The sequence below is a fragment of the Bufo bufo genome, chromosome 8, assembly GCF_905171765.1.
Source record: "Bufo bufo chromosome 8, aBufBuf1.1, whole genome shotgun sequence".
NCBI lineage: Eukaryota > Metazoa > Chordata > Amphibia > Anura > Bufonidae > Bufo > Bufo bufo.
In genome coordinates this window covers 160,958,670-161,102,848 of record NC_053396.1, presented here as the reverse complement: position 1 = coordinate 161,102,848, position 144,179 = coordinate 160,958,670, and the positions used below count along the sequence as shown (strand labels likewise).

At 45.4% G+C, this 144,179-nt stretch overlaps 2 protein-coding genes and 4 non-coding genes across 12 annotated transcripts; 1 reads left to right on the top strand and 5 right to left on the bottom strand.

Annotated features, from left to right (window-relative positions):
• Positions 1-59,561: 59,561 nt before the first annotated feature.
• Positions 59,562-118,901, bottom strand: PABIR2 (PABIR family member 2). 7 transcript variants are annotated; one of them, XM_040406213.1, is made up of 19 exons: positions 118,204-118,901; positions 117,533-117,611; positions 114,556-114,612; positions 112,661-112,704; positions 112,271-112,325; positions 111,769-111,870; positions 111,273-111,361; positions 109,682-109,746; positions 109,234-109,327; positions 107,071-107,211; positions 106,827-106,950; positions 77,806-77,849; positions 77,421-77,475; positions 71,716-71,817; positions 70,178-70,266; positions 67,577-67,635; positions 64,805-64,898; positions 62,503-62,865; positions 59,562-60,222 (listed from the first exon to the last, which is right to left on the bottom strand). In XM_040406213.1, exons 1-18 carry the CDS (start codon positions 118,296-118,298, stop codon positions 62,721-62,723), a joined length of 1,533 nt encoding a protein of 510 aa, XP_040262147.1. In that variant the 5' UTR covers positions 118,299-118,901; the 3' UTR covers positions 59,562-60,222; positions 62,503-62,720. The 7 variants fall into 7 exon arrangements, with proteins under 7 accessions (XP_040262147.1, XP_040262146.1, XP_040262145.1 ...); XM_040406212.1 differs by having other exon boundaries at positions 67,577-67,638; positions 109,682-109,743; XM_040406211.1 differs by having other exon boundaries at positions 67,577-67,638; positions 118,204-118,900.
• On the bottom strand, positions 67,369-67,509 carry LOC120978300. The gene has a single exon (XR_005774059.1). It is a non-coding gene; the product is annotated as a small nucleolar RNA U109 (small nucleolar RNA).
• Positions 70,460-70,597, bottom strand: LOC120978298. The gene has a single exon (XR_005774057.1). It is a non-coding gene; the product is annotated as a small nucleolar RNA U109 (small nucleolar RNA).
• Positions 109,456-109,595, bottom strand: LOC120978301. The gene has a single exon (XR_005774060.1). It is a non-coding gene; the product is annotated as a small nucleolar RNA U109 (small nucleolar RNA).
• Positions 111,499-111,635, bottom strand: LOC120978299. Its single transcript, XR_005774058.1, has one exon. It is a non-coding gene; the product is annotated as a small nucleolar RNA U109 (small nucleolar RNA).
• On the top strand, positions 118,627-121,789 carry LOC120978103 (adhesive plaque matrix protein-like). Its single transcript, XM_040406331.1, has 4 exons — positions 118,627-119,707; positions 119,823-121,025; positions 121,181-121,468; positions 121,581-121,789. Exons 1-4 carry the CDS (start codon positions 118,627-118,629, stop codon positions 121,787-121,789), a joined length of 2,781 nt encoding a protein of 926 aa, XP_040262265.1.
• Positions 121,790-144,179: the final 22,390 nt, after the last annotated feature.

Here is a 144,179-nt window from a genome sequence, read left to right as displayed (position 1 = left end):
GAGGGTGAGGCCCAAAGAAATGTGTTCCTACAACCAGAAGCCACGCGCAATACGTTGAAAGACATTGTGCGATTTCTGGAAGAAATATACAGGGAAACAGCTAGTGTAGGGCACCTCGGGGCAAAGTTCTTTTACCGGATTCACGGGAAGATAAAGGGGTCTCACAATATGCGACGGGGCTTTCGGAAGTATTGGGCGAGGAACAGAAAAAACAGGCAGACGGAGTGACCGGCATGGGAGCCGTAGACCGGAAACTGCAGGAACAATTCATTCTGGGACTCTACAGCACTCCCCTGAGACAGACCCTACTAGAATGAGTCAGGGTGGACCCTACCCTAACCTTTCGACAAATATTGGCAGAGGCTGTGGCATGAAGCAAAGAAGAAAGTTATGCCTCTGGAGTGATACGGACCCAGACCGTCACACCCCTCTGGGTTACAAAGAATGAAGAGGTCCTGGTCGGGGTAGTACAAGACTTGCAGAGCTCCCTAAGCGCTATGCACAAAAAGTTGACACACCTGGAAAGACGGATGGGGTCGGGCTATACCCCTGAGGCTGCCTATCCGGCCCGACAACAAGCCTATCAGGCGACCACGTAGGTTCCTACACCAGAACATTCTCACCCTAATTTACCTTCCCACCAAGTTCCTTAATATCCTCCACTGAGGCCAGACAGTCCAGTCCTAAGGGCACCTCCCGCACGCAGGCAAAGAGAAGGCCGCCAAGAGGCACAGTGTTGGCGGTGTGGAAATTATGGACATTATGGAGTGATCCATCTGGACACCCAAAACCGCCGTTAAGCTTCCAGCCCCCGCAGTAGTGGGGCGTACTGCGGGGAGGTGGAGAGCCAAGTTACCCAGCACGGTTCCTAACACCTGGTCGCAGGGTGTCCCATCATAAGAGCTGAAATTGAAGGTGTTCCTGTCGACTGCTTAGTGGATACCAGGTCACAGGTGATCATTGAACCAGAGGGCCTAGTGGAGCTAGGCCAGGATGCACTGGTGGCCCGGACACTGGCAGTGGTCCAGAATGGACGAGTATACATAAGAGCTGTGAATATAGGACATCTAGAAGTCTCCTTGACGCCGGGAGTGGAACTGGCTCGTGTGTACCTACATTGGGGAGAAGTACTGAGTCGGAGATAAGTGACTCTAGCTCCGGTAGGTGATGCGGTTCGTACCCTGGCAGTTAATGCCAACGCAGAAGACGCACCGACCCCAGAATGGAATAGGAGAACCATCTTGGACCAAATGGAGATAGATGTGAAGTCTCACAGTTCGGACCGCTTGCGAGCAGTTGAAACCATGCTGTGGGAGAACCAGGCAGCGTTTGCCCGCCATGCCGATGACTTTGGCTGCACAGATGTTATCACGCATGAGATACCGACGGGGGGCACTCCTCCAAATCGGGAGAGATATTGGCAGATTCCACCCAAGTTGTACCAGGAAGTGAAGACGTTGTTGAAACAGATGATAGATTCCGGAGTAGTGCAAGGTAGCCAGAGCCCTTGGGCAGCCCCAGTGGTGCTTGTCCAGAAGAAGGATGGCACTATTCGATTTTGTGTGGATTACCGGCGGTTCAATGCGTGCACCACGCAAGACTCATACCCTCTGCCTTGCATCGAGGAGTCTCTGATGGCTCTAGGACGGGCAAAATACTTCTCCACTCTGGATTTTGCAAGCAGCTACTGGGAGGTACCGGTGGCAGAGCAAGACAGGGAGAAGACAGCATTCATACTCCCATTGGGACTATTTGAATTCAACAGGATGCCCCGGGCACCTTTCAGTGGCTGATGGAGAGATGTCTGGGAGACCTGAATTTTGAAGCCACTCTGATATACCTGGACGATATCATTGTGTACTCCGCTACTTTTTAAGAACACTTGAATTGACTAGGGCAGGTACTCGAGCGACTGCGATCCCATGGCCTAAAGGTAAAGCCAAAGAAGTGTCATCTCTTCAAGAGGGAGATCGAGTACTTGGGCCATACGGTGTCCCAAGACAGAGTGCTGCCATCCCAAGACAAAGCGGCGGCAATACGACAATGGCTAGTGCCCAGAACGCTGCGGGAGTTGAAGGCCTTCCTTGGACTGATCGAGTACTAACGGCGGTTCATCAAAGACTACGCAAAGATAGTGGGTCCTCTGAATGAGTTGTTGAGAGGAACGGCTGGGAGACCCAAGGGGCAAAGTGTTCCCTGGGGACAGAAGCAAGAGGAGGCCTTCAAGGCCCTGAAAGAAGTCCTGACATCGGCCCCCATCTTGGCTTATGCCGACTTCGACAAACCGTTCCTCTTATCTACTGATGGAAGTCTCTACAGCCTCGGTGCAGTCCTGTCGCAGGTACAAGATGGACACAAAAGAGTTATCGCCTATGCCATTAGGGCCCTGCGGGATACGGAGCGAAAACCCCACAACTTCAGTTCCTTCCGGCTGGAACTCCTTGCCCTTGTGTGGCCCATGACTGAGAAATTTGTGGGATATCTGACAGGGGCTAAGATCTTTGTACAGACTGACAACAACCCCCTGGCCCATCTGGACACTGCCAAGCTGCGAGCCCTGGAGCAACGTTGGGCAGCTCGCCTTGCAAAGTATGATTTCTCGATTCGCTACCGCTCCGCTACAGAGAACACTAATGCCGATGGTCTGTCGAGGGTCACTTTTGAAACTCTGGTAGGGGATCTCAATGAACAAAAAGAAGAGGATGAAACTCCAGACTTCCGCATGTTTACACCTCCAGCAATCGTGGCACAGACAAGTGGGGCGGCCCGTGCTCTACCCAAGACATTAGGGAGAACTAATGAAGAATGGGGCCGAATACAAGATGAAGACGTTGGACTGCGGCAGATGAAAGGCTGGGTAACCCAGCGAAGGAAACCCGACAGAGAAGAAAGGATGACCTTGATGCCGAGATGAAGTCCATTCTACATCATTGGGACAGACTGGAAGTTCACGGAGGTGTTTTGTACCGCAAGTGGCAGCAGCCTGCTGATCTAGAGGGGAAGTGGCAGGTAGTAATTCCTAGAAACGTGGCATGGGAGATAGCCAAAGAGGCCCATGAATTATATGCATTTCACATCCTGTTTGGCTTATATGCATAATATATGCTGTACATATATATTTATATATATTTTTGAATTTATTTGCCATTATAGGATTAGCCCTCAGTGGTGTTCCATGTCATCTTGTGTGCTCCCTATTCACCATCATATTGTTTTCTATGTATATTTTACAGTTTTTTGTCTCGTATGGAGACGCTAATAAAGTTTATATATAATATTATTGTGTGCTAGCCCTGTTTTCCTTTTTTGATGTATAGAGGCGAACTATGTGGATGCCTGTGGCTGCAATCTAGACAGAGAGAGGAAAAGACTGCGCTGGGACAAGCAAGCGACCGGATCAGGATCCAGACTACACCTGCCTCCATGTACCAGACCAAGACAAGCAGCTTCCCACAGAACTGTTAGTGTGCACCGGTGCTAATCTGTGATAGGTCTTAGAACAGGATACTGTAATCAGTGCGTTGTAGCAACGTGCCCTGAGTAGCAGGGCTCAGACAGAAAAATAGTAGAGGAGAGTAGCCTGTATTTTTATGTGCTTGCTGGTTGGGGCGCGATTTTTGGAAAGTTCAGTTATCCTTTCTGTAAATTTATGTAAACTTGTTATCTCTGTTCCTGTCATTTGTCGATTGCGCCCCTGGTGCATCGGCACAATACTGTTAATCCGATTTTCCGGCCGTTATATTTTGTTCTTTAATAAAGCTGGTATCTGCTTCAGCCTCCTTTTCTGCTGTACTGTATTTGAACCCTGCCCTGCGGTCTATTCCTCCTCTGACCGCTACATTTGTATCATCTGTAATTAACTGACGTTGCTCAGCTGAAAATAAATTTCCAAAGAATCTCCTATCAGTCTTCAGTGAAAAACGGACGCACCATGGATGCCATCCGTGGTGCGTCTGTGATTTTCACAGACCCATAGACATCTATGGGCGTGCTTGGTCCGCATCACGGATCAAAGTAGTGCATGTCCCCGTGATTTTTTTACTGACCCACAGTCAGTAACAAAATACTGAAATGTGAACAGACACATTTAAATCAATGGGTACGTGTGCTGTCTGCATTTTCCACGGACAGCACACGTACCCATTGATTTAAATGTGTCTGTTCACATTTCAGTGAACAACGTAAATCTGGATGAGGCTTTAGGCCAAGTTCACACTTCAGTGTTTGGTCAGTGATTTCCATCAGTGATTTTCAGACAAAACCAGGTGTGGGTCAAAAACACAGAACAAGTGTAGATCTTTCCATTCTACCTTATCTATGGAGGCTCCATTCCAGGTTGTGGTTTGAAAATTACTGATAGAAATCACTGAAGTGTGAACTTGGCCTTAGTTTCACACAGTCAGGCCTCATTCATATTTCAGTTTTTCACTGATGTGTGCTGTCCGTATTTTCTGCGGACAGCACGCGTACCAATTGATTTAAATGTGTCTGTTCACATTTCAGTATTTTTCTTTACTGACCGTGGGTCAGTAAAGAAAAATCACGGGGACATGCAGTACTTTGATCTGTGATGCGGACCAAGCACGCCCATTGAAGTCTATTGGTCCATGTAAATCACTGACACACATCCGTGTTGTGTGCGTGTTGCGTCCGTTTTTCACTGAAGACTAATAGGAGATTCTTTGGAAATAAATTTTCAGCTGAGCAACGTCAGTGAATTATGGATGACACACGGATGGTAAAAACGGACACATGGACCAACCAAGGATCCTTCACGGACAGCTTTACGGATGAAACACCTACGCTTTTTTCATGGATGTGACACTGACACGGAAATATGAATGAGGCCTCAGTGTTTATTCAGTGATTTCCATCAGTGATTTCTGGCCTCTCAAACTCCAATTTCTCATTTGTCTCTTGAGCAGGCTAGCCCACGCATATCTAAACTACACGATACAACACTGTCCCGTCATATCTGTGCATGCACTGCTCTGTCACTGATCTTCACCGTTGCATTTATAGATGTTTTTGTTTTTCAGCAAGCATTATTTTAGCGTGGAGATTTATGGGTTTCCTGAAGGAATTTCCTGATGTCGTCCATCAACAGACGCCCATCCATGTGATGTAAAATCCCCTCAGTGCTTTACCCTAAATAAGAGCGAGGACAGAGGTTAGCCAAAGCAAATAAAGGAGAAAGGATACTTTGTGCAGACAGGTGCGGGGACGTTTCAGATTTCATAGCTCGTACTGAAAAGCACACAGATGTGCCAAACTGATTCCTGACAGCTATAAAACCTGTTGTTGCGGCTGTTTGGCAGAAGGGGTCTGAGATCCTCCTCCTACGTCTGCACATATACGTGCCAGTGTTAATTCAGTCTGAAGCACCTGTTTGCAAACATATCCCTATACGTGTGAATCACATTCCACTTGACGTCTGTTTTCCTAACTGGACGTGATGACTATTGATTAAAAATCTCCCTGTAACCCTACGATCTGTGTTGTGAAATCTGGCAGAGGAACAGCCTGCTGGAGCTTACCGTATCCAGCATAGCCGGGCAATGCCGCAAACTTCTGGATTCCTATTGACTACAAAGGGTAACCGACCGGGATCCGACCCTTTTTCAACATAATGCCAGCCTTTGAATGGACAAAAAGTCATGCATGCATGGTGGGGGTGGCTGACAAGACACTAATATGTATTGGGGTCTTAAAGAGGTTCTGCACTTTGTTTAAACTGATGATCTATCCTCTGGATAGATCATCAGCATCTGATCAGTGGGGGTCCGACACCCGGGACCCCCGCCGATCAGCTGTTTGAGAAGACAGCGGCGCTCCAGCAGCGGCGCGGCCTTCTCACTGTTTACCGCAGGCCCAGTGACGTCACGACTCGTATCACTGGCCTGGGCGCGGCTAAGCTCTGTTCTCTTGAATAGGCGCTGGGGGGCAAGGTAAGTACAACCTGTGTGAGGGGCCCGGGCATTAGAGGGGGCATTATAGGGGTTGGATAACCACTTTAAGTTAACATAACCATTGATATAACTATGGCAGCCTGTCCAGACTATATTGTAATTAGATGAACCTGGTGTATGCAGACAAGAAAAAAAATCTTCCTGCCTCAGGACTGCATGTAATGTATTGTGCAACTCTACAGGAGGCATGAGTCAAATCCTGCTGGAGACAATAGCCGTCACATTATAAGATAGTCTGGGTCTGAAACACTCACAAAGTGCACATTGTCCTGACCTCTGGCTTGTCTGAGTGCCAGCATCTCAAGTCTACCGCAAATATGCAAGATTCTATTCACCGGCTCATTTGTGACTTAGGTTGAAAATAATCTAATGCTCGGTATGTCACAAGTCATTCTCTAAGCTCGCATTCATTATATGCCCTGGATAAAGAGCCATCATAACGGCACAGTATCTGACCCATTCACTGTGCACAGCTGGGTGAGGGCAGGTAGCGGAGAGATAAGCTTGAAAAAACTACGATCATTGTGGATGTTGCCAGGAAGTGATTGTGGAATTTATCAGCATGGTTCTGGACTCGTCAGGTGCCAAAGCCGAGGTCCTTTATGTGAAACAGAAATTCTGTTGGACTGAGAGCTGAAGGGTTCTATGAACTGTACATGCAGTATGTAAAATTGGACACATTTTAGTAAATCAGACGTAACATAACAGAGTAGTAAGCACCCGCCAGACTCCTCTGATGGTGGCATATCTCTTGTGGTAATGAAGGATCAGGCATTTTTAATGACCAGATGCCTGATCCTTCCATCCTCTGACACATGCCCTTGGAGTAAGAAATCAGCACAACCCCTTATGCCTTAGATAGCCTGCCAATCCCACTAAAATCAGCAGGTTCAGTCAGTCAGTCCCGTTTTTTCAATTGGTCTTTATTAAAAATATTGAGTCGTTCTGTCACAGGGGGTTAAAGCTAGATTTACACAGGCCGACTCAGCGGACAATTGTCGAGAAGGAAGCGTTCCTTCCCGACAGTCAGTGAAGGAGACCACGCATTTAAATTCAGTGATCTCCTTCACTGTATTAGGACGAGGGATGGCTATTGCATCACGTGATCTGCTGCCCAAAAACCATGAATGGTACTGCCTGCATGAATGACAGAATCACCCGATGAAAGAGTGTTTTGCTTGTTCATTGGGTGATTGGCGGCACATTTACATTGCCAGATTGTCGGGATTGACTGTTAGCAGGAACTGTAGTTCACGATAATCTGCTAAATTCTTGGGCCGTGTAAATGCACCTTAGCTGTCCAGCTATGTGGATCCTACTTTCACTGTGTGCCGGTCATCTAATAGCCCTTTTCTCTAAACTACTAAAAGGTCATAAACACTTAAAACACATTATTATCAGTACAATAACAACCGAGCTATAATCAGTGTTTATAAGATGAAGTTGTTAGCTGAGCTCCCCGACGGTAAGTAAAAGTATAGAGACTGGCACTAGAGAATCTCAAGGCTGTACAGGGAAAAGGGCTCCACATTTTTAATAAGGACCAATGTGAAATAATGATTTTTAGCTCAAAATGAGTACAATGCAATAATAAAAAAATTGCCCCCAATGGTGTCCATAGCCTTTAAGGTAACACATTTACCTAGTAGGCCTGAAGCCTATGCGGTAGTGAAATCCCAGCGCGCGCCTGTGCAGGGACTCAGCAGCACAGTGCTTGGATTCTGCGAGCAAGCGCAGGTAAGTATTTAGCTTTTAGGGTTTTTTTCTTTTTTTTTTCTTTTATGTGTCAACTTTGGGGGACATGAGGGGGGCGGGGTGCACACAGGACAGAGGACGTGTGGGGGCAAACTTTTATTTTATTTTATAATGTGCCAACTTTGGGGGACATGAGGGGGGTGCACACAGGAGGACGTGGGGGGAATATGGTGGGATACTGTGTGGCACAGTTGGGGGCAATTTATTATGGGAGAGATGGCAATGTGGGGGACACTACTGTGTGGGGGGCAGCGTGGGGGACACTACTGTGTGGGGGGCAGCATGGGGGACACTACTGTGTGGGGGCAGCATGGGGGACACTACTGTGTGGGGGGCAGCGTGGGGGACACTACTGTGTGGGGGGCAGCGTGGGGGACACTACTGTGTGGGGGGCAGCGTGGGGGACACTACTGTGTGGGGGGAAGCGTGGGGGACACTATTGTGTGGGGGGCAGCATGGGGGACACTACTGTGTGGGGGCAGCATGGGGGAAATTACTATTTGGGGGCAGTGTGGGGGACACTACTGTATGGGGGCAGTGTGGGGGACACTACTGTATGGGGGCAGTGTGGGGGACACTACTGTATGGGGGCAGTGTGGGGGACACTACTGTATGGGGGCAGTGTGGGGGACACTACTGTATGGGGGCAGTGTGGGGGACACTACTGTGTGGGGGCAGTGTGGGGGACACTACTGTGTAGGGGGCAGTGTGGGGGACACTACTGTGTAGGGGGCAGTGTGGGGGACACTACTGTGTGGGGGGAAATACTGTGTGGGGGGCAGTGTGGGGGAAATTACTGTGTGGGGGGCAGCATTGGGGCATTTCTATTGGGGAGGCACTGTAGGGGCCAGTCTATTATTTCTGGGGACACTATACAGGTATTATTGCCTGGAGCACAGTATTGGGTGTTATTATTACTAGGGGCACGCTAGGGGACATTATAGCTGCTGTAGACACTATAGGAAAATTTGGGGTCGTTTATCAAACTGGTGTAAAGTAGAACTGGCTTTGTTGCTCATAGCAACCAATCAGGTTCCACCTTTCATATTTGACAGCTCTTTACATTACACCAGTTTGATAAAGGACTCCATTATGTCTATTAGGGTCACTATTTTTTCAGCAGTATAGTACCTGGGGCATTGGGGGGCACAACCGGCACAGGTATTAGGGGTGGCAGCAGGATGACACTGTGGGGACACCAGGATGGGGAGGTTGATGGAAAAACTGAGAAATCTAACGTGTCTGTGTCACAAACTCTGTAGAGACGAGATGCGGCTGAAACTATTTCTCATGACGGTCTAACGGAGGAGAAGAGGAAAGAGAAGGTCTACATGACAGGAGACATCCCTGGATGTAAGAGGTATGTGGTCAAGTATTGGGGGGGATGCCAGAGAAATGACCCGCCCCGGGTGCTAAACACCCTGGGCATGCCACTGCACCCCACTCCATATAACTATGCCCCTGTGCTCCTTCAATAAAAACAATAAATTTAGATGGGAAAGTGGTATAGTAATCTGCAGTAGTACTACCTTAGGCTACTTTCACACTAGCGTTGTTTGAATCCGGCGTTCGATTCCGTCACCGGAACTGCCCGCCGGATCCGAAAAAACGTGTGAAAAACGGATTACATTTGAATCCTGAACAGGATTTTGATCACAATGAAAAAATGCATTGGAAAAAACGGATCCGCCATTTATGGACTTTAACTTTTTTTTCAAATTTTTTCGGGCTTAACATGCAAAAGCCGGATCCGGTTTGATGGAACACATGGCGTTAATGCAAGTCAATGGGAAAAAGTCCGGATCCGGCGTTCAGTCAAAGTGTTCCGGATTTTTGGCTGGAGGTAAAAATACAACATGCTACGGTTTTCTGAAAAGCCTGATCAGTCAAAAGGACTGAACTGAAGACATCCAGATGCATCCTGAACGGATTACTCTCCATTCAGAATGCATGGGGATAAAACTGATCAGTTCTTTTCCAGATTTGAGCCCCTAGGACGTAACTCAGCGCCGGAAAAGAAAAACGCTAGTGTGAAAGTACCCTTAATCTGCTGCAACTTTAAGAGGTTGTCTGATTTACAAAATCCTTTTACATATACCCCATTAAAAGAGTTATCCCACACAAAAATATTCTAAATTTTTTAATACTTTTGTAATTGGATGTAATCAAACATTTAGTATAGCCACTGAGATGTTCAATAAAATCTATCTGTATAGCACCACGGGCTGTTTGTTCGGACATGCCCCCCGAGCTGGTAGTCTGAAAAAAAAAAACACCTACCTTTTTTTTTTTCTCTGTCCACCTTGCTGAGCTGGTTGCACATGGTCAGTGCTATCTTTCAACTGCCAAAAGCTCAATCTTCTGTTAGAAGCTGTGACAGTTACAGGGAGATACCTGCGGCAGAAAGGATATGCCCCCTGAGAAAGGACATGCCCTGAGAAAAATCTAGCAGAGGAATGAATGGGGAGATCTCTGGATCCACGTGTAAGTGTTGGGCTCCCCAGAATACAGCGAAGTCACAGACAAGGAAAGCGACACTGACACCAGCTTGATATGCAAGAACAGAAAACTTTACTTAGACAACAAGTAGTAACATAAGCATCACCAAAGCAATACAAACATGCATAGAAACGCTATATCCCGGACCTAACAGTCAATGTCCCTGCCTACTAAACAGGCCTAGCCGATGGCGGACACAGCAGAGCCTGCAAGTCGTGCTGTGTCGCTGCAGAGGACACCCCTAGCCGGTGGCAAACGCAGCAGAGCCGTCAAGTCAATAACTGCGCTGCAGTCCAGTACAGTACAACCTAGCAAAATGATATAACCCTAACTAGCTAACTAATGCGAGGGCTAGGCTAGTCTCTGTAACTTTAGGCGCCACACAATATACTACAATCAGTAACCAGGTGTACTGACCTGCGTCCGTTCTGGGCCCGAGGATGCAGCCTACCAGAGATGGCCACCAACTTCTCAGCAACCATGCGGCCTTGCTTGATGATGAGGCCTTCTGTCCACACACTGAACTGGTCTTCCTGGGGCAACCTCTCTTTCAAAAGAGCTGGATACAGAAAGGATATAACAGCTGCTCTCCTTCTTCTGAGTGTCCATTAACTGCCGGACATCTGCAAACCAGGATGGAATCGGATTCAGTCCCTCACAGCACAATCCTTCCACCATGCCAGATCAACACTTCCTGGTTCACTCACAGGCAGCAGCATGAGTCATCATCTGTTTTGCATATTCTAATCTCAGAGTGTGCTGGCTGTCGCTGCAAAACAGTGGCCTCTAGTGCCCGGAATGCCAAATGACAGTTTAAGTACAGACATTATGCAGAAATAGCTCTTTCACAATCTCACACATGCGAGGTACAGGGCTGGTTCTAGCTTTGTTAGAAAGAGATTGTCATGTTTGTACTATATCATGTCTGATTCTCATGTTTTACATTAATTATGGGATAACCCCTTTAAGGAAATCTGAGTTAATGCACGGGTACTATATAATTCAATATGTACTATATAATGTACAAAAGGGTTGTGGACAACCCTTACTTGTTATAAGGGTCCCTTGCCACGCTTCTGAGACCCTAGTTATTCTGTAGTAAAACCTGGTAGTAATGGCTGTATTACACCAACAGATTATCTGACCAATTTCTGTCCAATCAGACCAATAATTGTTGTGTATAACAAAAGATCTGTGTGTGTAAATGGCCATTTGACCAATGATTGGTAAGAAAATGTCATCTGTTGGTGTAATACAGCCCTAAGTGTTTAATTTCCCTGCAAAATAATTAAAGGGGTTATCCCATGACTAATGTAAAAAATGAAAATCAGACATCATAAATTACCTGACAATCTCTTTCTAACAAAGCTAGAACCAGCCCTGTACCTCACATGGATCCAGAGATCTCCTCATTCGTTACTCTGCTAGATTTATATCAAGCTGACAGCTCAGGGGGAGTGTCTTTTCTGCTTCAGCTAAGGGGGCGTATCCATTATGCTGCAGCTTTCTCCCTATCACAGCTCAGGAGGCAGTTGAAGAATGAAACTGAGCATGTGCGGCCATCTCATTGAGCAGGTCAAAGAAATAAGAAAAAAAACAAAGCAGGTGCTGCTATACAGATACATTTTATTGAATAACTTAGTGGCTATGCTACATTTTTAATCACATGCAATTACAAAAAGATTCAGATTCAGGTGCTGGTTTGAAAACTGTAGAAGATTTTTTGTGGAACAACTCCTTTAAGTGTTACATAATGCCTGGGGGATGTCTGTGTAATGCAGGACAGGTCGTCCAGAACTAGAAGTGTTCTTTGTGGGTGTTCTCCATTCTGGTCAAGTAATGACAATCCTGAACCCCCTTCTGTTAAAGGGGTTGTCCCACTAAAAATATTCTAAAATTTTAAAACCAGCATCTGGACCTGAATATTTTTGTAATTACATGTAATTAAAAATGTATTATAGCCACAGAGTTATTCAATAAACTGTATCTGTATAGCGCCACCTGCTGTTTGTTCTCTTTCTTATTTCTTTGACCTGCTCACAGAGAAGGCCGCACATGCTCAGTTTCATCTTTCAACTGCCTCCTGAGCTGTGATAGGTAGAGCATGGACACGCCTCCTTAGCTGCAGCAAAGACACTCCCCTTGAGCTTTCAGATTGATAGAAATCTAGCAGAGCATTGAATGGGGAGATCTCTGGATCCATGTGAGGTACAGGGCCGGTTCTAGCTTTGTTAGAAAGAAGTCATCATGTACTAGATGATGTCTGATTTTTATTTTTTACATTAATTATGGGATAACCCCTTTAACTTAGACCACCACATCAACGATCTTTCATGTTGAATAAAAAATGTGTACGACCATTTTGTAATTTTTTTAATAGTTGCATTACGAGCAGTATTTTATTTACCAGTGGTCTTTATTTAGCGCTATTACACCCATGTCCTTTTAAGAGACAATATCTTGTTTTGTATATGAAAAAATCTCATGGGACAAAATCAGGAAATTCACATCTGACTAGGGATATAGGAGAGAACAATGAAGTCCAAAAAATTCAGGAGACATTCGTTCAGGGTTTAGCTAATTATGTATGGAAACCAAAGATTGTGTGAAAATGTTAGCGTAAGTGCTGCAGATTGATTTTAAAGGAGTTTTCCCCAAGTGATATGTGACCATGAAGCAAGCCAGATTTCCTCCATTATAAATTTATGCTTAAAGGGTTATCTTATCAGCCTAGGTCCGACCTCTGGGACGTCCACAGAGCCTGGGAATGGAAGAGCTGCAGCTCTGACTCACCAGTGCAGCACCTTCACAGCGTTTCCCTGCTCAGCTGCGCTCTGGTCTGGCAAGCGCTATGCAAGGAAAGACTGGGAAGAGGCCGCATATTTCCTCCATTATAAAGGGGAACAGCTTGCCGGATCCGTACTAACGCTAGCCCATGTGTGCCGCCGGTAGTCCACTCCGGCCCCATTCACTATAAGAGGGGTGGGCTGGAGGTCCGGCAGCAGCACGGCACACATGCCGAGAGGCGGCTGGACAAAAACTGCAGCATGCTGCAGCCGGATTCGAAGGGAATGTCTGTGTAACGGTCACGTACACACACACACAGGGGGGAGGATAGTGACCACTGCGCTCCACCCTCACCCCTGGCCCTGCCTACTTGCCTCACGAGTCCTGATGACAGGGGACAACTGGACAGCAGTCCCTAACTTAGTATATGTGCGAGAAGGACAGACAAGACAAATAACAGATAGTGAACGGACCGGGTCAAAACCAAGAGGACAACGCAGTACAGAGGGATAAGCAAAGAAAGGTCAGGAGAAGCCGGGGTCATAAATACCAGGAGAGCCGAGAAGTACTAAAGGAGTCCGCAAAGAATAGTCAGGTGGAAGCCGAGGTCAATATACCAGGAAGGATGCGCAGTACAGGAGGAGCAGGCAAAGGATCGTCAGGGAACAGGATCAGGTAAGTACACAGGTATCCAACAACTGCCAAGAACCTAAATTAACAGGCAACCTGTGGCCAGCAGGCTGCCTGTATTTATAGTGGGGAGTGAGGGTCATGTGACGTGGCCAGCGTCACATGACCGACAGACCGACCAGTCGAGCACCGGGAGCAGGGAACCTCCCAGCTAGCAAAGCTGCCCTGGGAACGAGGTCAAACACAGATCCTCGCTCCCGAAGCTAAGCAGCAGGTCTGCGGCTGATGGGAGACCGAGTGTGCCTTCGGCACCCCCTTACAGTCTGCTGGACCCCATTATAGTGCCAGATTTGGTTCATGCAGGCAGGCTGCTCTGTGATTAAACAGCCTGCCAGAATGAAATATGCAGATTTAAAGCTAGCCTAAGTGATGCCATATCCTAGAGGAAATAAGCAAAACAACACAAAAATATATGGTGTAATTTATCAAACTGGTGTAAAGTAGAACTGGCTTAGTTGCCCATAGCAACCAATCAGATTCCACCTTTAATTTTCCAAAGGAGCTGTTAAAAATAAAAGGTGGAATCTGATTGGTTGCTATGGACAACTAAGCCAGTTCTAGTTTTACACCAGTTTAATAAATTTTCCCCAATAATGTTCATTGACAAAACTGATCATTCATACATTCAAAATATGAACAATCCCCCATGCATGGAAGTTTATCATTCTGCTTGTTAGATATACACAGGGGTCTTGATCAATGGACATTATCACTACTGGGTGACGTCCATTGTAGTTTCATTTTTGCTGTAGTAACTTTTTCTAATTTTTGTCTCTATGTTCATGTGTTTCCTGCACCCTTCATTTGTAGCTGTCACTTGTCAGAAGTTAGGCCTCTTGCACACGACCGTATGTATTTTGTGGTCCGCAAAAAATACGGATGACATCCGTGTGCATTCCATATTTTGCGGAACGGAACAGCTAGCCCCTAATAGAACAGTACTATCCTTGTCCGTAATGTGGACAATAATAAGACATGCTCTATCTTTTTGCGGAACGGAAATACGGAAACAGAAGGCACACGGAGTACCTTCCGTTTTTTTTGCGGACCCATTGAAATGAATGGTTCAGTATACGGCCCGCAAAAAAAAACGGAACGGACACAGAATGAAAATACGTTCGTGTGCAAGATGCCTTACTCTGAGGACTACAACCACGCCTGAATTTAACTAATGCCAATACAATCATGACACAATAGGGGAGAATTCTCAAAACTGGTGTAAAGTAGAACTGGCTTAGTTGCCCATAAAAAACAATCAGATTCCACCTGTCATTTTTCAGAGCTCGAATCTGATTGGTTGTTATGGTAACTAAGCCAGTTTCCCTTTATTTATTTTTTAACAAATTTATTTTTATTGAGTAACTTATATGCAATTAGATAAAAAGGAGAAACGAAGAACAGATAAGCATATGCAGATGTTCATTATTTAGCATTTCTTCAATAAAAGTACGAAAATGCCCTGTTGAACAACCAGAATCGGTAGGTCGGTCCCGGGATCTCTCTAAAGTAAGAAGTATTGTTGAGTGTTATTTTGTTAATCTTCCTAAGTGGGAGCGATTGACAGAGGACTACAACAAACAGATGGTCGTGATCTGTAAGGATAGCAATGCAGACAACCACTCTCATGTGTTCAGAACGGTATATCTAAAAGCCTTCCAAAGAGACCAAACACGCTGGAATTTGGAATGAGATCTGTTTGCCCATTTAGCTAGTTCCTCCATGAGGCAAATCTGATCTACCTTCTCCCGCCACTGGTTAAGAGAAGGAGGTACAGTACTGAGCCAGTGGAGAGATATCAGCAGTCTAGCTGTCTGAACCAACCATGGTGGGAGGTCATTAGCCCTTGGGGTCCAGCTCTCTGAAGGAAGCCATAACAGTACTAAAGAAGGAGACAGATGGATATAGGTGTGGCATATAGTATCCTTGTGCACTCTATCTGTCCCAAAAGCCGTTAATCAGAGGGCAGGACCAAAATATATGATACAATGATCCCTCCTCATCTAGGCATCTCCAACATGTATTTGTCTCTCTAAGTCCGATGTTAAAAAGCTTACTGGGGTCGTTATACCATCTGGTCATGGTCTTGTAGGAATGTTCCTGTATTTTAATGCACCTTGAAAAGCCATGGGACCTCAGATGTATCTGGTCAATTTCTGCTATAGTAAAGGATTTCCCCAAGTCTTTTTCCCAGTGCTTAATATAGGCAGGAGTGACCCCATCGCTCTCAGATAATAAAGTCTTATAAAAGAGGGAGATGGCATGCCCAGGTATTTTAGGGGTGCTTATAAGTTTCTCAAACCAGGTCACTCCTGACTACGCTGCAAATCTAGAGCGTAGGACGCAACAGGATCTTTTGAAATCTGACTGACTAATGAAATTGCCCTCTTTTATATATTAGGCGCTCAGACTGTCTGTATCCTGCGATGTTTTTGTACAAAAGGCACCAGTAAGAAGGATGGTTAGCGATGTGGGGATAATGTAGGAAAGGGGTCAAAGATGAGGGTAGTTGCCTTGGGAAGCCAGAGAAGAGAGTTCTGCTGGTGTGCAAAGCATTTATGGTATTGTAAACCCCCTCTGTCAGGCCCTCCAAATCCCCAAATTCCCCAAAGCCCAGCCAATTGTCTGTCTGAAATACAGTCCTGATCAAAAGTTTAAGACTACTTGAAAAATTGAAAAAAATCATATTTAGCATGGCTGGATCTTAACAAGGTTCCAAGTAGAGCTTCAACATGCAACAAGAAGAAATGGGAGTGAGACAAAACATTTTTTGAGCATTCAATTTAATGAAAACAACGAATAAACTGAAACAGGCTGTTATTCAGCTGATCAAAAGTTTAGGACCACACCTCCAAAAAAAAACTAAACCCCCCAAAACAGAAATCCAATTCCAAACATGAACTCAGTAATGAGTAGTTCTGCCGTTATTGTTTATCACTCAAAAAATTCGTTTCGGCATGCTTGATGCAAGCGTTTCCATGAGGTGAGTGGGAACATTTCTCCAAGTGATGAAGACGGCCGCACGAAGGCCATCTACTGTCTGGAACTGTTGTCCATTTTTGTAAACTTCCCTTGCCATCCTTCCCAAAGGTTCTCAATTGGATTTAGATCAGGGGAACACGCAGGATGGGCCAAAAGAGTGATGTTATTCTCCTGGAAGAAGTCCCTTGTCCTGCGGGCATTGTGTACTGTAGCATTGTCCTGTTGAAAAACACAGTCGTTACCACACAGACGAGGGCCCTCAGTCATGAGGAATGCTCTCTGCAACATCTGGACATAGCCAGCGGCCGTTTGACGCCCCTGCACTTCCTGAAGCTCCATTGTTCCACTGAAGTAAAAAGCACCCCAGACCATTATGGAGCCCCCAGCACTGTGGCGCGTAGAAAACATCTCAGGTGGGATCTGCTTGTCATGCCAGTAACGTTGGAAACCATCAGGACCATCAAGGTAAAAAAAATTCTCATCAGAGAATAAAACTTTCTTCCACCTTTGAATGTCCCATGTTTGGTGCTCTCTTGCAAAGTCCAAACGAGCAGTTCTGTGGCATTCAAGGAGACGAGGTCTTTGAAGACGTTTTTTGTTTTTGAAGCCCTTCAGTCTCAGATGCCGTCTGATGGTTATGGGGCTGCAGTCAGCACCAGTAAGTGCCTTAATTTGGGTTGAGGATCATCCAGTGTCTTGACGGACAGTCAATTGGATCCTCCGGTTCAGTGCTGATGAAATTTTTTGGGGTCTTCCACTTGACTTTTTTGTTCCATAACCATCAGGATCATTTAAGAAATTCCAAGTGACTGTCTTACTGCGCCCCACCTCAACAGCGATGGCGCGCTGTGAGAGACCCTGCTTATGCAGTTCAACAACCCGACCACGTTCAAAAAGGGAGTTTTTTTGCCTTTGCCATCACAACGTGTGACTACCTGACAGAAAATGACAAAGAATCCACATCTTTGCACAGATTTGGCCTTTTAAAGGCATGTGGTCCTAAAATTTGGATCAGCTGAAAAACAGCCTGTTTCAGTTTAATCATTATTTTCAATTAATTGAATGTTCAAAAAATGTTTTGTCTCACTCTCATTTCTTCTTTTTGCATGTTGAAGCTCTACTTGGAACCTTGTTAAGATCCAACAATGTAAAATAAGATTTTTTGCCAGTGGTCTTAAACTTTTGATCAGGACTGTATTTGCTAGTTCTGTACTGGAACCAAGGATCCAAAATTGTGGAACACATAATTGAAGCCATCTTTTCATGTGCACTGCTTTATAGTATGTTTTTATATCTAGAAGATTACAGCTGCCATGAAGACGATCCCTGATCATACTATCATATGCTAATCTTGTTTTTTTACCCTTCCATAGGAAAGTGGTAAACAGGCTGCGCACCCTTGCGAAAAAGGATTGGGGTAGATGTATAGGGACCATCTGAAGTAAATAGAGGAATTTAGGCATAATATATGTCTGTAAAAGTTTTTTTCTACTGTGGGGATTCGCTCTGGAAGGCAGGTTAGCAGACGCAGTATAGAGGCAACAACAAAGTATTTGAATTAAACAGTTCAGTGTTTATTCACACATTAAGTAAATGACAAAACAAAAAGTCTGCTTCAAGGAAAACCGTCACCTTGTGATTCTGGTGTTCATTCACACCATGTGGCAAAGAAGAACTCCTTGGACAAAGTCAAATCCACCAGCTTTCACACCAACGAGGTAGCAGACCTTAATCCAGGCCCAAACTCCAAGGTCCCAACACAGAGACTGACAGAGCTCCACTGTCAGAGAGGAGTAATCCACACACAGCTGACAGTGCTGGCTGTTTTTTTTTTTAGGCCAGTCAAGACCTGACCTGGAACTTGGGGAGTAGTCACCCACCCATCACTTTGGCTACTCCCAGTAAGAGCCGTCCTGGAACAGCTATACAGCCATACTAAAATAGCTAAGTGTCAATCAGCATTAGCTGCGCTGACACCTAAAAATACAGACTAGGAAACTCGGTGACACATACCTTCCGTCAACAATGGACCCTTGCGCCTTCCTACACTACCTAACCAGGAAACATAAGGTAGAGACAACAAATACAGCTTATATTTGACCTGTTTTAACAAAGGTGTGAAATTGGCTGTGTATACGGTAGAGAATTTTCTGGTAAGAAAGATCCCAAGGTATTTGAGTTTTTCCGGCTGCCTTTTGAAGGGGTAGGAGGAACTCAAATGCTTTACCTGCTGTGTTGGGAGAGTTATATTCAATGCCTCCGACTTGGTATAGTTAATTTTAAAATTAGCTAATGTTCCAAAGTTCTCAAATATATTCATGAGCAATGGGAAGGCTTGAATGGGATTTGTAAGCATTAATAGCAAGTCATCAGCGAACGCAGCACATTTATGCTCCTCCGCCCCAATCTTTAGACCTCTTATAGCTGGATTGTCTTTGATTTCTTGTAACAACGTTTCTATGATAATAATAAAGAGTGTCGGTGAAAAGGGGCAACCCTGCCTAGTTCCATTACTAATGACAAAGGGTTCTGAAAGCGTACCATTGACACGGACTCTCACACTGGGGTTGTGGTATAGAGACATTATTGCCCGAACGAAGGGACATTCTTGCCCGAACGTAGGGCACTGGGATCCCAAATCTTAGTAATACACGTTGCATAAAGAGCCAGTTAACTCTATTGAATGCTTTTTCCACGTCGGTTCCTAAAAGGATAAGGGGGAGTTTTTTGTCAGTAGCTGTTTTAATAGCATTTAAAACCCTGCAAGAATGAAAGTTCCCCTCCCTTCCTGCAACAACGCCCGCTTGATCTGGGTGTACAATCTTGGGGATTATCTTGTTTAACCTAGTCGCTAATAATTTAGCCCATATCTTCACATCCAGGTTCAAAAGAGAATTAAGTCTGTAATTACCACAAACAATTTCATCCCTGCCCTCCTTAGGCAATATTGTTATTGTTGCCTCTAGAGCTTGCTTTGGAAGATGTTCTCCTGCCATTAAGGCTTGGCACCAGGATGTGATATGTGGGAGAAGGATTGGTAAACATTTTTTATAATAACCAGCGGGTAACCCATGAGGACCGGGGCCTTCCCCACTGGCATGGAAGTAATAATCTTTGAGATTTCATCTGGTGAGATTGGAGATAAAAGGGAAGAACCCTCCTCCTCTGTGAGGAATGTTAATTTCAGGTCTTTCAGGAAGTGATCAATGCGGGAATAAACCGCAATTAGTAGTGTATGAGGCTGAATGTTATATAACTAATGGTAGAAATGGTTAAACTCTTTCGCAATGCTTTTAGTATTAGTTGTTATAGAGCCTGAGTGGGTTTTGATGTTTTTTATAAACTGGGCTTCCTTTCGTTTTTTGACCAGATGGGTCATCAGTTTATTTCCCTTATCCCCATGAGCGTAATATTTGAATCTCGTGTACTGGTACGCTCTAGCACACCTGACATTCAGCAATTCTTTTAGCTTTTGCCGTAAGGCAAGTAACTCCTTCTGTTTTGTCTCTGCTTTAGATCTTTTTTGGATAAGCTATCTGTGACAGCAATGAGTTTAATAGTTTCTGTCTCTCCCTCTTGACTTTTGTACCTAGAGCTATGGTGCTTTATGCTTTATGTGCTTCCCAGACTATATTCTGGGAAGTGTCAGATGGATTATTATCTTGAAAATAGTGGGATAACTTGCGGTTGATGCTGGTTAGAGCTTCATCTGGATCTAGCAAAGTCTTCATCTGGATCTAGCAAAGTCTCATTGAGTCACCAGGTCCACTCTCTGGCTGGGATGGACGAGAAGGAAAGAGTAGTGGAAACAGGAGCATGGTCTGACACAGTCATGGGACCTAAATTGGAGCTAAGGAGCATCTCCAGGTGATTCTCCTAAATAAATATAAAGTCTAACCTTTGGAATGAGTGGTGTACTGTTGAATAGAATGTAAAGCCCTTAACTGTTAGATTTAGGGCCCTCCAAGTGGCCACTAAGTGAGTTTCCCTGAGGATTTTTTGGATACCTCCAATCACTTTTTGTGAAGCAGCTGAGGTTCCTGTAGAAGTATCAACAATCGGATTCAGGGATATGTTTATATCCTCTTCCACTATCCTGACACCCTCAGCAAAAGCATGAAATTTAGATAACGTAGATCTAATCCAGTTATGTTGTTTGCTATTGGTGTATCTGGCCAGCTAAGACCTGTCCTAGGTTGCTAGTATAGCTTATATGTGTATACAGCTAGACCTGCCAATAGCCTTAATACAGTTCCTATGTTTATGTGTTAAAGACAAAAGCAGAGTTATTTACTGTGACTTAATGTTTTGGGTGTCATATAACTGTTATTTTGTGTTCACAGAAGCAGAAAAAAATAATATGCCTTTAAGATTCATTTTGTAATGTAAGGTAAGCTCAGTGACACAGCAGAAACAACAGAAAGCATAGAGTTAATCTGTTGTTGCTGGGCAGAAGTCTAGACCAATCACAACCAGCTTCTCACACAGCAAGATGTTTCGCCAATCACAGCCAGCCTCACTCACAGCCTGTGTGGGGAATTGCCTAGCTGGAATCATTACTCACCAGAGAGAGGAGCTGAACAGACACACAGTTCCAGTCAGAGTCAAGTTTTATGGGAACAAGAGGCCAAAATAGGTATTTAGAACAGTTATATAATGTTCATATTGTTAGTATTGTGATTAGAACTGTATACTGAACCAGTTATATGTGTCTTTACTTACAGTTCCACCAAATTGCAAGCATACAATTGCATATTGCATCCAATTTTTTATTTTAAATTTACTAAGTTCACAATCCAAATTCAAATTCCATATTGCAATCCAAATTGCATACAACCATACCAGATCATACTCAACCAATCTGGAAATAGTCACTGCTAACTCCAAGTCAAACTATTAGTTAAATCTCATATATACCTCTCAGAGAGATCATAAAGTGCTTAAATAACTTAAAGTGAGAGTACAGATACTCAAGAGAGATTGAAGATTGAACAGTTGAACCACCATCTTATGCATACCGCCATTTTGTGATATCTTTTCAACACATGTTTTGTACATGGACAATCTGCTGCGGAGGCGGCAGTGTTTTATATGAAGAAAAGTTGAAGTTAATAAAGAAGTTATTTAAAGCATTTAATGTGCTCTTTAAACCTATTGGTTCCATAGAATGGCGCTAGAGGAATTACAGAGTAATAGACAGTCTGGTTAGAATAAAAAGTCAGAGATACCAAAATTCTTCTAATGCCACAGCGCAAAAGGCACTTCATAGTGCTGCGCCTGCCACAATTGGGAGCATAAATACTGGCCAGTGACACCATAATGTGACCAATGTTTTCTTTAACAAATAAATAACGTCCTTCTGGATCTGCCTGAGTCAGAACAGGTACAAAGGGGATCTTCCTAGCAATTGCTGTGCTAACTCCCCTCGCGGCTACTCTAAAAGTTGAGTGGAACCATTGATCATAATGTGTATGAGGAAGACTAGGTATCCTATTGGTTTTGAGATGTGTCTCATGTAGAAAGCAAATATCTGCTTTGCCCTTCTTAGGAGAGTGATTACCTGTGACCGTTTTTGAGGTGTGTTGAGTCCTCTGACGTTGAAAGATGTAGTGCTTATAGTAGCCATGTTAATGGAAGGTATGAGGTATCATATCCACTGAGTCGATTGATCCCGGGAGAGACCTGAGCAAGTACAGAAGACACAGTTAACATAATTAAACTCTTAAACAAAAGAACTATATTAATTTTAAGGCGACAGATAAGCATAGCTAGCCACACAGTGGACCATAAGCCACCACAGTTGCTGCGGTATAAATGGATTTCTCTGTCTCCTACTGAAGAGCGGGTGTGCGGGGGTAGAGGACGATACATATACATCCTGATCTAGCACCGCAGACCCACGCCTTAAACTAAATGATAGCTAACACTTCAAACTTGAACACTTACTGCCACAAGGTGGGTCTATCCCACTGATGAAGGTATATTAGATATGCGCTTCAAGAGATAAACATACATTATGACATAGGAAAAGATAAAATATGCTATTGGAATAGTAAGAACTAGAGGTAACTAATAATGTATAAATATATATATATATACGCCCAGTAAACTAGGACCTGTCATCCACGGCCAAATGGCCCCCTTCCCTTAAAGGGTTTCTGTCACCCCGCAAAACAAATTTTTTTTTTTTTGGATAGTTAGATTCCTCATAGTGCGATATAGGAGAATATAATGCTCTTACTTACTTTCATGCGGCCGATTCTTTATAAAACGAACTTTTATAATATGTAAATGAGGGCTCTACCAGCAAGTAGGGCGTCTACTTGCTGGTAGCTGCTGCAGAAATCCGCCCCCTCGCCGTGTTGATTGACAGGGCCAGCCGTGATCTCCTCCTCCGGCCGGCCCTGTCAGTAATTCAAAAATCGCGCGCCTCGCGTCATTCGGCGCAGGCGCTCTGAGATGAGGAGGCTCGTATCCTCAGCACTCCCTCAGTGCGCCTGCGCCGATGACATCACCGAAAGAGAAGACGTCATCGGCGCAGGCGCACTGAGGGAGTGCTGAGGAGACGAGCCTCCTCATCTCAGAGCGCCTGTGCCGAATGACGCGAGGCGCGCGATTTTTGCGGGGTGACAGAAACCCTTTAAAGAGAGATCTTTATCTGTGAGCCTTCCAGGGGGTATCAAGCTAACACTAGCGGCAGGCCCCGCTAGATGTACATGAGAAGGACACAAGCAATTGTAGTTAGTGCTTTGAAGTAAAGCCATTTAGAGAAAAATAATAATAATAAGCCGGTTACTGCTCTCTAATAAGGAATGCTTAGTTCTTGAATTTCTTGGCAGCTTCCGGCTTGTGCTTGGAAACCACCGACCATGGATCCAATCTCGATAAACGTGGCATCTTCATTGCGGTGCTGGCTAGGGGCAATCAAGAGTCTATCTGCAGGGGGTTAATCTCCAGAAGTGACCACACCGCAGGCAGGTCTGATGGCTCACGGACAGTGCAGCGTTTCCCCTCTTTGCTGAATGTAAGGCCAAAGGGATAGAGCCATCCGTATAATATCTTGTGGCTCCGTAGATGATCTGTAAGAGGTTTCAAAGTGCGACGTTTCTTAAGTGTTGAAGGGGCTATGTCCTGGTATAGCTGTATATGAGCTCCCTCGTGCTTCAAATCCTTTCAACCCCTTGCAGCTTGTAACAAAGCCGCGGTGTCGCAGAAACTCAGAAGACCGCAGATTACATCACACGGTGGGTCACCGCTCCCCAGAGCAGTGGCGGATTATAATAGGGTCGTTCGGGTCGGTAGCCCCGAGCCTGGCATCCCTGGGGGGCCCAACGCCGACCCGAACGCCCACATACTAAGGCGGGGCACGGGAGCGAATAGTTCCCTGCCCCGCCGCCGATCACCGCCATAGGCTTCAGGCCTAGTAGGCCTGAGGCCTATGCGGTAGTGAAATCCCGGCGCAGGTGTGTGATGACGTCATCGCGCGCCTGTGCCGGGAGGGACGCAGGACAATGAAGAATGCGCGCCTGCCTCACCATGCCGGACACAGGTAAGTATTAGCTTATAATTTTTGTTTTGTTTCTGTGTGTGCCACCTTTGGGGGGGCAATGGAGGACATGGGGCAGTGTGGTAGCAAATCAGTTCGGGGGGGCAGATTATTAAATGGGGGAAAATCACTTCATGTGGGGCAGAATATTACTTGGGGGCAAATAACTGTATGGGGGGCAGTGTGGGGGCAAATCACTTCAGGGGGTGCAGTGTGGGGCCAAATTCTTTATGGTGGGCAGTGTGGCAGAAATTACTATATTGGGGCAGTGTGGGGGCATTTCTATTAGGGGACATTATTTTTGGGGACACTATACAGGCATTATTACCTGGAGCTGAATATAGGGTGTTATTATTACTGGGGGCACTCTAGGGGACATTATAATTGCTGTAGACACTATAGGGACCTTTGGGGTAATTTATCAAACTGGTGTAAAGTAGAACTGGCTTAGTAGCCCAAAGCAACAGATTGCACCTTTCATTTTTCACAGCTCTTTTGGAAAATTAAAGGTGGAATCTGATTGGTTGCTATGGGCACCTAAGCCAGTTGTACTTTACACCAGTTTGATAAATGACCCCAATTATGAGAAATCTAACGTGTCTGTAACAAACTCTGTAGAGACGAGATGCGGCTGAAAGAATTTGTCATGGCGGTCTGGGTCAAACGGAGGAGAAGAGGAAAGAGAAGATCTACATGACAGGAGAGGTTACTGGAAGTAACAGGTAGGTGCTGTATTCCCCTATATGTAAAGCTGGCTCACTACTGTGACCTGTGTCTCATCTTCTCCTCCAAGCCTTTTTTTTAAAATTATAATCGTATGTATTTTAACCACTTCAGCCCCCCTAGCTTAAACACCCTTAATGACCAGGCCACTTTTTACACTTCTGACCTACCCTACTTTGACCGTTTATTTCTCGGTCATGCAACTTACCACCCAAATGAATTTAACCTCCTTTTCTTCTCACTAATAGAGCTTTCATTTGGTGGTATTTCATTGCTGCTGACATTTTTACTTTTTTTTGTTATTAATCGAAATTTAAAGATTTTTTTGCAAAAAAATGAAATTTTTAACTTTCAGTTGTAAAATTTTGCAAAAAAAACGACATCCATATATGAATTTTTCTCTAAACTTATTGTTCTACATGTCTTTGATAAAAAAAAAAATCTTTGGGTAAAAAAAATGGTTTGGGTAAAAGTTATAGCGTTTACAAACTATGGTACAAAAATGTGAATTTCCACTTTTTGAAGCAGCTCTGACTTTCTGAGCACCTGTCATGTTTCCTGAGGTTCTACAATGGCCAGACAGTACAAACACCCCACAAATGACCCCATTTCGGAAAGTAGACACCCTAAGGTATTCGCTGATGGGCATAGTGAGTTCCTAGAATTTTTTATTTTTTGTCACAAGTTAGCGGAAAATGATGATTTTAATATTTTTTTTTCTTACAAAGTCTCATATTCCACTAACTTGTGACAAAAAATAAAAACTTCTATGAACTCACTATGCCCATCAGCAAATACCTTGGGGTGTCTTCTTTCCAAAATTGGGTCACTTGTGGGGTAGTTATACTGCCCTGGCATTCTAGGGGCCCTAATGTGTGGTAAGTAGTTTGAAATCAAAATCTGTAAAAAATGGCCGGTGAAATCCGAAAGGTGCTCTTTGGAATGTGGGCCCCTTTGCCCACCTAGGCTGCAAAAAAGTGTCACACATGTGGTATCTCCGTACTCAGGAGAAGTTGGGCAATGTGTTTTGGGGTGTCATTTTACATATACCCATGCTGGGTGAGATAAATATCTCGGTCAAATGCCAACTTTGTATAAAAAAAATGGGAAAAGTTGTCTTTTGCCAAGATATTTCTCTCACCCAGCATGGGTATATGTAAAATGACACCCCAAAACACATTGCCCAACTTCTCCTGAGTACGGAGATGCCACATGTGTGACACTTTTTTGCAGCCTAGGTGGGCAAAGGGGCCCACATTCCAAAGAGCACCTTTCAGATTTCACCGGCCATTTTTTACAGATTTTGATTTCAAAACACTTCTCACGCATTCGGCCCCTAAAATGCCAGGGCAGTATAACTACCCCACAAGTGACCCCATTTTGGAAAGAAGACACCCCAAGGTATTTGCTGATGGGCATAGTGAGTTCATAGAAGTTTTTATTTTTTGTCACAAGTTAGTGGAATATGAGACTTTGTAAGAAAAAAAATCATCATTTTCCGCTAACTTGTGACAAAAAATAAAAAATTCTAGGAACTCGCCATGCCCCTCACGGAATACCTTGGGGTGTCTTCTTTCCAAAATGTGGTCACTTGTGGGGTAGTTATACTGCCCTGGCATTCTAGGGGCCCTAATGTGTGGTAAGTAGGTAAATGACCTGTGAAATCCGAAAGGTGCTCTTTGGAATGTGGGCCCCTTTGCCCACCTAGGCTGCAAAAAAGTGTTACACATGTGGTATCGCCGTATTCAGGAGAAGTTGGGCAATGTGTTTTGGGGTGTCTTTTTACACATACCCATGCTGGGTGAGATAAATATCTCGGCAAAAGACAACTTTTCCCATTTTTTATACAAAGTTGGCATTTGACCAAGATATTTATCTCACCCAGCATGGGCATATGTAAAATGACACCCCAAAACACATTGCCCAACTTCTCCTGAGTACGGCGATACCAGATGTGTGACACTTTTTTGCAGCCTAGATGCGCAAAGGGGCCCACATTCCTTGTAGGAGGGCATTTTTAGACATTTGGATCCCAGACTTCTTCTCACGCTTTAGGGCCCCTAAAATGCCAGGGAAGTATAAATACCCCACATGTGACCCCATTTTGGAAAGAAGACACCCCAAGGTATTCAATGAGGGGCATGGCGAGTTCATAGAATTTTTTTATTTCTGGCACAACTTAGCGGAAATTGATTTATTTTATTTTTTTCACAAAGTCTCCCTTTCCGCTAAATTGGGACAAAAATTTCAATCTTTCATGGACTCAATATGCCCCTCAGCGAATACCTTGGGGTGTCTTCTTTCCGAAATGGGGTCACATGTGGGGTATTTATACTGCCCTGGCATTCTAGGGGCCCTAAAGCGTGAGAAGAAGTCTGGAATATAAATGTCTAAAAATTTTTACGCATTTGGATTCCGTGAGGGGTATGGTGAGTTGATGTGAGATTTTATTTTTTGACACAAGTTAGTGGAATATGAGACTTTGTAAGAAAAAAAAAAAATTTCCGATAACTTGGGCCACGGATACATGGATCGGATCCGTAAAAAACATATGGACATCTGAATGCAGCCTTACAGGGGGGTGATCAATGACAGGGGGGTGATCAATGACAGGGGGGTGATCAGGGAGTCTATATGGGGTGATCACCCCCCTGTCATTGATCACCCCCATGTCAGGCTCCATTCAAATGTCCGTATGTGTTTTGCGGATCCGATCCATGTATCCGTGGATCCGTAAAAAACATACGGACATCTGAATGCAGCCTTACAGGGGGGTGATCAATGACAGGGGGGTGATCAATGACAGGGGGGTGATCAGGGAGTCTATATGGGGGGATCACCCCCCTGTCATTGATCACCCCCCTATAAGGCTCCATTCAGATGTCCGTATGTGTTTTGCGGATCCGATCCATGTATCCGTGGATCCGTAAAAAAACATACGGACATCTGAATGCAGCCTTACAAGGGGGGGGGATCAATGACAGGGGGGTGATCAGGGAGTCTATATGGGGTGATCACCCCCCTGTCATTGATCACCCCCCTGTAAGGCTCCATTCAGACGTCTGTATGTGTTTTGCGGATCCGATCCATGTATCCGTGGATCCGTAAAAAACATACGGACATCTGAATGCAGCCTTACAGGGGGGTGATCAATGACAGGGGGGTGATCAGGGAGTCTATATGGGGTGATCACCCCCGTCATTGATCACCCCCCTGTAAGGCTCCATTCAGACGTCCGTATGTGTTTTGCGGATCCGATCCATGTATCAGTGGATCCGTAAAAATCATACGGACATCTGAATGGAGCCTTACAGGGGGGTGATCAATGACAGGGGGGTGATCAATGACAGGGGGGTGATCAATGACAGGGGGGTGATCAGGGAGTCTATATGTGGTGATCAGGGGTGATCAGGGGTGAATAAGGGGTTAATAAGTGACGGGGGGGTGTAGTGTAGTGTGGTGCTTGGTGCTACTTATTACTGAGCTACCTGTGTCCTCTGGTGGTCGATCCAAACAAAGGGACCACCAGAGGACCAGGTAGCAGGTATATTAGACGCTGTTATCAAAACAGCGTCTAATATACCTGTTAGGGGTTAAAAAAAATCACATCTCCAGCCTGCCAGCGAACGATCGCCGCTGGCAGGCTGGAGATCCACTCGCTTACCTTCCGATCCTGTGAACGCGCGCGCCTGTGTGCGCGCGTTCACAGGAAATCTCGCGTCTCGCGAGATGACGCATATATGCGTGGCTCTGCGCAGGGCTGCCGCCTCCGGAACGCGATCCTGCGTTAGGTGGTCCGGAGGTGGTTAAAAAACTGCCAACTAAAATTTGTATTTGTCACCTGCAGTCCTATGTAACAGCCCAGATAAAAGTGATAACTTTCTGTGTGCAGATAATGTAGTAGATGTTCCATGCAGTCCTATGTAATACCCCACATAACACAATAGCTCACTGTTATGTGGGGTGTTACATAGGACTGCAGGTAACATCTATCAAATCTGTACTCAGAGAGTTATGAGATGGTGGGGGTCTGACTCCTGGCACCCCCGCCAATCAGCTGTTTGAGGAGACCATGATGTTCCAGTGAGCGCCGCAGCCTCTTTGCTCCTTACCAAGCACAGCGCTGTCCATTTGATAGCACTGCGCTTGGTATTACAGCTCAGACCCAATCACTCAGATGAGACAGAGCTGCACCTAGACCATGTAAACAATGTCATATGGCCAAGGAAGAGACTTTGGCGCTTACAGAGCACCGCAGCCTCTTCATACAGAAAAAAAACTAAAACTGGAGGGGGGAACCCGAGTTGGGTAGACAGCCCCGGGCCTATCATGCACTTAATCCGCCCCTGCCCCAGAGGTGGTCTCAAGGATCTGTGAATCCGTACGATGATTATAGATTGCGCCCTCTCTTCACCCAAGAGAGCAGTGAATATTTGCAGAGCTGCATTACGCAGTACATTTGGCACTATGGATTCTGGTAATCCCTTGAACCGAATATTTCTGCTTCTGCTCCAGTTCTCCTGATCCTCTATTAGGAGGTATGCATTGTTTATTGAGTTCACGTGGGTATGGACATATTTAGACATGGCGAACTATGCTCTGAGAGCAGGCACTGATTAGACTCTAAGGATTCGACCCGGAGGCCTAATGATTGCATTTCATGACGCATTTCTCTCAATTCCTGTAACACAGGGGCTAGTGCTTGGGTGAGAGACTCTTTTAGAAAAGCCCTTGCTAGGTTGTTATTATCTTCTACCCGATAGTCGCCACTTGTTCTGTGCGCAGCACCAGCTCCGGCATCTTCCTCCTCCGAGTCAGACATAGGAGCTCTCGGCGCCATCTTGTCCGTGCGCGCTGGTGAAAGCGCAATCTTCTTTTTTATGAAGCGATCCATGTCTGCTTGTCCCTTTTTGTGTTTGGGGGACATGGGAGGCTCTCTGGGTTTGTCCTTCCCAATATTCACCATATTAAAGATGATTCGGGCGTCTTATGGATTAGAAGGTTGGGTCTGTGGAGCAGAAGCTCTGGATCAGACCTCCATCACGCTCAGTGGTCAGGCTCCACTCCCGCCAGTTTCCCTTTACACCAGTTTTGAGAAATCTCCCCCAGCACTTTTCATTGTGGTTGGAGGCACTCCAAGAGGCAAATACAGTATTTTAAGGCCTGCACTTATTACCCCTTTGGCCAGGGTTTCCCGTCCTTATGTCTTACCAGAGCCTGATAGTGAAACTGAACATCGGTGTAACAATAGCGCACCCGTCCACAAGTCTATACGTTTCCTGTTATTGATGTGCAGTGAAGGAAAAGCACCACTGTCAAATCAGGGCTAAAATGATCTGTATAACTTCAGAAAGTTACAGTATTGAAAGTGCAGAGACTTTCTTGGCGTTTCCTTGTACAGGGAGTGCAGAATTATTAGGCAAGTTGTATTTTTGAGGATTAATTTTATTATTGAACAACAACCATGTTCTCAATGAACCCAAAAAACTCATTAATATCAAAGCTGAATATTTTTGGAAGTAGTTTTTAGTTTGTTTTTAGTTTTAGCTATTTTAGGGGGATATCTGTGTGTGCAGGTGACTATTACTGTGCATAATTATTAGGCAACTTAACAAAAAACAAATATATACCCATTTCAATTATTTATTTTTACCAGTGAAACCAATATAACATCTTAACATTCACAAATATACATTTCTGACATTCAAAAACAAAACAAAAACAAATCAGTGACCAATATAGCCACCTTTCTTTGCAAGGACACTCAAAAGCCTGCCATCCATGGATTCTGTCAGTGTTTTGATCTGTTCACCATCAACATTGCGTGCAGCAGCAACCACAGCCTCCCAGACACTGTTCAGAGAGGTGTACTGTTTTCCCTCCTTGTAAATCTCACATTTGATGATGGACCACAGGTTCTCAATGGGGTTCAGATCAGGTGAACAAGGAGGCCATGTCATTAGATTTTCTTCTTTTATACCCTTTCTTGCCAGCCACGCTGTGGAGTACTTGGACGCGTGTGATGGAGCATTGTCCTGCATGAAAATCATGTTTTTCTTGAAGGATGCAGACTTCTTCCTGTACCACTGCTTGAAGAAGGTGTCTTCCAGAAACTGGCAGTAGGACTGGGAGTTGAGCTTGACTCCATCCTCAACCCGAAAAGGCCCCACAAGCTCATCTTTGATGATACCAGCCCAAACCAGTACTCCACCTCCACCTTGCTGGCGTCTGAGTCGGACTGGAGCTCTCTGGCCTTTACCAATCCAGCCACGGGCCCATCCATCTGGCCCATCAAGACTCACTCTCATTTCATCAGTCCATAAAACCTTAGAAAAATCAGTCTTGAGATATTTCTTGGCCCAGTCTTGACGTTTCAGCTTGTGTGTCTTGTTCAGTGGTGGTCGTCTTTCAGCCTTTCTTACCTTGGCCATGTCTCTGAGCAGGGCCGGCTCCAGGTTCATGTGGGCCCTTGGGCGATAAATCCCAGTGGGCCCCCATGAGGCATTTTTTTACATTGACATGTCCCCCTGTGGCTCCTACACGGTATAATGACCCCCAGTGGCCCCTATACAGTATAATGACTACTAGTGGCCCTTCACACAGTATAATGAACCCCCAATTCCCCCCCCCCCCCACTGTATAATGACCACCTGTGGCCCTGCATTCAGAATAATAACCCCCAGTCGCCCCCATTTAGAATAATGACCCCCAGTAGCCCCCACACTGGGGGAATACTGTATGGAGGGGGCTCTAGGGGTATTTATACTGAATGGAGGGTCATTGGGGATCATTATACTAAATGGGGGACACTGGGGGTCATTATACTATGTAAAGGGCCCTCACAGTATAATGACCCCACAGTGGCCCTCCATTTAGAATAATGACCCCCAGTAGCCCCCACACTGGGGGAATACTGTATGGAGGGGGCTCTGGGGGTATTTATACTGAATGGAGGGTCATTGGTGATCATTACTAAATGGGGGACACTGGGGGTCATTATACTATGTAAAGGGCCCTCACAGTATAATGACCCCACAGTGGCCCTCCATTCAGAATAATGACCCCCAGTCGCCCCCACACGGGGGGTTATACTGTATAGAGGGGGCACGAGGGGTTATTATATTTAATGGGGGCTCTGGTGGTCATTATGCTAAATGGAGGGTCAATGGGGATCATTATACTAAATGGGGGGCACTGGGAGTCATTATACTGTGTAAGGGACCCTCACAGTGGCCCCCTCACATACCTATCATTGCAGGGGAGCTGGTGGTCCTGTCATTCACTAACCACAGCTCCCAGCTCCCCACATGAACCTGGAGCCGGCCCTGAATGCCCCCCAGTAGCCCCCACACGGGGGGAATACTGTATGGAGGGGGCTCTGGGGGTCATTATACTGAATGGAGGGTCATTGGTGATCATTATACTAAATGGGGGACACTGGGGGTCATTATACTATGTAAAGGGCCCTCACAGTATAATGACCCCACAGTGACCCTCCATTCAGAATAATGACCCCCAGTCGCCCCCACACTGGGGGTTATACTGTATGGAGGGGGCACGAGGGGTTATTATATTTAATGGGGGCTCTGGTGGTCATTATGCTAAATGGAGGGTCAATGGGGATCATTATACTAAATGGGGGGCACTGGGAGTCATTATACTGTGTAAGGGACCCTCACAGTGTGATGAATGACCCCCCAGTGGCCCCCTCACATACCTATCATTGCAGGGGAGCTGGTGGTCCTGTCATTCACTAACCGCAGCTCCCTGCGCTCCTTCTCTCCTCCGGCCCGCTGCAGCAGTGAGCCAGGCCTGGAGGAGAGAAGGAGATGTGCAGTGATGGAGCTAGAACTGACTGGGCCCCACAGCGAAATTTAGTACGCCCCCCTCCCCCCCAATGTGTGTTCACATTACGTTTTTCCTATCGGTTTGATGTATACACATGTGCAGCACTCCACGTTTTTGTATCCTGCAGAGTCCAGTAAAAAATGCAGATGTTAACGTATATGTTTTTTTACCATGGAACTGTATGGTGAACGGACGCCACTGTACGGCATCAGTCTGAGGCATCTGTTAACGCATATATTTTTGGTATGCATTAAATGGATGGCAAAAATGTGATGTGAACCCGGCCCTAGTGTCAGAATAAGCACCAGTACACGGCGGAGCAGCATGGAGGAGAGGGGAGGCCGCCATGTACTGACAGAGCGCTACCTGGTCCTGGTGGTCAGGGATGGGGACTGTGCTTCCCAAGGATCATTTTCTACTGGGAAATACAGGGCGCAGTATAATACACTAGAATCTATATAATATAAAGATATTAGCCCTCCCCCCGAATAATCATACGATTAGAGGGTCATTTATTATATAGAAATACGTCTATATTAGGCGTATTTCTGACACAGATGTGGCGCAAAGGTCCTTAACACCGCAATCTGTATCTTTTCCCGCTCATGCCAGGTCTAAAAAAAGTGGTGTGGGCAGAGAAAGGATACAGTTATGGCCATGCAGTTATTGGATACCACCGCCATATAGTGATAACACCGCCATATAGTGATAACACCGCCATATAATGATAACAACGCCATATAGTGATAACACCGCCATATAGTGATAACACCGCCATACAGTGACCGGATAAAAGGGTATAAGAGGGCATAGTACAGGGAATGACTATGGGCACTGCACAGAGTGTGGTAAGAGGGCACAATGCAGGGTATAAAGGGGCACAGTACGGGGTGGGGGGCACAGTCACATGACCCTGTGATGTTAGAAGGTCCTTATGGTGAATGCGGTTCAGATGCCACCATAATGAGAGGCAGAGGAGTGAGACAGGGGCCCGGGGCCCTGGATGGACAGGAGGGGTGGACACAGCAAGTAGGTGGAAGGGGCTCTGAGGGGGATTCATACAAGTAGTGGCAGGAGGTCTGTGCAGGGCAGCAATAGGAGATAGGAGGGTGGGACAGGAGCCCTGGATACATGAGGGAGGAAAGGAGACAGCAGGGGCTCCATAAGGGTGATATAGGACAGGATATGGGGGGGGGAGGTGTCATGGAGACAATCAGCTTAATAAAACAGTAACACAACTAAATAGAATGAAGCAGCAGTGTCCCCCCCCTTTCCTTCTGTCCCACAGAGAAGAGACAGTTACAGTGCAGACTCACTCACAGACTGTCTCCACACTTCTCTGCTCCAGCTCCAGCCGTGCGGTCTCTCTCCAGTCTCCTCAGGCAGCGTGTGTCCTGTGTAGAGGGGGCGTGTCCTGAGTCTCTGCAGCTCAGAGGGCCCACCAGAGGGGTACTGCGTATGTGAAATGACAGCAGTGAGAGCTCCCATCTGTATTGATGGAAGTGCTCATAGCAGCTCAGTGGGCCCCCCCAGGAGCATTGGGCCCCGGCACTTGCCCGGGATGCCGGGTTATGACGCCGGCCCTGTCTCTGAGTATTGCACACCTTGTGCTTTTGGGCACTCCAGTGATGTTGCAGCTCTGAAATATGGCCAAACTGGTGGCAAGTGGCATCTTGGCAGCTGCACGCTTGACTTTTCTCAGTTCATGGGCAGTTATTTTGCGCCTTGGTTTTTCCACACGCTTCTTGCGACCCTGTTGACTATTTTGAATGAAACGCTTGATTGTTCGATAATCACGCTTCAGAAGCTTTGCAATTTTAAGAGTGCTGCATCCCTCTGCAAGATATCTCACTATTTTTGACTTTTCTGAGCCTGTCAAGTCCTTCTTTTGACCCATTTTGCCAAAGGAAAGAAAGTTGCCTAATAATTATGCACACCTAATATAGGGTGTTGATGTCATTAGACCACACCCCTTCTCATTACAGAGATGCACATCACCTAATATGCTTAATTGGTAGTAGGCTTTCGAGCCTATACAGCTTGGAGTAAGACAACATGCATAAAGAGGATGATGTGGTCAAAATACTCATTTGCCTAATAATTCTGCACGCAGTGTAGCTCCGGAACTACAGCTCTGTCTATGGCGTGTAGCGGACGGAGCAAGTAACTTCAGCACTGCTCTCATCACTACAATAGGAGCAAGCGCCGTCCACTACACAATGGACGGAGATTTGGAATTGTGGAGCCGGGGCTTGGAGGAAACAACTGATCGGCAGGGGTGCTGGGTGTTGGACTTCCGCCAATCTGATTTTGGCGTTCTTTCTTAGGCTACTTTCACACTTGCATTTGGTGCGGATCCGTCATGAATCTCCACAGACGGATCCTTTCAGATAATACAACCGTCTGCATCCGTTTAGAACGGATCCGTTTGTATTATCTTTAACATAGCCAAGACAGATCCATTTTGAGCACCATTGAAAGTCAATGGAGGACGGATCCATTTTCTATTGTGCCAGATTGTGTCATAGAAAACGGATCCGTCCCCATTGACTTACATTGTGTGTCAGGACGGATCCGTTTGGCTCAGTTTCAACTGAAAGCAGCGTTTTGGTGTCCGCCTCCAGAGCGGAATAGAGACTGATCAGAGGCAAACTGATGCATTCTGAGCCGATCCTTATCCATTCAGAATGCATTAGGGCAAAACTGATCCGTTTTGGACCGCTTGCGAGAGCCCTGAACGGATCTCACAAACAGAAAGCCAAAATGCCAGTGTGAAAGAAGACTCATCCGCAACTGTTCTGGCATAAAACTCTGGGGGACATTTATTAATAATGGCCTAATTTGCACTAAAAAAAATACTAGCATTACAAATCAAAAGTGGTGATTTGTTTCACCTCATGTATCAAAAGGCGCACGCCACTTTTAAAATGTGACTTTTTTTATATATAAATTTGATTCTCCGCCTATTCCTCTCAATTTGCGACATTTTAAAGCCAATACCACTGAAATGCAACCTTTGTAAACTGAAATGCGCCATTTCAGCCAGCCCCTGCCAGACTGCCCTTGCGTCTTTTGAAACATATTTGTGACTTTTGAAGCATATTTGCAACATTTCCTGTGGTAAATTGCAACTTTTATCTTTTTAATGTTTTGTTTTTGTTGAATGTTAATTTACTGACAGAACCCTGCTGTTTGGCTCATTTATATTAGATAAAAATAAATGCCCCCTGTTTTAATACTTACCTGTCACTTGTTCCCACGACGAGTTGTTTTTTCTTTTCATAGATGTGACTTTTTGACAAAAAGTCGCATCTTTCTGCCATAAATGCGACTTTTTACACAAACCACCACCACATAAGCTGGCATAATTGTTTGCAACAATCTGAGCCATTTCTGCCGATAAGGCCTCATGCACACGACAGTTGTTGATCCGTCTGCATAAAAGCTTTTTCAGAGCTGAGTTTTCACTTTGTGAAAACTCAAATCCGACAGTATATTCTAACACAAAGGCGTTCCCATGGTGATGGGGACACTTCAAGTTAGAATATACTAAGAACTTTGTACATGACTGCCCCCTCCTGCCTGGCAGCCCCCGATCTCTTACAGGGGGCTGTGATCCTCACAATTAACCCCTCAGGTGCTGCACCTGAGGGGTTAATTGTGCGTATCATAGCCCCCTGTAAGAGATCATGTGCTGCCAGGCAGGAGGGGGCAGACCCCCTCCCCTGTATTTAACTTATGGGTGGCCAGTGCGGCCCCCCTCCCTCCCCTGTATTTAACTCATTGGTGGCCAGTGCGGCCTACCCTCTCCCCCCCACCTAAATAAAATCGCCTTCCCCCATCATTGGTGGCCAGTGCGGCTTCCCCTCTCTCCCCCCCCCCAATTAAAATCACCTTCCCCCATCATTGATGGCCAGTGCGGCGTCCCCTCCCCCCCCAATTAAAATCACCCCCCCATCATTGGTGGCCAGTGCGGCCTCCCCTCTCCCCCCCTCCCTAATTAAAATCACCCCCCCATCATTGATGGCCAGTGCGGCCTCCCCTCTCCCCCCCTCCCTAATTAAAATCACCCCCCCATCATTGGTGGCCAGTGCGGCCTCCCCTCTCCCCCCCCCCCCTAATTAAAATCACCTTCCCCCATCATTGGTGGCAGCGGAGAGTTCCGATCAGAGTCCCAGTTTAATCGCTGGGGCTCCGATCGGTAACCATGGCAACCAGGACGCTACTGCAGTCCTGGTTGCCATGGCTACTTAGCAATTTTTAGAAGCATTATACTTACCTGCGATGTCTGTGACCGGCCGGGCGCTCCTCCTACTGGTAAGTGACAGGTCTGTGCTATAGGCAATGCGCCGCACAGACCTTTCACTTACCAGTAGGAGGAGCGCCCGGCCGGTCACAGACAGCGAAGGTAAGTATAATGCTTCTAAAATTGCTAAGTAACCATGGCAACCAGGACTGCAGTAGCGTCCTGGTTGCCATGGTTACCAATCGGAGCCCCAGCGATTAAACTGGGACTCCGATCGGAACTCTCCGCTGCCACCAATGATGGGGGAAGGTGATTTTAATTAGGGGGGGAGAGGGGAGGCCGCACTGGCCACCAATGATGGGAGGGGTGATTTTAATTAGGGAGGGGGGAAGAGGGGAGGTCGCACTGGCCACCAATAATGGGGGGGGGGGTGATTTTAATTAGAGGGGGGGAAGAGGGGAGGCCGCACTAGCCACCAATGATGGGGGAAGGTGATTTTAATTAGGTGGGGGGGGGGAGGGTAGGCCGCACTGGCCACCAATGAATATAATACTGGGGAGGGAGGGGGGCCGCACTGGCCACCAATGAGTTAAATACAGGGGAGGGAGGGAGGGGGGCCGCACTGGCCACCAATGAGTTAAATACAGGGGAGGGGGATCTGCCCCCTCCTGCCTGGCAGCACCTGATCTCTTACAGGGGGCTATGATACGCACAAGTAACCTCTCAGGTGCGGCACCAGAGGGGTTAATTGTGCTGATCACAGCCCCCTGTAAGAGATCGGGTCAGTCATGTACACAGTTCTTAGTATATTCTAACTTGAAGCGTCCCCATCACTATGGGAACGCCTCTGTGTTAGAATATACTGTCGGATCTGAGTTTTGACGATCTAACTCAAATCCGATGGTATATTCTAACATAGAGGCGTTCCCATGGTGATGGGGACGCTTCAAGTTAAAATATACCATCGGATTGGAGAAAACTCCGATCCTATGGTATATTAACTCCTGACTTTACATTGAAAGTCAATGGGGGACGGATCCGTTTGCAATTGCACCATATTGTGTCAACGTCAAACGGATCCGTCCCCATTGACTTGCATTGTAAGTCAGGACGGATCCGTTTGGCCCAGCACGGCCAGGCGGACACCAAAACGACTTTTTCTTCATGTCCGTGGATCCTCCAAAAATCAAGGAAGACCCACGGAAGAAAAAACGGACACGGATCACGGACCTACGGACCCCGTTTTTGCGGACCTTAAAAAAAAACGGTCGTGTGCATGAGGCCTAAGAGGATGATAAATGAGGCGTAATATGCGCCAATTTGATAGCTTCGCCCACTTTGACATTTATAACCAATTTCTGGCGTGATGCATTCTTTATGGTGAAAATTCTGGACAAAAACTGTTAATATATTTGGCACAATTTAAAACACCATTCTTTTTGGCACATTTTATGCCATAATTTTGGCGCAACATGCTTAGTAAATGTCCCTTCATGTCTCAAAGTAAGCCCACCTATAGTTTATATAATGCTACACAAAAGTGTCTACCCCTGCACCACTTTTATCATCCGGTCGGAGCCCCAAGGATAAATCTGGTGCAGCCTGTCAAAATTTACACCACCGACAGGATTAGTAAATCTGGGCCAATTTTGCAGTCTGCATTCTTGTGATTTGTTCCACTTTATAAGCCACCCCTCCCTAATGCGACAATTTTTTGTGACTTTTTCAAAATACTGATTCAGTTGATCCATTTGGCTTCATTCAGATTGACAGGCGACTAACTCACTTTTCCACCCTGTTTTTAAAACGGGAGTGAATGGTGTAATTGTGAAAATAAGCCCAAAAAAATCACAAGATCCCATTTTACTGCAATAAAATAATGGTTCTATACAGTATCCATATAGCGCTGCAATACATTTTCCACACAACTCTGGTTGATAACATTTCTCAGAAAAAATTGCCATTTAGTGTCCAAATAGTATTGCTATACGATGCTTAGAGGGGTTCCCCTGGCTATAGATATTGACGACCTGTTCTTCGGACTCCAACACCCGACAACCCAATGATCAGCTGTTTGGGGTTACCACTGCAACGGGAATTATACAGTGTATGGTGCTGGAGGCAGACAACTCCATACACTGTGCAGTGGCCCTGGGGGTGGGGGATACTGCAGCTCAGCTCCCATTCAAGTGAATGACAGCTGAACGTCAGTATGGCGGCACCAGTATGAGTGTCAGATTTCACCGATCTCATATGGATGACCTTTTGGCTGTGCAGGCATGCTGGGAGTTGTAGTTTTGCAACAGCTGGAGGCACACTGGTTGGGAAACACTGGTCTAAATGACCACATTGTCCCAAGTGTCGTAGGGCAATGAAGTGGTTACTTACAAAGCTCCTGGTGTTAGTCAAAATTGAAATGCTCCACTCTAAGATTGCTGCTGGGAGTTCATTCCTTGGGTGCCCCTTTAAAAATGGGGCCCTGGCAGGGCCGTAGCTAAAGGCTCATGGGCCCTGGTCCAAGGGTTCAGCTTGGGCCCCCCCTTCCCTCAGTGTTTTGTGGCTAGGGAAGTACATAGCCTTCGTGCTGCCTGCGACAAAAAATTGAAACAGTAGACCCCCCCAACCCCCCCATGCCAAATTCTTGACCTAACCCCTTCCGTCCAGCCAGAGCTATAACTTGACCAGCATGCACTTTCTACTGGTATCTTCCTATTTGACACAAGGGTCTTTGGGCCCCCTCAGGCTCCTGGGCCCGGTAGCGACTGTTACCTCTGCACCCCCTATAGCTGCGCCCCTGGGCAATGGTCTAGCACCCTCTAAAACCTATCCTGCTCAGTGTTTCATGGGACCTGGTCGTGGGTTCTGAGAAGACAGCAGCAGCAAGAGCTTTCACTTTTCAATAAGATAGAAAGATGACCTTACCATACTTACAAAACACCTCAAATGCTTGTAGACTGGAGTTTTCAATATTCCAAAGCTTAGTATCCCCTTTTTAAATACTGTAATTTACATCAACGTACCCCCAAGGCCATGATCATACATGGTTCTGCCTATCAAAAGCACAGCATGAGAGCAATACCAGTACCCCTAGACACATGGCTTATACCTTCTGATTGTAACACAGGTTGAGAAGCTAGGTTGTAGACAAAGCCATCAAGAAAGAGTCATCAGGAAATGAATGCTGCCAATCTAGAAGTTTAGAAAATTTCTGAAGAGTGAAAGCATCAATGCTTAATCTGCACTGCTTCTGCACCATTATTGTGTCAGTATTAAAGGCCTTCCTGTATTGTAAAGGTAGGCCAACATGATGATTTGATGTTCTTAAAGGGGTTCTGCACTTTGTTTAAACTGATGATCTATCCTCTGGATAGATCATCAGCTTCTGATCGGCGGGGGTCCGACACCAGGGACCCCCGCCGATCAGCTGTTTGAGAAGGCAGCGGCGCTCCAGCAGCGCTGCGGCCTTCTCACTGTTTACCGCTGGCCCAGTGATGTCACTGGGACTGCGGTAAACAGTGAGAAGGCCACGGCGCTGCTGGAGCGCCGCAGCCTTCTAAAACAGCTGATCGGTAGGGGGTCCTGGATGTCGGACCCCCGCCGATCAGAAGCTGATGATCTATCCAGAGGATAGATCATCAGTTTAAACAAAGTGCAGAACCCCTTTAATAATAAAATCATTAGTCGTGTCTCCAATTAGGAGGAATGACATATGACTGCCACTTGCTTTATGTCCATAGTTCCACTGACTTTAGCTGAGCTAGCATCTGTCAGCTTAGCAATAAATGGTGTTGCCAGAAAGGTCTAAGTGTGGAATAACTTTTGCTCAGATGTTAGATTTCCGTTGCTCTGGTTATCTGAGGGCAGTGATATATATATTTTTTTTAATTTTTTTTTTCTGAAGGAAGTTAGTTGGTCTTTATTGGACACAATTTTAAAGGGATTCTGTCAGGACATTTTAGGCCTATAACCTGAACATATGGCCAGGTCCCTACTAATAACCTGAATCCGAAACGGTCCTTATTAAATCTGCCTGTGGCTCTATTAGCACATAAAACTGTTTTTTATAACCTGTTATTCACCTACCTAAGGTGCCCAAGGGGACGTCGCTTCATACAGTGTGCCCGGCTGCACCTATCTCCGTCTGGTGCCCAGTAGTGATGAGCGGGAGGTGCCATATTCGATTTCGCGATATTTCGCGAATATTCGAACGAATATTCTTATTATTTTCGGCGAAATCGAATATTCGTAATTATTCAATTTTTCGCGAATAATATGCGATTAAAATAATCGTGCGATTTTTTTTTTTTTTTTTTTTCCTGTATAAGGCAATGTTCCTATGACTATGGCTAGGCTAATATGTGTATTTTACGAAATTTCTTAATATTGCTCTAACTTCGTATTTTAGAATATTCGTAATATTGCTCTAACTCCGTCTTTTAGAATATTACGGATATTCTAAAAGACGAAGTTAGAGCAATATTAAGAAATTTTGTAAAATACACATATTAGCCTAGCCATAGTCATAGGAAAAAAAATAAAATCATAAGATTAAAATAATCGTACGATTTTTTTTCCCCCCCTGAATAAGGCAACGTTCCTATGACTATGGCTAGGCTAATATGTGTATTTTACGAAATTTCTTAATATTGCTCTAACTTCGTCTTTTAGAATATTCGGAATATTGCTCTAACTCCGTCTTTTAGAATATTACGAATATTCTAAAAGACGAAGTTAGAGCAATATTAAGAAATTTCGTAAAATACACATATTAGCCTAGCCATAGTCATAGGAAAAAAATAATCGTACGATTTTTTTTATTTTTTTTCCGAAAAAAAAAAATACGAATATTCGATTTCGCGAATATTTGGAACTATATTCTAAATATTCGTGAAATCTCGAAATTGCGATATTCGAGAAAAAAAATCGAAATTCGAATATTCGCGCTCAACACTAGTGCCCAGCGCCGCAATCCCAGCTGAAATCGCCGCCTTCCTCACCTCAGCCCCGCCTCCGCAATCGTCCGATCCCTCAGGTTATGCCTAGTGCGCACGCGCGAGATCTGGCAGAGGGACCGGACGATTTTGCGGAACGGAAGGATCGCAGACCCCATTCAAGTGAATGGGTCCGTGATCCGCATGCGGCTGCCCCATGGTCAATGCCCGTGCATTGCGGACCACAATTTGCAGTTCGCAGCACGGCCACAGGGGACACATGGTTGGGTGAAAGAGGCCTAAACCTGCAGTCATTGCCATCTATATGTCTCTTACTTCTTCCTAACCTAACAAAATTATGCTGGTAAGAAATAGGGGAAAGCGCAGGAGCGAGTTCTTCTACAGAATCATACATAGCTGGTAGATTCTAGACAGAAATTTACACACTAATGCAAATGACAGGAATTAAATGTCATGAAATAAAATTCAGTGTGATAAGGTTATTTTGCCTATCTAGGTACTAACGCAGCCTGATATAATAAAGGTACTAATCAAAGTTTTAATATTTAATAGGTTATATTTAGACCTGAGGTGATTATTAGTGGATTATCTAAGTCATAAGGCTTCATTAGTCAAAAATTAAAAGTTACCTGTTGAAACCAGGTTAAGTTGGCTTATAATCAAAAGGGTATTTAATTTAAAATGTATTTTACTAAGAAAATAGATGTAACTTCGACAAGTGATTGAATGTTATCTTGTATTTAGAACCTGGTTCTTTATACCCATGTTTTACACCAATGTTGTAAATTCATTTTTTGAAAAATTCAATAAACTTAAATTTACAAGATTTAGGGGAAAGATGGAAGGGAGTAAGATTGCAGAATCAGACTACAATGTTTACTTGTAGTCTGTTACCATGGAAACTTAAAGGGAACCTGTCATCAACTTTATGCTGTCCTTACTAATGGCAGCATAAAGTAGTGACAGGTGAGTTGATTTCAGTGGTCGTCATTTAAAAGTTAAAAGTAAGCGGTTGCTGAGAACCAACATCACAATCACAATCATTACAGACTGGGCCTGGAAAAGAGTCCCGGCCACCTGAGAAGAGTCCTGGTTATTCATGACTTCCTGCTGATGACTGACAGTCTTCTACCTAGTTGTCTCTCTTTCTCTCTAGGAGAGAACTGCCAACCATCAGCAGATGGGCGAGGAGAGCAGGAGATTATGAATAACCAGGACTCTTCTCAGGTAGATGTGACTCTTTTCAAGGCCTGGGCTGCAATGATTATGATGCTGGTTCTCGGCAATCACTTACTTTTAGCTAATGAGAGGCAGACTGCTGAAATCAGCATTTCTGTCACTATTTTATGCTGCCCTCAGTGAGGTCAGCATAACGTTGATGACAGGTTCCCTTTAAATCTACAAAAAATGATGTATTTTTTAAGATTATTGTTAATATCTGCAGCTGCTTTGCTGACCTTTGGTTCCAGAACAACAGACTATGAATGAACTTTGTAGTGTCACAGTGTGGTTCGCTGTGACACGGGTTGCTATGTTGCTCACGTTTGTGCTCTGGTGTACTGGCTACAGTGGAATGTGTGTAGGCTGGTTGGCAGGGGCGACGAGTAGTAATGGCAGCCTGTGTGTGTACTGTTCTCTGTTGATGCAGGCTTCCCTCTCTGTTTGATGCTTGTAAGGTTAATGGTTTGATTTGGGTGTGTCTGCTAGGTGATCAGATGACCTCGTCACCCTGCTATAATATCCTGGGTGCTGTGGGTTTGGAGTCAGTGTGTCTTCAGTTTTGCTGGTGTAGGAGCTATGCACCTGACCTGGGGTTATTCCATCTGCCCTGTCTGTGTGGTCACCTAGTGAGACATCAAGGTCACTTTGGTTCTGTGTCTTGTGGTGCAGCTGTCTGTTCGCCCATGGACTAACTCCAGACAACTGCTAGTCCGGTTTTGTGTGGAGCTCTGACTCTTCGCCTATGAACTAACTCTGCATGGGGATCAGGTATCTGTTAGTCCGAGTCTATGCCTTTGGTGATAGGGCTCCTGGGTTGTCTGGAGGGAGGACATCTAGTCTGTGTGCAGCTCTGCCTGTGACCGCCATGTGTCATTCCACATGGGGTACAGGCATCTGCTTGTCTGCCTGTGACCACCATACATCCGTTCCGCATGGGGTCCAGGAATCTGCTTGTTCTGGTTCCCATTGGACTTGTCTGAACTGTGTCCTGTGCGGTTTTGTTTGGGTTCCAGGTCGTGTGCCTGGGTTCCAGTCCTTATGCTTGTGTGCACCGCCAGTCTCTGCAGGTAAGTGGCCAAGTGCACCGGGAACATCCTGGAGGTGCTACCAGTGAGCCCTTAGCTAAGGCTACTTTCACACTAGCGTTAATAATTTCCAGTATTGAGATCCGTCATAGGGTCTCAATAATGGGAAAAAACACTTCCGTTTTGTCCCCATTCATTGTCAGTGGGGACAAAACGTAACTGAACAGAATGCTCCAAAATGCATTCTGTTTCATTCTCATACCGGAGAGCAAACAGCAGCATGCTGCGGTTTGCTTTCCGTCCTGGGATGCGAAGCAAGTCAACGGGGACGCATCCGTTTTCTCTGACACAATAGAAAACGGATCCATCCCCCATTGACTTTCAATGGAGTTCATGACGGATCCGTCTTGGCAATGTTAAAGATAATACAACCGGATCCGTTCATAACGGATGCAGATGGTTGTATTATCAGTAACGGAAGCGTTTTTGCTGAACCCTGCCGGATCCAGCAAAAACGCTAGTGTGAAAGTAGCCTCAGTTCATCCCACCCTCAGGAGCTCTGTGAAGAACAGGGCTCACTCAGTCTCTGCCCTCTAGGTTTGGCCCCAAGTCAGACCGATGCACTTGTACCAGTGGTGTTACCTGCCACTGGTCCCTTACCTGCCGGTCCAGTTTCCTGCTATATCTGTATTTCTGTAAATAAAGAATTCTTGTTAGTCTTTGCCTTGTCTGATTGCTTGCCTTGTGATTGTTTGCCTGAGATATGTTCTAGAGGTCGATAGGACCCTCGCTAGAAAATGCCATACAATCATTTCTATAATATCCTTTATTAATGGAGTTAGCCTTTTTTTAATAAAGAAATTGACACCCAAAGTCCAGGGGTCTGACATCCGAGACCCCACCAATCAGCTGTTTGAGAAGGCACCGAAGCTTGCAGTAGCGCTGCGGCATTCTCTCAGCTCACCAAGCACAGCGCCGTACATTATATAGTGGCTGTGCTTGGTATTGCAGCTCAGCTCAATTCACTTCCATGGGGATGAGTTGCTCCTAGGCCACGTGACCGATGAACGTGTCATCACACGGCCTAGGCAAAGCTGTGAGAAAGCTACGGTGCAACTGTGAGCCCCGGTGCCTTCTCAATCAGCTGATTGGCGGGGGTCCCAGGTGTCAGAACCTAACTGATCAGTTAAAAAGGCTTGGAACCACCATTGCAGATTGCGGCAAAAAACTGAATGAAAAACTGCTGCAAAATGCCAGTATTCACACTGGACAACTAGCGCCCCGGCAGTGTCCAATATTCTGTTCCAGAACCCTACTGCAGATGTGAACCTGGCCTTAGATGGACACATTTATTCTTAATATCTATTTTTTTGGAATTCAGTCTCACGCTGTCACACCTAGATTAACAGAATTGGCACTAATATGTTCCAACAGCTGTCTTACTGGATTTGGCCCATTCAGGAAAGCATGGGAGGATTTGAGAGACAGCGAACTCCATGTCGGAGGGGTTCCCAGTTCTGTGATTTTTTTTTCAAAAAAGTATCCCCCAAGTACTGACTATGAATAAATAAAAAAGCATGAATATAGTTAGTCATTTTTTGCCATTCTGGCTTTGGTTTCTGTATCTGTACAGATGTTTGAGCACTTTTTCAGCTGAATAACCACCGCCTGCTAACTCCAGTGAAAAAAGGCCGATACATACATTGCCCACCTTTCCAAGCGACAGTAATTTATACTGACTGGATAATTGAGGACGGCGCTCAAGGAGCATTTGCCAGATCTTCGCCTAGTGATTGCATAGAGATCTAGTTGCTAGAAACTATTCCCTTGTGCAGCACCCACATAAAGCTCCCCGGAGGTAAGACATTGTAGCTGTCGTCGGTATGAGATCTATAAATTGAGATGGAACGCCTGTGTCTGTTTCATTAAATGTCTGCGCGGCTAGAGTTCATTGTTTAGTCAGGTCCTGAGTAATATCTCGCTGGCAGACATCCTACACAGCGTGGCTCCTATTTATGTGCTACTTGCCAAATGGAAGGTTTGGCCAACTTTCCGCAAGTGTTCATTTACAGCAGCGGACATGGAATTTAATTTCAGAGTATGTATTTCTTTTAATAGGAGTGTTTAATGCTGTATATTTAGCCTTTGTTCATTTCTAAGCATTTTTATATCCTAGTGAAAGCTGAGCACACAGTTAGGCCTCTTGCACACGAACGCTGTGTGCCCGTGGCCGTATTGCAGCCCGCATGCGGTGGGTCCGCAATACACGGGCCGCATCACGGATACGGACCCATTTACTTGAATGGGTCCGCAATCACGGAAATGCAGAACGGAAGCACGGATCGGAACCCCACGGAAGCACTACGGAGTGCTTCCGTGGTGTTTCTGTCCGTGCCTCCGCACCGCAAAAAAAAATATAGAACTTTTTTTTTTTTTTGCAGTGCGGACGGATCACGGACCCATTCAAGTTGAATGGTTCTCGATCCGTCCCGGCCACCGCACGAACATTGCCCGTGCATTGGGGACCGCAAATTGCGGTCCCCAATGTTCGTGTGCAAGAAGCCTTAGGGGTAGGTGACATATTAATCTTTAATCTTTCATTGCTTCTGGACTGTCCTTCAGCAGTCGAGTATCTGCAGTATCCCCCCCTTTATACCTATTCTATCTTTCTTTGTGCAAAGAAACACGCATGCGCAGTATGTCCTCCCATTATATGCTATCTCTCGCTGTGCAGAAAAAAAAGTGTGTGTAGTATGTCCTTCCATTACACCTAGTAACATAGTACATAAGGCCGAAAAAAAGACAATCTGTCCATCCAGTTCGGCCTGTTATCCTGCAAGTTGATCCAGAGGAAGGCAAAAAAAAAAAACTGAGGTAGAAGCTGATTTTCCCCACTTTAGGGGAATAAAAAATTCCTTCCCAACTCCAATCAGGCAATCAGAATAACTCCCTGGATCCACGACCCCTCTCTAGTTGCTATAGCCTGTAATATTATTACGCTCCAGAAATACATCCAGGCCCCTCTTGAATTCCTTTATTGTACTCACCATGACCACCTCCTCAGGCAGAGAGTTCCATAGTCTCACTGCTCTTACCGTAAAGAACCCTTTTCTATGTTTGTGTACAAACCTTCTTTCCTCCAGACGCAGAGGATGTCCCCTCATCACAGTCACAGTCCTGGGGATAAATAGATGATGGGATAGATCTCTGTACTGACCCCTGATATATTTATACATATTAATTAGATCTCCCCTCAGTCGTCTTTTTTCTAAAATGAATAACCCTAATTTTGATAATCTTTCAGGGTACTGTAGTTGCCCCATTCCAGTTATTACTTTAGTTGCCCTCCTCTGGACCCTCTCCAGCTCTTCTATGTCTGCCTTGTTAACAGGAGCCCAGAACTGCACACAGTACTCCATGTGTGGTCTGACCAGTGATTTGTAAAGTGGTAGGACTATGTTCTCATCACGGGCATCTATGCCCCTTCTGATGCAACCCATTATCTTATTGGCCTTGGCAGCATCTGCCTGACACTGGTTTTTGCAGCTTAGTTTGCTGTTTATTAAAATTCCTAGATCCTTTTCCATGCTATGCTATTTTTCCTTGTGCAAAGAAGCACGCATGTGCAGTATGTCCTCCTGTTATTCCTATGCGATCTCCCTCTGTGCAGAAAAAGAAGTGTGTATTGTATGTCCTCCAATTACTGCTATGCTATCTTTCCTTGTGCAATGACATACGCATGCGCAGTATGAAATCTGAGTCGCAGTTCCTTTTGGGATTCGCATCCCCACCTATCCCTTGGTTGAACTCGATGGACGTATGTCTTTTTTCAACCGTAATAACTATGTCCTCTTAATACTGCTATGCAATCTTTCCTTGTGCAAAGGAATGCGCACGCACAGTATGTCCACCCTTTACTCCTATGCTATCTCTGCCTGTGCAAAGAAACATGCATGCACAATATTTCCTCCCATTGCTCATGTGCTATCCCTCTCTCTGTGCAGAAAAAAATGTGCATAGTATGTCCTCCCATTACACCTATGCTATCTTTGCTTGTGCAAAGACATGCGCATGCGCAATATGTCCTCCTGTTGCTCATATGCTCTCTCTCTGTGCAGAAAAACAAGTGTGCACAGTATGTCCTCCTATTACTCATCTGCTATCTTTCCTTGTGCAAAGAAATGCGCGTGCAGTATGCCCCCCCTTTAAGCCTATGCTACCTCTCTGTGTGCAGTGAAACATGCATGCACAATATGTCCTCCCATTACTCATGTGCAGAGAAATCACACACGTGCAGTAGTCCCGTCTTTGGCACAATCTGCATTAAGTAAGAGGAGATCAAATCCATGAGAACCAAAAATGAAAACCTTTCCATTATACCTTATCTCTGAGCAGTGGCGTACAAAGGAAAGTGAGGGCCCCATAGCAAGGATCAAACCAGGTCCCCCCCACACAGGACAGAAGGGTTTTCACCTAAACCCCTTTCAGTGACCCTTGGGCCATTTTTTCCACTGCCTCATTTGCTAAAAGTTGTTCCTTTAGAAGGTAAAGTCCTGACCAAGTTTTCACCTCCAGTGGAAGAGGGGATGATCTCAACTGGGCCCCCTCTTGCCCTGGGCCCCATAGAAGTCGTATGGTCTGCCGCTATGGTAGTTACGCCTCTGTCTCTGAGTAGGCTTCGCTATTGATTTGGGCTCACAATAACTGATGGAAATAACTGACCAAATAAGGCCACTTTCAGACCAGTGTTTTTGCTTGATCCATCATAGATCAGCGAAAACACTTCCGTCATGATAATACAGCCGTCTGCATCTGTCATGAACGGATCCGGTTGTATTATCTTTAAAATAGCCAAGACAGATCATCATGAACACCATTAAAAGTCAATCGGGGACGGATCTGTTTTCTATTGTGTCAGAGAAAACTGATCCATCCCCATTGACTTACATTGTGCGCCAGGATCCGTCTTGCTCCGCACCACATCGCGGACAGAAAAAAGCTGCTTGCTGCGTTATTCTGTCCGCGATGGGAACGCAACCAAATGGAACGGAATGCATTCTGGTGCATTCCGTTTCGTTCAGTTTTGTCCCCATTGACAATAAATGGGGACCAAACTGAAGTGTCGTCTCCCCCCCCCTTCCCCCCGCTATTACCGGAAAGGAAAAGCGCAAGTGTGAAAGTAGCCTAACTGAAGTGTGAACTCAGCCTTGGGGCTCATGCACACAAACTTATTTTTTATCCATATCCGTTCCTTTTTTATGCAGGCTGTATGCGGAACCGGAAAGTGTGCATTCCGTGTCCGTATATCCACATGTCTGTTCTGCAAAAAAAAGAACATGTCCTATTATTGTCTGTATTATGGAAAAGGATGAGACTGTTCTTTTTTGGGCCGGCTGTTCCATTCCACAAAATGCGGAAGGCACACGACTGGTATCCATGTTTTTCAGATCCACAATTTGTGGACCTCAAAACAACGGTCATGTGCATGAGCCCTTAGAGGGTTGTAGAGCATTTACTATTCAATGCCGAGTCACACACTGCCGAGAAGAGTCCGGCTTATTAATAAGTTGCTGCTCCCCTGTCTATCAGCTGCTGATCAACAGTTTTTTCCTAAGGACTCTGACTGTGGCTAGTCAATCGGCCAGACTTTTCTCTAGCAGCGTGTGACTCTTCTTCAACATGCACACTACATATCTCTGTGCTTCGGCCCACAGTGGGCAGAGCACTGCACATGCGCAGGCCCGGCGGTAATGCGTGAAGGTGCAGCATTTGGGCTACAGGGAAAAATTATGTCACACAGACACAGGGCTGGAGAACACTGAGTTAGGTGCGTTGTCCGGCCGTGCCCGTATTGCCACCCGCAAACAGTGGGTCCGCAATACATGGGCACCGGCAGTGTGCACCCCGCATCACGGATGCGGACCAATTCACTCGAATGGGTCTGCAATTCGTAAGGTTGTGGAACGGAGGCACGGAACCACTATGGAGTGCTTCCGTGGTGTTTATGTCCGTGCCTCCGCACCGCAAAAAAAGAATGCACTACTTTTTTGCGGTGCCGACCATCGGATGCCAATCGCAGACCCCATTCAAGTGAATGGGTCTGCATGCGGTGGCCCTACAGTCTGTGCCCGTGCATTGTGGACCGCAGCACGGGCCTGGCCAGCACACAGTCATATGCATGAGGCCTAAAGGCAGAGGGGGCATGGGCACTTGCGATGGCTCATTAGCATATCATAAAAACTCTTTTTTGGGGCGATTCGGAGGATCTGAAAAACGAAACAAAGGTAACATCTGTGTCATGTGTTTGTGTCCCATTGAACTATGCGATCGTGTAATACTGGTCAGGTGGGTGACACACAATGTATAAGGAAAAGTTACACCGCTTACTTGTACTGATGGTTTACACAAGGCTGGACTAGCCCTATAAAGCAAGGTATTTTAGATTTTTAATACAGCACGTTGCAATTTAGCTTCTTAAATGCCTTAATCCAGTTGATTTACCTACTTTTTTTTAACACAACCCAACTTTGCAAAAAGGGATTGTGCGGTGAGGCTGCACTACTGGACCCGTGACTGGCTCTACAGTGACATCTGCAGGCAGGTCTCCAAAGAAAACCTTTTTTTTTTCCGCCCTATACACATGGACATAAGGGAAAGAACAGCAGGGGCAGCAGGTGCAGCCAGGCAAAAAAAAAAAAAAAAAGGGGCTGCAATAGTCTATCTGAAACAAAGGCACAAGTCCAAGAGGTCTGTGGGGGCTACAAGGAAGGGGGGGAGGGGGGGGACTGCAGCAATTGTAAGGCAATGAAGTTGAACGGACACATTATAGATTTACAGCCTGTAATAATGTGTTTCATAGCCTGCACAAACTGAAGTCACTAGTTTTTTTCCCAGGTCCATTCCCACTTACCTCCCTCCCGTGGATGCTATTTCACGTTATTATAGTATTGTGCTGCTGTAAAAACCAAAAAGAACAGCCGACAGCTGGATTGTAATAGATAGACCCCCCCCCCCCCCCAAACGACAACATAAAAATCATTCCTCTCAATGGAAAACCCAGGATACTATTGTAGGCGGCATCTGTATGGGACAGTTGGTAAGCAGCTGTAATGTATAGCCTCAAGCCCTGGCCTGGTAACAATCAGAACTGCACCTCTGATCCATCATGGAAAGGCCTATGAGCGAGCAACATCGGCTCCAGACGTCATGTAGTGCTACCGATTGTTAACCCTTCAGTAACAGCTGCGGCTCCCTATGGACTGCAGCTGTAGCTTACGAATATGGCCCAAACAGGGCAGATTTTCTACAGATGAAGTTCTGCTGCGGATTTGTCACAGATTTCAGCCTATGTATTACAAAGGGTGAACGTGGTGGATATGCACCGCAAAAATGGACATGTTGCAGATGAAATTTCCTAAAATCTCATGCACTTTCTTTGTACTGTAAACAGGGGTGCACCTAGCCTTTCTGCTGCCTGAGGAGAAAACTGAAATGGCGTCCCACCCCCCCCTCCCCCTCCCAAATGTCAATTTCTTAACCTAACCCCTTTGCCACAATAAAAGCGCTCATTGCCCATGGCCCCTCCACTGCCCCCCTCTACCTGGTGCTGCCTGGCCTCATTGGTGGTGCACCCCTGACTGTAAGGCCCCTTTCACACGGGCGAGTTTTCCACGCGGATGCGATGCGTGAGGTGAACGCATTGCACCCGCACTGAATCCGGACCCATTCATTTCTATAGGGCTGTGCACATGAGCGGTGATTTTCACTCATCACTTGTGCGTTGCGTGAAAATCGCAGCATGTTCTATATTGTGCATTTTTCACGCAGCGCAGGCCCCATAAAAGTGAATGGGGCTGCGTGAAAATCGCAAGCATCCGCAAGCAAGTGCGGTGCGACTTTCACGCATGGTTGCTAGGAGATGATCGGGATGGGGACCCGTTCATTATTATTTTCACTTATAACATGGTTATAAGGGAAAACAATAGCATTCTTAATGCAGAATGCTTAGTAAAATAGCGCTGGAGGGGTTAAATAAATTATTATAAAAAATTTAACTTACCTCATCCACTTGTTCGTGCAGCCGACATCTCTTCTGTCTTCTTCTTTGCTGTCCAGGAGGAAAAGGACCTGTGATGACGTCACTGCGCTCATCACATAGTCCGTCACATGATCCATCACCATGGTGATGGATCATGTGATGAGCGCAGTGGCGTCACCACAGGTCCTTTTCCTCAAAGAAGAGAAGCCGGGCTGCGCGAACAAGTGGATTAAGGTGAGTTACATTTTATTTTTTTAACCCCTCCAGCGCTATTGTACTATGCATTCTGTATTCAGAATGCTATTATTTTCCCTTATAACCATGTTATAAGGAAAAATAATAAAATCAACAGAATACCTAACCCATACCCGAACTTCTGTGAATAAGTCCGGGTTCGGGTACCAAACATGCCGATTTTTCTCACGCGCGTGCAAAACGCATTAAAATGCTTTGCACTCGCGGGGAAAAATTGCGCATATTCCTGCAACGCACCCACATATTTTCCCGCAACGCCCGTGTGAACCCAGCCTAAAACAAAGCTCCAGCATATCAGTCCGATGTGGAGGTACCTGCTGGAGAATGCAGTCTTATTTGAGAGTCAGATATGTTGTTCTAGTTCGGGAGAGTTCACATCACCGTTATTTTTCGTTCTTCTGCATGCAGGACTGTTTTTCTGTTTAAAAAACGGATCTCAGGCAGAAATGGCTCAAACGGATGCCAAATGTGCATAATTGATGAACAGGATTTTACAGGATCCATTTTTTTATTTTTTGGTTCTTCTGACGGATCAGAAGAACGGAAAAATAACGGTGATGTGAACTCTCCCTTAGGCCTCTTGTACACGGCTGTTGTATGCGGCCCGCAATCCGGCCACGGGAGCACGGCGGTTCCGCAATACAGGGGGCACTGGCCGTGTGCGTCAGGGATGCTGACCCACTTGAACGGGTCCGCAAATCCAGAGATGCGGTGCGGAACAGAAGCACGGAACGGAACCCTACGGAAGCACTATGGAGTGCTTCCATGGGGTTCAGATCCGTGCTTCAGTTTCGCAAAAAAATAGAACTTCTATCTTTTTGTGGAACGGACAGATCACGGAGCCATTCAAGTTGAATGGGTCTGGATCCGTCCAGGCTGCCGCACGGACGTTGCCCGAGTATTGGGGACCGCAAATTGCGGTCACCAATGCACGAAAAAGAACCACAACGGCCGTGTGCAAGAGGCCTAAGGCCTCTTTCACACGGGCGTTGCTGGAAAATGTGCGGGTGAGTTCCGGGAACACCCGCGATTTTTCCGCGCGAGTGCAAAACATTGTAATGCGTTTTGCACTCGCGTGAGAAAAATCGTGCATGTTTGGTACCCAAACCCGAACTTCTTCACAGAAGTTCGGGCTTGGGATCGGTGTTCTGTAGATTGTATTATTTTCCCTTATAACATGGGTATAAGGGAAAATAATAGCATTCTGAATACAGAATGCATAGTAAAACAGCGCTGGAGGGGTTAAAAAAAAATTAAAAAAATTTTAACTCACCTTAGTCCACTTGATCGCGCAGCCCGGCATCTGCTTCTGTCTCCTTTGTTGAATAGGACCTGTGGTGAGCATTCATTATAGGTCAAGGACCTTTAATGACGTCACTCCGGTCATCACATGGTACGTCACATGATCTTTTACCATGGTGATTCACCATGCAGATGCCGGGCTACGCGATCAAGTGGACTAAGGTGAGTTAAATTATTATTATTTTTTTTAACCCCTCCAGCGATGTTTTACTATGCATTCTGTATTCAGAATGCTATTATTTTCCCTTATAACCATGTTATAAGGGAAAAGAATAATGATCGGGTCTCCATCCCGATCGTTTCCTAGCAACCGTGCGTGAAAATCTCACCGCATCCGCACTTGCTTGCGGATGCTTGCGATTTTCACGCAACCCCATTCATTTCTATGGGGCCTGCGTTACGTGAAAAACGCACAAAGAGGAGCATGCTGCGATTTTCATGCAACGCACAAGTGATGCGTGAAAATCACCGCTCATGTGAACAGCCCCAAAGAAATGAATGGGTCAGGATTCCGTGCGGATGCTGTGCGTTCACCTCCCGCAACGCATCCGCGCGGAAAACTCGCTCGTGTGAAAGGGGCCTAAGGGTAAGTTTTTGGCTTTTTTAAAGGTATGCGCATGCGCAGACCGGAAAACCGGATCCGTTTTGCTGGAACACTTAATGCCGGAGTCGGCACTAATACATTTCAATGGAGATTAATGCAGGATCCGGCATTCTGGCAAGTGTTCAGGATTTTTGGCCGGAGAGAAAACTGCAGCATGCTGCGGTATTATCTCCGTCCAAAAAACGTAAGAGGAACTAAACTCATGCATACTGAACAGATTGCTCTCCATTCAGAACGCATTAGGATAAAACTGATCAGTTTTTTTCCGGTATTGAGCTCCTGTGACGGAACTCAACACCGGAAAAGAAAAACTTTAGTGTGAAGGTACCCTTAGGCCTAGTTCACACGAACGTATGGCTTTTATAGTTTTTTTGCGGTCCGTTTTTCACGGATCCGTTTTTGAGTTCCGTTGTGTTTCTGTTTTTCCGTATGCCATGTACAGTATACAGTAATTACATAGAAAAAATTGGGCTGGGCATAACATTTTCAATAGATGGTTCAGCAAAAACGGAACGGATATGAAAGACATACGGATGCATTTCCGTATGTGTTCCCCTTTTTTTTGCGGACCCATTGACTTGAATGGAGCCACGGAACATTATTTGCAGCCAAATATAGGACATGTTCTATCTTTCATCGGAACGAAAAAACGGAAACGGAATGCTTACAGACCAACACATTCCGTTTTTTTTTTGCGGAACCATTGAAATGAATGGTTCCGTATACGGAACACAAAAAAACGGCCCGTACACTCGCAAAAAAATAGTTTGTGTGAACTAGGCCTTGTAGACATATGTATCTTAAGGAACTTAGGCTGCATTTACAGATGTGTTGGATCCGACAGAGGATCAGGCTACCGGAGCTTACCGTTTCTGGCATTGCCAGACACCGTGTACCACCATATTCCCATTGACTATAATGGGATCCAGCAGTGATCTGGGCAGACAAATACCGCTGTATGCAATGGCTTTTGCCCGTCCGAATGCTGGCATTTATCCAGAAACTAGTGAACACAACTGTGAATGCAGCCATAGTGAGAAGTAACGTATAAATTCTAATGTGTCGTGTTCTCAGTAGAGAGCAGAATTCTTTGGTAATTATAGGAAATGTCTTCTAATAGTAATAGTCAAGTCTTAATAATATTAACCTTTTAAAAAAAGCAAAAAAAAAAAAACCAAGGTACTCTTGAGCCTGGTAATGGAGTCCTAGTGATTGATTAATGCAGTTAATTGATCCTTCTAATAGATTATGATTGTGCCTAATTTGTGCAAGTGTCAGGTTTTTATGCTTTATAACCAATATATTCTTTTTTTTACAAGTTTGAGCAAAGAAGGAAGAAAAATCAAAAGATTAGTGTTGTCCAGCAAAAAGAAATATTCTAGTTGGCAACCCTGTATAACTTATCCCTAAATCACGGACAGCCAACATGTTTTTACGGACAAATTGTAAATCCATAATGAATAATAAAGATTAGAATGAATACGTCTATAGCTCCATATACCGATAAGAACTCATTACCAGCATCTACAGTGAGCTGTAAAATAATGGAAATCACAATAAAAAAATATCTAGTCAAGTAGCACCAGCCTCAAATAAAAACATGGCCACAGGAAAAAAGTCGCCTATTTTTTTACAGACTATCCATTTTCTGGACAGTTGGCAACTCTGGTATTATATGACTCCTAAGAGAATATAATAGGTATTCATGTGCTGAGCATGGAGAACGAATCACGAATTAAGCCTCATTCACACGTCCGTGCTCAAATCCGGGAGCAGATGGTCAGTGATACATCCGTGAAGGATCGGTGTGTCCGTTTTTTGCTGTCTGTCTTGCATCTGTGTTTCACTGACACTGATCAGCTGAAAAATAATTTTAAAAGAATCTCTTCTTAATGATCCGTGAAACATATGTGTGCTGTCCGCATCTTTTGCGGCCCCATTAAAATGAATGGATCCGCACCCCTTCTGCAAAATTGCGGAACAGATGCGGACCCAGAACTACAGACGTGTGAATGGACCCTTAGGCCCCTTTCACACCAGCGTGACGGATTGGCTCCGGATGCGTTCAGTGAAACTTGCACCATTTTGCAAGCAAGTTCAATCAGTTTTGTCTGCGATTGTGTTCACTTTTTTCCGCGCGGGTGCAATGAGTTTTGATGCGTTTTTCATGCGCATGAAAAAAAAAAACCTGAAGGTTTACAAACAACAACATCTCTTAGCAACCATCAGTGAAAAACGCATCGCACCCGCACTTGCTTGCGGATGCAATGCGTTTTTCACACAGCCCCATTCACTTCTATGGGGCCAGGGCTGCGTGAAAAACGCAGAATATAGAACAAAGCACAAGTGATGCGTGAAAAAAAACGCTCATGTACACAGACCCATTGAAATGAATGGATCCCTCCCTATTACCAATCGCAGCGCACAGCTCACAGCCTGGGAGAAAAAAACCTCCCAGGCTGTGAGCTGTGCGCTGCGATTGGCCAGCGCTACAGTCTAGGAGAAGGAGACGCCCACAGGACAAGGGCAGACTCCGCCTACTATAACTTACAGAGCGAAGGTACCGGAGGGCATAACGGGAGAACGGAGCGGGGCCCGGGGATAATAGTAAGTGCAGTGAGATCCCCGGGCGCCGCTCTCCATGTCTGTATACTTAGTTCACATAGTTTTTCCAGGTGAAAGGTCCTCTTTAAGCTGTTCAACTCTGAAAATCATAGCAGAGTTTTCACATTTGGGATGGTCAAGGTGAATGAAAAAAATATTGCTGACATGAAAGGTTTTATTTAGACACTTTTATTTTACACATATACATCTGGTAGCATTGAAGTTGCATTCAGAAAATATTGTAAAATACCTAAATATGCAACATTTTACTGATAAGGAAGCAGAATCATTGGTTAAACAGATCTGTATATTGACACTGTACATTCCCATATTAATCATGCATGGTACATAATTCAAGGGGAAAAATATATCTAGACTGTACAGTAGTGAACGGTCAAAACTACTTAGCAAACATTCATTTACCGGAGGAGGAGCCTTCACAGAATAAGAACACTTCTATACATATATATATATACACACACACACACACAATGGTACAGCCACAACCGTGAGTACAGGTTTTATTATACAAAAACACCGATTTTGGCACAACTGGCAGAAAGCTCATGTAGTTAAGTGGCAATTGCATTGATAAAGCAGCACATTACGCAACCATGGCACGGAATGGTTTGTGTACCTGGGGAGGACCTTGCTCACCAGATAAATGCAATAAGGCACTGCAGAAGTTTACATTGGAGACATGCTGTTCACAGGATAGTATTTGTGGTCAATGTTTCGTACCAACCAAGGGATAAATATCTTAAAATTCTTGGAGACACCACAAATCGGTCGGGGTGGACAATTCCTAAAAGGTGGCGTTTCGCTGTTGGCCATTTCCACCTTTGCAGGCAAGGCAAAATCTGAACAGAGCTGAATGTTTTTCTGTGAATAAAGTTTGTTGAAACAGCAGCATGCTCACTTTGTAATAAAATTGACCATACCAATTAGATAATCAGTGGTTTGTGTCAAGAAGAAAATGACGGGATCCTCCAAAATATATCACATATATGGAAACCGACTAAGGTCCCCACCCTCCACTCCCTCTTTGGGAAAAACAAGGGTTTCCCATATAATCCTTAGATACCCCAGGAGGCATCTTATGTACATAAGCAGCTGTAATTTTGGTCTGAGTATTTTACGTTTTACATTTTTCGATTATGGTCCTCAGTTCCCCTCCTGGATTTGGCTTACAAATTCCGATGCAAGAAATGACCAATGCTGCCGGGTGAACAGGGCCTACGCCCATATCAAATCTGAAAAAACCTGGAGGCATGTCATGGGCCCATAACCGGCAATAGGCACTGTATGACGGATCGATACAACAGGCCACAAAGCAGCCATGTGCAGGAGCCCAAAGCCCACTTCCTGTGCTTGTTTCAACCAACTTTATTAACACTGTCTCCGACCAAGTTTAATAATATATACTATAGAAATCAGATACGCCTTCCTTGTGCCAAGAAACTTACCTTGGCTTAAAGAGGTTCTCCGGAAATTACAACATTTTAAATCCTTAAATATTACTTTATTATAAATATATTCCCAAATACCTTTCATTAGTTATAATGGCTCGTTTTGGCTAGGGAGCAATCATTAGGAGAAATAAAATGGCCACCGTCCTATTAGTACACGCAAAACCTGTCCTAATCACACAGCAGGACAAGTGACTTCACAACGCTGAGCTAAAGAGAAATGAACTAGAGAGAGGACGGACACGACAGACTGTGGTTAGGGATGAGCAGATGTTTCACCCAAAGTCGATTTGCATAAAACTTTGTTTCAATACTGTACGGAGCGAGCGCTCCATACAGTATTAGGCTTCGTTCACATCACCGTTCAGCCTTTCAGTTTTCCTGCTCCGTTTAGGATTTTTAAGCCGAGACAAAAGTTGTGCGGGCAGGACTTTTGTCTCCGCTTAAAAATCCTCTTCTGAGCGGAAACATAACGGACCCCGTCTATGGGGTCCGAAGGGCTCCGTTTGACTCAGTTTGGCGTCAGTTATGTGCCTTTTCTGTCCTTTCCGTTCTCCTGCTCCTAAACGGAGCAGGAGAACGAAAAGTCCGTTCTCCTGCTCCTAAACGGAGCAGGAGAACGAAAAGGCTGAACGGTGATGTGAACAAAGCCTTAGAATGTTCGCATAATAACTTCAGAACCGGGTTCGGTTCCAAGTGGTACCTTTGTTTCATCAAAAGTCGATTCGCTCATCCCTAACTATGGCAATGTGGGACTGTGGTAATGAAGACGCCATACAAGTGCTGCTGGTCATTAGTCACATCCCCACCTCCTCTCAGCACTTCATGTCTTCTCATGAACTCCATTCCTACAGAGATTCAGCTGAAGATCTTATCACCTGTATTCAGGACCATAATCCCTGACAAGCAGAGCAGAGAGGAGGATGAGGCAGCCCTTTACCTCAGTGTTCTGCAGTAACTTGTCCTCCTGTGCGATTAGGAGAGGTTTTGCGTGCACTACTAGGACGGCGGCCATTTTATTTCTCCTAATGATTGCTCCCTAGCCAAAACAAGCCATTATAACTAATGAAAGGTATATGGGAATGTATTTATAATAAAGTAATATTTAAGTATTTTCAGTTTCTTAATTCCTGGAGAACCCCTTTAACTTCTGAAAATACTACTTTTTGTATTACATAGCTCCATCACTATAGGGATGTTGCAGAAAACCTTAACATTGTACTCTGCAACACCCCATCAAAGACCGAGGCCATCACTGTGGCAAGACAATCAACGGAAATATACTACAGGCTAATCCTTACTATTGTGCAGTTCCTATGTACTAAGCAGCTTTCATAAAAACACATTTCATAAAAGGTACACAGATGACAAAAGTACAAATCTTACTTTGTAGAAGTAATGTGACAACAGGAAAAAATAATTTGTAGCCATTATATATACACTGAGGTTTTTCTGACCCCATCAAAATTACACAATAGGTACCCAAGCAACTCATCAAGAGAAAAAAAAAAAAAGTCGATAGCGGCCATCCTAAATCCGGGAGTTATATACAGCGTTACTGTGGAAATTACATACTAGCAAAGTCCTACAAAATAACCTCCTGGGAGATCTGTGGCTCCTGCGGAATGAAAAGCGTGCAGCTTTATAGAACAGCTTGGTCCAATAGGTCTGTCTTTCCCATCTTTACTGGCACATCTCATCACACATGGCCTATAAAGGGTACGAGAACCACAATACAGGGTTAACGGTAATTTTACTTTTTAGAATTTGGCACATATGATTTACATTGGCAAGCATATGAACTAAAGTAACAAATATGGACCTGTGCTTCACTGTAGAGGATACCCCTAAGATTTAGTCTTATTTATTAACGTGCCCCAGGTGGTGGTAATATTTCCTACACATAAATTTGGCATTGGTGGCAAGTCCCCAGAAGAACCACTTGCATTTTTTTGGCCACCTGCAGGTTTTTCCTTTGTTTTTTGGTGGCAATTTGTCTGACCTTTTTTTCGCGTGCAGTGTGGCTAGCATTTTCTTCATCCCATCATAGAGAAAGGGATGTCAAAACACCTGAAAAAACACAGAGAGCTCCAGCACGCTCATTTTCGAAAAGCCAGAAAGGCAAAAAAATTAAATAAAAAAGTGCCACCTAATAAATAAATTCCAACAGCACAGTAACAGATCCATCCAGAACTGCCTGCCGGATCTGCTTAAATGCAGGTATGAAAAAGGCTTTGTGCAGCTCAGTGCTATTCAAGTTCTGGGGAATTAAAAGGGGTTATGCTATCTCGATAAATTGCTTTTATTCTGTTCCTTTTAGGCCTCATGCACACAAACAGGGTTTTTTTCTGCTTAGTTATTTGCGTTCCGTATACGGAACCATTCATTTCAATGGGTCCGCCAAAAAAAACAGAATGTACAATGTATGCATCCCGTATTTCCGTTCAAAGATAGAACATGTCCTATTATTGTCCGCATAACGGACAAAGGAAAGTACTGTTTTATTAGAGGCCAGATGTTCCGTAAAAAACAGAATGCACACGAATGTCATCTGTGTTTTTTGCAGACCGCAAAACACTGAAAAAGCCATACAGTCGTGTGCAATAGGCCTTAGCCTGACAATAAACTCACCCAATCAGTGTTATTTTCACCATGGCCTCCATACCATAACTCCCTATTTCTAATTTAATTTCTCTTTCCTTTTGTCTATTGCTTTTTGTCAGGGGTTCGAGCCACTGCTGCCCAGGACCACGGGAGCATGCGTATTTGCGCATGGGTGGCCTCTCAAACCGTCCACTGCTCAGCATTGTAATAGTAATCTATGGAACAGCTCCTGGGCATGTGCAGTAGCCAAAGAGCTGTTCGGAGTGCAAGCAATGCAGAGTGCAAGCAGCTGCTGCAAATAGACATGTTAGCTGTAAACTGCATCGGGTGGCGTCAGCAAAACGTTGCTCGTCTAGCCCGTCAAAGTGGACGGTACCTCCCACACAAAGTACAGGAAGCTGCGAGTTGCGGCAGGGTAAAGCAGGTGAGAATGAAAGATGGGACAACCCCTTTAACAGTAGTTTTCCGTACTGTAGCACATAAAGTATAAAAAGAAAAGCTGGCTCATAGCAACCAATCAAAGCCCATTTTGCATTTCTTATATTGCTGTGGAAAAACAAAAGCTTTCCTGTGGCTGGCTGCTATGGGCAACAAGAACAATTTTCCTGTTGGACAATGTGAATAAATGAGGCCTATTTTTTTTAGCAACGTAGTGTCTCCCCTGCACCAACAGAATTTCATGAAATGAGGAGCACCCTCTTCCTCTCTGTAAGGGCTCATTCAGACGAGCATGTTTTGCAATCCACAAAACACGGATACCGGCCGCGTGCGTTCTGCATTTTGCAGACAAGAATAGGACATGCTCTATCTTTTTTTGCGGGGACACAGAACGGAAGTACGGATGCAGACAGCACATGGTGAACAATGAAAATCAATGGAACGGATGCGGACACATAAATACAGTGATGTGAATGAGCCCTAAACCTGTTGCAACCTATACAATGCATAAGAGGATTGTTCCAATAATGTACAAACTACTATATGGAAATGGACTTAAACTTAATTGGTAATATATAAACTAACCTGCACCCCACGCACACTGGAAGCAGACATTTTATGGGTTGAACCATTAGTCAACCTATTAAAAAGGCTTCTTTGACTGTGTACAATCAATATAAATACTAAGAAGAGACTAATAACGCAAGGAAGAGACCAGGAGACAATCGAGGTATATGGATAGGGAAGTAAGGCAATGGATAACCAACAAAATGTGCAAAAACTGCCCTAGGACAATATACTGAAGGTTTTTTGTGATTCCCTCTGTTAAAGATGGCCACATTTAATGGCAATATCTAAATTAAATAACATTCTCCATCTGCAATTATAGAATTTCTTCAGAAAACAATAAATAAAAACAGAGCAATAATTTAACCTTTTGCTAAATACCTGGAACAAGCAGCAAACGGCATTGTACTGTACATAGCCTTCTGTACACAAATTACAACCCTTCCACTCCATTGTTTGAGTCTCCTTCAGGCTGGAGGGAAGATTAGAAAATATACACATACAAAAATAACATAGGAAAAAAATTACACAGGGTTACTTTCTCCCACAGTCTTTAAATATAAAGGGTCAGGGACACGGTGGCCTGGCCTTTTGTCACTTCACTTGGGTGACAGATCATCCAGTGATATGAATGACGAGCAGGAGTTGGAACAGGCGGCGGGGGAGTCGGTCACACAGCTTTCCTTAGCTGCAGAGTCAGACGAGGAGCCGATGCTGCTGCTGCTGTCAAGGTCTGAGGAAAAGCTGCAAAAATAAAATAAAAAATTTTTAAAGCTTTTTCTGGTCGAGTCACCATAAGGCCTCATGCACACGGACGTTTTTTTTTGCGGTCCGCAAAACGGATTTCCGTTGTTCAGTGATCCGTGACCGTTTTTTCTTCCGTGGGTCTTCTTGATTTTTGGAGGATCCACGGACATGAAAAAAGTCATTTTGGTGTCCGCCTGGCCGTGCGGAGCCAAACGGATCCGTCCTGACTTACAATGCAAGTCAATGGGGACGGATCCGTTAGACGTTGACACAATATGGTGCAATTGCAAACGGATTCGTCCCCCATTGACTTTCAATGTAAAGTCAGGAGTTAATATACCATAGGATCAGAGTTTTCTCCAATCCGATGGTATATTTTAACTTGAAGCGTCCCCATCACCATGGGAACGCCTCTATGTTAGAATATACCATCGGATTTGAGTTAGATCGTGAAAACTCATATCCGACAGTATATTCTAACACAGAGGCGTTCCCATAGGGGTTAATTGTGCGGATCACAGCCCCCTGTAAGAGATCGGGCGCTGCCAGGCAGCAGTCATGTACACAGTTCGTAGTATAATTCTAACTTGAAGCGTCCCCATCACTATGGGAATGCCTCTGTGTTAGAATATACTGTCGGATCTGAGTTTTCACGAAGTGAAAACTCAGCTCTGAAAAAGCTTTTATGCAGACGGATCTGCGTATCAGTCTGTGTGAAAGTAGCCTACGGCCACGGACGCGGATGCCAATCTTGTGTGCATCCGTGTTTTTTCACTGACTTGACAGGACAGGTCATATTTTTTTTGACGGACAAGAAACACGGATCACAGCCGCGGATAAACCACGGTGCATTTTCCGAGTTTTCAACGGACCCATTGAAAGTCAATGGGTCCGCAGAAAATCACGGAAAACGGAACAACGGCCACGGATGCACACAACGGTCGTGTGCATGAGGCCTAAAAGACAGAATGATGGAATTACATAGTGTAAAATTATATATTCACCGAGAGCTAGAGAAGGCAGATGAACAATGAATTGCAATCAATTATTCAAGTGTCGGCCTTCTCTAACTCTTGGTGATCAGTTGTCATTGCTGGAGAAAGTTAAGAGCTTTTCGAGTGCATAGGCCATCAGTATCTGACCCTGGCACCCCTGCTGATCAGCTGTCCTCACAGCTTACGGAGCACAGCACCATCCAATGGATAGTGGCGGTGATTAGTATTGCAGCTTAGCCCCAATTAATTGGACTGAGCTGTGCCTAGGCCATGTGACCGATGAACATGAGGTCAATGGTCTAGGAAGAGACCGCCGTGGTCGATCAGTGACAGGATATGGACCCCCACCTATCTGACACTGATGACCTACCTTGATGATAGGTCATCAGTATTAAACACGTGGAGACAACCACTTTAAGCTTCCAAATGACTAACCAGCTGTTTAATATATAGCTCAGACAGAGACCCAAACTGGGGATCCCTCCCTATTACCATGCATAAGCCCCAGTGGGAATATGAATGGGGTGGTCTTTATAAGACAAACCCTTTATAATACAGGAATATAACCTAATCTATATAACATCGTATTACACCTTCGATTCTCACAGTAGGCAGCACTGAAATTAGTGGAAAAAGGAAGAACTTCTAGAACGGGTTATGTTTCACGGTTGTGACACTTCTATATCCAGTGAATTACAAATTATATAAATTTTATAAAGTCTTCCAGCACCAAGATTTTGTATTTTACAGAGATGATTTTGTGCATCTCTTTCGGTGTTCCAAATGCCATCTTTATTCCAAATACAAGCTTAGGTTACTCAGCCCGAGGGCGAGTGAGCATGCACTTAACAGTGGGGAAAAAGCAATAGATGCAAGTGCAATCTCCATAATGCCAATCCATTCTGCAGCGCTGTACAAAACTGTATTGTGGTGATACCTACCAACTAAAATCGGACAGATGAGTGACGTCAGGAGAAAGCATGTTCGTTGTTCCTTGAAACAGTCTCTTTGGTTGACTTTCTATTTCCATTTCACCTGGTAGAAAAAAGAAAAAAAAAGAGGGAACAATGGTAAGGAAAACACGAGAATTGATTAAGGCCTCATGCACACGACCGTATGGCTATTTCAGTGTTTTGCGGTCCATTTTTCACGGATCCGTTGTTCCGTTTTTTGTTTCCGTTGTGTTTCCGTTTCTGTTCCGTTTTTCCGTATGGCATATACAGTATACAGTAATTACATAGATGAAATTGGGCTGGGCATAACATTTTCAATAGATGGTTCAGCAAAAAACGGAACGGAAACGGAAGACATACGGATGCATTTCCGTATGTGTTCGGTTTTTTTTGCGGACCCATTGACTTGAATGGAGCCAAGCACCGTGATTTGCGGACAAGAATAGGACATGTTCTATCTTTTCACGGTACGGAAATACTGAAATACTGAAACGGAATGCACACGGAGACACTTCAGTATTTTTTGCTGAACCATTGAAATGAATGGTTCAGTATATGTTCCGCATACTGAACTACAAAAACGGCCAGTATACTGAACGCAAAATACTGTCCTGTGCATGAGCCCTAACAATCAGCATTTTATTTCCTAGGTAAATCCAATATTTGGAAGACAGGCTGCCCCAAGTACCCATTAACATACATTATACACTGCTCGTTTCCATGGTTACAACCACCACCAAATCCAGCAGGGGTGGCCATGCTTGCACACAATAGGAAAAGGCTTATAGTCCAGTACCTTTTCCTATAATGTGCACGCACGACCGCCAAGGATGGATTGCAGGGTGGTTGTAACCCCTGGATAAACCATGTATAATGTGATGGAAAAATGAATCCAGTCAGCAAAGGAGGCAATATGGACAATCACTATACATTACTAAGTGCCTTGTATTAACTTTTTCTACATCATAAATGCCATTTCCTTTGGTGAGACAGCCGCTTTAAGTTCCTGCCCCACATTCAGATTCTCAGAATAAGGCTACATGCACACAAACGTTGTTTGTTTTCGTGTCCGTTCCGTTTTTTTTGCGGATAAGATGCAGACCCATTCATTTCAATGGGTCCTCAAAAAATGCGGACAGCACACCGTGTGCTGTCCACATTAGTATGTCCGTTCCGTAGCTCCGCAAAAAAAAAAAAATTGTGCATGTCCTATTTTTTTCTAGTTTGCGGACAAGTATAGGCATTATTACAATGGATCCACACAAAAAAAAACGGATGCCATACGGACGTCAGTTTTTTTTTGCGGATCCACAAAACACATACGGTCGTGTGCATGTAGCCCAACTGCTGGGGTATACTCATACTCTGTCAATTTGCTGCAGATATTTCAGCAACTGTCACATTAATCTGTATAAGGCCTCTTTCACACAACTGTTTTTTTTTCCCGTTTACGTGCAGTTTGTGTTCGGTATACGGTCCATATACGGAACCATTCATTCCAATGGTTCCGCAAAAAAAATTAAAAATGTAATGTACGCCGTATGCATTCCGTATTTCCGTTCTGTTGAAAGATAGAACATGTCCTATTATTGCCCGCAAATCACGTTCCGTGGCTCCATTCAAGTCAATGGGTCCGCAAAAAAAACTGAACACATACGGAAATGCATCCAAATGTCTTCCGTATCCATTCAGTTTTTGCGGAACCATCTATTGAAAATGTTATGCCCAGCCCAATTTTTTCTTTGCCATACAGAAAAACAGAACAGAAATGGAAACAAAACACGGAACGGATCTGTAAAAAATGGACTGCAAAACACTGAAAAGGCCATACGGTCGTGTGAAAAAGGCCTAAAGCTTGCAGAAGTTCACCCATGCAGTAGATAAAATCCATTCTTTACATCTCAATTGTAAGTCACAAAAAATTCAGCAACAAATGTGCCATATAAGAATTTATCCTAGTAAGGAATAATCTTAGATTCAGCTGCACAGTGCGTTCACACGATGGTATGGATTTTGCTGTGCGCAAAAAGTGGATGCACAAAACACGGATATTGTCCAAGTGACGTCCACACTGCGGATCCCCTGACTTCGATGGGTCCGTGGTCCACATTTGCGGCCAAGAATAGGACATGTTCTATCTTTTGCAGAACGGATATACAGATGTGGACATCACGCGTATGGTATCCGTATTTTGCAGTTTTTTGCCCTCGGTGTGTCATCCGTATTCCACAGACACTGATCAGTTGAAAGTTAATTTCCAGAGAATCTCCTATTAGTGGTCAGTGAAAAATGGACCAAACACGGACGCCATCTGTGTTGTGTCCGTGTTTTTTCATGGACGCATAGAATACAATGGGCATGTTTGGTCCACATCACAGACCAAAGTAGTGCATGTCTCCGTGTTTTTTATTTTATTTTTTTAAATACTGATGTGTGAACAGACACATTCAAATCAATGGATATGTGTGCTGTCCATGGAAAACGTGGACAGCACACACCAGTGAAAAATGTTAACGAGGCCTAAGTCTACACATTCTCCTATAAAATGACAGTAGTGTAGGAGTATTATACTACCACTCAGTCTGTACTTGACAACTGGCAGCCCTGACAACTCCCTTTGAACTTCCTCTAGCATGACTTCGATACTCTGATGTACCACGGCAAGGAGCACAAGAGTAACATCTGTCATGCAAACATCATACAGTCTATGGTGGACACAATCACACAGACACCTCTGAAATGCGGGAATGTATAGAGTACCTTTCCTCTTTATGGGGCCAAGGACACTTGGACGGATACAATTAGGACTCTGACTCCTTCTGCTAGAGAGAAGAACATGCAAACTTTTATTTGTGAAAAACACAAAATGTATAATTAGTGAGATACAAAAATAGGTAAAAATATACCTAACCTACCACAGCATGAGTCTATAACAAAATAAACATGACCTATTGGCACAGCCAAACAATCATAAAGAACAGAGGACCATCTCCGGGCACCAGATCTCCTCATCATCAGAGTAACAATTCTGATGTATGGCCAGTGGAAGGGAAGCTGTGCTGGCCCCGAGAAACAGAAGGGAAGTTGTGCCTAAAACTGGAATCTGTACATTAAATCTCTCCCTTAAAACAAATTCATATTGGAACAAATGGCGGGTTTACTTTTGTTTTAAAGAAACCAGAAAACTACGTTTTCAGGTACTAAGATATTGATGGCCTATCGTCAGGCTAGGTCATCAATATCAGATTGTTAGGGGTTTAACACGCTCATTAACCAGCCAATTCAGGCACCCGCTGGATACATCATAGTGGACAGAAGGCTCTGCCCACTGTGTAGTTTCTGGAGCCGGGATTTTGCAGCTCAGCTCCCAATCATTTGAATGGGAGCGGAGCTGCAGTATCAAGCATGGCCACTAGACAGAACCACAAGCCTCCAGCTCCATCCACTATATAGTTTAGTTTACTGGCACTGATCGGTGAATAATACTGATGGGCTATCCTGAGCATAGGCCATCAATTATCAACCGATGTAATTACAAAGGGAAAACCCCTTTAGTGACATGGGCAACACTATACTGTACAGATTTGTAAACAGTGCATGTCAGCATGGCGTTCTATAGATTAATGGACATTTAAAGGCTAAGGCTACACGATGACTTGTCATTACAAAAAATGTTGCGCAACATTACTGTGACAAATAGTCGTGCAACATTTTTTGTAATGATAGTCTATGGTGTCACACTGTGACATCCGACATGCTGCGACACAACAGTCGCACAAGAATCCAACCAAATTGGATTTGTGTGTGACTGTCGAGTCACAGCATGTCGCAATAGTTGTACCCTTTTGTCGCACTACACAAATGTCGTCGTGTAGCCGTACCCTAAATGTGTTTTATTTCTGGCTTCTATTTAGTAGAAGGATAAATATCTGGAAACTGCTGGCCACCATAGTATCTCGGATTTACAATATATTCTTTGCTTAATTCTAATCCCAACTATATTGTACACTGAGTCCTGTACAGTATGATCTGCTTCATGTCCAAGCTGTATAAAAACTGTGCATTTACATTGAGTAATGCATTCACTGCACCATTATAAAGATGTGTCAGCCCTGGCTATCTTCACCACACTCTTCGGACCTACGTCCGATTATCTCCCTATAAGAATGTGTTTCTTACTAACCGAAAGCAGGAGGATTGTCTTTCTGCTCCATATCCCAGTCCCTAACTTTATGTAACCCTACTATATTGTTAAGGAATATATCAATAGCTCACTTGTATCCAAGAGATGTTTTGTTTCCATGTGATTATTTTATTTCATTATTGTTATATTGCTTTTTTTTCTATGCAAAACTCAATAAATACCTTTTGAAACATAAAGATGTGTCAGAAGTGGAAGATGGAATGTACTTCCTTGGAACCCTTAAAGAGCTGAATTAGGCCTCTTGCACACAAATGTAACCATTAATTTCAATGGGTCCGCAAAAAAACAGAAGTTACTCCGTGTGCATTCCGTTTCCGTATGTCTGTATTTCCGTTCCACAAAAAAATAGAACATGTCCTATTACTGTCCGCATCACGGACAAGGATAGTACTGTTCTATTAGAGGCTAGCTGTTCTGTTCCGCAAAATACGGAATGCACACGGATGTCATCCGCATTTTTTGTGGATCCGTAAAATACATACGGTTGTGTGCAAGAGGCCTTAAAGGGGTTGTCCAATTGCTCGGCTTTTTCCGTCTGCCCCATAGAAACCATGGGAGCGGGGGCCGCGCATGCGCGGTACGCTCCCATTCACTTCTATTGGGGAGCCGGCTTGGTGGTGGCTGGACCGGAGTCCTCCAGCCACTACCTTGCGGGGCTCCGTTCTCTATATAGGTGCGGGTCCCAGCGGTGGGACCCGCACCTATAAGACAACGGGGGCATATCCTGGCGATATGCCCCCATTGCCCATGATGAGACAACCCTTTTAGTCTCAGGCCTGATGGTATGTTTACACGGCCAGAGGAGCAGCCGATTATCAGGAAGGAAGCGTTCCTTCCTGACAACTGACTACTTATTCAGTAGGGGTTAAGCTCTGTATTTACACGCAGCAACTCCTCCACAGTATGAGAACGAGGGATCGCTATTGCTATCTGCTGCCCAGAAATGATAATTTACTTGCCTGAACAAACGACAATTTCACCTGATGAACGAGCGATTCGCACCATGTTTGTCCCTGACAATTGGGCCAGCATTACAGCAAGCCCTGAACAAAGCAGTACACATGCCCCCGCAGCCAGATACTATCTAAACCCAAATGCAGTTAATAAACCCCCTAGTTGCTGTCACATTAACCACCTGCAATATATATCATACTTACGTGGTGAATCGTCTGGTAGGGCTGGGGATAGGGCTCGGAGGCAAGCCGTTACTGCTCACAAACATTTGCAGAGATGGAGAAAAGCATTGCTGTTGGTGAAAAGGAAAAAAAAATAAAAATCAGACAATTTCCAGACCTAAACTGCATATGATTACACTTACAGGCCACATGTAACACATAGGAAGATAACAGGTTCTTATAAAATATACTACCAAATAGGTTTGGAATGATAAGTGCATAAAAACATTAGTGGAAAAAAATTATTATTAGGAAACATTACTTTAATGTAGGAGTAATATACTACCACTCAGCATGTACTGAAAAGCTGGCAGCCCTGACAACTCCTTGGGATTATATTGCATGTATAGAGGATGTGTGACCTACAAAAAAGGATCACACGAACTGGACCTCAACATGCACAAAGGCAAACTAAATCACATGGTACCAACCAACCGGACAGGCAAATGAATGTCCAATATTAGGGCCTCATGCACACAACTGTATTTTGGATCTGCATCCGATCCGCCTTTTTTTTGGCTGAACGCATGTGGGTCCCATTCATTTACATGGGGCCACAAATAATGAAGACAACATATGGATGTCATTAACGTGCTGTCCGCATCCGTGCAGCTGTTCCACAAATTATAAAACCTTTATTATTCTAGTCCGTTTTGCAGACAAGAATAGGATTTCTATAATAGGGACCAATGAAAAGTACAAGACACACATGGCAGGTATCTGTATTTTGCGGACCACAAAACGGCAATGGCTGTGTGCACGAGGCCCAAAAGAAAGAAAGCATTCAGCCATTTAAAGGGGTTATCCCATGACTAATGTAAAATATGAAAATCAGACATCATATAGGACTTGACAATATTTTTCTAACAAAGCTAGAACCAGCCCTGTATCTCACATGGATCCAGAGATCTCCTCATTCATTGCTCTGCTAGACTTATATCAAGCTGACAGCTCAGGGGAGTGTCCTTTCTGCTACAGCTAAGGGTGTGTGTCCATGAACGCCATTGAATTTCACTTCTTAGCAATATGACTACGGCCGTGATCAAGGTCTATTGTTGACCGAAACGTTGGCCAGTGGCTCAAATTATTTTGGGATGAATACAATAAGGCAATAAAAATAAGCATTTTTCTGTAACCCCAAAAACAGAGTGGCGTGGTCTTTCCTTCAACTACAATTGACTTTGTATACCACAGAGCACCTCGCTACGCACACTGAGGAGTGCCGTTCAACTCTTTCTTCTCCATGTACTCCCTATCACACCTCAGGAGGCAGTTGAAGGATGAAACTGAGCATGTGCGGCCATCTCAGTGAGCAGGTCAAAGAAATAAAGAAAAAAAACCAACTGCAGGTGGCGCTATACAGATACATTTCATTGAATAACTCAGTGGCCATGCTAAATTTGTAATTACATGCAATTACAAAAGTATTCAGATCCAGGTGCTTGTTTGAAAACTAGAATATTTTTTGTGGGACAACCCCTTTAAGTTAGACATCAAAGGCAAACAAATATCTACAATACCTTCCCAATTCCTCTGGTGGGTGAGGGAGCTGGTGACACTGGAACAAAATCTATGCGCTTTGGGGAAGAATATTTATCCAATTTATCAAGATCATTATCACTCTGTAAAAGAAAAAAAGAAAAATAAAAATAAGTTACCAACTCACATCTGGAACATAATAACACTCACATTTAACTGAAATTACACTAAATTGAAACAAGAGACTTTTCTAATTTTACAAACTAAGCAACAAACCAAAATCTCCCAGTATTTTATAGTCGCGCTAAACCATTGTCCCGAATGTAAACACATATAAAAGGAAGGGCAAACAATATGATGCTCAGTATAATATTATTGTATAGTTATAAGAATATAGTGGCTCACTCTCTATGTAGCAAAGGACGGGTGCTCTTGCTCAGTAGTGATTTCACCCAATCATAAAATAATGTAATCATACTAAGCTATATTAATTACCAAGGTTTTTCTATATTTATTATATATTGTTAAATCAATTTTAATCTTATTTACGTTTTAACTATCTAATCACTTTTCCGGGTTTTTGGAACAACCCACAATTGGCTCCAGGTTTTCCAAGTAACAGATAAAAGCTATATAAGGACTGATTTTGTGGGGTTTCAGATATGGCTACTGAGGAAGAGGTCTGAACCTCGAAACGCGTTTAGCAGACATTTCAGAACACCCACACAAATATCGCAAAATAGCGATGAAAGCTTTCGGACATTACTGGCAGCGATATAACTAACTGCGTTAGTCGAATTTCCGCTGTCAACCAATATCACAGCAACGCTTGAATCCCGCGGGATTTGAAGCGAGAACTACGGTCATCACGTGAGACGCCGAGCCGTAGCAGGAACAAACACAAGCGCACATTCAGTGACAACACAGACACAGTGATCAAGGGGGGGGGGTGAGTACACTAAATATCGAGTGGGACGCCACCATAACCAGTGTAACGGTACAAAACAAGTAAACAGTGAGTATTAAACACGAGTGTCCCTCACTAATGTACCCAACACGGCTGTCATAAACAAATTCCTGGCAAGTATCAAGAGTAAAATTAAGCAGTTTTAAGATGGACTGAATTCCATACTGTTGAACTGTGCCATTGCCGATGCTGCCACAAGCTATTACCATTATCAAATACCACGGTCACTATAGCCACCATTACCGCTGTTTTCAATTGTTGGTACGAATAACTGAATTCTGCAACTGGTAGTAATCGCTATTATTGACCATTGTTACTATCGACTATTGCTGCTATTGACAACCGCTGCTACCAACCATTGAGGTTATTGTTGCTATTGACAACCTTGTTGACAACTACTGGAGGTTACCATTAACCACTGATACAAATTGTTAGCAACATACAAAAGGAATAACATCAATCCCCACCATAACTAACTATGGGAGCCACTAGCAAATTTTGCTACCATAGATTGGAAATATATGGATTTATAAACAATAGCCAATGATTATTTAATCTTGGTGAACGAAGATTACTGTTAATTGCACATTAGGGCTGCACGATAAATCGAAAAAATAATCGAATCGCGATAATCGGCAAATGCGATATGGCCGACCCGAAAATGCTGCGATTATATATGAAGGGGCCCCGCGCACATAACTGGCTTTGTGTGTAAAGTATTTTACTAGTGTGTGAAACAATCTCTCTCCTATTGATAACAGGTCCGGCCTCGGTACTCACTGTCACGATGAATGCACTGCAGCGAGCGTGCCGGCCGGCGCGTGACTGACGTCACTTAGTAACACTCCTGCTTCCTGAAGTGGGAGGAGTGTTACTAAGTGACGTCAGTCACGCGCCGGCCGGCCCGCTCGCTGCAGTGCATTCATCGTGACAGTGAGTACAGAGGCTGGACCTGTTATCAATAGGAGAGAGATTGTTTCACACACTAGTAAAATACTTTACACACAAAGCCAGTTATGTGCACAGTTTAGGACACATGAGGGGACACATAGGGCCATGAGGGGGACCAGCATAAGATGCTATATGTCTTATGCTGTCCCCTCCTCATGGCCCTATGTGACATTCCACAGATCCACCCCATAACGGCGTCCTCCGCAGATCCACCCCATAACGGCGTCCTCCGCAGATCCACCCCATAACGGCGTCCTCCGCAGATCCACCCCATAACGGCGTCCTCCGCAGATCCACCCCATAACGGCGTCCTCCGCAGATCCACCCCATAACGGCGTCCTCCGCAGATCCACCCCATAACGGCGTCCTCCGCAGATCCCCCCCATAACGGCGTCCTCCGCAGATCCCCCCCATAACGGCGTCCTCCGCAGATCCCCCCCATAACGGCGTCCTCCGCAGATCCCCCCCATAACGGCGTCCTCCGCAGATCCCCCACAACACGGCGTCCTCCGCAGATCCCCCACAACACGGCGTCCTCCGCAGATCCCCCACAACACAGCGTCCTCCGCAGATCCCCCACAACACAGCGTCCTCCGCAGATCCCCCACAACACAGCATCCTCCACAGATCCCCCATAACAGTGCCATCCACAGATCCCCTATAACTATGTCATACCCAGCCGCGTCAGCGGCTCATATGGGAAAATCCAAGCAAATAGACCTCTAGCACAATTCCCTTAAAATATTGCATCGCATATCGTTATCGCAATTTTTAGGGCTCTAATTGCAATCGCACAAAATTCCCATATGGTGCAGCCCTATTGCACATTATTTTATTTGTAGAAATTTTTATCTGTAGAGATTTTATTTTAGGGTAGTTTTTAACTTTAATAATAAATAATATAATGTTTATATTAACCGCTCTTTATTGATTACTCTATATAACCAGATGGTGAGTGCCTGCTATTTGGAAAAAGTAGATAATATTATTGTATATATTCCTTATTCTTTTTCATATTATATGTCTGGCATTGTAGCTCAGGCCCATTAACTTGAATGGTGCTAGAGTTAGGCGATATCAGAAATATTCCCACGATAATGATATTAAGAAATGTATTGCAATAACGATAGATATATATATATATATATAAAAAAGGGAAAGTAGCGGCGGCACTGGAAACAAGCAATATGGGTGCTATGTCTAGGGATATTGCTGCTTGCCCCAGATGTACAGGAACGAAGAAAGGACAGCACTCCAAGTAAAAATATACTGGTCTTTAATCACCCATGCAGATGGCAACGTTTCAGCTCCAAACAAGAGCCTTTTTCAAGCAATGAACACAGTGTATGCTGGGGTATATATAGTCCAACCCCCATTACATCATGATACAATCAATCAACAATAAAATGTACAATTTAAAGTGCAAAAGTGCATATACAATATCCATATGTAGATACAATTGTGTAATACCCATAAGTAAAAGATGATATAATAATACATCAGAAATATAATATATAGTGTACATATTATGACCTACAACGAGGTAATTGGTGATAAGGGACAGGTGTACACAATAGTGCAAGTAATAAAAATGATGATGCCGCAAAGAAAGAAAGAAAGTGTTGACATACCCAGCGCCGTCCACCGCATCAAACATGTCGCATATCAATCGAACCGGCGTTTGGAAACAGATAGTGCGCAGACGCCAACCGCGTCCAGTCACGGCATGACGTCACCAACAATAGTTGCGGAGACACGCGCACGGACATGCGCACTACTGACAAGAAGCTCGGTCGGCCATATTGTAAAAGGTCATTGTGTCCCACCACTGTGTATGCGCATGTCCATGCACATAAGGACAGGACAGCGCAACACGGGAATACAAGCCGTGCTATACAACAAGTATATAAAAAAGGGGCAAGGAAGGGCACTGTATCTCAAAGGACACAGGTCCCACCATCCATGGGCGAGCAGTGGAGACCGCAACACGAGTGTCACGATCCTCACCCAGATCACCCACAGATCCCCCCAAAACAAACATGTTTCAATATACCGCAGTGTGGACTGACATAAAATGTAAATCGAGGCGATGAAAAACTAGCCGAACCAAAATAACAAGTCACAATGAGGGCACTCATATAGACAAGTGAGGACATGTGGATACAGTGTATGTGCACCGGGTACGTCACACATCTTGATTCCGCAGCATCATTCATATCTGTGTGTATGTTGGTGACGTCATGCCGTGACTGGACGCGGTTGGCGTCTGCGCACTATCTGTTTCCGAACGCCGGTTCGATTGATATGCGACATGTTTGATGCGGTGGACGGCGCTGGGTATGTCAACATTTTCTTTCTTTCTTTGCGGCATCATCATTTTTATTACTTGCACTATTGTGTACACCTGTCCCTTATCACCAATTACCTCGTTGTAGGTCATAATATGTACACTATATATTATATTTCTGATGTATTATTATATCATCTTTTACTTATGGGTATTACACAATTGTATTTACATATGGAGATTGTATATGCACTTTTGCACTTTAAATTGTACATTTTATTGTTGATTGATTGTATCATGATGTAATGGGGGTTGGACTATATATACCCCAGCATATAGTGTGTTCATTGCTTGAAAAAGGCTCTTGTTTGGAGCTGAAACGTTGCCATCTGCATGGGTGATTAAAGACCAGTATATTTTTACTTGGAGTGCTGTCCTTTCTTCGTTAGAGATTATATATATATATATATATATATATATATATATATATATATATATATATATATATATATATATATATATATATATCTCTATCACGATAAATACCCATTTAGAAGAAAGAACAACACTTGGGGCCACATGGAGACATTATACTGCATGGGGGATACAAGGTGACATTATATTGCATGGGGCCACAAACACATTAAACTGTATGGAGCTGGGACCAAAGTCAGGGCTCCAGATGGCGACCAAAATGGCGACAATTTACCATTTGCGATTAGACTCGCCGCTGCAGCTCTGCAGTTGAATACAGCGGCGGGGCACCGGAGAAGATAGTTCTCTGCCCCGCCGCCGATGTTCTTCTCAGCAGCGCAGTGGAGAAGGAGTCTCTCCCTCCCCCCGGTGCTGCTGCCACCGCCAATAAGAAGAGAGACGGGAGGAGGAGGGGAGGGGCTGTGGCCACCAGTGAAGATAACTCCTTGTTGCTCCTATATGGGGACAACAGGGAAACATACTGTATGGGGCTTCTACTGATAGAACTCCCTTGTGCAGGGGCCGCTGATAAGTCTCAGCAGATCTAGACAGGAAGACAGTAACACCTTTATTCATGAGTATCTAAGTACTATCTTTTGCATCCCGATCCGCTGTCTCACTTGCCCCGCCTTGGACAATGGCAGACCAGGACCAGAACTTCCTGAAATACTGGCTTAGTCTCCCTCACTGGCTCCTTATGTTGGACCGCCTGGCTTGTGTGTGCGGGCATTTCCAGATGTCAGTGGGCGCGGTCATGGGGAAGTAGGAGTGAGGAGGAGGAGGAGGTGGTCGCTGCGGGAACTGACACGTAATGTATGCAGGCAGCAGGACGTGGACATTTTTAGAAGCGGTCAGGACACGTGACCACTCCTATGACGTCATTTAACACCACAGTTATTAGGAAACGGTGATATCACTGTTTCTTAATACCGTGGTATATCGTGGACACCGGTATATCCCTCAACCCTAAATGGAGCTGAGCTGTAATACCAGATACATCCTGAATATACCCTATAAACAAAAAATAAATAATTAATAGATCTTCAAGTTAATAAAAGTCATCCTACCAGGCTGAAGCTCTCCTCCCAAGACAGGCTCATCTGCATCGCAGTCTGGATCTCCCTAAAAAATAAATTAAAATAAATAAAATTATACTGAAACGAGCAGTGTATAATGTGAGGGTAAAATTAATCCAGCCAGCAAAGGGGGCGATATGGATCAATAACAATACATTAGTTTGTGGCTTGTATTAACTCTCTCTACATGATAAATGCCACTTGCTAAAGTGAGACAACCCCTTAAAGATGGGTGAAGTCCATACAGACGGATCACTCAGCAGGCAGACCCCTTATAGTCAAGTTTATGTGACCAGTCAAGTAGGAAAGGGGCATCAGAGGGAAATAACCACTTATAGGTTGGTAGGCGTGCACAACATATAATGGGTATACTCACCTCTCACGGGCCGTCTCACGATTCATTAAGTCCACACCTTCCTCCTTCAAATAAAAAAATTCAATTGTCAAAAAAGCAGTCAGTCAGTCATGGCAATTTACTTATATGTGAGCAAAGCTGTCTACATAGTTTATATCCATTGCATGGAATAATTCATGAAATAGTTCCTTGCGGTGTTAGAGCTCAGCAATTGTATACTGTGATTATAACCTGCTTTCAAGGGGTTTTCCAGGATTTTGATACGAATGACCTATCTTCAGGAGAGGTCATCAATATTTGATTAATGGGGGTCCCACTCCCGGCACCTCTGCCAATCAATTGCTTGAAGAGGCAACAGTGCTCTGGTGAGCGACATGACCTCTTTGTATGCCTGTGAGGTGACATTCATTGGTCATATGGCTTACTCACGGCTCAGTCTCATACAATGTACGGCTCTGTGTTTGGTATGTTCTAAGGAGGCCACAGCGCTTGCCGGAGCACAGGGGCCTCTTCAAACAGCTAATCGGTGGGGGCTTCAGGAGTCGTAACCCCAAACGATCACATACTGATGACCTATCCTGAGGTCATCAATGTAAAAACCCCTCTATCAATTAAAATCTGGATCATATATTCATTCCGAACATCATGTATAAAAAAAAAAAGTTACAAATAAAGCAAACAATTTACGAGGGGACTTCATTCTTTATGCAGAAGAGCAGAGTTACTCTTTAAATAGAAGTGGGAACCTTCAAGCATGAAATTATGGTTTCTGTTGATTTGCATGTAGCAAATGAAATCCCAACGTCCTTCTCTATTCTGCAGCGATGACAAAACAGAGCAGATATTACATCTTCCAGAATCAAACAACTCCTTTAGAAGAGTAACCTAAGGAAATGGCCTGTCTAATCAACCTAGCAATAGTGGGAGAAGAGGCTGCAGAACCCTTTTTTGCTCCCTGAAACAAAATCAGCATAAGAGGAGGATCCCCAAGGCTGAGTGACCTGAAAATATTGCAAAATTCATCTTCTAACATCTAGACAGTGGTACTACGATTCCTTTTTATTTTTAAGGGAAGCACAGAAGGAAGGCAACACCATCTCCTGAGAATGATGAAAATGTGAAGAGACTTTTGGTAAAAAAGAAAAAAAGGAGGATCAGGAGAAATTACAACCCGATACTCCAGGATCACCAAATAGGGAGGGTCAACCGAGAGAGCAGAGATCTCACTAACTCTTCTAGCCGAAGTAATTGCCAGAAGGAAAGCAAGCATAAGGGAGAGCAACTTTAGGGAGATTTTATCAATAGGCTCAAAGGGGTCTGAAGTGAGAGAGGAGGGCACACAATTTAAATCTCAGGGAGGAATTTTACTTTTACAGACCGGGGATAACCTGATACTGCTGTATAAACCTCTTAACCCAAGGATGTTCTGCTAATTTAAATTCAAATAGGGCACTTAAGGCAGAAACCTATACCTTCAAAGTACTGGGGCTAAGTTTTTTGTTCCATCCCTCTTGTAGGAAATCTAAAACAAGTGGGATGTCAGGAGCTTCCAGCACGTCCACAGGTTTTTTGGCGAATTTGAAAAAGGTCCTCCAAATTCTAAGGTAGATCTTAGAGCTGACCTTCTTCCGACTGGCCAACAGAGAGCTCGGAGAGACCTTTTTTCTTCAAAATCTCCCTCTCAAAAACCAGGCAGTCAGGTGTAGATTCTTCACGTCTGGTCTGGTCCCTGGGACAGAAGCTCCTGTGATTCTGGAAGGACCCACTGTGTTGCTATCGACATTTTGCGGAGCCAGGAAAACCATACTCTTCTTGGCCAAAAGGGGAGCCATAACTATTACTGTGGCTTCCTCCTCTCTGATCTTTTTGAGGACCCTGGGTAGCAATTTTAGCGGGGGGAAAGTCATACAGAAGGCCCCACCTCCAGGATTGGGCCAGTGCATCCACTGCTCTCTGATGCTCCTCCGGTGAAAGAGAAAAGAAGACCTCTACTTTCTTGTTCGCCCTGGTGGCAAAGAGATCTATCTCAATCTGCTACTTGATGGAAAACCCCCTGATCTAGGGACCACTCTCCCTGGTATAGTTGATGACGACTCAGGAAGTCCGCTTTTACATTCTATGAACCCCTTAGATGTACTGCAGAAAGGGATAATAGAGAAGCTTCTGCTAGGCTGAAAATCTGCTGAGTGAGAGACATTAGGCCCCGAGCCCTTGTACCTCCCTGCCGGTTGATATAGACCACTGCTGTCGTGTTATCTGAATAGACCCTTACATTCCTGCCTCTGATGACCAGGAGACGCTGTAGTAAGGCTATTCGGATTGCATCCAATTCCCTGAAATTGTGCGAATGGGACAGAGATTTGCTTTTCCAATTCCCCTGCAATAGTAGTGACCCTACATGGGCTTCCCAACCAGATGGGCTCGCATCCGTGGTTAAGGGGAGAACCACCTCCCTGGTCCAAGGAACTCCTCTAGCCAGGTTTTTTAGGTCCATCCACCACCCCAAGGAATCTAGGGTATGGGGAGATAGAGACATCACTGAGTCCAGAGAGGGAAGACTTCTATCCCAATCCTGCAGGATCTGAAGAAGCCTTGAATGGTACTGGGCCCACTCTTGATCTGATTAGTAAAGCTTTTTGCAGGGGTAGCAGGCACTTCTGGGAACTGGAGTCCAAAATCATTCCTAGGACACTGCATCTCTGGCTTGGGCATAAACTGGATTTTTCTAGGTTTATCTCCCATCCCAGCTTCTCTAGAACCTCTCTGAACCAGGCAATCTGACCCTGAAGAATCTGACCTGACTGGGCCACCAGCAGAAAATCATCCAGGCATAGTATAATGATGATCTCCTTCTCCCTGATGTGGTCCATCATTTCCGAAATAATCTTTGTGAAAACCCTAGGAGCTTGAGCGAGGCCGAAGGGTAACGCCTGGAATTGAAGATGCAGAATCTCTTTCTCTAACTGGACTGCTACCCTCAGAAACCTCTGATGGCTGGGATGAATGGGGACATGATAATACGCATCCCCCTCAAGTCTACTGTGGCCATAAAGCAATCCAGGAACAGACCTGATGGACTCTATACAAAATCTCTCGTACTGCAGGAATTGGTTCAAACACTAAGTTTATTATAGTCTGAAATGAGACATTTGGTTTTATGACCAGAAAAAAAGTTGAATAAAACCCAGCTCTGAGACTTATACCAACACCCTTTTTTCTAACAGGGAAAAAACCTCTGATGATGATGGCAGTCTGTCTTGCAGGATCTGTAATTACAAAATCTCCCTACTGGCTTTAGGCCTTCCCCCATCACAGAATTTATGCAGGGGCCGTTGGAGATCTTCTGCCACTGAAGAGCAAAAAGAGACAGATGACCCCCACCAGGCGCTCTGGCCCCTTTAATGTGATTCTCTAGCTCTCCCATCCAAACTTTTAGGGACCTGGCCACAGATGTAGCGGCAAAAGCAGGTTTAAAAGCCGCCAATTCTTTTTTAAATAAACCTCTGCCCTCTTGTCCATTGGTTCCTTGAGCTTACCCATATCCTCAAAAGGGTAGAGCGTTTTTTCTGGACATTTTTGCTACCGGGGCATTAAGTTTTGGGGCCCCTATCTCAAGGAGCAGACAATCCCTCATCAAACGGATACTTCCACTTCACCGAAGAAAGAATAAAAAACTTCCTATCTGGTCTCTTTCATTCTCTGGCAATTAGCCTGGACAAAATGCTGTGGCTTCTGCTCCTCCAACCCCATAGTAGCCCAGTTTACTAGGCAGTTGGTATTCTCCACATGAAATAATGGTCTCCCTGCGGCCTCGTCCTCAGAAGACTCTTCAGATGACCTCCTTTCTCCTCCTTCCTCCAAACCGGAAAGTATATCACTGTCACTGGAGGGGGAGTCCTTAGTACCGGCAGCAGAAGTAGTACTGGGACGGTGCTTTATCAAACCGCTAACCGACTCTCTGACCTCTTCACATATTATCGGTTTAATACTGCCCATAAAAGACGGAGCTTCCTCCATCACTTGCTGATACACCCTTGACATAGGGGCTTTGCCCAGGCAGAAGAAAGTTTCTTCTTACACACACACCACATCCCTTCTCTTTTACTCTGGAGGTCTTCCTAGAAGACTCTTTTGAAGCCTAAGCAACAAGAAATGACCCCATGAGCACATAAAATAAAAATTTCATGCTGCAGTATAACCCCTTTTACCCCACCCTGGTACCGATGTATCATTGGTGGTCTCAGTGGGTTTAACACGCTGAGTCTGCTCCATGTTTCATACGGCACACACCAGCCTAATGGAGGAACTGCCTTGTGAGTGAGCCTGGGCTTTTCTCCTCGACTCGCGCAGTGAGCCTGGGCTTTTCTCCTCGACGCGCGCTAGCCGGCATTCCTCCCCTTCCGGTCCGCAGCATCAGCTTCCTCCCACCACGGCAGGCAACCCGGTAGCAATTTCATTGCGCGGGCCGGCGGCCGAACATGGCCGCAGAGGTTCGCAGGAGCCCCAGAAGGACAAGCCCTCTCAGGAACCGGGAAGGAGGACAGAAGGGGTAAGGATAGAGAAGGGAGCCCAGAAGGGTTAGGTCATGTGATATTTTTATAGAGCAGGTTATTACGGATGTGGCGATACCTAATATGTCTACTTTTTATTTTATTTAGGTAAGTTTTACACAATGATATTTTTTATACCCAAAAAATAAAAAAAATCATGTTTTAGTGTCTCCATAGTTTTTTCAGTTTTTTGGGCGATTGTCTTAGGTAGCGTATAATTTTTGCGGGATGAGATGAAGGTATGATTGGCACTATTTTGGTCGCAGAGGTTCGCAGGAGCCCCAGAAGGACAAGCCCTCTCAGGAACCGGGAAGGAGGACAGAAGGGGTAAGGATAGAGAAGGGAGCCCAGACTTCTGCAGTGGCTCCCAGAGGAGGCTTACGCCGCACGGGGTAACCCTCCACACACTATTTACAATAGTCGGGGCCCCCGCAACTCTTTTCCTAATCTTCTATCGGCGGATCAGATTCCCTCCTGCCTCTTAGAACAGGAAACAGAACTGGAGATAGAGGGAATGATCCCTCCTTTAAAAGGCGGTTCTGGTTCCTGTCCTGAGGAGGCGGTCTCTCCAGGGGTGTTGTCATAGGCGAGAAAGAAAAACTTCATGTATTCCGCAACATGTGCAGGTGGCCTTAAACGAGCCCCAATCAACTTTCAAATCGTCAGTCTGCGCTCATTATTGGCCTGGCGTTGAGATGTACAGTCTCGACGCTCCATTTCATAAATCAATACATCTCCCTCCCAATTAGCGCACACACACACACACACACACACACACACACACACACACACCTTATTCATGAGAAAGGTGATTGAAATATTCATGTGTATCTCCTATCCCAACTGGCTAAAGCTAAGGCCCAGATGGGTGGCCTTTAACCCCTTAAGGACCCTGCCAAATTTTACCTTAAGGACCAGGCAATTTTTTGCAAATCTGACATGTGTCACTTTATGTGGTTCTAACTTAAAAAAAAATACCAAACTTACCAAAAATTGTGAAAAATTTGCAAGTTTCAATTTCTCTACTTTTATAATAGATTAGTAATATTTTAGAAAACTACACCCCTCAAGGTATTCAAACCTTTAGGTGTCCCACAAGAATTAATGGAAAATGGAGAAAAAATTTCAGAATTTCACTTTTTTGGCAGATTTTCCATTTTAATAAATTTTTTGATACTAACAAAGCAAGGGTTAACAGACAAAAAAACTCAATATTTATTGCCCCGATTCCTATATGTGGTCGTAAACTGCTGTACAGGCACACGGCATTGCACAGAAGGAAAGGAACGCCAAATGGTTTTTGGAAAGCAGATTTCACTGGGATAATTTTAAGCTGCCATGTCACATTTGAAGTCTCCCAAAAAGTGACCCCATTTTGGAAACTATGGGATAAGGTGGCAGTTTTGTTGGTACTATTTTAGGGTACATGATTTTTGGTTGCTCTATATTACACTTTTTGTGAGGTAAGGTAACGGTTTTGGCACCGTTTTTATCTTTTGTTATTTACAATGTTCATCTGACAGGTTAGATCATGTGGTATTTTATAGAGTAGGTTGTTACAGACGCGACAATACCAAATATGTTTCAGTTTTACATAAAGTATTTAAAAAAGCAAACAAAAAAAAAAATTCTTTTTTTGCGTCTCCATATTCTGATTCCATATTTATTTTTTGGGCGACGGTCTTGTGTAGGGTATCATATTTACAAGATAGGATGACAGTTTGATTGTTACTATTTTGGGGTGCCTGTAACTTTTTGATCGCTTGCTATTACACTTTTTGTGATGCAAGGTGACAAAAAAATTGCTTTTTTGAGACCGTTTAGGTCATGTGATATTTTTATAGAGCAGGTTATAACGGATGCGGCGATACCTAATATGTCTACATTTTTTTTATTTATGTAACTTTTACACACTGATATAATTTTTTAAACAAAAAATAAATAAAAATCATGTTTTAGTGTCTCCATAGTCTGAGAACCATAGTTTTAGGGGTGGGCGATATAGGCGATATAAATTTGTGCCACGATATGGACCGCGATATGATCGCACTCTCGGCGCGCACCATGGTTTCCTGAGCCGGCACAGTGAAGAAGGAGGAGTCCCTCCCTCCCCACTGTGCGCGGCTGCCGCTGGCCACTATGAACAGAGTAGGAGGAGGAGGGGAGGGACTGTGGCCACTGCGCCACCAATGAATGCCTGAATACCAATGTGCCGGCCATATCCCGGCCCCTATGACTGCACGCTGTGATCCGCCCGATTAACCCCTCAGTTGAGGGGTTAATCGCGCGGATCACAGCGTCCTGTCAGAGGTCGGGTGCCGGGAATGTTCTTCAGTCTGGGCAGTTCCGATCGGAGTCCCAGCAGCCAGGACGCTACTGAAGTCCTGGCTGCGATTGTATGTTAGTGAGCAGCATTATACTCACGTGCGGTCGCTCCTTCTTCTGTCTGTGCGGCGCATTGCTAATGCTTATAGCATTAGCAATGCGCCACACAGACCTATGAGAAGAAGGAGCGCCCAGCGGCCACGGCGCACGTGAGTATAATGCTGCTCACTAACATACCATTGCAGCCAGGACTTCAGTAGCGTCCTGGCTGCCATGGTAACCGATCGGAGCCCCAGCATTACACTGCTGGGACTCCGATCAGAACTGCCCACTGCCACCGATGGGGGGCGGGAGGAGGGGGACTCTGTGGCCACTGCCACCAATGATTAATACTGGGGAGGGAGGGGGTGGGTTTGAGTTACCAGAGGGGGCTGATAAGAGGGAAAGGCTGGGGGGCTGATCAGAGGCAGGGGGGCACATGAGAGGCTGGCTGCCATGGTCAGCTCCCTGCTATTGTATGCACAAAGCACAGGGCAGCAGGGAGAGTGTAAAGTCCTATTCACCCTAATAGAGCTCTATTAGGGTGAATATGACAAGGGTTCTAGCCCTTAAGGAGGCTAATAGTTATTAAATAAAAAAAAAATAAAAAAAAAAAAAAAAAAAGTTTAACGGCCCCTCCTCCAAATATAGAAAACAATATATCGCTATTACACTTTTTGGGATGTAAGGTGACAAAAAAAAATTGATTTTTTGACACCGTTTTTATTTTTTATGGTGGTCATCTGAGGGGTTAGGTCATGTGGTATTTTTATAGAGCAGGTTGTTACGGACGCGGCAATACCTAATACGTATCCTTTTTTTTTATTTACTTAAGTTTTACACAATAACAGCATTTTTTTAAACAAAAAAAGCGATGTTTTAGAGTCTCCATATTCTGAGCCATAGTTTGGTTTTTTTTGGGTGACTGTCTTAGGTAGGGGGTCATTTTTTGCGGGATAAGGGGACAGTTAGATTGGTACTATTTTGGGGGGATATACGCCTTTTTGATCGCTTGGTGTTGCACTTTTAGTGATGTAAGCTGACCAAAAAATGGTTTATTTAGCTCCGTTTTTATTTTATTTTTTGACGGTGTTCACATTTGATAGTTTTATAGAGCCGGTCGATATGGACACGGCGATAGCTAATGTGTGTACTTTTCTTATTCCCTATTTTTAACAAATATTTTTTCCCCCTTTACTTTGGCAAAAGGATATTTTTTTATTTATTTTTTACTTTAAACTTAATATTTTTAAACTTTTTTTTGGCCCACTCTGGGACTTCAACTTTTGGGTGTCTGATCCCCTTTACAATGCATGACAATACTTCTGTATTGTGATGCATTGGCTGTAAGTGTATTACAGACTGTAATACACTTAGTCTGCTTGCCTGTGAGATTCAGGGGTCTGGATCTCACAGGCTCTCCCGGAAGGTAGCCACGATGCCTAAGGAAGGCATCGTGCTGCCTTCCATGCCATCGGGTCCCCGTCACAGCAGCAAGATAGCTGCTTTCTCCCTGCATGGACATCGCACGTGCTGCGATCAGTGCTGACCACGGCTGTGCAGGGGTTAATGCGCCGGCAACGGTGATTTCACGGATGCCGGCGCATGCAGCAGGGGTCCGGCTATCAGTGACTGACGGACCCTTGCCGCTGATCGGGCGGGCGCAGCTCATGCACCCGCCCGATCACCATGACATACATGTACTTCTCTGGTCCTTAAGTCACGGCCAGAGATTACGTACATGTACGTCATGGGTCCTTAAGGGGTTAATATACTGCAAGAAACTTTGAGATTCTAATCCCTCATTTTGAGCATTTGGCAGCTCGCTGCTTTTGGGTGGAAACCTCCAAAAGGAAATGCTAGAAGCGTTCATCACCATTCTCCACAAAGAGGGCAAAGATCCCTCAAGGTGTGGGAACAGTCACCTCCTATCCATCCTGGATGCGCATTTAAAATGGTAGCCGAAAATCCAAGCAAACCCCCTTCAAAAATCCCTGACCAAGCTGGTACTACATACCTCTGTCCACTGTGTGAAGTCAATGGGAGCAGCGCTGCAAAAACCAGCTCTGTCCACTACACAATGGACAGAGCTATGTAGTTCCCGTACCAGGGTCACTGAAAAATGGGGGGATGCCCACAGCTCTGATATGGATAGGCCATTATTATAAAACCCTGGAAAATCCCTTTAACGGTGACAATTATTCTCTCGTTCCTAAATATGAAAGGTTGTCACAGTCCCTCCAACATTACTTATAAAGTGAACACAACGAAACGCAGTTTTTGGAATCTTGTTCATAGATTAATGTGAACGGTTCTCATATTTGTACTATTTCTTACCCTTTTAAGTTGATACAATCTGCTGCTCGGTATACGGATAGGAGAGGATGATGGGATCTGCAAACAGATATGACAAATGGCATATCCAAATTTGAAACCAAGTTTCTTAAATAAAAAAATAAAAAAGCAACTCTGTAAATAGTCTCCATTAAAAATATGCGGCTGACGTATCTACAGTCCTCATCTTATCTCCGTGGCGTAAACTTAAAGGGGCTGTCTAACCTGCACCAGATTTATCACAGGGGCACAGACTGGATGATAAATGTGCTGCAGGGATGGACCTTTCCTCTACCTATATAGCTTGTAGGTTGTCTTAGGGCTCTTTCACACTTGCGTTGTCCGGATCCTGCGTGTACTCCATTTGCCGGAATTACACGCCGGATGCGGAAAAACGCAAGTGAACTGAAAGCATTTGAAGACGGATCCGTCTTCAAAATGCGTTCAGTGTTACTATGGCAGCCAGGACGCTATTAAAGTCCTGGCTGCCGTAGTAGTAGTGGGGAGCAGTATACTTACCGTCCGTGCGGCTCCCGGGGCGTTTCAGAATGACGCCAGAGCGCCCCATGCGCATGGATGACGTGTCCATGCGATCACGTCATCCATGCGCGTGGGGCGCCCTGACGTCACTCTGGAGCGCCCGGGGAGCCGCACGGACGGTAAGTATACTGCTCCCCCGCTCCCCACTACACTTTACCATGGCTGCCAGGACTTTAGGGTCTTGGCAGCCATGGTAACCATTCAGAAAAAGCTAAACGTCGGATCCGGTAATGCGCCGAAACGACGTTTAGCTTAAGGCCGGATCCGGATTAATGCCTTTCAATGGGCATTAATTCCGGATCCGGCCTTGCGGCAAGTGTTCAGGATTTTTGGCCGGAGCAAAAAGCGCAGCATGCTGCGGTATTTTCTCCGGCCAAAAACGGAACTGAAGACATCGTGAACGGATTTCTCTCCATTCAGAATGCATTAGGATAAAACTGATCAGGATTCTTCCGGCATAGAGCCCCGACGACGGAACTCTATGCCGGAACACAAGAACGCAAGTGTGAAAGAGCCCTTACACTGCAAAAATATATATTTTTTGCCAGAATTCGGGCTCATGCACATGGCCGTTACCCGTGCCCGTTTTGAGGCCCACAAACAGCAGGTTCACAATACACGGGCACCGGTCGTGTAAACCCCGCATCGCGGATGCGGACCTATTCACTTGAATGGGTCCGCAATCCGGAAGGTCAGTGCGGAACGGAGGCTCAGATCCCCATGGAAGCACTACGGAGTGCTTCAGTGGGGTTCTCTCTGTGCCTCTGCACTGCAAAAAAATAGTGAACGGGTCTGCTTCTGCATGCGGCGGCCCTACAGTTAGTGCCCATGCACGGGCCCGGCCAGCACATGTTTGTGTGCATGTCGCCTTAGGTTGCAAAATGGCACATCTTAGGCCTCAACCCTTCCCTTGCAGAAAGTCAGGAATAAAGTGTAGAAACCCTATTTGTGTCAATGTGCGCCACTTTTTGGCGCAGGCACATTAGTAAATCTGGGCCACTGTGTTGCTGCTCCTGCCGTCAGTCACCACTGTTCTAGTCCAAGCACATATTGTTACATGTGGGTTATACAGCTGGATTCTCCTATTGCACTGGAAGAAATCTGTAGTAAATCCAGAATTGGGGGAGATTTATTATTACTTTTCTAAAACTAGGCCAGACAGGCAGAATCTATAGTGGAGCATGCCGTACGATAAAACTGGAACCTTCTGGGTTGGCTACTATACACCATTAGGGTGCATTCACACAACCGTGCCATGTTTTGCGGTCCGCAAATTGCAGATCTGCAAAACACCAGCACCAGCCTTGTGCATTCCCATATTCTTGTCCGCAAGATTGCCCCATTCATATGGACGGGTCCGCACCAATTCCGCAAAATTGCACTAGGTTAATAAATCATTTTTAGACTCCTCACAGTTATACCTCTTTCACTAAACTGTCGCGAAAGGTGCAAAAAAAGTGTCCAAAACACTCCGAGCTTAGTGGAAGGGGGCAGGCCAACACATTTATGACAATTTCAGCCAGTTTTCTGGCATAAATTATAACTGGAATATATACAGCTCCTAGATGGATTAAGTTTCAGTTTCTGGCGCACTGACACTATAAATGCCTGTGCCTCTTAATAAAGCCTCTTGCACACGACCGTATGTATTTTGCAGTCCGCAAAAAATACGGATGACATCCGTGTGCATTCCGTATTTTGCGGACTGTAACAGCTGGCCCTTCATAGAACAGTCCTATCCTTGTCTGTAATGCGGACAATAATAGGACATGTTACATTTTTTTTGTGGAACGGAAATACAGAAACTGAATGTACACGGAGTACCTTCCGTTTTTTTTGCGGACCCATTGAAATGAATGGTTCTGTATAAGTTCCACAAAAGAACGGAACAGAAACAGAATGAAAATATGTGTGTGTGCAAACTTGGATCGGCAGAGGTACTATGCCTTGCAGATCAGCTTTCCAGATGTAGCTCCAGCGGCGGAAATAGGCACCAGATGCACAGGTTAGTGCAGCGCTGCTTCCACTGAAGTGAATGGGAGCAGTGCTACAGTAACGGTCTCATGATAGGTCACGAATAGTAGATTGAAGGGGGGGGGGGGGGGGTTTGACTCCAGGCACCCCTGCCGAACAGCTGGTTGATTACCAGAGTACTGTGGCCTTCTTGCAGCTTGCCACCCACAGCGCTATCCAGTGGAAGTCCTTGTGACCAATGAATGTGACGCTCAGTAGAGCCTCTTCAACCATCTGATCGGTGGGGTTGTCGGGAGTCAGACCCACTGCTAATCTGAGGATAGGTCACCAATATACAAATCTCAGATATCCCCTTTAAGAACTGCTCGAAATAATGTTAGGGCTCATTCAGATGACAAAAATATGGCAAAATAAGGATACCGCCTGTGTGCGTTCCACAAAAGGTGGGCAAGAAGAGGACAAGTTCTTTTTTTTGCGGGGACACGGAAGGGAAGTACTGTGCTGTCCACATCTTTTGCAGCCCCATTAAAATTAATGGACCCCTATCCGTTCCGCAAAATTGCGAAACGGATGTGGACTCAAATATACGGTTGTGTGAATGGGCCCTTACAGTGGGCAGTCCAGGGCTCAAAAGCCTGCACCATACTATATTTATGGCACCGGCTTCAAATGGCGGCACAATCAATCAGGCAGCCGAATGCCAGGTCCTCCAGCCACCACTCTGCTCTCATACAGTGGGGGCATATCAGTCTGCATCTTGTGGCCACAAATGATAGAACCCGTCCTATTCTTGTCTATTTTGCGGACAAGAATTTATAATTTTTTTTTTTTTTTTTAAAGTGGGTCCACGAAAATTGGGGGATGCACACAGAAGGCATCCATATTTTTCAGATCCACGATTTTCGGCCAGGTGAGTACTCTGCAATAGGGTTAGCTTACCAGACTCTGGCGATTGACTACAGTAGTGCTGTTCCTGCGCGCTCTGGATCCGTACGGCTGAAACACCTGAGAGTGATCACTGAGGGAAAACACAGGTCTTATCAGTGCACGGTATATCATGTGTGTGCGTTATACATGTTCTGTGCAGTGTACTACCCTCTGTTATCAGGCCGGAGACACGCCGACTGCACTGCCCTTCAATGTGGCTACTGATTAGAAAGTATCTCTGATGCCACAACGGGTATAATATATACACACACACGTGATGGATATTGTCAGATTTCATAAGGTTTAGTGCCAATGATAATATAGGACGACCCTCTAATATTCCCCCTGATTCTTGCACCAACCACATAGCTTTGTCACAGGGCTCTTCCCGCCAATGCTCTGCGATGGGCAGAAATGCCAACAGCAGGAAGGGGCGCATTTTACAAAGTTGCACCCGTCCTGATTCAGGCCTCTAGCGGGCACCAGTTTGTAGGAGGATTGAAAAAAATACACTTAAGGGCATATAAATGATCCAATATTGATGATAGGTTCAGGTATTCCTTACAGCAGTGGTCTCCATTTCATGCCCCCCCCCCCCCCCCCCCCCCCCCAGCAAAACTACAACCCCCACCATCCACTATTAGAATGAAGCACATACTGTAAGCAGTGTACTCCAACCTGTGGCTCTCCATCTGCTGCAAAACTATAACACCCACCATGCCACAGAATGTCAGGGCATGCTGGGAGTTGTAGTTTTGCAACAGCTGGAGAGCCAGAGTTGCAGTGCACTGCCTACAGTATGTGCTACATTCTAATAGTGGATGCTGGGAGTTGTAGTTATTCAACAGCTGGAGAGCCGAAGGTTGCAGTGCACTGCCTACAGTATGTGCCATGGCTGCCATAGCACTTGTAATGTAGGAGTCCCCAATACAACCCCCCTCAACACCCTGCACTGCGCCCCCTGCCGGTGTCCTGCAGCCCCCCGACCACGTCCACCCCGCACCCCTGCTGCCCTCACCTGAGCCCGTTAATATGGGGGGCGCTGTTGGATCTCCTCAGGCTTCCATCCCCAGGGATCTCCACCACGTCCAGCTCCATCTTCTCCTGGGCCATGATGTCAGCGCTGCTCCCCCAGATCTCCCGGGGGTGGATGTGCGGATCCCTCGCTCCCTCAATGGCTCATTCCCGCTTTAGGCCTGAATGAAAGCGGGGAGGCCGCCGGTGGGAGCTCGGTGCTCCATGCTGGTAGTGAAGGAGACAAGTGGTCGGCCGCTTCCCTGCTCCCCCCACCCCCAGCTCCTGCCGTGTGTGAGGCCGAGGTCCCGGAGAGCTCAGGCCCGGGACAATCAGCAGAGCCCCTGCGAGAAGAAGCAGCAGTGTCCCGCGCATGCGCAGTCCTGCCTGTACACTGGCGGAGACTGTGAGGAGAGCGCCCTGTATAATGCGCCTCCCACCTCATACCCTGCGTTATCTCTACAGCCACCCACCTCATATATACCCTGCGTTATCTCTACAGCTACCCACTCATACCCTGCGTTATCTCTACAGCTACCCACTCATACCCTGCGTTATCTCTACAGCTACCCTCCTCATACCCTGCGTTATCTCTACAGCTACCCACTCATACCCTGCGTTATCTCTACAGCTACCCACCTCATACCCTGCGTTATCTCTACAGCTATCCACTCATACCCTGCGTTATCTCTACAGCTACCCTCCTCATACCCTGTGTTATCTCTACAGCTACCCTCCTCATACCCTGCGTTATCTCTACAGCTACCCTCCTCATACCCTGCGTTATCTCTACAGCTACCCACCTCATACCCTGCGTTATCTCTACAGCTACCCTCCTCATACCCTGCGTTATCTCTACAGCTACCCACCTCATACCCTGCGTTATCTCTACAGCTACCCTCCTCATACCCTGCGTTATCTCTACAGCTACCCTCCTCATACCCTGCGTTATCTCTACAGCCTCCCACCTCATACCCTGCGTTATCTCTACAGCTACCCTCCTCATACCCTGCGTTATCTCTACAGCTACCCACCTCATACCCTGCATTATCTCTACAGCCACCCTCCTCATACCCTGCGTTATCTCTACAGCTACCCACCTCATACCCTGCGTTATCTCTACAGCTACCCTCCTCATACCCTGCGTTATCTCTACAGCCACCCTCCTCATACCCTGCGTTATCTCTACAGCCTCCCACCTCATACCCTGCGTTATCTCTACAGCTACCCACCTAATACCCTGCGTTATCTCTACAGCCACCCACCTCATACCCTGCGTTATCTCTACAGCTACCCTCCTCATACCCTGCGTTATCTCTACAGCCTCCCACCTCATACCCTGCGTTATCTCTACAGCTACCCTCCTCATACCCTGCGTTATCTCTACAGCCACCCACCTCATACCCTGCGTTATCTCTACAGCCACCCTCCTCATACCCTGCGTTATCTCTACAGCCTCCCACCTCATACCCTGCGTTATCTCTACAGCTACCCTCCTCATACCCTGCGTTATCTCTACAGCTACCCACCTCATACCCTGCGTTATCTCTACAGTATCCACCTCATACCCTGCGTTATCTCTACAGCTACCCACCTCATACCCTGCGTTATCTCTACAGCTACCCACCTCATACCCTGCGTTATCTCTACAGCTACCCTCCTCATACCCTGCGTTATCTCTACAGCTACCCTCCTCATACCCTGCGTTATCTCTACAGCTACCCACCTCATACCCTGCGTTATCTTTACAGCTACCCACCTCTTACCCTGCGTTCTCTACAGCTACCCTCCTCATACCCTGCGTTATCTCTACAGCTACCCTCCTCATATCCTGCGTTATCTCTACAGCTACCCACCTCATACCCTGCGTTATCTCTACAGCTACCCACCTCATACCCTGCGGTATCTCTCCCGCCTCAACCACAGTCCTATCAGTCTGAAGTCAAATATGACACGCCATTTATCTTAAAATAAATGCTCAATGTCAGGATGTCACATTTCACATTTACTTATTTTCTGAGCTTAGCAAAAGTTTCTGGTAAAGCTGGGTTACTGACAGGGAATATGGCGGCCATTTACAACTCCCACGCAGTTTATCCATCCTTTTAAATGGATAATGTGTTTAGTCAGTGGTATGAGAGCAGACAGGGGCGCAGCTATAGGTTCAAGGGCCCTGGTGCAAGAGTTCAGTTTGGGCCCCCCTACCCTCAATACTGTTTCCTAACACCACCGGACCCCTGCACGCCCACCATGCCGAATGGCCGAACTAAAATCTCACTGAGAAAATTAATTTTAATCCAATAAGACATAAGTGCATTATAATAAGGATGCCATCGAAAAGCATATGGGTTAAAGGGGTTGTCTCATCATAGACAATTGGGGCATATTGCTATGCTAAGGCCCCCATTGTCTTATAGGTGCGGGTCCCACTGCTGGGACCTGCACCTATATAGAGAACAGAGACCCAAAAGTGAAGGAGGGCACACTGTGCACGTGCAGCCACCCTCTATTCATTTTCTATGGGGCTGGCGAAAATAGCCGAGCGCTGGCTCGTCTATTTCCGTCGAGCCCATAGAAGTGAATGGGAGCAGTGGCCGGTAATGAGCGGTACACTCCCATTCACTTCTATGGGAAGCTTGGTGGTGGCCGGACCGGAATCCTCCAGCCACCACCTTGCAGGGCTCCGTTCTCGATATAGGTGCAGGTCCCAGTGGTGGGACCCGCACCTGTAAGACAATGGGAGCATTTCCTAGCGATATGCCCCCATTGTGTATGAGACAACCCCTTTAAAGGGATAATTGACTTAAAGTTAGGCTGCTATGTTCACATGGCTATGGCGCTGCCATACCTGTGCTTTGCATTGCAAACCGGAGATCTGCAAAGCACTAACTGTGTGAACAAACATCATGGTGCGGACGCGGACCCATTGACTTCTATGGGTCCGCGTTCCACAAGATGTGGCCAAAGACAGGACATGTCCTATATTTTAAGGGGCAGAGGCATGGATCCAAAAGCCCAGTGGCACCACAGCAATGTGAATGTAGTTGACACTTTAAGTAAATTCTAAAACAGGGATACATCACAAGGCAAGGTAGTGGCAGTGTACCCCCCAAACTGAGGTGGCATGCTGTACAGCCACATTACAGCAGTGTCACTCACACAGTAACTAGGACCCAGCCCCATCCCAGGCCAGCACAATCTGGGGAACCAGTAGAAACTGGCCACTTTGTACACAGACTAGCAGCAACTAGGTCCCGGGCCCCTGGCCCTGCCAGCCTGTAGCAGGAGTGGCCCGCCCTTCATTGGCACATCAGTCAGGACTCGGGACAAGAGGGCTGTGCTGGAGACCAGTAAGCTGGCCGCTGCTATCTCCCAGTCCTCTTTCCTACCCGTGAGCATCCCTCAGTCTTATAACTTGTAGAGGCTGAGCTCTCTGCTCCGGACCTCACCTCACTGCCTGCAGCTTCACCATCCGCGTCCGGCCCCGTACACAGCACTGTCTGCCAACAGGACGGCACGCACACAAGATCTGCCTTCGGCCGCCCTCTCACCCTATTGGTTGACTTGTGAACTTTGTGTTACGGACCCGGTATTGTATACAAATCATCATCACACACTCTATGTGGACCTACCGCTGAAGCCAGCGCTTTCATTGTTTACGTCTGTCAGGATGGGATTTCATCTCTCCTGGGCGGCCCCTATAGCTACGCCACAGAGAAGTGTACGAAATAAAACCATGAGGGTTGGGGTAGGACCACGCGACTGGGCTGCGCTCCAGTACAGTGTAGCCAAAAGCAGCGCACTCTTCAGTGGGTCTGTATCGTTAATAGCCACACAGCCATTAACAATGCAGACCAATGAAGGATCCGGCGGCATGGAGACATTTCATGTAATGGATTTCAATGGTGTCCCTATGGGACATGCTGCGATGCGACACTCGCAAAAAAAAAAAAAAAAAAAAAAAAAATCAAATTTTTCTGTCGCGTCACAGTTGCTACATGTGGCATGTCTCATTGCGACTCCATGTCACGTCACCATGTTGCTGGACCCTAAACAGTGCGGCCTTCATTAGAAACGACTGCGGCCCATAGGCCGCATTATAACTGCACTGTGTGGTCCTACCCTTAGGGATTTGATGGTTAGAAGGGTATATGAACAGTTACTTGTGGATTTGACTCAGATGTCACCCTTTGGGCTCATGCCTATGAATGTAAGGGCTCCATCCCCATATTGCGGACCGCAAACAGCAGGGCTTTTACGCTCATGGACATGAGCCCTTTTAAAGAGGTTTTCCAAGACTTAACTACTGATGACATCCTGTGGATAGGTCATCAGTATCTGATGGTGGGGGTCCGACACCTGAAGGCCTTGCCGATCAGCTATTTGAGAAGTCATCGGCACTCCTGTGAGCACTACAGCCTTCTCTCGGCTTCTCCTAAGGCCTCATGCACACGACAGTGTTTTTTCACTGTCAGTGATTTGGCTTCAGTGGTCCGTGTCCGATTTTGCTTCAGTTGTGTTTCCTTGTGTCTTCCTTTTTTTTTGTCTGACAGGGTAAAAAAAAAAAAAAGAAGGAAGGTTAATGAAAAGTGTAATTTTATTGCACCAAGGTCTTGTAGAAAAAAAATGGACGCGGATGACATACCAGTTGTGCATCAGTTGTTTTTTTTTTTTTTGACGGACCCATTGACTTGAATGGGTCCATCCTTCGTTGAATAGGACAGGTTATATTTTTTTGACGGACACAGAGAAAAAACAGAGGGCTATCAGTTTTTTTTCTCAGCTACATAGAAATGAATGGGACCTCCGCTAAACTGTGAAAAATGCCGGCGCGGATGCACACAACGGTCGTGTGCATGAGGCCTAAGCCAGTGATGACAAGTTCATCGGTCACGTGGCCTAGGCACAGCTCAGCCCCATAGAAGTGAATGGGGATGAGCTGCAATACTAAGCACAGCCACTATACAATGTACGGCACTGTGCTTGGTGAACTGAGAACGCAGGAGCGCCGGTGCCTTCTCAACCTGCTGATCGGCGGGGTCCTGGGTGTCGAATATGACAATTTGTAGAAGGCATTCCCCTCTAGAAGCATTGCTTTTAGATGAAAATATATCTGTAGGCATGGAGTCAGACAGTGCTGTGTGCATGAGCCCTTAGGCTAATAGTATATTTTCACAAGCATTATTTTTGTAACTGCACCAACACTGAGCAATTTTTATTTAATTACCTAAAATAATTGACCCATGTAAATATACTTAGAAATTTGTACCAGCTGAGAAAATATGTAAGGTCAATCTGGCGGTGTAATTACACCCAGGAGGTATTTCCCATTTGGAGAGCTCTGTCCTGTGTCCTGTGTGGCCCCTCAAAAAGATGGTTAGCGGTCAGAGCTGACCCAATAGGGTACAGCTACACTGGTCGCAGCCAGGATCACCAGGGCATCACAGTAGCGGTGAATGGGTATGTTCACTTCAGTAGATAAGACTTTCACAATTTCATGTACACGGTGGCAAAATTGACCTGTGGTGCAGATTTTCAGTGCAGATTTCACCCTTTGCAATGAAAAGCGTATGTTCACACAGGTTTTTTTTTTCTGCGCTAAAAAACCCGATGTGAAATCTTCTTCAGGACACTGCTACCCAACAGTAGCAAGTGTTGGATTTTTTGCGACTCACGTGTCAGGGTTGCAGCAAACATGCGAGTCACGCTGCGATCCTGACCATAGTTCCCCGCGGTGGGGTACTGCATTATTTACACAATTTCCTTTAATTGAAAAAAAATCGTAATCAAAGAGGGCCTGTCGCCTAAGGGTCCATTCACACGTCCGCAAAATGGGTCCACATCAGTTCCGCAATTTTGCGGAACAAGTGCGGACCCATTTATTTTCAATGGGGCCAGAATGTGCTGTCCTCATCCGCATATCCGCACTTCCGTTCCGCAAAAAAAAATAGAACATGTCCTATTCTTGTACGCAATTGCGGACAAGAAAAGGCATTTTCTATGAGAGTGCCAAAGATGTGCAGTCCGCAAAATGCAGAACGCACATTGCTGGTGTCCGTGTTCTGCGGATCCGCAAAACACATATGGACGTGTGAATGGACCCTTACTGTGGAGCATCTTAGAGCACAGTGTCAGCTGTAGATATACTGTGTACATATATTAAAGTGGACTCTCTTCAAATCAGTCACAGACAACCCCCTCCCCCCCCCTTCCACATGGTAACAGTTGACATTTATTCATAAATGTCGAGGAGGAATAACAGAGGAACAGGACAAAACAGTTGTAACAAGAAGATTATTCAGAATAGTTCTATTAACAGAAATAGATTTATTCACTAAAAATAACTTGATGGACTTATCTTTTTACATAGTTAATACGGTTGAAAAAAAGACATCTGACAGGAGACAGGACCGGTCCTCTCCAATCATGACATCATAAGGTACCACTATGACATGATAATGCATTACTTATGGAATCAAAGTATTCATGACATCCTAATACAGTCACTGTGACCACAAAAGGCAGCATTGTGACATCATGCATGAGTTAGAACATCACAAGACCTGATTATGATATCATAATGCCTTTATTATGGCATACCAATGGCTTTATTATGATCATAATGCATTATGACATCATCATGTACTAGTTATGACATAAGACACAATTAAGAGATTGTAATGTATTACTTTTGACCTCTCAAATACACCGTTATGACATCACAATGCATTAACTATGGCATAATGTATTTTTAGGTCATAAGACCATTATGTCACAAAGCAATCATGACTAGAGATGAGCGAATTTCCAGTTATGAAATTTGTTTGCGCTTCTTTTGGTGGTAAAAGCAGAATTGCGTTATGGATTCCTTTACCACGGACCATAACGCAATTCTATGACTGAATGCATAACCGAATGCCTTTAGAGGCATTCCGTTATAATAGAAGTCTATTGGCTGCAAAACGGATCCGTCCCGTTTCCGTTATGCAGGGGAGTCCTCTCTTTTTTCTTCCAAGAGTGCAGCGCTCCGATGCTGAGGCATCTGAGGGGGTTAAACGTCTATGATCAGCATCATCAGAGATGGCAGACATTAACCCCGGGTATCTGCTGTGTGAAACAGCAGGCACCCGCCACCATCTTTAACCACTTCAATCCAGGCGATTTTCCACTCTCTGGCCTTTCCTGAGCCAAAACTTTTTTTTTATTTATTATTATTTTTCTGCTCACATAGATGTATAAGGCCTTGTTTTTTTTTTTTGTGGGATACACTTTAGGCTACTTTCACACTCGCATTTTGTGCGGATCCCTCATGGACGGATCTGTTCAGATAATACAACTGTCTGCATCGGCTCACAACGTATCCGTTTGTATTACCGTATCTTTAACATAGTTAAGACGGATCAGTCTTGAACACTATTCAAAGTCAATGGAGGACGGATCCGTTTTCTATTGTGCCAGAGAAAACGGATCCGTTCCCATTGACTTACATTGTGTGTCAGGATCAGTTTGGCTCAGTTCTATTCTAAACCAATAACTATGGAGCTGTTTGAGGGCTCATTTTTTTGCAGGACCATCTGTAGTTTTAATTGTTACCATTTTGGGTTGTGTACGACTTTTTGATCACTTTTTATTCAAATTTTTTTGGGAAGGTTAAACGATAGAAAAAAAAAAAGAAAGGCAAATCGGCGATATAGATATATATACACACACACATACACTCACCTAAAGAATTATTAGGAACACTTGTTCTATTTCTCATTAATGCAATTATCTAGTCAACCAATCACATGGCAGTTGCTTCAATGCATTTAGGGGGGTGGTCCTGGTCAAGACAATCTCCTGAACTCCAAACTGAATGTCAGAATGGGAAAGAAAGGCAATTTAAGCAATTTTCAGCGTGGCATGGTTGTTGGTGCCAGACGGGCCGGTCTGAGTATTTCACAATCTGCTCAGTTACTGGGATTTTCACGCACAACCATTTCTAGGGTTTACAAAGAATGGTGTGAAAAGGGAAAAACATCCAGAATGCGGCAGTCCTGTGGGCAAAAATGCCTTGTGGATGCTAGAGGTCAGAGGAGAATGGGCCGACTGATTCAAGCTGATAGAAGAGCAACGTTGACTGAAATAACCACTCGTTACAACCGAGGTATGCAGCAAAGCATTTGTGAAGCCACAACACGCACAACCTTGAGGTGGATGGGCTACAACAGCAGAAGACCCCACCGGGTACCACTCATCTCCACTACAAATAGGAAAAAGAGGCTACAATTTGCACGAGCTCACCAAAATTGGACTGTTGAAGACTGGAAAAATGTTGCCTGGTCTGATGAGTCTCGGTTTCTGTTGAGACATTGAAATGGTAGAGTCCGAATTTGGCGTAAACAGAATGAGAACATGTATCCATCCTCTGATGGCTACTTCCAGCAGGATAATGCACCATGTCACAAAGCTCGAATCATTTCAAATTGGTTTCTTGAACATGACAATGAGTTCACTGTACTAAAATGGCCCCCACAGTCACCAGATCTCAACCCAATAGAGCATCTTTGGGATGTGGTGGAACGGGAGCTTCGTGCCCTGGATGTGCATCCCTCAAATCTCCATCAACTGCAAGATGCTATCCTATCAATATGGGCCAACATTTCTAAAGAATGCTATCAGCACCTTGTTGAATCAATGCCACGTAGAATTAAGGCAGTTCTGAAGGCAAAAGGGGGTCCAACACCGTATTAGTATGGTGTTCCTAATAATTCTTTAGGCGAGTGTAATATATATATATATATATATTTATTTTAGATTTTAACAGAACAGACATTTTCAGATGCGGCAATTCCTATGATGTAATTTTTTTTTTTTTTTAGTTTTGTGGAAAGGAAGGTGAATTTTTTTTTTCACTTTAACTTCTTTTTAGGCCCCCAACATGCAATCATTAGATTGCCATTTCTAGTCAGTAATGGAATTTTATCTTTAACATTATACAAAAATCTATATACGGTATTCCAATGCAGTGCTGCCACCTGCAGGCCAGCATTGGCATATGCCAGGAATAGGTCTACAACTCTTATGCAGACTATGGCCTAGTACTACTATGAACAGTCTTCCCCGAACTCAGTGAGAGAAAGGCGTTCCTGCCCGGGAACTGTGCGCTTCTGGTTTTTTACCTTTCATGGTCACATTTGACCATGGCATCCGAGGGTTTAAATATCTGCGTTTGGCATTATTGCAGACATTAGACCAATGTGTCTTCTGTGTGAAACAGCAGGCACCAGGCGCCATCTTTAAATACCCTACTGGTCAGGAAGGGGTTAAAGTCTACACATGAGTCTAAAAGGCACCCATAAACATTAGCATATTGTCGTCCAAACCCACGGAGAACGTCAGGTTTGACCAACCGTATAAGGGTGCATTCACACGACCATATGTATTTTGGGGTCTGCAAAACACCGTCCCGCAAGAAATACTGTTGACTGAATAATGTGAATTCCGATTTTTTTTACGGATCTATTTTAATAATACCTAGCCTTGTCTGCAAAAAAGGACAAGAGAAAATACTCAATAGGAACGCATATACGGATGCAGACAGCATACTGTATTCTGTCCGCATTTTCTTTGCAAACCCATTGAAAAGAAAGGGTCTGCATCCGATCCACAAAAAATGCCAATCGAATGCGGACAAAAAAAATACTGTTGTGTGAATGCATACTAATGTATATGGGGAGCTCTCTACTGATGGTAATGTTGGGGGAGAGGAGGATCAAGCAAACTGAATTTTGAGCTGAATGTTTTTGTCCTCCCAGGAGATATGCCTCCAGCAGCGGCTTTCTTCTCTCGGCTGAAGCAAATATGTATGAGTCAGGAGAGAGCTGTTCGGCCAGCATCTATTGAATGTGTATGGCCGCCTTAACATCTCAATGGTTCTTTACGGACAAACCTAAAACAATACTTACAACTCAAGAACAAAAGCTCTGGTTGCTTTATAGATGCAAATGACAAATTCAATGCAAACTGAAAACCCACCATCCACACAGGTCACCTCGGCAGGGAATTATCAGGAATGAATTGCTCGTCAGAGGAAGCAGCAGCTGCATTTACATGCAACAATCATCTCCTCTGTGTGAGGGCGATCGATGGCAAGTGTAAAAGGTCCATGACAATATCACATTCAAAAATTGTGTTGCACTTGGCTTTAAGGGTAATGTACTTACTAGAGAACGTACCTAAGGCAACTAGAGGATCAAACTCCATGCTCTATTCCAGGGATCAGCAACCTTCGGCACTCCAGCTGTGGAACTACAACTCCCAGCATGCAAACACTCGGCTGCGCTTCTAACTCCCTTAGAAGTGAATGAAGCATTCTGGGAGTTGTAGTTTCTGAACAGCTGGAGTGCCGGAGGTTGCTGATCCCTGCTCTATTGCCATCACATTAACTATTGCATGTCAAAACTGAATTAAAACTGCAGCGCATGAACTCTGCCTTAGTGCTAGGTACCTAGCGTGTATTCCTAGCCTAGCAAAACTGCAAGAGTTAAAGAGGACCTCTCACTACAAAATACAATACAATCTGAAAACAGCGTGTTATAGAGCAGAAGAAGCTGAGCAGATTAATATATATATATTTATGGGAAAAGATTCAGTAAAACCTTTATTTCATACATTAATATCTTTGCTTTTTCCACCTCCTGTGAACAGCTATTGGTACAGGAGGGAGGTGTTATCAGCGATTGATAGTATTGTGTATATAGGTATACACAGAGATAGCCGTCAGTCACCGATTGCACCTCTCCACCTCCTGTGAATAGCTAAGATATAAATTTATAAATTACAGGTTTTACTGAATATTTTTGCCACAAAACTACTATATTATTTTGAGGAAGAAAATAAGAAAAAATAAATATTTTTCATAAGACCCCCAATCCTCATCAGACCTCAGGTCAGACCCCTATTTCCCGAACTCTGGTTTGGTTCCAACTTGGTTTTTTACAGTAGAAATTAATTTCTGAAGTTATTACCCGAAGTCTCACGAGACTCCGCAAAGTAATAACTTCGGCTCATGGGAGCCAATACATTCTAATACTGTACGGAGCGCTCGCTCCTTACAGTATTCAGAGAATTAGTATTAAGCGAATCGACTTCGGATGTTTCATCCAAAGTCGATTCACTCATCCCTAATTATTAGACCTCCAATCAGAGCCTCAATCATTATTATACCTCAGACACCCATTCCCCATCAAACCACAAATCAGACCCTTCCATTTCTCATTAGATCTCTGATCAGACCCAGATTGATTATTAGACCTCAGACCCCCATTAGACCACAGATCAGAACCTATCAGGCATAAAATACATAAATTAACTTGCTTTCCTTCGCCAGTCCGAGCCACCACTCTGCAGATCCAGCGGCTCTTCCTGCGCTCACCGCTCCCTGGTTTTCTCCAGGCACCTTGCTGCACTGTGACCTGACATTGCACGGCATCAAGTCATAGCGCACGCACTACGTCCTGACACAGTCAGAAGAGTGCAACACAGTGCCCAGGGAAGACCAGTGAGCGGTGATTACAGCCAGGACCAGAAGCACGGTATTCACTCCTTAATGGAGACACTAACTAGTATCTACTCTATAAGACATACCCACTTTAGGGAGAAAAAAAAAAAATGGGTGTTCTATAACATGGTGCCGTTAGATTGCATTGCATTTTGTAGTGACACGTCCTCTTTAAGCAGCCATTTTTTAGCCAATTTGTACTAGCGACAACACCTATTGTTATAAAATGCGTAGTATGGAAAGGACACCAATAAGGAAGAAGTAGATAACGATTGCTTGTACACCATACAGACATTTATTCCAAGAATAAGACAAATATAGGAATATCTGTAAATCTTAGCTATACAAAATAGAGGACTAACCTAACAAACAACAAGGAGTAGGTCACGAGTGGTCAGTTTTTTGTATTTTTATTTTATTTTATTTTTATAAAAAAAACTCTGCAGGCTTAAATATTTAGTGAAACATTTTCATTTTTAAAAGAAGAGAAAAAAACAAACAAAAAGCAGGTTGATCCAAATGGCAAGCACAATCCACGTTGTATACGTGGATATCTGCCAACAGTATGAGCATTTACAGTGATTTTATCTTTTTTTATTGATTAGCTCTCCTGGTGATTTCTTAGTATGTGCACTATACAAAGCTTTGTGCATTACTCCCATACCCATCTGAAAGTGCATTGTGTGCGCATGCTGCTGAACACTGACCAGACCTCCCCCACACGTGGCATTAAATCACGGCACTAATCCGCCGTCCACTACTGACTGCGCTGAACGGTCTGAGCGCACCGTCTAATTCAGGGATCAGCAACTTCCGGCACTCCAGCTGTTCTGAAACTACAACTCCCAGAATCCTCCTTTCGCTTCTATGGGAGTTACAAGGACAGCCAAGTAGGTGTGCATGCTGGGAGTTGTAGTTACATAGCAGCTGGAGTGCCGAAGGTTGCTGATCAAATGAGATCAAACTGGCTGCAATGCATTCTGTGCATAATAAATATGTACACGTGACCAGCGTCTTTTTACATATGGCACTTCATTTTGGGTTCTGTGGTCCTATCTACTGATTTTAAAACAAACAGGCTCAGCTTATTAAATCTTCGATACATGCCAGATCGTGGAGATCAGGGCAACCTTGGGCTACTCTGATCAAGGAACTGTGAATTTCTACATCGCTGACGAAACAGCAATACTTGCGAAACATGGTTATATTTGGGACCTGTAACCACATACTGATGGCAGTAGAGAACTGTTCACACCTTACCTACTGTATTAAACTAAATAGAAATGGAATAGGTCGGAGGTAATTACACAGTGGGATCAGATATAGTACCCTCTATGTTTTTGCCAATCCGTTTTTCTTTTGACCCCAGGGGAAAAGCGCCAAACCCTTTAGAATATAAACTTTATATATAACAACCTTTTAGTTCCCAATCAAGAGATACAAATAATCAATGATTAATAAATATAAAATGGTAAATAGATAAAAGCTTACTGACTCACTTCACTGGGGGGTGGTCCATAGGATAAGCTCAAGACACCTATGGAGCCCGATGCCCCCCTAGCCAGAATCGCCTGTAGAATAGTAGATAGAGGTCAGCACAATTCGTGGTGGCTTCGGATCAATTTCTTTATTTATATATTCTGTCCAACGCGTTTTGAGGGTTAGATACAGGAATATCTGATCCCACTCTGTAATTACCTCCATCCTATTCCATTTCTATTTCGTTCAGTATCACACGCAGACCGAGTTCCACGTTGTCACCCCATCAGCAGCCTTCCATAAGTTAATACCTCTTCCCTACCCCAAAATATCATTTTTTTGCCTCCACCCCATCTTTCACGTTCTAATCCTATTCCATTGGCGCCTCTAGTCTTTTCTTATCTTTTGGGTTACTACCCCCTAAGATTCGATTAACCCTCACCCCCTTTTTTTTTTTATCTGCAGTATTAAAGGCAGAATTGCCCATCAGAAGACAGCAAGCACTTCTGTGCAAAGCAACAGCTAGAGATTAATTAGGGACTCTGAAGGACTCCAAACTGGATAATGAGAACACAGAATTCTGTTAGACAGACCTCACGTAGACTAACATATGTATTTTGCGGTCTGCAAAATATGGACACCGTCCGTGTTGCATTCGCACTTATTTGCGGGCCCATTGAGTTTAAACGAGTCCATGGTCTACATTTTAAGGTCAAGCGTAGGAAGAATTCTTTTTGCGGAAAAGACACAGATCATCCATAGGCTTTCTGCATCTGTATGTCTGTTCCACAAAAAGATAGACTATGTCTGAAAAATGGACCCATTGAAGTCAACAGGTCTGCAAAAAATTTTATAAATATATAGATGCAACACGAACAGTACCTGTATTTTGCAGATCCGCGATTTGCGGACCACAAAGCGGATACATTCGTGTGCATGAGGCCTTGTCTTGAGTTTACCCTGAATCAGCTTACCCTGTAAATAATATAAATGGCCGCCGTTAGTTTATTTGGGTAATGGGTACATTAAAAAGGGGGTATGTATCAGTTCTGTGATTGAAGCTGGCCTCATTTATTATTTCAGGGGATTACAATATTATAACCGATTAAAATAAAAAGGGCAAAAATAATTTGGAAATTCAGAATAGGCTTATTGCAGGCAACTGGCTTATGTATAGGAAGCTGAAAGGTGCTGTTGTGATGACATTTGTTCAGCCAAGAGTGGCTCCCACCCCTCCCCCAACACATTTACATTTGGCATGTGTTCTCAATGGGGACAGACTAACAAACACCTTATGGGCTAAGGCTACTTTCACACTCGCGTTTTGTGCGGATCGGTCATGGACGGATCCATTCAGATAATACAACCGTCTGCATCTGTTCAGAACGGGTCAGTTTGTATTATCTTTAACATAGCCAAGACGGATCCGTCTTGAACACCATTGAAAGTCAATGGAGGATGGATCCATTTTCTATTGTGCCAGATTGTGTCATAAAAAATGGATCCGTCCCCATTAACTTACATTGTGTGTCAGGACGGATCTGTTTGGCTCCGCTTCGTCAGGCGGACAGCAAAACGCTGCAAGCAGTGTTCTGGTGTCAGCCTCCAAAGCGGAATGGAGACGGTTCGGAGGCAAACTGATGCATTCTGAGACGATCCTTTTCCATTCAGAATGCATTAGGGCAAAACTGATCCGTTTTGGACCGCTTGTCAGAGCCCTGAACGGATCTCACAAACAGAAAGACAAAACGCCAGTGCGAAAGTAGCCTTAGAAAAACAAGTGATCGGGCATGTTTAATTACAACTAGCCGGATCCTTCTTTCCAAAGACACTACACAATACACATTAGATGGCCGGCTGGCCCTGCTGAAATCATTTGGGTTCCGACATTGCTCATCTAATAGATATAGGCATCTTAATAAACTGCCCAAAATACTGTGACAAGAACGGAGCAGGAGGAGAAGGAGAACCAAAGAAGAAATATAACCAGGGTAAAGCAGAACTGGATTCATAAATGGCTGTGAAACCCAGTGGTAATGCAAGCCATAGTGCATTGAAAAGCATTTGACACTGGGGTGTGAACACGGGTTAACAGTAAAAGGTGACGTTTCTTATTTGGCTGAATTATACTGGCCGGTCAGTCCTGGCCCACCCTGTACATTACAAGAAATGAAGCTGCATTATTACTCTTCCCTTCCTGGACGATAGAGAATTTGGTGGACCAGCCGAGACCACAATACTACAATCTCAATCCATGACTGCAGACAATACACAGTTTAAAAAGAATAAATAAAAGCGAAAACTACACGCATAAATACCTGGGACACACAGGCAATATGTACACGGATACTGTACATACTATTCTGTACACAAAATACACAATCTCCTGCTCCACTTTTCAAGTCCTGTAACAGTCCATCAGGCAGGAGGTAAATTATATACCTAATAATAAAAATAAAAACGTAATCCACAGTGGAGAAGACCAGGGTTGTAAATGATGTGCTGCACAGTCTTAAAATAATGGGGATCGGGGACACGGTGGCCTGGCCTTGTGTCACTCACTTGGGTGACAGATCATCCAGTGATATGAATGACGAGCAGGAGTTGGAACAGGCGGCGGGGGAGTCGGTCACACAGCTTTCCTTAGCTGCAGAGTCAGACGAGGAGCCGATGCTGCTGCTGCTGTCAAGGTCCGAGGAAAGACTGCAAGCAGAAAGAAACATTACAGACTAAAATATTGGGGCAGATCGACAGTGTTTTATAAAATGTCACTTAGAGTAAGGCCTCTTTCACACAACCGTTTTTTTATTTTCTGTTTATGGGCCATTTTTGCGTTCAGTATACAGAACCATTCATTTCAATGGTTCCGCAAAAAAAGCAGAATGTACTCTGTATGCATTCCGTTGAAAGATAGAACATGTCCTATTGTTGCCCGCAAATCACATTCCGTGGCTCCATTTAAGTCAATGGGTCCCGAAATGCATCCGTATGTCTTCCGTGTCCGTTCCGTTTTTGTGGAACCATCTATTGAAAATGTTATACCCAGCCCAATTTTTTCTAGGTAATTACTGTATTCTGTATAGGCCATACGGAAAAATGGACCAGAAACACAACGGAAACAAAAAAACGGAACAATGGATCAGTGAAAAACGGACTGCAAAACACTGAAAAAGCCATACGGTTGTGTGAAAGAGGCCTAAGGTGCACAGAACTTAGATAGAACCACAGAACCCAAATTTGGTGCATCTCTGGCAGTCTGTGTGCCAGAAAAATCTAATCTATGCCAGCTATGAGCAGGCCTAGATTTCAGGTGTGATTTACTGACCCTCCCAGACCACAAAAGACTGGCGTTGGAAAAAAAAAAAAAAAAATTATTAATAATAATAATAAATAAAAAATAGTTGCACATTTTTATGCAAAACTGGCATACACCAAAATTTTTAACTTTTTCCACCAGAAAACTAGAACACGTTTTTTTTTTTTATAAACCTCTCCCCTTGCCAGCAGCATTTGACTGTAACTTGTTCCTTGATAATACACCATCAGTTATAATGAGCTATTACATCAATTACAGCATCTTGTAAGGTAAGCCCTTCTCAGTCCAATAGAACATTGCCATCGTTTGTATTCGAAGCATTCATAGAAGAACTTGTTCTCTGCAGTTCAGACTTAGGATTTGGACCTGATTTAAACTGCTGTACTTTTTCTGTCAGGAGCAGTGCAGTTATGGATGGAAATACAACATCTCAATGACAGCGCTGCACCTGAAGGAGACCAGAAGGTTTCAATAGTGCAGTCTCATGCTTTGGGCCTGCAACTTCAGACAATCATATATCTGCCTTTTTAATGTACACTACAGGGTGTTCACGTGGTTAGGTCTTCTTTAAACCAGTAGAGGATGAAGTAACACAGCTCTGAAGTGTCATACCAAAGGTTTTGATTGGTGGGAGTGCAGAGACACTAGAACGAGGAGAGAGATGTGCTAACATAGTATGTGCTCTCTCTTCGCTGCAAATGGCAGACAAAGTCTATGGGCCTGTCTCGTTTCCGTGTCCCGTAGCGAAGGGAAAGAGACTACACTATGCAAGTGCTTCTCTCTCCTCTTTCTAGCAATCAGACTCCTCAGCGCTCAGAGCCCTTTAATCAAAACCTCTAATATGTTGCTTTGAGTTCAGTAACACGTTAAGGGGTTTTCTGTGATTTTCATATTGATGGCCTATCTCCCCAGCCTCCCCTCTCCCCGGACTGAAATGAACAGAGTGGCCGGCCAGGTTCAGCTGTCGCATTCATTTCTATGGGATAGCTGAGAGATGTACTTGGCTATCTCCAGAATTCTGGAGCGCATGCCCGACCGGCTGCTCCATTGGGCAATCTGAACAAGATGAGAATCAGGGCATTACCTCCTCTTCATCTGAAGATAGAGCCTTTAGAAATCAGGCTCCGACCCCATTTGTAAAGGCTATATCTTCCAAAGTAGGAGAGAGAATGCTTTCTAACATGACCATGGGGGAGATTTATCAAACTGTTGTAAAGTAGAACTGGCTTAGTTGCCCATAGCAACCAATCAGATTCCACCTTTCATTTTTCACAGCTCCTTTGGAAAAGGAAAGGTGGAATCTGATTGGTTGCTACGGGCAACTAAGCCAGTTCTACTTCACACCCTTTATAATCTTTGCTTATCGAAAAGCAACAAACCAGTCCGTTCTGCAGCAGAGTTAACCTTACCAGCTGTAATCCGACAGGTGCGTCATGTCTGGAGATAGCATGGTAGTTGTTCCTTGAAACAGTCTCTTTGGTTGGGTCTCCATGTCCATTTCCACTATTAAAAAAAAAAAAAAAAAAAAAAAAAAAAAACACTTGATAAAATGTTTGGTATAAGGTCACTGCATAATATGTCACCACAGTATATACATTATCCTATACAATAATGCAGACAGAAAATGACAGTAGTGTAGGAGTATTATACTACCACTCAGTCTGTACTTGACAACTGGCAGCCCTGACAACTCCCTATGCACTTCTCTAGCATGACTTCGATACACTGATGCACCACAGCATGGAGCACAGGAGTAACATCTGTCATGCACACATCAACATCGTAGATATAAAAGATCACCCAGATAACATTAAAAAAGGAGAGAATAAGGCTTTTTAAATATTTAGAACTTATTACCTTTCCTCTTTATGGGACCTAGTGCACTTGGCCGTATACAGTTGATGGGACTCTGACTCCTCCTGCTGAAGACAGGGGTCAAAAGTGTCAATTATCAATTAAGAAGTTACGTTAATATTTAATATAATACTGGAGAACTTCTATCCTGGATTTTCATGAGGAAAATCAAAACCACGGATAGAACGAAAGACGAGACTTCTACGCCCTGCAGCAAGGCAAACAAACCCTATCAATAGATATGCAAGAGAGCTCTGTTACTGTGAATGGCTTTAGCTATGAGCGGGGTGGGGATCCAGGGCTTTACCATATGCATATGAAAACTGCATGCAAACAATTCATTTAACATTGGAAAATGCCTCTGTCATATGTTATACTGTCTCAGGCACAATCGGAAACTACTGAGTTTTACTTGCAAGCGGCTCCAACTGCATACCTTACACAAAACGGACCTGTATGGTGGCCAGTTAATTCTGAGCGAGATTCCCTTCTATGGACAAACATTTCTTCTATAAACCCAGAATTTAGTGCTTCCAGGGGAGAGCTTGATACCATATACAGTATCTAATATATACATTTTGTTATGTGGAAGCCGAAAAGGCTCTGTGCACACAACTCCTTCACATCAACAACCAGAAGGTTTGATTGAGGTTTTATATTGGATATTACAAGAGTTTTATGGCACTCAAGGCTTTTTTGACTGGACTTGCATGCGAAACCATCAGTTTTTTCCAGAACAGACCCTGAGAGACTCCATAACGCTCGTGTGAAAGAGGCCTAATGGGTTCCCTTTAATGTGACTTTAAGGCTCCATTCACACGTCTGCAATTCTGTTCCGCACTTCCGATCCCGAAAAAAATAGAACATGTCCTATTCTTGTCCGCAATTGCAGACAAGAATAGGTATATTCTATTAGTGCCGGCGATGTGCGGTCTGCAAAATGCGCAACGCACATTGCCGGTGTCCGTGTTTTGCGGATCCGCAAAACACACACGGACGTGTGAATTGACCCTAAAGGGTGTTATATTTTCTTTTTTAACCTAAGCATGCCCACACTTACGATGATGTATATTCATGCGCCTCCCAGGTCTAATTCCGTTGAGGGCACATCCAGGATCTTGTGTTGTACATTGGGCACGTGATCCTAGCCCGGTTTCAACCCGAAAATTGTTCTCGGGTTGCATCCGTGCAAGTCAGGCGTCCTCAGACGCAGACAGCTCACTGCGCCAAGGCTGCCTGACTGCGCAACGGCATTAGACCAAGGAGCGCAGCACTTGCCCAGTAAGGGAATTTACATCATCATGAGTCACTTCTTCCAAGTCTGGGCACTGTGGACATGCTGAGATTATAAAAAGAAGGATAACCCCTTTAACAGCTAGAATATAGAATACTTGGAGGTGCGATCATCGATTACTAAAGCCTCTGTGTCTGAAAGTAGTCAAGGCCAAATGCCTAAAAGACCCACATGCACTAAAAGTACAAACAAAAACACAAGCAGGGACAATTAGCATGTATGTAGGCTACATAAAATATTCAATAGACTATATCCATGTCAGCACTGCAGGGCGCTGTGACAAAAAGGTGTAATACTTACCTAGTGAAGCGCCTGGTAGGGCTGGGGATAGGGCTTGGGGGCAAACCATTACTGCCCAGACACATTTGTAGAGATGGAGAGAAACATTGCTGTGGGTGACAAAACAGATAACAGCTCAGTGTGACTCTGGTACATATAAAAGAGCTAATCATTTGACAATACCACAGGACAAACAGTTCTTTGTCAGATTCAATATAAAAAAAAAAAAAGAAGAAGGAAGATGCACGTATGTAGGAGGGATATACTACTACTCAGCCTGTGCTTAAAGGCTGGAAGCCCTGATCACTCCTTGGGATTATATTGCATGGTTAGAGTCCAGATGTTCTATGGAAATAAAGAACACCGTAATATCCCACAATGCACAAGCGACCAAGTCCAACCCACTTATCCAACAAACCCCCATCATATCATGTCCCATTATCCAACATTGTAAAGACGCAAAGCAATCTCAATGTTTGTGCCTGACACCCAATCTATAGGCTGCCATAGATATTACCTTTCCTATTCCCCTTGTAGGCGACGGTGCTGGTGACACGGGGGCAAAGTCAACACGCTTTGGAGATGAAGGTTTGTCCAATTTGTCATAATCGTTGTCACTCTGTAAGGTAATGCGAATGGTTGAAAACTGCTGAAACTACAGCACTAAAATACAACTGCAAAATACAAGTGTAAATGGCTGTAGGGGGGCAAGACGGAGTAGCTCCAAATCATGGGTTTATTCTAGGGTCTATGGGCGTCACATTACTACTCAGGAGGTTGTAAGAAGATCGAACACAGCCTCAAAGTGATTTTCCAACTTTTACCAAGTGATTGTCTATCCAAACTGTTGGTGCCGGTAAAACAGGCCGAAGAGTAAAATTAGTTTATGAAAAGGGAGATACATTGTGATGCCATTTTATACAAATAATGAGGGCGCCAGCTTCTCGAGCTGTAAATAAGCCTAACCAATGCGTTTCAAAAGAACAATAGCAGTAAATATAAAAAGAAAAAATGCCTACCAGGTTAAAGCTTTCCTCCCAGGATAAGCTCATTTGCATTGCTGTCTGCACTTCACTAAAAATTATAAAAAAACAAAACAAAAACTGAAAACGTATTGTGAACACTGCAAAGTATTTCTGATTTTGCAAATTTTAATATTGACCAATGCTATATAAAAAAAATATTTTTCAAAGCTGTCTTCTGCAGTAAGCAGTAGAAGCAGCATTGCTCACCTATTAGTCACCCGCAGAGTGGGAAGAACCCGGCTACAGCGCTGCTGGATCTAATCGGTGAGTAATGCTGCTCTTATTACTTTATGGCATTTCCAAGCATCACCTGTGTTTTTTTTTTTTTTTTTAAACTGGACCATCCCTTTAAGTTTACTTCATGACCCTTTTACTCCTACTTACCGCTCACGAGCTGTTTCACGATTCATTAAGTCGACTCCTTCCTCCTTTATAAAATAAAGAAATGATGCAAATGAGCCATCTTTAGATCTCAGGTTCAGCATGAAATGACTCTGCAGACATATTTCTAGCACAATAAATAGCTGACTCACCACTCATCCATGCAAACACTAAAGTAATGGTGCCTACCACCCCAAGCAAAGCTGCACTTCACTCCACTAATGAAGATCTTGCAGACTACAGTTAAGTAGTGCTGTAGGTGATCGGCGCTTTGCAATGCCATGCAGATTAGAAAATCCAGTCAGAAATCTAGGCTATATGGTTTTCTTTGCCTCAATTGACAAATTCCCTTAAAGGGGTTATGGCATGACTGATGTCAAAAAATGAAAAACAGACATCATGTAGTACATAGCAACCTCTTTCTAACAAAGCTAGAACCAGCCTTGTATCACATATGGGTCCAGAGATCTCCCCATTCACTGCTCCAATTTCTCTGCTAGATTCTCTTCAGCCTCGCTGCTCATGGGGACGTGTCCTTTCTGCTGCAGCTTCTAACAGCCGGGTCCAGACCTGAGCGTTTTACAGCGCGTTCCTACGCGCTGTAAAACGCTCAACAAGGAGAAACCAATGCTTCCCTATCGGCATGGTTCTCACCTGGGCGTTTTACAGTGCGTACGATCACGCTGTAAAACGCCCGACGCCCCAAGAAGTTCAGGAGCTTCTTTGGGGCGTAGTGTTGCGCGTTCCCGTACATAGACTTCCGGGAACGCGCGACAATGGGCGTTCTCTTGTCTCCGCGGCACGATTGTAAACGCCCGTACAATCGCGCATACAGAGCGTATGTTCAGTACGCTCTGGTGTGAACCCAGCGTAAGGCTCCATTCACACGTCCGCAATTCTGTTCCGCATTTTGCGGAACGGAATTGTGGACCCATTCATTTCTGTGGGGCCGCACGATGTGCAGCCTGGATACGGAATTGCGGATCCGCACTTCTGGGTCCGCAATTCCGTTCCCGAAAAAAAAAATATAGAACTTGTCCTATTCTTGTCCGCAACTGAGGACAGGAACAGGCATTTTCTATTAAGTGCCGGCGATGTGCGGTCTACAAAATGCAGAACGCACATTTCGGTTGTCTGTGTTTTGCGGATCCGCAAAACACTTACGGACGTGTGAATGGACCCTAACAGAACATATGCCTGGTGGCAGTTGAAGATTTAAACTGAGCACGTTCGACCAGCTCAGTGAGATGGACAAACTATAAGGAAATGAACTAACAGCAGGTGGCGCTATACTAAATTTTTAATTCCATGCAATTACAAAGTATTCGGATAAAAAAATTTAGAATATGTTTTGCGACATAACTCCTTTAAAGGGGTATTCTGGTTGTGTGAACTTATCCCCTACCCGAAGAATAGGGGATAACTATTAATTCGGTGAGGACCCACACCAATAACAATAAAAGGAAACCCCGCCGCACCCTGTGGAGCCAAAATGAACAGAGCATGCTTGCAGCCTCTCCATCGCTTTCTATAGACAGCCGAGTACAACACTGCCACAGAGATGAATGTCGAGGTTGGGCTCATGCCTGACTGGCCATTCTGTCCATTTTAGGGGGCTCCACGGGGTATAGGGTCCCAGTTCTCATGATCGCTGGGGGTTCCAGTGTTAGGAACCCCAGCGATCTAATAGTTATCCCCTGTCGTGTGGCTAGGATATAACTTCACACTTTTCCCTGGTATGATGTTCTAACCCTCCCCATTATCAGAGTACGTAATATGTTTGTAAATGCGGCACTGGGCACATGTCCTCTGACTGTTGGCACGTAGGGTACATGTAGATGCAAAAAGAATATTTTTGCATGAGGTAAAACACAATGGAATCGTATGGATGAATTTACCCTTTTTAACTGATGAAGTCTGCTGCTGGGAATACGGACAGGAGAGGAAGACGGCACCTGTGGAGAAAATCAGTAATACTTATTAAAGGCACACAACATGGTGCCAAAAATAAAAAACCTTAAGGCAGGGGTTTGTGTACTTTTACATTTTTAATGGGATTTTTTGCAGTTAAAAATGCCAGCTACAGATGATATCTAAAAGGGTGAAGTAAAATTGAGGCACACAATTTTTAGTATTTGCAATTTCAAAGGGGGAATTTATTCATTCGCATCATGTAGTAGTATCATACATTTGCCCAATATATTTCATAATATGAACAGTTTTCGTAAACCGGACGTTTCGGTCGCACAGGACCTTCATCTGCGGTTTTATCTGTTCAGACGGGTGTGTGGGCTTGTGGGGCGCCCTGTAGATAAGTCTTTGATAGACTGTAAAGAGATGCCTGTCCGGATCTGCCGAGCAAGAGCTTAGAACCTGACCTTCACTATAAAGGGCCCCTTACACAGGCCGAAAGCCGCCTGATAATCACCAACGAGCGTTCATAGGAATGCTTGTTAGCGATTCTCTGAGTGTATAAAGGTGCCGCCTATTACCCAATGAAACGCTCGTTTGTCAGGTAAGATGCTCGTCTGTGCAGGCACATAAGTCATGGTTTGCCGGCAGCAGATCATTCTTTCTAATGGCGCTCTGCTGGCAGAGAACAGTGAGTCTGTATGGGGTTTAGCGATCACTCCTCCCCATACTGTGGAGATCGCTGCATGTAAGGCTAGGTCTACACGACGACACTGGTGCTTCCTTCCTGACAATCGCCTGTTGTACTGTCCCGTCTAAGGGGACCTTTCAGCTTATATTACACTGACAGATAATCTCGCAGATCATCGCTAACAAGCATTCAGATGAACGCTTTTTGGTGATGATCTGGCAGGGTAATACTGCCGCCGATTACCACATGAACGAGCAAACACAAGTTCATCTGGTAATCTAAGTATCTTGGAACAGGTTTAAAGGGGTTGTCTCTTCATGGCCAATGTGGGGCATATCGCTAGGATATGCCCTCATTGTCTTACAGGTGCGGGTCCCACCGCTGGGACCCGCACCTATATCGAGAACGGAGCCCCGCAAGGTGGTGGCTGGAGTACTCCGGTCCGGCCACCACCAAGCCGACTCCCCATAGAAGTGAATGGGAGCGCACCAGAAATAGCACAGCCAGGGATCGGCTATTTTCGCCGGCCCCATAGAAAACGAATGTAGGGCGGCTCCGCACGTGCAGTGGGCCTTCCTTCACTTGCGGGGCTCCGTTCTCGATATAGATGCGGTGGGACCCGCACCTATAAGACAATGGGGGCATATCCTGGCGATTTGCCCCCATTGTCCATGATGAGACAACCCCTTTAAAAATCACAGTTTGCCAGTGGCAGATCATGCTGTGTAATCTCGATCTGCTGCCAGAAAATAATGATTCAGTATGGGGACAATCGATGGCATTAGCGATCACTTCTCCCCACACTGAAGAGATTGCTGCATGTAACAGCTGGGGTCTCCTCTGCTAGAGGGCAGGTGATTGCAGAGAAGGAACGCTTCCCTCTCAACAATCGCCTGTGTGATCTGCCAGGGTAATGTAAGCTTTAAGCTAGCCATCCATACGAGACAATGATCGGCCACACTGCGCCCACTCAGTCGTCCATGGGATCGTTCGTACGAATGATCCCACCAACTAAGCTGCGCGACCAGGGAGTCTTTTTTTTTAATTAAAAACTAAGACTCCATGGTGCTTGAGCACCAGCCGAAGTTTTCCAGCATGGTGGATCGCATTTTCGGCAGATGAGAGTCTGCTGTGGGTAATCCTAAACTCTTGTTCCCACTAGTTTTTTTTAAAAACAGTCAGCCAGAATGGCTGAAATCCGGCCGACTTTAAAGAGGACCTGTCACCGCTCCTGACATCCTGTTTTAATAGCTTCATGCATTCCCCATGTAATAACAATTCTGGAGCATCTGTTCTTATGGCTCTAAAGGAATGACAACATAGAGCCATAAGAATAGATGCTCCAGATTTGTTATTACATGGGGAATGCATGAAGCTATTAAAACAGGATGTCAGGAGCGGTGACAGGTCCACTTTAATCTTATGTATGGCCACCTTTAGGCCTCATGCACACGGCCGTTGGGCGGCCGTGGCTGTATTGCGGCCCGCAAACAGTGGGCCGGCAATCCGCGGCCGCCGGCCTTGTGCACTACAGATGCGGACCCATTAACTTGAATGGGTCCGCAATTCCGGAGATGCGGAACGGAACACCGGAAGCACTACGGAGTGCTTCCGTGGCGTTTCTTTCCGTTGTTCCGCACCGTAAATAAATATGACATGTCATTTTTTTTTGCAGTGCGGACAGACCACGGACTCATTCAAGTTCAATGGGTCCGCCCCGCTGCACGGATGTTGGCTGTGAATTGGAGACCGCAATTTTAGTCCCCAATGCACAAAACGGCAGCACAACGGCCGTGTGCATGAGGCCTTACTCTGCAGGTAATTATACGAATAGTCAGAGAAAATGGAAATTTTCCGGTAATAACATCAAATTGAAGGGGTTCTCTCAAGAAAAGTATTTATCACCTATCCACGGGATACGTAATGTATGTGTAATTGCTTGGGTGCCCACCGATCACTAGAAGAGGGATAGGGGTCTCAGGCCCCCATTCCAAAAGGAGTATGAATGGGTGCTGCAGCCTATGGGTGTAATGCACTGTACTCGGCTATCACTATCAGTGCCATGGAGATTAGATGGAGCAGATTCACTGCACACGTACGACCACCGCTCCATTGTAAGGCGGAAAATCTCATATCCTATGTATAGATGATAAACGCTTCTTGAGGGATAATGAGCTACAAGCAAAAATAAACTATGAAATGCAGGAAAAAAGCTGCTACTCAAACTGAAACTCAACAGACCCCGAAAGTTACAGAAAACGCTCCTCCCTTACCATGGTCTGGCGGTTTACTACGGTAGTGCTGTTTCGGCGTGCACGGGCCAGGTAGGGTTGAAACACTTGCGAGTGATCACTGCGAAAAGCAAAACATAAAAGGCACAATTTAAAGTCCATGTATATCAGTGTAAACTTACAGGTCACGCACCCCCATGGCGATTTTCCCGTCAAAATGACGACATGCGACCACTGCAACCAATCACTGGTCTCAGCAGTGCACTGAAGTGGCCATGTGCTGCCGACATGACGTCACCGCTGCAGCCAGGAGAACCCGGAGCGGGGCTGCAGGAGACAAGCGTCTCAGTGTATACAGTATGGCGCCTGCAGCTGGACCGGGCCAGATACACATCATACCGCTACTTTCCAACATCTGGATTCCTGCACAGCCCCATGGAAACCAACAACAGGACTCACATAGGAGCTAGAAGACACACACAGGAAGCAGAAGACTCATAAGTTACGAAATACTATTTGCCATTAAAGGGATATATATATGCTCTAAATCACAATCTGCACAAATCATCTACACACCTGTAAGCAGGACACTTGTAACCTTCCCTTCCCTCCCCCACCTCCGGTGCCCTCAACTCTTACACCCTGCACTGCGCCCCCTGCCGGTGTCCTGCAGCCCCCCGACCACGTCCACCCCGCACCCCTGCTGCCCTCACCTGAGCCCGTTAATATGGGGGGCGCTGTTGGATCTCCTCAGGCTTCCATCCCCAGGGATCTCCACCACGTCCAGCTCCATCTTCTCCTGGGCCATGATGTCAGCGCTGCTCCCCCAGATCTCCCGGGGGTGGATGTGCGGATCCCTCGCTCCCTCAATGGCTCATTCCCGCTTTAGGCCTGAATGAAAGCGGGGAGGCCGCCGGTGGGAGCTCGGTGCTCCATGCTGGTAGTGAAGGAGACAAGTGGTCGGCCGCTTCCCTGCTCCCCCCACCCCCAGCTCCTGCCGTGTGTGAGGCCGAGGCCCCGGAGAGCTCAGGCCCAGGACAATCAGCAGAGCCCCTGCGAGAAGAAGCAGCAGTGTCCCGCGCATGCGCAGTCCTGCCTGTACACTGGCGGAGACTGTGAGGAGAGCGCCCTGTATAATGCGCCTCCCACCTCATACCCTGCGTTATCTCTACAGCTACCCTCCTCATACCCTGCGTTATCTCTACAGCCTCCCTCCTCATACCCTGCGTTATCTCTACAGCTACCCTCCTCATACCCTGCGTTATCTCTACAGCCTCCCTCCTCATACCCTGCGTTATCTCTACAGCTACCCTCCTCATACCCTGCGTTATCTCTACAGCTACCCACCTCATACCCTGCGTTATCTCTACAGCTACCCTCCTCATACCCTGCGTTATCTCTACAGCTACCCACCTCATACCCTGCGTTATCTCTACAGCCTCCCTCCTCATACCCTGCGTTATCTCTACAGCTACCCACCTCATACCCTGCGTTATCTCTACAGCCTCCCGCCTCATACCCTGCGTTATCTCTACAGCTACCCTCCTCATACCCTGCGTTATCTCTACAGCTACCCACCTCATACCCTGCGTTATCTCTACAGCCTCCCACCTCATACCCTGCGTTATCTCTACAGCTACCCTCCTCATACCCTGCGTTATCTCTACAGCTACCCACCTCATACCCTGCGTTATCTCTACAGCTACCCACCTCATACCCTGCGTTATCTCTACAGCTACCCACCTCATACCCTGCGTTATCTCTACAGCTACCCACCTCATACCCTGCGTTATCTCTACAGCTACCCACCTCATACCCTGCGTTATCTCTACAGCTACCCTCCTCATACCCTGCGTTATCTCTACAGCTACCCTCCTCATACCCTGCGTTATCTCTACAGCTACCCACCTCATACCCTGCGTTATCTCTACAGCTACCCTCCTCATACCCTGCGTTATCTCTACAGCTACCCACCTCATACCCTGCGTTATCTCTACAGCTACCCTCCTCATACCCTGCGTTATCTCTACAGCTACCCACCTCATACCCTGCGTTATCTCTACAGCTACCCACCTCATACCCTGCGTTATCTCTACAGCTACCCACCTCATACCCTGCGTTATCTCTACAGCTACCCTCCTCATACCCTGCGATATCTCTACAGCTACCCACCTCATACCCTGCGTTATCTCTACAGCTACCCACCTCATACCCTGCGTTATCTCTACAGCTACCCACTCATACCCTGCGTTATCTCTACAGCTACCCTCCTCATACCCTGCGTTATCTCTACAGCTACCCACCTCATATATACCCTGCGTTATCTCTACAGCCTCCCGCCCTCATACCCTGCGTTATCTCTACAGCTACCCTCCTCATACCCTGCGTTATCTCTACAGCTACCCACCTCATACCCTGCGTTATCTCTACAGCTACCCTCCTCATACCCTGCGTTATCTCTACAGCTACCCACCTCATACCCTGCGTTATCTCTACAGCTACCCACCTCATACCCTGCGTTATCTCTACAGCTACCCTCCTCATACCCTGCGTTATCTCTACAGCCACCCTCCTCATACCCTGCGTTATCTCTACAGCCTCCCTCCTCATACCCTGCGTTATCTTTACAGCTACCCTCCTCATACCCTGCGTTATCTCTACAGCTACCCTCCTCATACCCTGCGTTATCTCTACAGCCACCCACCTCATACCCTGCGTTATCTCTACAGCTACCCTCCTCATACCCTGCGTTATCTTTACAGCTACCCTCCTCATACCCTGCGTTATCTCTACAGCCTCCCGCCTCGTACCCTGCGTTATCTCTACAGCTACCCACCTCATACCCTGCGTTATCTCTACAGCCACCCACCTCATACCCTGCATTATCTTTACAGCTACCCTCCTCATACCCTGCGTTATCTCTACAGCCTCCCGCCTCGTACCCTGCGTTATCTCTACAGCCTCCCGCCTTCATACCCTGCGTTATCTCTACAGCCTCCCGCCTCGTACCCTGCGTTATCTCTACAGCCTCCTGCCTCGTACCCTGAGTTATCTCTACAGCCTCCCGCCTCGTACCCTGAGTTATCTTTACAGCCTCCCGCCTCGTACCCTGCGTTATCTCTACAGCCTCCCGCCTCGTACCCTGCGTTATCTCTACAGCCTCCCGCCTCGTACCCTGAGTTATCTTTACAGCCTCCCGCCTCGTACCCTGAGTTATCTTTACAGCCTCCCGCCTCGTACCCTGCGTTATCTCTACAGCCTCCCGCCCTCATACCCTGCCGTTATCTCTACAGCCTCCCGCCTCGTACCCTGAGTTATCTCTACAGCCTCCCGCCTCGTACACTGAGTTATCTCTTCAGCCTCCCGCCTCGTACCCTGCGTTATTTCTGCAGCTACCCTCCCCATACCCTGTGTTATCTCTACAGCCTCCCGCCTCGTACCCTGAGTTATCTCTACAGCCTCCCGCCTCGTACCCTGCGTTATTTCTACAGCTACCCACCTCATACCCTGAGTTATCTCTACAGCCTCCCGCCTCGTACCCTGCGTTATTTCTACAGCCTCCCGCCCTCATACCCTGCGTTATCTCTACAGCCTCCCGCCTCATACCCTGTGTTATCTCTACAGCCTCCCGCCTCATACCCTGTGTTATCTCTACAGCCTCCCACCTCATACCCTGTGTTATCTCTACAGCCTCCCGCCCTCATACCCTGCGTTATCTCTACAGCTACCCAGCTCATACCCTGCGTTATCTCTACAGCTACCCACCTCATACCCTGCGTTATCTCTACAGCTACCCTCCTCATACCCTGTGTTATCTCTACAGCTACCCACCTCATACCCTGCGTTATCTCTACAGCCTCCCGCCCTCATACCCTGCGTTATCTCTACAGCCTCCCACCTCATACCCTGTGTTATCTCTACAGCCTCCCGCCCTCATACCCTGCGTTATCTCTACAGCCTCCCGCCCTCATACCCTGCGTTATCTCTACAGCCTCCCACCTCATACCCTGTGTTATCTCTACAGCCTCCCGCCTCATACCCTGTGTTATCTCTACAGCCTCCCACCTCATACCCTGTGTTATCTCTACAGCCTCCCGCCCTCATACCCTGCGTTATCTCTACAGCCTCCCACCTCATACCCTGCGTTATCTCTACAGCTACCCTCCTCATACCCTGCGTTATCTCTACAGCTACCCACCTCATACCCTGTGTTATCTCTACAGCCTCCCGCCCTCATACCCTGCGTTATCTCTACAGCCTCCCGCCCTCATACCCTACCTCTGCAGTTTTTCTGCATGAGAATCTGTGAGGAAAAACACACATAATACACAATGTGTACAGGTAGCTTTAGGCCACCTGCACACAGTGCAGAATATGTGCATTTTTTTCTGCACGGATTCTCATGCAGAAAAACCGCAGCGAAATTTGTGCGTATCTTATGTGTGTTGACCCGCACTCATGTGCAGGTTGCCTTACACCGGCTGTCTAGGCCTGCACCAGATTTATCACAGGGGCTCCGGCTGAATCATAAATGTGGGATGCAGGATAGGGCTGAAACGATTACTTGATTGAATCGAGTAATCCGACACAAAAAATCCTCAATGCAAATTTTTGGCATCGATTATTCGTTTGTGTCATGTCCATTAATCGATAGAATACTCAATTTCAAAAACAGTCGATAGCTGCAGCCCTAGTGCAGGAATAGACTCTTTTCTCCTACTCTATACTAAGGGTACAGCTACACTGGTCGCGGCCATGATCGCAAGGCATCGCAGTGTAGCGGTGTTCCCATAGAAATGAATGGTGTCGCAGCACAAGTCGAACATTTGCCGCTACTGTGACTCCTGAATCACCAAAAATCCAGCAGAATTGTGATGCATCTTAGGTACGCCTCTTTCAAATGGAGCCCAAACCCCTTTCTGCTAGTCCTGCCTCTTTGTCAAGGATGTTTAAAAATATTTTTGGTTGTAGACACATCAGTAAATCTGGCCAGTGATGGGGGCCAGGACATCGGCCTCAGCAAATTTACTAACATTTATGCTGGAAACAGGCACAAATGTTGGCTAAAAACGACTTCAGTCAGCGGCTGAAGTAGTTTTTACACCAGGTGCATGGACTCCCGCAGGAGCGCCTAATTTATGACAAGTCACATCCGTCGGCGGCATGGGCGGGGAAATCAAAGATGACCCCCATTGTTGTTAGGAGCTGAGTAATGTACAGATCTTGGAAGCATCACAGGACTCGCTTAATGCACATGTGTAATTACTAAAATCATTACCATTATGGAGTATAGGGCATAAATATGGGTGGAAACATGTAAAGTTTAATTATGGGTGGAGAAGTCTTATAATAGTTGTGTCACGCAGAAGGAAGCTTGATGTATCTGTCAGGGTGGATTCACACACAGGTTTTTAATGGCATTTTTCAGCATTTTGTGGTGTTTTGCACATGTGTGGTTTTTGCTTTGGTCTTTGCTGAATGAACGCTTGATCCAGATGTTAGGTGAAAGTCAATGGGGCACATTTGTCAAGCTCGTCTGTTTTTAGGCTTTCGATGAGACAGGCATATTTGTTTCACCTGTCTTTCTTTTGCCGACTATTTATCAAGTACTTCCTGAATTAGACTAGGCATATTGGCATTAGTCTGGTATCTAGGGGTTCATTATCAGTACAACAGGTTCTAATTCGTATGAACGAAAGTACGCATAGAAATGTGGCGCAAGTGAGCTGAGATTAGGCGCACGTCTCCATACTTTTAAACCAAAATGTGTCGCAGCTTACCTCTCAAAACAGACGCAGAAAAGTACTCCAGCCCTGGGGTGGAGTAGAAATGGAGTTTTTAAAACTAAATCAGGGGCAAAATAAGGCTCACCTACATAAATAGGTCAGAAAATAGGTGCAAAAGTTAGAAAATCAAATTAGGCTAACAAGGCACAAATGCCTCCAAAACAGGCGCATTTTCTATAGTAAATGAGAGTAAAAAAATAAGACAGTCTAAATTGGCATTTTTACGCTTAAAAACAGTCGCAAACACTATAGTAAATGTGTCCAAATGGGTGTCATTTACTAAGACTAGTGTTTTTATGACAGAGTTTGATTCCCCCCTACACATTATTTATGATGAGGCATGCCCCTCGTCATAAATTAGGTGCATCTACGGCAGTCCATGGCTTTTCGCTATCTTTTACACCTAAAACTGGTGTAAATGTACGTGAATATGCCAGGTCTGATGGCACGGCACCGGGCCGACCGTCTCTGCTCCCAAGTGGCAAGAACAGAGTAAAAACACCCGTATGACAAAATATTGTCAAACGGGTATATAGGACATGCTTCAGCCATCCTGGGCAGTGATGGCCAGTTTGCAGTGTTCGCCAACGAACACATGCGGGCTGCCATCTTGATTCACAAGTCCGGCAATGCACAGGTAAGTCCTTACCTGTGTCGCAAGCCGGTCTGAAATCAAATGCGGTCACTGGGAGCAGGCAGTTCCGAGAACAGCCGCTGGGGGCCTTCATTGAGCTGTTCTCGGAACTGCCTGCTCCCGGTGACCGCATTTGTTTCAGACCAGCTCGCGACACAGGCACAGGTAAGGACTTACCTGTGCATCGCCGGACTTGTGAATCAAGATGGCAGCCCGCATGTGTTCATTGGCGAACACTGCGAACTGGCCATCCCTGACCCTGGGACCGTAGGACAGTTGACGAAATCCAGGACTGTCCCGCTGGATCCGGGACGGTTGGGAGCTATGGCGAATCATTTCCAGTACACAAGCACAACAGTGTTGCTCTATGGTTAAAAGCTGCTTTTTATTTGGGAAGCTATATCCAAGACAAGAAGAGGGGGGCAACCATTCTCCATGTTGTCAACTATAAGAACTCACTAGTCCCTGCTGATGAGTGTATAGAGTTAAAGGATATGGACACCTTTGTAAAAATGTATTAATTTATTTTGTGGAGAAAATTATTTCTCCAATTGGTTCTATTTATCTTTCTTTTTTCGTTTTTGTTCTACAGGCTGCTGTGTCCACAGCACGCTGCTCTCAGTGAGTTTACAGAGAATCCGTCATCTGACGGATTTTCTGTTACTCCTCCTGCGCGCACACCAGAGCGCTCCCCTCCGCGGCTGTATCAGAAGCAGCCAGGTCTGGCACACATGAAGCCCCGCCCCTCTCCTGAGAAACCCATGCAAAGGTACTTTATGTATGGAAGGTGTGTATAAAGCAGGGATATGTCAGTGTAACCGGTCTATTGTACAGTTTTCTGTGTGTAATGTGCACACAGTGGTTCTATCTGTGTAAGGCCTCTTGCACACAAATGTTTTTTTTTTCTGTTTACGTTCCGTCTTTTGCGTTCCGTATACAGACCCATTCATTTCAATAGATCCGCAAAAAAACGGAAGGTACTCCATATGCCTTCCGTTTCTGTTTTTCCGTTCAAAGATAGAACATGTCCTATTATTGTCCGCATAACGGACAAGGATAGTACTGTTCTATCAGGGGCCTGCTGTTCCGTTCCGCAAAAAACGGAATGCACACGGACGTCATCTCTATTTTTTGTGGACCGCAAAATACTGAAAAAGCTATACGGTCGTGTGCAAGAGGCCTGAGGCCTCTTGCACGTGAACGTATTTTCATTCCGTTTCCGTTTTTTTTGCAGACCATATACGTAACCATTCATTTCAATGGGTCCGCAAAAAAAACTGCAGGTACTCCGTGTGCATTCCGTATTTCCGTTCCGCAAAAAAATAGATGTCCTACGGACATTACGGACAGGGATAGGACTGTTCTATTAGGGGCCAGCTTTCCGCAAAATACGGAATACACACGGATGTCCGTTTTGTGTGCAAGAGGCCTAATGGACATGTGTGTGCAATGTGTATATAGTAAACTATCTGTGTAATGGGAATGTGGTAGAGCTGTGTATGTAATATCTATATAGTAGTGTCAGGTGGGAGCTGAGTATGGCAGCGTCCGGTGGGCGCAGTGTATGGCAGCGTCAGATGGGCCATGCCCTTCATTCTCTGGGTCAGTACGATTACAACGATACCCCATATGTATAGGTTCTTTTTGTCTAAATAGTGTAAAAATAAATTTAACTTTGAGAAACATATTCTGACCCCCATAACTTTTTTTATACTTATGTCTACTGAGCTGTTATGGGGCTCATTTTTTGCGGAACAATCTGTACTTTTAATTGATACCATTTTGGAGTATGCGTGACCTTTTGATGACATTTTATAAAACAATTTTGGATAAGAGAAACAATGAAAAAAATGGCAAATCGGCCATTTTGACCCTTTTTTTCCGTTACGCCATCCACAGTATTGGATTTTTAAAAAAATATTTTAATAGTATGGGCATTTTCGGTCGCACTGATACCCATGATGTTATTTAGGTATTTTTTTTATTATACGGAAAGGGGGTTGATTTAAACTTTTATATATTGTGATTATTATGTGCCTCATATATGAGTTTATAAAAATTTTTTTAAATTTTGATTTATCAGGAATTTATTTTTCGTATATTTTGCTCACTTTTGCTCATTTCTTATCCTGGCCTGCCATCTGGTGGGCAAAATAAGAATTTCAGTTTGAATACTGCTAGGCCTCTTTCACACGGGTGTCGCGTGTGAGGGCCGGACAGGATGCGAGTGCGTCGTGGAAAAATCGTGCGATTTTTGCCTGCGAGTGGGGTGAGTATTGTATGCGATTGCATTGCGTTCTTCAGTTTTTTCCGCGTGAGTGCAATGCATTTTGCACGCGCGTGAGAAAAAACTGAATGTGGGACCCGGACCCAAACCCGGACTTCTTCACTGAAGTTCGGGTTTGGGTTAGGTATTCTGTAGATTTTAATATTTTCCCTTGGTTGCTAGGTGACGATCGGGATGGGGACCCAATTTTTATTATTTTCCCTTATAACATGGTTATAAGGGAAAATAATAGCATTCTTAATACAGAATGCTAAGTAAATTAGGGATGGAGGGGTTAAAAAATAAAAATTAAACCTTATCCACTTGTGCGCGCAACCCGGTTTGTCTTCTTTCTTCTTTTTTGAGGACCTGGGAGAAAAGGACCTTTGGTAACGTCACTGTGCTCATCACATGGTCCATCACCACGGTGATGGACCATGTGATTGGAGCATGTGATCTGACGTCACGAAAGGTCCTTTAGCCCATAGTTCATCTTTTAAAGAAGGTGAGTTATTTTTATTTTATTTTTTTAACCCTCAATTGATCACCTACTATGTATTCTGTATTCAGAATGCTATTATTTTCCCTTATAACCATGTTATAAGGGAAAATAATATAGTGAATAGACTGTCACCTAGCAACCATGCGTGAAAATCGCACCGCATCCGCACTTGCTTGCGGATGCTTGCGATTTTCACGCAACCCCATTCACTTCTATGGGGCCTGCATTGCGTGAAAAACGCAGGATATAGAGCATGCTGCGATTTTGACGCAACGCACAAGTGAGGCGTGAAAATCACCGCTCATCTGAACAGCCCCATAGAAATGAATGGGTCAGGATTCAGTGCGGGTGCAATACGTTCACCTACCGCATTGCACCCGCGCGGAATACTCGCCCGTGTGAACGCAGCCTAACAGTATTCAGCGCAACTACCTAAAGGTTTTTGCGCATTTATTTGCCGTGATCTCACTTGATCACGGCATCTAAAGCATTTAATATCCGCGATCGGCATTATTGCCGGTCACGGTATTTAGCCGCATGTCTCTGCTGTATGAAACAGCAGAGATCTGCCGGCCATGACGCCCGCTGCACAAGCGAGCGGGCATTATGTTCACACATCGCACCAGCGCCGTACATGTACGCCGCTGGTAGCCTAAGGGTTAAAGGGTTTCAAAGAAAGATCCATACCGGGTCTTATTTCAAATCACAACTCTTATATAAGAGGAGATTTAATGGGGGACCTACAACCACTGAGGAAGGGGTCATAGATACCCCGAAACGCGTCTGGTGAGAGAGGACCCCATACTTGTAATCATTCAAGAAGCCACACAAATAACCTGTGCCTAAATCCCTATTGCAGGACCGTCCGCCGCGTGAGTGGAAAGTGGAAAGTTACAACGCTTGACCCGATACCATAAGGAAGGGCCACACGTGTCAAACAACACTGCCAACGTGGGAGATCAGACATTACCTGTATGACCTGTATGATATCAGTCCATAGCAAACCTTCGTCCAGAGCGACATTGGGGTGGAAGCGAGACATATGGTAGGATCATTTCAAGTTATGCCGGCATATATCTATAACATTTAAACTGACAGTAGAGGAGTCCAGCGGGACGCCGCTGTTACTCCAATAGAGCGGGACACCACTTCAAGCGGTTATTACCGTTGTGGAACAAAAGATCTGCAAAACTGCAATAAGATATTATTACAATATTTAAAGTCAGCAATAAGTGAAGTGCGATCATCCTACAAATTTTGCATTATATTGGGATCGCACCATTTCGATACAGTTATAGTATTGCTACATCCATACTAGCAGACATATTGATGTATGGACTGGATTCTGTTTGAAGTCTCATTAGGGGTCAAGTGATAACTATTCTAATATTGGTGTTTATATGCTGCTACCCTAATATTGGTGTTTATATGCTGCTATTTGATTGATTGCTGCTATCTATTCTGAACATATTAGCCACCATATTTTAGGTTGAATATTTATTGCACTTGTTGTCCATTTTTACTTATTTTTTTTATTTATATATTAATAATCACTATATCATTTTATTATATATCTATTAAATTACAAGATGGTTCCAGCATCCTGAGAGTGCCCAGTTTTTTTCTAGATTTTACCTACACATTTCAAGTGGACAGGGTGAGTCCTCTTTACTGTGAGCACCACTATTGGCCAGAGTTGGTCCTGTGCGCCACATACATCCTTATTTTATATATATATTTGTATTCGGGTCGGCTCAAGATAAGTACGCCAACCTACCTACTATGCTAAGCAGTAGGGGTATGCTGAGACTGCTGTACGGAGGGTAGGCTAAAGGGGCCCACCCCATTGAGTAGTTAGAATAAAAGGGGACTTGGGAGGGTGGGGCAGAAACGAGCCGCCGGTAAGGTGAGGAGGAGGCTGCGGCTTATAAGCAGTATAGCCCCGCCCCCTTCACACAAATGCGGCAAATAGCCATTTGCCTATAACTTGTATTCAGGTCGGCTCAAGATAAGTACGCCAACCTACCTACCTACCTACCTATTATGCTAAGCAGTAGGGGTATGCTGAGACTGCTGTACGGAGGGTAGGCTAAAGGGGCCAAAAATAACAAACATAGCTCAGGGCAATAGTGTTATTAACAAAATTAAAATACCAGACTGCCATCTGCCCAACTTCTTAATAACATGCACTGAGACGTTGTGCTTGGAGGCGGCGAAGCTGCACCAGTGCTAAAGGAATGCCCTGTGATGGAACTGGGACAGACCCCACGATTCCTCAATAATATTCGGATGAATTTGAGAAAGTTCTGACAATTCAAAGGCGCAGAGCCCAGCCTTAGCAGAAGAGCATCCCCTGGGATTGCTTCGGTAAAGCGCGTCCAATCTTGCACTGCCATAACTGGGCACCACTTATTACCAGTGGGGAAGTATCTAACCTCTGTGAGCTCACCCGCTCGGGCTGTCTTTGTGGATGTTAAAGTAAGAATTTAGCATGACCCATCCCATGACAGCTGATCCTTCCTCAGATAGCTCTTGCATGTTGTGGCGCAGGTGAACTCGCCTGGTCTGAGGAAGCCGTAGAAGGCTAGGTACATGGTGTCTTGATCAATAAACGAGTGTGCTTACTGAAGGGGTTTTGCGTAGTTTATCTGAAAGCAATCTAAACATTGACCCTGTAAATGGCTGTCGTGTAGGGCGGGCCACAGCGGACCCCTTCTGGATACCCTTCAGTAACATTCTAATTGGATGGGCTGAAAACAAGGAGGGTTAATTAGGATGCCATAGATACAAATGATGTTGAATCCCAGCCGGGTATAACTTAATAGTGCTAAATGACAGCTTCTGGTGAGAGTGGCCAAAAAATGCGGCAAAGGCCAGTAGATGAGAGATGTTGCCCACTCCTGCCGAAGAATGGGTTCTCTTAAAATTACAGAACGAGGTCCATGCCTTCTTATATATCCTCAGGGTGTTACACGACAGGGCTTTAGTCATAAGGGACCTGGCGGTGGCGAGATGAACCGTTAGTCCATCACTAGCTGGTCGAGCCTGGGCACTGGTGATGGTACGCGGTCTGCTTGTTGAGAGACCTGCAAAAAGAGAAGAGCCAATAGCCCTGTATGGAAACCTGCGGAAAGACCATTGATAACATACTGTACCCAGTGTGCATGTGGATGGGACCCTAACAGTGTACAGACTTAAGGCTAAGAAACTCTGGTATGCTGAGTTTCTATTCAACCCCACGTCCTTAGATTTGAGGACCACCGGGACCTCCCCTCAGACTATGGCCTTGTTATCTGGCGCCTTTATGAGCTGTTATGAGTAAGGACGCTAAGTTCATTTCCTATCGAATGTTGGCTGGAATGAAGTGGAACGGTGCGATAGGGGGTACAGAATCTGACACACTAGAAACACTAGCCTGGAGACTAGAAGAACCTGCCGGACTTTGGCACACCAAACGGGCAGCTGTAACGCCTGCCTTGACCGACTCTAGCCTGGCCTGAAAGTTCAACATTGATGACGCCATGGAGTTGATGGCCGCGTGCAGTTGCGTAAGCGAGGTCTGAATAGTGTCCATGGACACCACCTGCGGATTTTGGACCTCCGGAACTGAAGACAGAAGACGGAACAGTTCCGCCTTCCTTGCAGAAGCTGGAAATGGAATGCCTCTTTTGGATAACTCTGCCATCAACTTGGGCACAGTCCATGACCTAATGATGTTGTGGAGTCTCTTGGGGAATGTGACACCACGCTCCCACGGGATGATGATGTACAGTCCATCAATGATTCTTGAGACATCCTACTAAAACACAACATGATTAATGCAGAAGATAAATAGCCCACACCAGTTTGTGCCATTCACCAGTATCACGGGCCACCGATGTGCCAAGAACCACCGTACCAGCACACGAGATGCCGCCCAGCATGCGGAGCACCCCTTCACCAAAGTGACTGAATATGGGAAGATGTGTACATAGCGGAATAGAATGTGACCTAAGTAGCCTTGCAAGCCCCGAACGAGTGTAGACTGAGACATGAGAGTGGACGAGGCATGCAGTGTAGGACCGTATCCTGTGGTCGTGACAGGACTTAACGTGTCTGTAGATGTGACAGACGTATCGAATTGATGCCTGTAGTCGTGACAGGACTTAAGGTTTTATTTTTATAAATTTTTTCTCTCTTTTTTTTTTTTTTTTGGGGCAACTGCTACCTTGCTGATGAAATGACTGAACGTAGATGAACATGTTAAAAACGGAGTATTAGCAACTGTACCAACCCCCTAGTCTTAAATCTACTCCCGTGATGCACAATAGCTTACTTTGAGCCTGATGCTAAATGTGTCTACTAAGAATCGCTGCGTCTGCTGGTCCGAAGCTGTACATCGGGTGGATAGAAGGAGCCACGAACCTATGGACGCATATATATATAAAGGAAAAGCTGTAGACAATTGACTCAATAATTGATAAGTAACGCACTGCTTGAGATGACCCCACTAGAGAAGATGATGGGCAATCAACTTGCGACACACCTTAAAGGGAGTTTGTCACCAAGTTTTAGGTTATAGAGCTACGGACATGCACGGCTAGATCGCCGCTAGCATGTCCGCAATATACCTGTCCTATAGGGCTGTGTGCTTTTATTTTCTTTAAAAAAGGATTTTAGAGATATGTAAATTAGTCTTGTAAGGTGACCAAGGGGCTGTACGAACCTTCCTGGTGCCCAGCCACGCCCGCCTGTGAAGGAGCCCAGCACCGCCTATGTCCTCCGAATCTCCTCCTTTTGTCACCGTTAGATAGCCGTAATCTTGCGATGCGTGAGAGACTCAGGATGGCGGAGCCATGTGTGTAGGATCAAGCATGCAATACTTCTGAAAGCGGGGCCCAAAATGACGTAGCCAAGCATGCAAAACTCTAATGGCGGGGGCCATGCGTGCGAGACTCTAATGGTGGGGGCCATGCGTGCGAGACTCTATCAAAATTTCAATTTCCCTGCTAGTGATACCTCATAAAATAGTTATTACTTTACATTTCCCATATGTCTACTTTATTCTGTATTGTACTACATTGAAACTGTCAGTTTCACACTGACAGAGCGCCTGGGGAGTGGGTCTCACAGGCTTTGTACATTGGCAGACCCCAAGGCCTTTGCAATGCCTGGGGTTGCCATAGCAGCAATTGGCCCCCTATGACCGTGGTGTGGGGGGCCAATGGAGAGGCAGAGGGAGCTCCTCCCTTTTGGATCCTCTGATATGATGTGGTCAGTGTTGATCATGGCATATAAGTGGTTAATCCGCCAGCATTGCCGTTTACATCAGTTACAGCCGGGCCCCTGCATTGATCAGGTGCGCACAGCTCTGGTGGCCACCTGATCATCATGGCGTACTAGTACGTCAATTTGCGGGAAGTCACTTCCCGCTGTGACATACTAGTACGTCCTATGTCGCTAAGGGGTTAAACTTTATATGCATGAATGATGTATTGTATTTTTTTTTTACTTATTGTAAAGGTTTTTTATGGATATTTTAGTGGATGATTGGCCGGTATAAAATGTGACTCCCAGAATGGATTAGTGTGCCCCGAAAGAAGCTGATTGTGAAACTCAAGTCGACCATTACTCCAGCCGCTGTTTGTGCGTTTTTTATTCTATTGATGTGCGCTTTTAGTTTTCCGTTCTTCTGATCCGTCAGAAAATCAGAATTATTTGAGGCAGAAGTATGAAAAACGTTATTTTATCCTACGTCCGCGCTATTTTCCAGTCAGGCTTGAAGTCAAGGTAACCGCGCCACATTCCCTGCTCCTTCGCTGTGACTGACAGCCGGCTGTCGGGCATAAGTGCGGTCAGTCACAGCGAAGGGGCAGGGAAGAGGGCGCGGTTACCTTGACTTCAAGCCTGACTGGAAAATAGCGCAGACGGAGGATAAAATAACGTTTTTCATACTTCTGCCTCCTCTGAATGCAGTTAGAAAATCATTAGAAACTCCCTGCTGGCGGTTTGGGATGACTTTTGCCGCTGACAGGTTCTGTTTAAATGTCTCCTGCATCTGTTGCACTCATTTTGAATCTGGTTTTGTCAGTTCCATCAGAGATCCGTTATTTTAGACAGGAGAAAAAGTCCTGCTTGGAGGAGAAATACACGGCTTTATCCACTGTGTACCAAACAATCCCTTTAGAAATAGCATAGAAGCCATATTCGACTCCAAGGATCCCCACCGTTGCTGCTCTACACTTCCTGTCCCCACTCAACACACCAGAAATGCTAAAAAGACCTGCTCTGCCAATCACTGGCCTTAGTGGTAACGCATTTCAGCCAGTGAATGGCGGAGTGTGCCTTTCCTAGCGTTTCCAGCATGTTTAGCTGGGACAGGAAGCGTAGACCAGCTAGGAGCAGCAGAATGGCAGTAGCCGTAAGTAAAGCTTGTTTTTTTTTACTATTAAAGGAGTTATCCGATATCTAAAATATCCTCCGCAAGGCCGGGGCCCCTTGTATGGATTATACTTACCTGCTACCTGGAACCTGCATTGCTCCCTATCTCTGCACGGCCACCACTGCATCTCTCCGATGCTCGGATCAAAACATCCGGCGACAAGTGGAGCAGCCAATAGCAGGCCACGATGGGGACGGGGTAAGTATGCCACTGGAAAATATGAGCATGCTATGGATTTTAAAATCCATGACACACGGACTAGGTTGTGGAAAAGCTGTAAATGTGCTATACACTGAGTGAAATCTGCTCCAGATCTTCAGCTACATCCATGACAAACTTCTAATGGACAGAATCCATAGTATGGGAAAATCTTGGCTCTACAAATACTAATGGCTGAAAAATATTTTAACCCTTTTATGACGGAGTGTTTTGGCTTTAATAAATAATCTTTTGGAATGCTTCATTCTAAGGAGGGGTTCTGACATTGATTTTCTTTGTGTTTTAAAGTGCACATAAAAATGCCCGCTGATGCATTTTTATTGCTTTTTATAAGTAGTGTAGTGGCTTTTTGTATAATAGTTTTTGCAGATGTTAGGCTGGTTTCAGCTCCCGTCCTGAACTTCCAGCACTGCCGTGGTTGAAGAGCATTATATTGATTTATGACAATGCTGTCAATGTTATACAATACATTCCAGAACTCTAAGGGTTATATAGCATCATAAATCAATATAATGCTATGTGACCCCGGCAGTGCTGGAAGTTCAGGACGGGAGCTGCACTGCGAGTCTGGAGTGTGATGCTCGCTCATCTAAAAGTGGCCTTTCAGATGTTGTTCATCTTCTGGGGATTTTTTGGGCAGACCCCACCTCAGACCTTTGCAGGGAAGGATACTTACCTGCTTACTGCTGCTGGGGTTTGTCTCCTTTGCTACCCTACAGCCACTGCAAAGGAGCCAGCACCCGACAGCAGGGTGATTAATTGGCTGCAGTGGTGACCCTCCCCCCATCAAACCAGATGTGGACAGCGGGGGACCCAAGCGCTGCAGAAGGGAAGCAAATTAGCCATGACAAGCAGTGGGGACCAGTTAAAGGGGTATTATCATCTTAATGATCACTGTTAAATCTGTTAATGATTTAACAGTGATCATTTTTCTAAATATATTTAATTAATAAATTCCCACCCCTTAGAAGAAAATAAACCTATACTTACCTGACTGTTGTCGACCGTCTCCCCTGGTTACGGCCACCGCTCTTCTCAGGAATCGCGGTGGCCGCGCGTGCGCAGACGACTTCTTATCTTCTCCTGGCCGGCCACGAGCTGTACTGAACACGAAAGCCGAGACCTCGCATGCGCTATGGTGATTTCTTCCTGGCCAGTATAGTATACTGGCCAGGAAGAAGTCACCAGGGCGCATGCGCGGTCTCGGCGTGCGCGTTCAGTACAGCGTGCGGCCCGGCCGGGAGAAGACATCAATCAAGATGGAGCCCGCCCCCTGCCGAGTGCCGAAACCAGGAAGTGGACAGCGCGCTGGGAGCAGGTAAGTATTAAACGGCGTGTTGAGAATACCCCTTTAAGTATGCTTCCCTCTGTGGGTCCGGCCACGATAAGAACTTCTGCCGAAAGACAACCAGAAGATGAAGAACCCTTGTAAGGCTACTTTCACACTGGCGTTTTGGGTTTCTGTTTGTGAGATCCGTTCAGGGCTCTCACAAGTGGTCCAAAACAGATTAGTTTTGCCCTAATACCTTCTGAATGGAAAAGGATCTGCTCAGAATGCATCAGTTCAGTCTCCATTCAGTTCAGTCTCCAAAATGCTTGCAGCGTTTTGGTGTCCGTCTGATGAAACTGAGCCAAACTGATCCGTCCTTGCACACAATATAAGTCAATGGGGACGGATCCGTTTTCTATGACCCAATCTAGCACAAAAGAAAACGTATCCGTCCTCCATTGACTTTCAGAGGTGTTCAAGACGGATCCGTCATGGCTATGTTAAAGATAATGCAAACAAATCTGTTCTGAACGGATGCAGACATTTGTATTATCTGAACGGATCAGTCTGTGCAGATCCATGACGGATCCGCACCAAACGCGAGTGTGACAGTAGGCTAAATTGAAAAGCCTATGGAAAACCATACCATACAATTTTCTATGAAACACCACTGACCATCTGAGGCGTGTTTTGTTAGGTCAAAAACACTACAACCAAATATTACTATAGAAGTCTTTAGGAAGTCTATTTTTTTTTTACAAAAATGTGGCATGTTCTGGGTGTTGCATTCTTTTTTGCCATTTTTCCCACAGGTTTCTCTGATGGATTTGACACCAGGAAAAACGCTTGGAACTTGTGTTGTTTTTTTGTTGTTGCAAGCATCTGTTTTCCCTGTTAGCAGGTGTGACACAGTGAGGGGTTTTGTCTGGCAAGGCAGGTATTTTCCTCCCAGCATGTGCTGTTGGGCTGATTTCCATCAAGGTGAGATCAAATACCGGACCGGATTTTAAGTGCCGATCCGGGTTTTGACAGCACCTGGCTGTTCTTAAATAGGCAGCTGGGCTCAGAAGCCAGGTATCTGTTTTTGGGATCTGAGGCTTTGTGCATTGCTGGACGGCTGAGAGCCGCACACTGTGGAAACAGGTCCCCTAAAGCCTGCTGTAGACTACTGGAGGCAGAACTGCCAGCAAGGTGACTTGTGTTATATGAACTTTCCATTGTGTGTGAATTAACACCAATACTGCAAAGTTCCGTGCTGTTTTGTGCAATTGCCTCAAGTGTGAATAAACACTGACGTTTTGAGTTAAGAACTTGTATTTTGCCTCTGTACTGCACCCGCTTACTCTATCTACCAGAGCGAAACCCCACAATTGGTGGAGGATGCGGGCAAGAGCAGTGAGGCTGGCGTGAACGCTGATCTTTTTGGTTTCTGCATTTTTCAGGCACGGTTGTATGTCGTACATTAAACCAGCTCTATTACAAGCAGTGCCCCACGACAAAATGGAGGCTGTTGTGAAGGCCCTCGTGGAGGCTAATCTGCAGCAACGCAAGGCTAATAAGCAGCAGCAGGAGACTAACGAGTTGTTGCTACAACACGTGATGGCTTTGCAGACAGCATGAGCAACCCCGAGCGTCCACGATGCCTGGAAAGCACAACGTGCCGCGATTTCTAAGATGACCCCCGCAGACTACATCGAAACCTACCTGGCGGTGTATGAGAAAGTGGCCATCAGGGAAAAGCTACCCCGTGACCAGGGGCTGGGGTCGTCGCTCCATTCCTGGCATTCGATTCCCAGCGGGTGTATTTCGACTTGCCAGACGATCAAGCGGCCAACTACCAATAAGTAAAGGGTGAGATTTTGGCAAGACTGGGGGTGAATGTGTTGGTCCGGGCCCAGTGGGTACATCAGTGGAGTTTTAAGCCGGCTGAGCCTGCGAGGACCCAGTTTTATGACTTACTCCACACCTCTTGCAAAAGTGGCTACAGCCTGATGTGCTGAGTCCCACGGGTGTACCCTCTACGGACCTGGCTCTGATAGTCTGTTGGTGTCAGGAGCCGGACCATGTAAGAGCTGACTGTCCCCATCAGGTGGAACCCATGGATACTAACTATGGCTGCCGTTAGTCGCTATATGCCAGAAAGCTGTGAGCAGCAGGTACCCCAAAAACTCTAAACCACCTGTGCCAGGTGGAGGTAGGAGACACTCCAGCGAAGGCTCTGCTGGACTCAGGGAGTCTAGTGTCCCTAGTAGGGGCTCCCCTGGTACGGTCAGCAAAGTATACTGGCCGGAAAGTCGGGGTCATGTGCATCCATGGAGACTTAAATGACTATCCCACCGCCCTGGTGTCTCTAACCACAGGGGCTGGCAGATGGACTCACGAAGTGGGAGTTGCCCCATATTTACACTACGAACTTATAATAGGGAGAGACTTCCCAACACTGTGGCCTGCTATGAGAGTGACTGATACCCATTAGACAGGGGTAACCCTAGCAGAGTGGCCCGGTTCAGGGGGGGAGACCTGGGAACCCGAGACCGAAGGACCAGCGGTAGGGGTGACCGTCACTTTGGTGGAAGAGGGGGAGACAACACCCCTAAGTGTGATGGTGGCAAACGTGGAGAACTTGCCGCCGGGTCCTGGATTGGCAGACGTGGAGGACTTGCCGCCAGGTCCTAGATTGGCAGACCTCAATCTCTCCGGGGATAATTTTGGTACCGCTACAATGTCTGGACCCAACCCTATCCCGTGCCTCGGAAAATGTGTTAATAGTAGATGGTGAACCACAACAACCTGAGGCAGGGTCAGTGTTTCCCCATTTTGTGGTTCATCAAGATATGTTAGATCGGGTAAACAAACTACGGGGTGAACCTATTGAACAGTTGGTGGTCCCCAAGGCTTATCGCAAGCTTGTGTTAGATCTAGCCCACCAACACGTAGGACTACGTAAAGAAGTTCTGACCGACCAAGGGACCCCTTTTATGTCCAAGGTGATAAGGGAACTCTGTAAGTTGCTGCACATAAAACAACTACGGACTATGCTCTGGTAGAACAGTTTAACCAAACATTAAAAAATATGTTGAAAAAGGTAGTGTCTAAAGATGGGAAGGACTGGGACCTCCTTCTGCCCTATCTCATGTTCACAGTGTGAGATGTACCCCAGGCCTCTACTGGGTTCTCGCCCTTCGAACTGCTATATGGCAGACACCCTTGCGGTCTCCTGGACGTGGCCAAAGAGGCGTGGGAACAACAACCCACTCCACATAAGTGTCATTGAGTACGTTACCCAGATGCAAGATCAGATAGAGACAGTGTTGCCTCTTGTCAGGGAGCATATGGAGGCAGCTCAGCGAGCCCAGAGTCGGGTCTATAATCGTCAGGCTCAGGTCTGGATCTTTAACCCGGGTAATCTGGTTTTAGTTCTGGTGCTGACCGTGGACAGTAAGTTCCTGGCTAGGTGGCAGGGGTCCTACGAGGTACTCGAGAAAATTGGAGATGTAAACTACAAGGTACACCAGCCAGGGCGGCGAGCAGGTTTACCATGTGAATTTACTCAAACCGTGGAAAGATAGGGAAACCTGTACAGAAGACAGCCTGCAGCTGGGTTTTCTAGAAGAGGTCCCGGCCCCTCTGTCTGATGAAAAAGAGGCGGCTGCCACAGTAAACATTGCTGACAGGCTCTCCTCTAAACAGACTCAGGAGGCCAGGGAGTTCGTTAGTCGGAACACGGATGTGTTTTCGGACCTCCCTGGACGCACTATAATCCAGCATGACATTGTCACTGAGCCTCGGGCAAAAGTCCGATTAAAACCATACCGGGTGCCCGATGCTCAGCGACAAGCCATATAGGAGGATGTGCAGCTAATGTTGCAGCTAGACTTCATTGAGGAGTCAAAAAGTGAGTGGGCCAGTCCTATTGTATTGATACCCAAGCCGGACGGGACGTTGCGGTTTTGTAGCTACTTTCGAAAACTTAACAAGGTTTCCAAAGTCGATGCGTATCCCATGCCCCGGGTGGATAAGCTCATCGAGAGGTTAGGTCAAGCCCGGTATTTTTCTGTTTTAGATCTCACAAAGGGTACTGGCAAGTGCCCTTAACGGAGGCTGCCAAAAAGAAAACTGCCCTCATTATGTCTGAGGGGCTGTATCAATATAAGGTCTTACCCTTTGGTCTGCATGGCGCCCCCGCCACTTTTCAGCGACTAATGGACATTGTGCTTCGTCCACATCGTCGGTACGCTTCGGCTTACCTGGACAATATTGTCATCCACAGTACCGACTGGGAAAGTCACCTGCCCAAAGTGCAGGCTGTAGTGGACTCCCTTTGGAAATCTGGTCTAACCGCTAACCCCAAAAAATGTGCGATAGGGTTAGAAGAGACTAAGTACCTGGGGTATGTCATTGGGCGCGGAGTCATCAAACCCCAAGTGAACAAAATAGAGGCGATACGGAATTGTCCCCGACCTGTCACCACTAGGAAAATAGTCATTCCTGGGAATGGTGGGCAATTACATGTGGTTTGTTCCCCACTTTGCTACTCTAGCCGCGCCCTTGACAGGACTCTTGAAAGGACTCTTGAAGGGACACAAGTCAGTGATGGTTCGCTGGGATGAGCGGGCGGAAGAGGCTTTTTCCACTTGGAAGTCGGCCCTGTGCGGGTCCCCGGTTTTGGTGACGCCCGACTTCAATAGGGAGTTTGTAGTACAGACCGATGCCTCCGAAGTAGGCCTTGGTGCTGTACTGTCTCAGGAAGTCAACGGGGAGGAGCATCCCGTTGTCTTCCTCAGCCGTAAGCTCACCCCAGCCGAGACCCGGTATAGTGTAGTGGAGAGTGCCTGGCTATCAAGTGGGCACTAGAATCTCTCCGCTATTATTTATTGGGGAGAAAATTCCACCTGGTTACTGACCACTCCCCTCTCAAGTGGATGAGCCAGGCCAAGGACAGAAATGCCCGGGTCACCCGATGGTTTCTCTCCCTACAAAACTTTAAATTTTCGGTGGAACACAGGGCAGGCCGCTTACAGCGAAATGCGGATGCTCTGTCTTGGGTACACACACCCTCAGGGTGCGCCGAAGGAAGCCAGCAGCAGGAGCGCGTCCTTCACTCACTGCGCCGAATACTAAAAGGGACGGCGCAGGCGTGGGATTTACGGGACACTGAGGAGAAGTCAAAAGTCAATCAACTGGACCTGGGCGTGCCAAAGGCTGCCTAGACCAAGCCTCTAGGTGCTGAAGCAACGCCCTAATAGCACCTAGAGGCTTATTAGCATATTTTAAAAGTCTTTATTTTAAGAGAACGGCGGTAGGCAGGGAGTTATAAAGCACACTGTTATGTACTGCTGACATTAGCACATCGCTAATGTCAGTCAGCTACATAACGTTATTTCTCATGACAGAAACCCTTTAAAAGGGATTCTGTCACCTCTTTTTACCCTATATAGATGCGGACATGCACGGCTAGATCGCCGCTAGCATGTCCGCAGTATGCCTGTCCCATATCTCTGAGTGGTTTTATTGAGTGTAAAAAATGATTTTTTATATATGTAAATCAGCCTGGTAAGGAGCCCAAGGGGCTGCACTAACCGTTCTGGAGCCCAGCCATGCCCCCCTGTGAAGGAGCCCAGCACCGCCTGTATCCGGGAATCTCCTCCTTGCTCACAAAGTCAGATCGCTGTAATCTTGCGATGCGTGAGCTCACGCATGCGCAGTACCGGCATAGTGTTCCTTCCCTGTGCTGGTATAAGCCTCAGGGAAGGAACTGCGCAGGCGCGAGCTCGCACATCGTGAAGTTACAGTGATCTGACTTCGTGAGCAAGGAGGAGATTCCTGGATACAGGCGGTGCTGGGCTCCTACACACGGGGACATGGCTGGGCTCCAGAACGGTTAGTACAGCCCCTTGGGCTCCTTACCAGGCTGATTTACATATATATATAAAATCTTTTTTTACACTCAATAAAAGCACTCACAGATATGGGACAGGTATACTGCGGACATGCTAGCGGCGATCTAGCCGTGCATGTCCACATCTCTATAGGATAAAAAGAGGTGACAGAATCCCTTTAAATAGGCAGCTGGGCTCAGAAGCCAGGTCTCTGTGTTGGGATCTGGAAGCCTTGTGTCTGGATGAAGGCTTGCTACCTGTTTGGCATAAAAACAGGTTGGTGCTGCTATCAGCAAGGACTCTTTGAGGCAGAATTGCCGTATGGTGTGAATTACCACCAACACCGCAAGGTGACTGTTTGAATATGACTATTTGTTTGTTTTATCACTTACCTAAAGTGTGAATAAGGGTACTTTCACACTTGCGTTTTTCTTTTCCGGCATAGAGTTCCGTCACAGGGGCTCTATACCAGAAAATAACTGATCAGTTTTATCCCCATGCATTCTGAATGGAGAGTAAGGCCTCTTTCACACTTGCGTTGTTGGGATCCGGCATGCACTTCCGTTGCCGGAGGTGCCTGCCGGATCCGTAACAACGCAAGTGTACTGAAAGCATTTGAAGACGGAACCGTCTTCCAAATGCTTTCAGTGTTACTATGGCACCCAGGACGCTATTAAAGTCCTGGTTGCCATAGTAGGAGCGGGGAGCGGGGGAGCGGTATACTTACAGTCCGTGCGGCTCCCCGGGCGCTCCAGAGTGACGTCAGAGCGCCCCATGCGCATGGATGACGTGATCCATGTGATCACGTGATCCATGCGCTTGGGGCGCCCTGACGTCACTCTGGAGCGCCCGGGGAGCCGCACGGACGGTAAGTATGCTGCTCCCCCGCTCCCCGCTACACTTACCATGGCTGTCAGGACTTTAGCGTCCCGGCAGCCATGGTAACCATTCAGAAAAAGCTAAATGTCGGCTCCGGCAATGCGCCGAAACGACGTTTAGCTTAAGGCCGGATCCGGATCAATGCCTTTCAATGGGCATTGATCCCGGATCCGGCCTTGCGGCAAGTCTTCAGGATTTTTGGCCGGAGCAAAAAGCGCAGCATGCTGCGGTATTTTCTCCGGCCAAAAAACGTTCCGTACCGGAACTGAAGACATCCTGATGCATCCTGAACGGATTACTCTCCATTCAGAATGCATTAGGATAATCCTGATCAGTATTCTTCCGGCATAGAGTCCCGACGACGGAACTCTATGCCGGAAGACAATAACGCAAGTGTGAAAGAGCCCTAATCCGTTCAAGATGCATCAGGATGTCTTCAGTTCAGTCGTTTTGACTGATCAGGCAAAAGAGAAAACCGCAGCATGCTACGGTTTTATCTCCGGCGAAAAAAACTGAAGACTTGCCTGAATGCCAGATCCGGCATTTTTCCCATAGGAATGTATTATTGCCGGATCCGGCATTCAGAATACCGGAATGCCGGATCCGTCCTTCCGGTCTGCGCATGCGCAGACTGAAAAAAAGGTGAAAAAAATAAATGCCGGATCCGTTTTGCTGGATGACACCGGAAAGACGGATCCGGCATTTCAATGCATTTTTTCGACTGATCAGGCATTTTTAAGATTGATCAGGATCCTGATCAGTCTTACTAATGCCATCAGTTGGCATACGTTTTGCCTGATCCGGCAGGCAGTTCCGGCGACGGAACTGCTTGCCGGATCTCTCTGCCGCAAGTGTGAAAGTACCCTAAAACACTGAACTGTTTGATCCAAAGAACTTGTTGTTGCCTCTATACTGCGTCCGCTAATCCTGTCTACCAGAGCGAGTCCCCACAGGGGGCACTAAGGAGTATTTTATATTTGCAAATTATGGGAGACACTGAGGGCATCTACTGGGGCACTATATAGGGGCATTTTATACTGGTACATTATGGGGGGCACTAGGAGGAAGGAGGAGAGGAGAACTATGGGGGCATTTACTGGGGGCACTATATAGGGGTATTTTATACTGGCACATTATGGGAGTACTATGGGAACATTAGCTCAACTGGGGGAATTAAAAGGGGATATTTTTGCACTTGCACACAAGGGGACATTTTTTGTACTGTCACATTATAAGAATTATTACTACTGGGGGGCATTAAGGTGGGCTTTATTACTACTGGAGGTATATGGGGAACATGATTACTAGTATGGGCACTATGGGAGCATTATTACTTCTGGGGCACAGTGGGGACATGTTGGGGGCACTGTAGGAGCACTATTACTACCAAGTGTGCTCTAGCAGAGAATTATTACTATTGGTGGGACTTTTGGAAGCACTAATACTGTGGGGGTACCTTGGCACAGTATCAGCTTACCACAATTATTTTTGGGGGACGTTATGTTTACACTATTAGTGTCAGGGGCACTATTTGCTGGGCGCAGTTATTTTAGGACACTGTGTGCCAATAATTACTGAAGGGCACTATCTGCATGGTACTAGTATTATCAGGGGGTTTATCTGTTTATGCAGTATAATATTGTGGAGCACAGCAGCACAGTATTGGGGGTGGTAGGATGATTTGTCCAGAAGATGGGAGGATGATGGAAAAGTAGTAAACTAAGATTTTTTTTGTCGAACTGCAGAGACCAGAAATTGCTGAAAAATGGTGGTCTGGTCTGAAAGGAGAAGATCAGGAAAGAGAACATCTATATCAAAGGAGACCTCACTGGATGTAAGAGGTATGGGGCGCTGTATGACCCTGTATGTTCTGTAGTGATATATGTAATGTTAGGAGGAAAGGTGTTAGGTTGAGAATTTGGTATGGGGGGCGCTTTTTAAATTTTCTCCTCAGGCAGTAGAAAGGCTAGGTGCACCCCTGAGAAACGCTCGGCCAATTAGCCTGCAGCTGCCATTCATTTAACAATGAAGACCGCATTGTATAGTCCTTTATTGTTAATGGCTGCACAGCACCTTTAAACAGCGGCTGTTGCTGGTATGGGGTTTGGCTGGTTAGGTTGGGGGCACAATATACATATTATTGCTGTTCTTGTCTGCAAGACAGCCAGGTCCTAAATTGTATAATACTGTACCAGTGCTTGACATAAAGAATCAAAGATGACTTTCCTACCATCGTCAGAAAATGTATGTTCATTGTATAAATTACAGAAATATTTGACATTACAAATGATTTTGTGGAGCTTGGAAGAACTGTAATTCCACTTTAAGAATGCTCCAGTTCTGCAAAAATTACTGTAATTATTCATATCTATACATTAAAGAGCTGCTTTAAATAGGTTATCCCATAAATTGAAAAATATTTGGGGTAAAGTACATTATGATTACACTCCAGTGTAATTTTTACTTTTTTTTTTCAACTTCTTTACTCTCTGCAGCTCTGGTCTCTTCACTTTCTGTGGGTGAGAAGCAGGATGTCGCATGTATCAAGCACCTGCATTTTCCAGGAGTGCATTGCAATCGGCTCTTTTTAGCTCTCAGACGCAGCCCAGCGATTCCACAAAAAATTAGCACTATGGTAGGTAATGCCCCCAGTTTCCCTATGAGAGATAGCTATATATTTGCATGAATTAAGGGTTCATGCACACAACCATATATTTCTTTTTTTTTTTTTTCATGGATAGCACCCATTCATTTCGACGGGGTCATGCACACGTATTCCTGTCTGTATTTGTAGATAAGAATAGCTCTTTGTGTCGATTGCAGTGAGACAAAA

Bases quoted from the DNA above. Each gene is read 5' to 3' on its own strand.
- PABIR2 (XM_040406211.1), bottom strand. From the start codon at position 118,298: ATGGCCCAGGAGAAGATGGAGCTGGACGTGGTGGAGATCCCTGGGGAT. The intron at 64,899-67,576 runs GTACTCTATACA...TTTTTCTACCAG, and splicing joins TGGCCCCATAAAGAGGAAAG to GTGAAATGGAAATAGAAAGT. The intron at 62,866-64,804 runs GTAGGTATCACC...TTATTTTTGCAG, and splicing joins CATCTGTCCGATTTTAGTTG to CTTTTCCTCAGACCTTGACA.
- LOC120978103 (XM_040406331.1), top strand. From the start codon at position 118,627: ATGCGCCTCCCACCTCATACCCTGCGTTATCTCTACAGCTACCCTCCT. The intron at 121,026-121,180 runs GTACCCTGCGTT...TTATCTCTACAG, and splicing joins TCTCTACAGCCTCCCGCCTC to CCTCCCGCCCTCATACCCTG. The intron at 121,469-121,580 runs GTTATCTCTACA...TTATCTCTACAG, and splicing joins CTCCCGCCCTCATACCCTGC to CCTCCCGCCCTCATACCCTG.